At 45.2% G+C, this 144,179-nt stretch overlaps 1 protein-coding gene and 1 long non-coding RNA gene across 3 annotated transcripts; both read right to left on the bottom strand.

Moving 5' to 3' along the window:
• Positions 1 to 30,693: 30,693 nt before the first annotated feature.
• Positions 30,694 to 108,809, bottom strand: LOC130486171 (uncharacterized). Of its 2 annotated transcripts, none has more exons than XR_008933737.1 (3): positions 108,636 to 108,809; positions 31,246 to 31,344; positions 30,694 to 30,792 (listed from the first exon to the last, which is right to left on the bottom strand). It is a non-coding gene; the product is annotated as an uncharacterized LOC130486171 (long non-coding RNA). The 2 variants fall into 2 exon arrangements; XR_008933738.1 differs by having other exon boundaries at positions 30,731 to 30,792; positions 31,204 to 31,344.
• On the bottom strand, positions 76,690 to 77,728 carry SOX3 (SRY-box transcription factor 3). Its single transcript, XM_056859388.1, has one exon. It carries the CDS (start codon positions 77,694 to 77,696, stop codon positions 76,707 to 76,709), a length of 990 nt encoding a protein of 329 aa, XP_056715366.1. The 5' UTR covers positions 77,697 to 77,728; the 3' UTR covers positions 76,690 to 76,706.
• Positions 108,810 to 144,179: the final 35,370 nt, after the last annotated feature.

Raw genomic sequence — 144,179 nt, 5'->3', positions numbered from 1 at the left:
GGACTCTAAGGCACTGAAGTCCCTCCCCTCCACAAACCCTGCCCTCCTCAGACTCCGCCCCACAAACTGCCAGCCGATGGCAAAGAGGGACCTGGCAACCCCAGTGTCAGGCCATCATAGAATCATAGAGTTGGAAGGGACCATACAGGCTATCTAGTCCAACCCCCTGTTTAATGCAGGATCAGCCTAGAGCATCCCTGACGAGTGCGTGTCCAGCCTCTGCTTACAGACTGCCAGTGAGGGGGAGTTCACCACTTCCCTAGGCAGCTGACTTTCGATTGCATTTAAAGTTTAAAAATAAGACGAAAATCAGTTATTGCTCAGAGTTGACAGTAGATCGGTACAGTTGCGTCATGTGATCAAGACAGAAATGACGTAATGAAAAGATACGACTCAAATCAAACCATGCCTTTTAAAACCACGTTAAATTGCATGCCAAGCAGAGCAGACAAGACTGAGCTAAACTGACCGGTGGCCTGACTTGATATAAGCAGCTTCGTATATTCATATTTTTAGGGAAAGAAGAGCCACGGAGATGGTATTTTCAGTGGCTGTCTTGCACAAAATGGAGACAATTGCTACATGATTATTACTACTGCTACTGAATACCATGAAACTTAATTCCCTGTCACGGTTGTGTGAATGCCAAAACTTTTACTCAACCAGTAATTTGGGGATGGGGGTGGGCAACCCATAAGCATAGTTAATTTGAAATATTCATTTGCTCTGTTCTCATCAGGAGTCGGGCTGTTTTTCCGCCTGATGGCTAAAATGAATTGGAGATTTTGGGCTCATCCATCAGATTTGGAAATGATCTCTTAATTGATGAGAGTGTTTAACAGTTAATTGAGCATGGCTATTGTGATCAGTAAAATGTTGGAAACTGCAGAAACCGACATCTAACCACATGGACAAGGAAGAGGAAAAACAATCCCTTATTCCACAAGTGTTCTAGAACTCTGTACAGAAGAAACTATTAGGTAGTTCATACATTCAGTAGCAAAGATTCTCCTGGATTGAATCATTTCAGGGTCGGGGGGGGGATTTTGCATGTTTAAATGGGGAAAGGTCCTTTGTCTGTAGAAAAGGGGGATGTCAGCGACAAGGGTTCAACCTAGCATTCTCCCTAACTTATTGTGCTACCTGTGGGGACTTTTTTCACAATTACTTACCATCCTTCATAACTTTATTGCCAATAGTAGACCTCCCCAATGAAGTTTTATTCTTTGCCATGTTGATTCTGCTGAATAGTTCACATTTTAATCCCAACCTTTTACAAAGGACTTCAGGGTGGTGTACACTGTTCTCCCTTCCCTCCCTTTTATCCTCACAACAACCCTTTGAGGTAGGTTAGGACAGTGGAGAGAGGAAGTGTGTACCTGGCCGGAGATTCCTAGTGAACATCATTGCTGAGAAGAGATTAGAACTCAGGTCTCTCCAGTCCTGGTCTGATCTCTGTGACTGATGCCTTATGCATACATAAGAACGTATAACAGTCCTTATTTGGCTAGAGCAATAGTTGACTATGGAAAATTCATTCACTTGCATTATGAGAGTGAGGTGGGGAGGGAGAAAAAGCTCTGTAATGTGATTTCGCATTGGCCAATTTAATTGCAGGTACAAACTGTATCCAACAAGACACATGGATGGAATATAGTGTGGGGAGGATATTCCGAAACCCTCCCTGCTCTGCTATTTGGGATTACTTGTTCTTTGTGGATCTGCAGATTTTCTTAAGTTAAGACCACATGGTGAGTAGCTGCATGAAAAACCTCACATTAGAACACCTTTACATCTTGCACTTAAATTAAACAATTCACAAGCTTCCTTCCCCACCCCAGATTTTGTATGCTGATATTTATTGTATACAAATTATTGAGAAAAATTTCTTGCTAGCAGCCTGGAAGATGGTTAAGAATTCAACCCCTCAACATATATTCATGCTTCTGTACCTCTGGAAAATACATTTACCCCCATTTGCACTAATGCACCTTCAGAATTCTTTATTTTTCTTATTTCTTTCCATTTCCCTCTCCTTCCGTGTATGTCTTTCCTCATTGGTTGGTAAACCCTAGCGAAGTGCTTGGTTTTGCTTTTAATATGTACAGCACCTAGCACAACAGCAGCACTAATGATCGAAGTTGTGACTAATAATACCACTAGCAGAACACAACTTGCGGTTTCCTCCATGGCAGTTCCAAAATGTGTGCTACGTCTCTCTACTCCCCCCCACTCCCAGCATCTTTTCATCGGCTTAACTACTGCTCCCCATATGAAGCCCTCTTTTTGAAAATAAAATGGAGGCAAAGGGTGTGATAACAGAAGAAAAAAGAGGGGAATGAAACCCAACCTAGAAAACAGAAGCTGGGCACCCATGGTTGGGCAGGATGAATAAAATATATAGATAATGAAAATATAATTTATTTAAAGTGCTATGTCAAGATAAAAATTATTTTAAAAACGTTAAAACAGCACAATGGCATTTCCTAAGGTTGATATCTCTAACCACATGCCAGACTCATTTTGGCCTGTTTGGCCTTCCTCAGTGGTCAATTGAAACCCATGTAAAACATACACAGATTTACAGATACATACACATACACATATACAGGCAATATATATCAGACCAGGCGTGTAGGTTGTATAATATATATACAAACATCTGGTAAGATTGTCTCAAGTTGTTATGCTGGGCTGTATATGTCTCCCATATAAAATGTGTGCAATTATCAACCTGGTATGCTTCCTCTCTCTACCCCCCACCCAGGCATCTTTCCATCAGCTTAACTACTGATCCCCATACGAAGTAGGGTTGCCAACCTCCAGGTATTAGAGCCACAGTATAGAGTAAATCTAACAAATTGCTACTTATGCTGAAACAACAATAGTTAAGAAAATCACAGCACAGGCTGATCTGAAGGCTGGCCTTCAGAGAATGTAAGACACGTGTCAGGTCTGCTGGTCTTTTGGGAGGTCTGTGGACCCAGTAAAAATTTTCATGAAGCTAAAGGAATTATACTAACAACTGATGAAGCTTATACGCGAAACGAACACAGATCCGGAAGTGTCGTTTTGTTGATTGGATTCCTTCCACTTGGAACTCTTGGATTTTGCCCTCCCTGACAGTGCACGCCACCTACGAGCGCCGAATCATTTTTGGGACAAGTTTGTTGGACTATTTCTTTTGCATTTAGGAACTGCATACTCCGTTTTGATATTGTTTGGATTTGGAACTGTGGATACCACACCCTTTATGTTACTTTAGGGACGGGCCAGTGACTATTAATTTCCGGTGCGGCAACCGGTTTTTTGATTTTGTTGGTGAAGCAACCTTTGTAATACTTGTGTTTCCGAGCTGGAATTACATCCTGTTGAATTTGAAATAGTTCTTATCACAATCATATAAATTGTGATTTTCTTGAAATTGAGCCTGTGCTGTGATTTTCTTAACCTCCAGGTATTAGCTGGAGATCTCCTGCTATTACAACTGATCTCCAGCCGATAGAGATCAGTTCCCCTGGAGAAAATGGACGCTTTGGCCATTGGACTCTATGGCACTGAAGTCCTTCCCCTCCACAAACCCCGCCCTCCTCAGGCTCCGCCCCAAAACCTCTCGCCAATGGCGAAGAGGGACCTGGCAACCCTAATACGAAGCCCTCCCTCTGAAAATAAAACAGAGGCAAAGGGTGTGATGCAATAGCATGATGCTAGGATCATTTTAAAATGTGCCTATCATTCAAGGGCAAACATTAAACAACGTAAAAAGATGATGCACTGAGCAATTCCTCGAGGCATTCCCGTCTCCATATGGACATCCAAATATTTACTAACTATTTCCCCCCCCCTTAAAAACACATAAGTTCTGTCACAATCCGCTCAGAGCGTCTTGCCAATATATGCAGCGACCTCGGGGGATTCTTCTTTCTGGCGCTAATGCTGTGGTATGTTGGGCTCCGTTGGAGCTCCATAGAGGGGGGCCAGGAATGTATCGCGGGACAATGCCAAGGGCCGGCAAAGAGGAAAGAATGAAGGGCAGCCGAATTTGATAACCACATTAAAGCGCTCCCAACATCTGTTGAGGCCAAAGACAACACTATCGCCAAGAATTAACCTCCTGAACCCCTTAATCATTAACCGCAGCCTGGAGAAAGTGAGGCAACAAGGCCTCGCTTGTTGGTAGCAGAGCCTCGGAGAGATGCAGCGAGCCATATTTTATAGGGAACAGCGTGAGAAGAGTCCGGCCAGCTTTCGACGTTTTAAAGGCAGAATATATTTCTGTGGGAAACGGGGAGGCTGCGGACGTAACAGAACAGCTGATCGTATCCTGGCCCATCCCTTCCATTCCTTTAAAACTAAGAAGAGTCTCCCAAAGCATCGGAAACGCCAGTTTCTGCTTGATCTTTTTTCTTGATATCCTTGCTTGATATATTAGCTGCTTCTTGGGTAGTAAGAAATATTTTTTTTCCACAGTTCTCCTGCGAGGGAGGAATGGGAAGCGTTTCAAGCATTAAACTGCCAGATATATATATATTTTAATTGTAGGAAAACCATTTCCAACAAGTGCAAGCAGATGTAAGGTTGACAAATTTGGCAGAAAACAAACAAAACTGAAGGAGTCAATGTGGATACAAACAGATCAGGAGTCAAACACACATAAGAAGTAGAGAGTCAGACAATAGGAAGAGCGCTGTATCGATACGATTCTTTGTAAGTGTTGAAAACGCACAATGCTAGCTATCCTTTTGTAAAAGCAACCCTTTGAGGTAGGCCAATATTAAAACCCAGACAGACACGAACAAAATCACAGCTCTCCATGTGGCTGTAAAAGGCAAATTGTGTGTGTGTGTCTGTGTGTGTGTGGACCTGATACAGAGCAGGACTGCATGAGGAGGGGACAGGGCTTTTTTACCCCTTCAGCTTCGGCTTAGTTTCACTAATCAATGGAGGCTATGACTGAAGTCTGAAACAAGGAATTCCTTGCCCACAAATCAGTATTAAGCATCACCCTACTCCGACTCTTTCTTTTGGTTCACAGATGTAACATCATCACCTGCTGACCGCAACGTGGCAATGACTCGCAAGTGTGAGTGGGCCACCATGGATCTGACATCCTACACAATAATTTCCCATGGAGTCGGTTCACACAATCAGGTTCCAGCCACCACATAAGCAGTAATCAGTTGCATAGGTGACCCAAGCCTACCCCAGTACTGAAACAGAAGAAATAAAGATACTCTCTGGGACACAGCGTTCCTGGTATGTTTCGAATCTGTGGCCCAGTGGTCCTCAACTATGGGCTTCGTGGGGTTTCAGCCCTCAGGAGGGCTGTCTCTCCTTGCACGCATGCTGAGAGGAGCATCAGGGCAACCATCTTCAAATACTTGAAGGGCTGTCATATGGAGGATGGTGCCGAGTTGTTTTCTGTTGCCCCAGAAGGTCGAACCAGAACCAACGGGTTGAAATTAAACCAAAAGAGTTTCTGTCTAGACATTAGGAGGAATTTTCTAACAGAGTGGTTCCTCAGTGGAACAGGCTTCCTCGGGAGGTGGTAAGTGCTCCTTCCCTGGAGGTTTTTAAGGCTAGATGGCCATCTGCCAGCAATGCTGATTCTATGACCTTAGGCAGATCATGAGAGGGAGGGCATCTGGGCCATCTTCTGGGCATGGAGTAGGGGTCACTGGGTTTGTTTGGGGGAGGTAGATGTGAATTTCCTGCATTGTGCAGGGGGTTGGACTAGATGACCCTGGTGGTTCTATGATCCTATGAGGGCATTAGGTGGTGAAAAGGATCACTTTGTGGCTCTGCCCCTTGATTTGTTACCGAGTACAGTTCATCTGCTGGTCCTTGGTTTGTGTTTCTAACTTCCAGCTTTCTTGGTCTGCAGAGGGCTGTTCTGGCCACCACACCAGTGAGTCTGGGGACCTATTCCTGTCCCGTGTCAGTGATGTCACAGTCTTGCAGTTTAGTGGGGCCCATGCTGTCACCTAGGGGCTAAAGGTGGGTCCTCCTGGATCTGGAAAGATTGAAGATCTTGAAGATTGTTCTAGTCCAATTATTAATTCAGCACCCTGAAAGATTAAGGCAGGCACACAACAATGCAAATGTAAGATGCATTCCGGCTAAATATCCAGGTCTCCCTTCCTCAAATTAGAAGTTCTAATTCTTTGCTCTTGGGAAGGGGTGGGGAGTTTCTGAACTCATTGTTTGGTGGATTTGAGTAAACATACTTTCTAATGGGTTATTATTTCTTTCTTTCTTTCTTTCTTTCTTTTTTCAAATCCCCACTTAGGGCTCTTCCCCTGAACTTCCTATCTGTTTTTAAGCCCTCCCTGAGAGGTTACCAACCAGTGAATTACTAATCTGAACAGAATTTGTCAATGTGGATAATTAATTGAAATCTTGGAGGGTTTCTTTTGTGAGCTGACAAGGAGCATGGCAAAGAAGCCCCAGTGCCCCCCCTCCCTCACCTGGATTATCCCCACAGACACCTGCTGTTTATAATGAAGATCTGCTGTCCCTATTTCCAGTTTTTCATTTTTTTATATATATATGCAGGGGAAAGAGGGGAAAAATAATTAAACTGTTGCATGGCTGGGGCTTTGCCTAGCCACAGAACCTTTAGGCAGCTGGTGTTCAGTCAAAGACTCCAGCATGAAACAATATGGTGCTTCGTTTTTTCCTTTTGAGCATACACTTTGATTGAATGTGCAAACATGTATAGGCTCTCCTCCCCTTGAGGGTATAATAGTCTTTTCATGGGATAACAAGTCTCCGGACAGATTGGAAGCTTCCCTTGCTTGAGCTTGGAAATACCTGATATTGTTCCTTTACTGTTTCAGAGAAAACCCACAAGGGTAAATGGAGAAAGCAGAGGGTCGCTTTGTGTTCATGTGGAAATGGCTCGGTAACCCCCGCCCCGCTGTAAATTAGCCATGGCAAATGGCAGGGCCTAAACGGTCTCGTGATTTTGTGGGACCGGGCAGAGCATAAATTGTGGAACTCCCTGCCCCAGGGCATGGTGATGGCTACCAACTTGGAAGGCTTTAAGAGGGGAGTGGACATGCTCATGGAGGAGCGGGGTATTCATGGCTACTAGTCAAAATGAATGCTAGTCATGATGCATACCTATTCTCTCCAGGATCAGAGGAGCATGCCTAGGTGCTAAGAAACACAGGCAAGATGCTGCTGCAGTCGTCTTGTTTGGGGGCTTCCTAGAGGCACCTGGTTGGCCTCTGTGTGAACAGACTGCTGGACTTGATGGGCCTGGGTCTGATCCAGCATGGCTTTTCTTATGTTCTTAAGAGTTCCAGTGGTTGTCTTCACCCTGAGGAGACCTTCTCACCAGCACTGCTGGGTTGGCATAAGCCCTGACTGCTTCTGCCGTTACCCTCCTCATTCTAAGCTGTCACTGTCAATCTGTGCTTTCAAAACTGACCACTGATACCAGAGCCTTGTGTTCTCAGGGCACCTGAGGCAGCCTCCTTGCTGAAGTGAACTGAATTGGGTCTGTCCAGGGCTTGGATGTGAAACCTGGTGGGAACCCCCCGCCCATTTATGTCTCGAGGGGAAGGGGGTTATTTGGGGTTTTATTTTATTCTGTGGGTTTAAAATTGTGATCTGTAAGCCAGCTTGAGCCACGAGGAAAGGTGGGCTCGAAACATTTCAGTAAATAAATACACAGAACTGATGCAGACTGTGACCACCTGCCATTTAGTGGGTGTGAGAAAGCGGGCAAGTATAATGCCAATATTAAGGCAAGGCCAGTGCCAGAAATGCGTTGTGCCTTTCAGTGCCTTTAGAACAGGGACTCTTTTGCCTCTCTGACATTTTCGAGGGAAACGCCTGTGAGAATCCCTGAGAACTTCATCCCAATTGTGAAGAAGGAAGATTTACCAGCGGGGCTGTGTCTCACACTGAATTTATCAGAAACGACTACCAAATGGATCACTCAGCCTAAACGCGTAACAATGTAACCTGAGTGAATTTTGAATGAAAAAGACAAGCCAAATCTGAACAAAAAATTTTTTGGTCTGATATCGGGATTAACTCCGTTAGCAAAAGTTTATACAATTTATTTTTAGATGGAAGAGGGAGAGGGGGAAGTCATTTTATTGTTAAATTGGTGATATTATTTGTTTTTTTTTATTATAACTATTTAGTATTGGATATTGTTTTTATGTTGATATATTAAATGATTAAAATAAAAAATAAATAAATAAAATTGGTCTGCAAAACCAGCAAATGGCCTTTTGCTGAGGCTGCTCAGCAGCGCCACCTGCCAGCTGTTCTGGGCAGCAGGAGCCTGCAGTTAAAACTCACCGATTCCCGTTGTCAGATCAGCCATTGGTTTGGGGATCCCTAACGGCTGGTGGGACTCTGTGGGCCTTGGCAGATGTCTGACAATGCCAAGTCTTGACTCTGGGGCCAGCCCCAAATGGCAAGCTTTGCCAACAGACTTCAGAACAGCATAAGAAAAAATTAACATTACAGAATTCAATGGGTTTTATTAGCTATTAACTCTCTAGGGGAGATCCTGGGAACTGTGAAGGGGGGGGCAAAGGGATGTCACCCCCCAATATCACTACCAATTAGAGTCACAAACCTCCAGGTGGCACCTGGAGATCTTCCAGAATTACAACTAATCTCCAGACTCCAGAGATCGCTGAAGTCCATCCCCAGTTTCCACTCCTAAATCTCCAGGAATTTCACAGCCTGGAGTTGGCATCCCTACCACCAGTACCCCAGAATACCAAGATTTTTTGGGGGAGGGGGAAAGTCAGGACAAGTTACTCTGATGTAGAGGAGGGGATAACAAGGTTTTAAGCCATGTTGTGTCCCCATTGGGGAGAAAAGCAGGGGTATACATTTCTAAATAAATAAACGAAAAAATAGATCCAATATAGGTTTGTAGCACAGATGTGTCCAAAGGGATAAACACAACAGGAAGCCGAATGGAATGAGGGAAAGTTGTGTAACACACTTGTTGACCAGAAGTACGACCATTTTTTCACTATGTCTCCTGCAATTTGGCCAGTTTTATGGCCACATCGCTTTCTGGCCTTTTTTTTTTTTTTTTTTAAGGCAATAAAATATTGCTAGATTACTGGAGCATTAAAGCAATATTCTTAGCAAGCTCTTTGAATTCCCAGCTTTTATTTTTTTTTATTTTTTTTTAAAGCGTCTAGCCACTTTTCTTGCAGAGGTTTAAGGAAAAGGGCATATCTCCAGGAGGGAAAAGTCTAGAGACTTACTTTAAAAAAAAAAAAAAAAAAAGGAAGCCTGGAATTCAGAGAACCTGCTAAGACTGCTGCTTCAGTGCTCCAGCAATCTAGTGATATTTTATTGCCATTTTTTTTAATAAGGAAAAGAAATCTCTTGTCTTGGAGGGGGGAGGAGACGGTGACTCAGTGGTAGAGCATCTGCTTGGCATGCAGAAGGTCCCAGGTTCAATCCTAGGCATCTCCACTTAAAGGGACTAGGCAGGTAGGTGATGTAGAAAGTTCTCTGCCTGAGACCCTGGAGAGCTGCTACCAGTCTGAGTAGACAATACTGACTTTGATGGACCAGGAGTCTGATTCAGTAGAAGGCAGCTTCATGTGTTCATGAGACACCGATCTTTCACATACTATTTAAAAAGGAACTAGTTAATGCTGGATCATGAGCCATTTTCTTTAGCATTCTGTACTGCTTATAAGGGAGGGGGGAAATGGAGGTCTGTAGTGGGACAGGGAATCAGCAAAATCCTTCCTCCTCTTGTCTAGCAGAAAACAACCTATGCAATCAGCCCTAGAACGTTTTCTAATTGAAAGGAAGGAAAGATGAGTGCTTAAGCCATTTTGGGTTCAGCTGTATGCAGGGCTGAATCCCTACACCCCGATCGAGCTAAAGTAGGGTTCCCCTGGGTATGTTAAGTGTGCACCCAAATGTACATCTGAACAAGCCTGTGATTGTGGATGCCAACTGCTTCACGTTGCTTTTAAAGGGATGTGTATTTGACTAAGCATTCACATGACCACTGCTATCCACACACTAGTGCAACTAGTTCCAACTTGTACCACAGTTAATCCTGGATTCAGGGCCACTGATCTTTGATGGTTTAATTTGCTGATTAAGCCAATTCACCTTTGCAGCCTCCGTTCCAATATCTGTATTTTAAAGGAGTGGGGCAAGGTCCATTTTTCCTTCTGTTAATCTTAGCAGCCTGATCTCCCCCCCCACCCGCTCCCACTTTACTGAAAACAATGTCATTGGCTGCTTATTTAGCAATTAGTGTTTATTTCCTGAACATCAAGAAACGGCTGTCTGCTTGCCTGGCTCCCCTCTAGGAAACAAATATTCTATTAGGAATACAGTACCCTGCTAATTAATTTCTGATCTCTTTGCAGTATTAGCTGAGTTTGTAAGACGGATAAGCTATGGAAAAATTTGTGGTGAAATGATGGGGAATCTATTTCTGCCAGCAATTGGAGAAATTCTTCATCTGACAATGCCACTGGATTAAGCAATTAAATTAATGGTTCCTAGCATTATAGGCGTGTGATTTTCCTTTCTCGTTTGCCACAGCCTGATTAACTGGTGGTCTAATCAGGGTACTTTGATGAAAGACAAAATGAAATGGATACATTTTGTGTATGTGTCCAGGTGGGTTTTGGAGCCACACATGCAACAAATGTAAGATCTTCTTTAAAATGTGAAATGCAGGAGAGTTGTTCCTGGGCAGAACCATCTTGACTTCAAGTCTAAGGATCCATCTTCATGTTGTCCCCACGTTTTTTAAATTGCTGTAGGCAGAAAATGAGCACATCTGGGAGAACAATTCCCACACAGCCATCTTTCTGTGACAATTTTCTGTATACTGAGCAGTTTTGTATTTTTTTTACATGGGGAAAAGGAAAAGACTTCCATCCAACTGCAGTGTGAAATGGTACATTCTAAGAAATCACTCACCTTTCTTATGAACCTCCCTGAATATTCCAGTCACTCTTAGAGGCCATGTTCCATGTGTACCCTGTCATTTGAGCTTTGGTGGGTACAGCATGGAACAGGGCCTTCTCAGTGGAGGCTTCGTAACTGTGGAATGTCCTCTCAAGGGCAGTCTGTCTGGTCTATTTCACAACATTGTTCAGGAAAGAGGTGAAGATTATTTTGGTTCAACAGGCTTTTCAGGTTGGTTACCTTTTTTTGGCTGGGCTATTATGGTTTATTTTGGGGAGGGAGGCAGGATTTTTTGGTCATAATTGTTTTGGGTTAGATTTATCTCCTGTGATTTTATATAAACCACAATGAGGACATTTATTCAAAACTGAAAAGAGTTGGAAAAAGTGGAGATCAGACCCTCTGGGCCAAAGTAGACAAAGGGATGCCAGCCTCCAGGTCGGACCTGGGGATCTCTTAGAATTATAGCTCATCTCCAGACTACAGAGATCAGTCCCCCTGGAGAAAATGGATGCTTCGGAGAGTGGATGCTGGGCATTGTACCCAACTGAGGTTCCTGTCCTCCCCAGGCTCCATCCCCAAATCTCCAGGAGTTTCCCAATCTGGATCTGGCAACCCTATCCCTCCATCCCCTGACGGTGGCCAGGAGGAACCTGGCAATCCTAACTGGTCATGATGGCATTCTTGTAGCTGCCACAAGGACGCCGCTGCCATTTTAAAATGTTATGGGGGCCTGCTCCTGATCAGACCTGCATGGAGCACTCTTATCCCACCCCGTACCGCCCCTTATCAAGTGTCAAAACAGCTGCATCCTCCTGCCACTGTTTCAGCTCTTGAAAAACCTTGGTGGGGGGGGGGGGACAAGAACGCTGCCCTGAGGAGCTCAATCAGGACTGGGCCCTTGCGACATTTTTCAAACACTTAAAAATGGGGGTGGCATCCTCATCATCACATCTAGTTTGGCCCTCTGTCACTATGGAATCTTTTTCTCCTGGTACAACTTTTCTAAATTTCGTTCCTTTCCTAGCAGGGCATGTTGAAGCATACTTTTTAAAATTTGAACTATCTTCTAGAAAATAATTGAATTTGCAAGTTGTCGCAATACATCTAGACAGCTAGATCAGAAACGTATTTCTCCCTGTAATCCTTCTCCCTGTAACTGTGACCATAGGCTTGACCACAGAAAGATAAAATGTACAATTTTGACCATATCACAAACCCTGCATTTGGGTTTTTGCTCTTTCTGGGTTGCACCGTCACGTCAGATGTCATCAGTCATAAAATGTGAATCTATTCAGCCATAAGACTTTATGACTTGGAGACATAATTCCACAACGGCTGAGACATCTTTCTGTTATGCGTTACAGAATAACGTGCCCTCCGGGAAACCGCATACAACAATGTGCTCTGGGTTAACCCTTTCCATTCAGAAAGCCAGATTTGGCTGCCAGCATTTCACAAGTGGTTGAAATGAGATATGTTGACCGTTGACCACAGAAGCGTGAAGGGCTTTGTAGGGAAAGAATCCGATTGCAAGGATTTTTACTGTCTTGACCTGACATCCTGATCTCAAACATTTGTCCTGGCTTGCTGCCGGAAAACTATAGCACAACATTACAAGCCAAGGAAAATGACGCTGATGTGGGCAGGACATGCAAGAAAGCAGATCTTCCTGTCCACATGGTATCCAAAGGCACGTTGACTAAGATCTTTCCAAAAACATTGTACCACGCCAGGTTTGGGAAAGATCACAGCAAAGCAGGAGGAAACATGGAAACAAGACAAACTGAGGATGATGTCATACGGTCTCTCAAAACAGCACTGCAGTAAGGATGCCAAAATGGAGCAGAACATCCATGTGGAAACAGACACACTAGGTGATGCCTGGGGATGCCCGCCATTTTGAATCAGTGGGTACCCAGATGGGAATTCGTTGATACTGCACATGGGCCCCCGATTCTGGTCAGGACTACCATGGTGTGGGGGAAGAAAGGGCTCCTGCCTCCCCCTCTGCACCATTTTTTCAATTCAAAATGGCACCCGGGGTGTACAGGGAAATAATGCCTCCTCAGCACCAGTGGGTGAGAAAAATGGCACAGGGGAGCAGGAGCACCTTCCTCCCCTGCACTGGGGTGGTCCTGACCAGAATTGGGCTCCTGTGGTGCAGTTTAAAGGAAATCCCACCTGGAAACTCACTGCTTCAAAATGGTGGGTGTTCCCACCAGCATGGTGTAGTGGTTAAGAGTGGTAGTTTGGAGCAGTGGACTCTAATCTGGAGAACTGGGTTTGATTCCCCACACCTCCACATGAGCGGCGGATGCTAATCTGGTTAACTGGGATGGCTTCCCCACTCTTACACATGAAGCCGGCTGGGTGACCTTGGGCTAGTCACACTGTCTCAGCCCCACCTACCTCACAGGGTGTCAGTTGTGGGGAGGGGAAGGGAAGGTGATTGTAAGCTGGTTTGATTCTCCCTTAAATGGTAGAAAAAATCAGCGTATAAAAGCCAACTCTTCTTCTTCTTCCCAGGGACGCCTTTATAGTTTTGCCCTTAGGCTGGAAAATTTATTGCTGTGGTAACCCATTGGTCTTCTCTTTACAGAGCTAGACTACCAGCTAGCCTCCAACCTGCCTATTAGTCTAGACAAGACAGACTTAGTTGTCTACCTGTCATCCCCTGGACTATTTGGTGAGGAAAGGAAGCAGGGCATTCTCAGTTGGTGGGGCACTGCCCAGTTAGTGCTAATGGAGCAGCCTGCATTGCACCAAACATTTTCAGCAACTGGAACATACTTGATCTGGTTTTGCTGGGTGAAAAGCAATGAGTATCATTAAAACAATGGCCCATTTTTTCACCCACTTTGAGTACAAACAGTGGGGAGAAAAAAAGGGGGGAGGTTCCGACATGAATGAATGAACGAATGAAAATGCATATCCCTGGAGAAAATGGCTGCTTTGGAGGGTGGACTCTATGGCATTGTTAGGGTTGCTAGCATCCAGGTGGTGGATCGAGGTGACAGAGATCAGTTCACCTGGAGAAAATGGCCGCTTTGGAAGGTGGCCTCTCTATTTTTATACTCCATTGAAGTCCCTCTCCTCCACAAACCACGCCTTCCTCAGGCTCCACCCCCAAAATCTCCAGGTATTTCCCAACCTGGAACTGGCCACCCTAGGCATCACACCCAAGTGAGTTCCCTCCCTTTTTCAAACTCCGCTCTTCTCAAGCTCCTCCCCCCAAAATCTCCAGGAATTTTCCAACAGTTGGCAACCCTTAGAGTGCTGAGTAGAGTTTGGAACACCACCAGTTTTGTGAGGCAGGAGGGGCAGCACAGGCAACTGCGATATATATATATATATATATATATTTTAATTTTTAAAAAAGTCCTGTTCCAAAATCAAGCTCATGTACTTTACACTGGAGAAGTCAGGTGGGAAATAAGAAAGCCTGTTGCTTGGAAAAAATTCTTCCTTGTGGTGAATCAGTGCTGCAGGTGTGTCGGTGCCCCCTTAGCTAGCTCACACCCAATACCCACTCCCAATAGGTGTGAGCAGGCAAACTGTAATTTTAGACAAGCCCATCCAGCGTTATTTATCTCATCCTACAAGAAATCTTGATAAGCTGCTAGGAAACCTCAGAACACAGTATGAAAACTGGTGATGTACAGGCTGGAGACATGTAGGACGTTTCAGTAAAATATTAATTAGCCCTATGAAAAGTCCAGTTCCTTCTGCGTTAAATAACCGAGCAAATTGCCCCCCGCTTTTCTTGTTTCACCAGGTTGTGGCTAGAGAAAGTGTGTGTCCTGTCCCTGTCCCTCCCCACTAACGTATTTCCCAAGACTTTGGAAGTAATTTGATATTCATTTCCTACAGACAAAGGGATTCAGTAAGCGATACACCTTTTAGAAGTACTCATCACAGATTTTGTCCCCCCATCCCTTTTATATTAACAAAAGCTGACGGAGAATTCTAGTTAGAGATAGCCCAGCAACGCTGAAATAATTGTACTTTATCAAAGTAATGCTGGTATTTTATCCTTCGGGATAACACGTTTTCTCATTAGCTATTATGATTTCGAACAATGGCATCACATCCTTCCCGTGTATAGTGATTAGAATAGGAAGACATAATGTTTACTAAATGGTCCCTACTATGAGCTGGTTCCACCATGTGTTTTTTGTTTTTTTTAAAGCTAATAAATCAGTTCAGGATATAGAACAGGTTGTAACAATTCTCACGAAGATGGTTAAGTTACATGTGTTCAGGCGTGTGTGTGTGTGTGTTGACCTTCTTACATTAAGATGAAGATACAATACCTTGGGTAAGACTTCTATGTTTGAGATACATCCAGGGAGCCATAGTACTCTTGGCAGCTTTCTCCTTTTATGTTTCTGGCCAGGTATCAGAACCCTGACCTGGATAGCCCAGGCTAGTCTGATCTCGTCAGATCTCAGAAGCTAAGCAAGGTTGACCCTAACTAGTATTTGGATGGGAGACCTTCAAGTAGGGTTGCCAACCTCTGGGTGGTGCCTGGAGATCTCCTGCCATACAACTGACCTCCAGCCGACATAGCTCAGTTCACCTGGAGAAAACAGCTGCTTTGGCAACTGGACTATGGCCATTTTTGAATGGTCAATTTTGATGCTCGATCAAACCTGTTTTTTAAAATGTGACTTTAAAAATGCCTTTTCAAAGTCCCAACACAAAAGGAGAAGTTCCACTCCCCCCACTCGCCTGCTCCTTTGTTCCTGTTTGCATAGTCATTAGCATATGCATAGCTAAAGCACATAATTCCTTGAGGGAGATTCTTTGCGGCAAACTCCATAGGTTGTGTTGAACGGGCTCTTTAGTAATGGGAAGCTGGTATGTGCCAACGTCGCAGTCATTTCCGGAATGACAGTTCTGCGTGCAAAATTTAAAAAAATATGCGGGGTAATTCAGCCTGGAATGTGCTGCCAATTACCATGCAAAAATGGCCTATGGCACTGAAGACCCCTCCCATTTTGTCATCACAAGAACACTGCAAGGTAGGTCAGGCTGAGAGACTGGGATTAGCCCAAGGCTTGGTAAACCACTTTGGGAGTGTGCACCAATGGAAACGTCTCAGCCAGCCACCACACGAAATGGCATTACGGTGCAGATGCAAAACCATTTAAAACCCAGTTTGACATTGCAAACAGGTCATCAGTGCTTATGAGAAGTGTTCTGTTAAAGAGAAGGTGGGCATAGTAAATCAAGTATTCCAGGTGGAGATAAATGTTACCACCTGCTCATTTTTTTAAAAAGTCCTCTCTGTGCACTTTCTCCAGGTAATGGCTGAAGTCCTGTGAAAGAAGAAGGAGCTCGGTTTTGTATGCCTATGGGGTCCCAGAATCACATGTATCCCACTGCCAGCACCCCCTCTACCAGGGACGAGGAAAGGGTGGCCTTTGCCCCGTGCGAGGTGGGCAGGAGACAGCGCTTGTGCCAGAAAACAAGTGCTCAAGCCTCAGATGGGGTGGGTAGCAAAAAACTCTTTTTTTCCTTCTTTTTCCCTCTCCTTTTGGAGTGCAGGGCCATGGGTGGTTCCCTCTCCAAATGTGGGGCCTGGGGCAGCTAAGACCACCTCAGCTAAGACCACCTCTGCTGAGAATGCTTTCCTGGGACTAAGCTTACTGAGTAAAATGGGGCTTACTTCTGAGTAGACCTGCTTAGGTATTCTATCATTTTATAAACTCCTCTCGTGCCTTCACCTTAGTTGTCTGTTTTCTAAACGGTAGAAAAGAGCAAGAGTCTAGTGGCACCTTAAAGACTAACAAAATTTCTGGCAGGGTATAAGCTTTTGTGAGTCACAGCTCACTTGTACAGAAATCTGTATCTGAAGAAGTGAGCTGTGATTCACGAAAGCTCATAACCCTGCCAGAAATTTTGTTAGTCTTTAAGGTGTCATTAGACTCTTGCTCTTTTCCACTGCTACAGACAGACTAACCCAGCAACCCATCGTGATCTGTTTTCTAAACAGCTGTTCTAAACCCAGGATCACTTCTGTTGTCCTTTCCCAGCCCTCTGGCTTTCTTTGCGAGATGGGGGGACCAGAACTCTACGCAGTATTGCAAATGGGTCCAAATGCATTATGGTATTGTTAGGGTTGCCAGGTCCCTCTTCACTAACGGCAGGAGGTTTTTTTGGGGCGGAGCCTGAGGAAGGTGGGGTTTGCAGAGGGAAGGGGCTTTAATGCCATAGAGTCCTATTGCCAAAGCGGCCATTTTCTCCAGGTGAACTGATCTCTATTGGCTGGAGATCAGTTTTAATAGCAGGAGATCTCCAGCTAGTAGCTGGAGGTTGGCAACCCTAGGTATTGGCCTGGCCATTTCATTTCAAGAAGCCTCTCCCTGAACTTCACAAGGGGTTGTGGACACAGTGTGCTTAAGGCAACAGGTCCCATCTCCCCCTCCACACCCACACCTCAGGGAGAAGAGACTGCAGTTCACAGAAGATCCTGGGCCAGGATTAGGTCTGGTGTGTTCAAAATCAAAGCACCTTGGGCAGGAAATGCTGGATGCTACAAGGAGCGGAGCGAGACCTCTTCTGACTTGAATGCAAGTGCCTGATAAGAGTGTTTGGTCCAGGTGGGAATTTATCTTCTTCCTGTTTCTTGCACTGGCTCGCACTCACCTGGAACTGAACACTTCCCCTGGCGTTATCTTATCTAGGAAGCAAGGAAATGCCACAAGGTGCATGTCAATATGACCTCTGCGAAGCAGAAAAGGGGGAGGGGGAGAGAGAAGCTGTCAAATGTAATGCTTCCTGGCTCCATTAAGTTAATTAAAGATGCATTTGGAGTTCTGACAGTGACAGAAGAAAATAAGCCCTTCTCATTTGATTTTGGGTGCTCCCTCATGCCGAACATGGTCAACGAAGGAGTCACGTTGTAAAGACTTTACCATTTGGGGACACTGCAAGAGTCTTTCGGACAATGGCCACAGGTGTTGAAGCTTCATCTTTTATTTGAATCCATTAAAAAAATATATATAAGAAAAGTGAGCTGCTCAGTCTAAGCTATCAGTACTTTGACCCTCCCCTTTGTTTAGGGGCAGGACTGACTCTACAGGGTTATAATATAAAATGTAACACTTTCCCTCCTAACCTGTGCCACTTTGTGTATTCATCTACAATAAAGCGATTGATGGTTTTGTGGGGTCATCTGTTCCCTCTCTCACTTTTAGAAGGATTTGAAAAGTAGGCATTGGGGTGAGTTAAGACTCCAGTTAAAGAGAAGGGAGGAAAATGAAACACTGCCCATCCAATGGTTTGGGGGAAGGCAGTCTAGCAGTTCAACTCTAGAAAAGAACAAGAGTCCAGTAGCACCTTAAAGATGAACAAGATTTCTGGCAGGATATGAGCTTTTGTGAAGAAGTGAGCTGGTATCTGAAGAAGTGAGCTGTGACTCACGAAAGCTCATACCCTGCCAGAAGCTTTGTTAGTCTTTAAGGTGCTACTGGACTCTTGCTCTTTTCTGCTGCTACAGACAGACTAACATGGTTACCCATCGTATGCAATTTTATGCAGAGTTACTCCCGCTGAAGTCCACGAAAATGGCTTGGCTTGGGCTAGAGTAATTCTGCATAGCATAGCATTGCAAATAACCCCTGACATAGTTTAAACTCTAACTGAACAACAGAGGTTGTTGCTGCAGTAAAAGATGAAGATACGACCTGGCTTTTTATTCGTGCACCTGGGAGGTTTCGAGTTGAATGAAAAAGTTTATGAATGGGGTCTGTGTGATGCACTTGGAATTAACAAGGGTGTGTGTGTGTGTGTGTGTGCGTGCCGCCATTGCAGACACCAGCTGCCATCTTCGTAGAGTTGTACCCCTATGGTACAAGCAGTCATCCTTGCTACGTTCATTTAAAAACAACAATAAATTAAAATTGAGTCATTCCCAAAGGTCTCAAAGGCAAACCAAGCAGAGAACCTGCTCAAGTTGGTTTTCTCTGCTTGAGCCTGATCTGATAAAATGAAAGGGGGATAGGCCCTATTAATAGTTCCCAAACTGTGTGCCATAAGTGTACCGCTAAAGTTAAATAAGAAATAAAGATTTCTGAGAGCTCAGAGGAGCCCAGCGATTTTATGAGTCAATGCTATATTTAGACTGGTCTGCTGCCATCAATTGCATTTTTGCATTGGGTGCCATAGGGGGCCATTGGCTCAGTCTCTCCTGCTGCAGAGGTGAGAAGGAGGCACCTCAGAGGAACCTGCCCGTTGCTTCTCTGCATACTCTGGCCTTCATTTGATCAGGAGGCAAACCCACATTGGTGGCTCATGCAGAAACACATGGGCATGTAATTCTTACTTGTGCTCTTGTGTCTTTTCCATTGCAACTACAAAGTCTACCTCCAATTTAAATTTAAAACTTATGCCTGCTGTTAGAAACACGGGGTTTATATCTGAGAAGAGAAGGAAGATTGCCCACCTTAACTGGCAAGGATTCCCACCTGGTTGGAAATTTCAGCCAGCAGTTGCTGAAGCATCAAATTTAACAGCACTTATTCTTAAGGGCTGCTCCTCAGATTACCTAGAAAACATTGTTCTTCCCCTCTTATACCACTCTACTGGAAAGGTGAGCAAGGCATCCTTCCTCCGGCCAGTCTCACCTCGGCAACTAGCCAAACACAGCTTCAGGTTATCTGACCAAGGATGAAAAGAAACTTTTGACAAATGCTACATGTGTTGGTCAAATCCAAAGGGTTGACCCTTAAGACCTGGAGAGCTGAATTCTGTTGGATACCCTGCACACACACACACACACACACACACACACACACACACACACACACACACACACACACACTCTACGCACACAAACCAACCCTTTGCTGTGTCAATTAACAATTATCTATATTATGCTAATTAACACATTACAATTATTAGTATGAAGTGTTTCCTGTCAGAACAGAAGCCCTGTCCTGGTTCTGTTGGACCGTGGCCCATTTTAGTCTGTTATCCCGTCAACAAAGACCCCTGGGTTGCCTCAGAAGAAGAAGACTTGGTTTTTATATGCCAGTTTTCTCTGCCTTAAAAAAAGTAAGGAATCAAACCAGTTTACAATCTCCTTCTCTTCCTCTCCACACAACAGACACCTTCTGAGCTAGGTGGGACTGAGAGAGTTCTGAGAGAACGGTGACTAGGCCAGCATCACCCAGCTGGCTTCATATGTAGAAGCGGGGAAACCAACACAGTTCAACACATGAGAGTCCGACTGCAGCTCATGTAGAGGAGCGGGGAATCAAACTCACTTCTCCTGGTTAGAGTCCACCGTTCTTAACCACTACACTGGCTCTCTCACACTTTCTCATGTGATGGAGATGCAGAAGGAGGAAGGCTGTTGTTTAAAATCACAGTATCATTAAAAGTCAGGAAAATGTCCATTCAGGCAAAGGATGGGCACAGACAGACCTGAGGAAGGGTGCTGCTGCCACATGGCAATGATTATCCATGTTCCTTCCATTGCTGCCATGGATACAGAGGAATTCTTAGCAGCAATGGAGTGCCCACATGGTATTTTGCACCATAGTTTTGCCTTGGCACTGCCCCTCCGGTGGCTTCCATTTTACTTCATTGATTATTATTATTTTTACTTCATTTATAGTCCACCTTACCCAGACCTGGATGACCCAGACTAATCTCATCACATCTCAGAAGCTCAGCAGGGTTGGTCCTGGTTAGTACTTGGATGGGGCACCACCAAGGAATACCAGGGTCACTATGCAGAGGAAGTAGGGTTGCCAACCTCCAGGTACTAGCTGGAGATCTCCTGCTATTACAGCTGATCTCCAGCCGATAGAGATCAGTTCCCCTGGAGAAAATGGTTGCTTTGGCAAGTAGACTCTATGGTATTGAAGCCCCGCCCCTTCCCAAACCCCACCCTCTTCAGGCTCCACCCCCAAAACCTCCCGCCGGTGGTGAAGAGGGACCTGGCAACCCTATTTAATCTTGATGGGGAAAAGATTCTGACACAGTATAGAGCTTCAAGCAACACCCTATTTTGTTGGGAGGAGGTTCTATCAGGGAAAATGACATTGGGAAAGGGTTAACCCCCTTCCCCAGAGCCATGACCTTGATCCTTTATGGATCTGATCATGGAACCCCACAGTGTCTTGTTTTGCCCCTAAAGCATCAGGAAGACTATGGTCTATCAATCACTGGTTTCCCTCTCCCCAGGTATAGGGACCAAACACAGGTGTGATGCCCTGCACAAAACAAAAAATGGAAATAAGAAATAAAAGGCCGGGCAGTAGGCCCTTCGCAGTAATTGGTGTAAGACCCTGTTTCGCTTTCACTCAACCATATCCAGATATTGTTGAAGGGGAACTGGAAAAAACATTTAGCTGCTCACCCGAATGTGCCAACTGAAAACAGCATTTATGCCCAATCACAGCACAACTATTATAGCTGAGCCACAGCTGCACAAAAGGAAACGAGGCAGGAAAATTGCAGTAATATTGATGTTTTCCTTCCCAGAGTAGCAACAGCCCTGCTCAGAGAGCTGGGACACAGTAGCTTTGGGTCACAGGGCTACGGCGTCTGGATTGAGAGAGATTTGCTGCTCAACTTCGGCACGATGCTTGGTAAACAGCCACAGTGAGATGGTGAATGAAAACCCATCCGATGCCCGGGGCAAACCCCAACAGTTACTTGACTCGCCACAGTAGGAAGCCCTATGGCACTGAAGTCCCTCCCCAAACCCCACCCTGCTCAGGCTCCGCCCCCAAAATCTCCTGCCTATGGCAAAGAGGGACTTGGCAACCCTAGTGCAAGAGCATCTGCTTTGTACACAGAAAGGCACATATTTAGTCTCTGGCATGTCCAGTCAAAAGAGTCTCGGGCATCAGGTGTTGGAACAGACTTTTTTTTCTGCCTGGAAAGCTGCTGCTGGTCAGGCTAAAGTAGGGGTCTCCAACCTTTTTGAGCCTTCAGGCACCTTTTGGAGTACTGGCAGGGTATGGTGGGCACAGCAACAAAATGGCTGCCACAAAATGGCTGCCACAGGAGGCAGAGTCCAGCACAAAATGGTTGCCGCAGTTTAACTTTAGTAACACAGTGCAGATCCTTGTGCTGTGGAAACAACTGCTGCCAAAGCAACATTAAAAAAAAAATCTGCACACCCAATTAAATCTCTGATAGTCAGAAGCCTTGCTGGGCAAAAGCCTTTCCTGGCCTTCCCGCTTTCTAAGAGAGCCAGCGTGGTGTAGTGGTTAAGAGTGGTGGTTTGCAGCAGTGGACTCTGATCTGGAGAACTGGGTTTGATTCCCCGCTCCTCCACATGAGCCATGGAGGCTAATCTGGTGAACTGGATTTGTTTCCCCACTCCTACACACGAAGCCAGCTGGGTGACCTTGGGCTAGTCACAGCTCTCTCAGCCCCACCTACCTCATAGGGTGTCTGTTGTGGGGCAGGGAAGGGAAGGAGATTGTAAGCCGGCTTGATTCTTCCTTAAGTGGCTGAGAAAGTCGGCATATAAAAAACAACTCTTCATCATCATCATCTTCCTCCTCCTCCTCCTCCTCCTCCACCACCACCACCATTTGGTGGGCACCAGAAAAGGTTTCAGCAGGAACCATGGCATCCATGGACACAACATTGGGGATACAACATTGGGCTAGAGAGTCCTGAGCTGGCTAGACCAGTTATTGGAATAAGACAGGTTCACATGATGGAATGATACAGGACAAAAGATTAAAGGACAAAAGATTTAAAAGCTAGGCATGAAATAGTTGGCCTGGTTTGAGTGCTGGGGAAGCTCAACTTGGAAAGATGACACCTGTTTTGAGAACATTTTGTAGGGTATTCACATTATTTCAAAAGAGGACAAAAAGTAGCCTCTTCCACTCGAGGTTTATCCAAGCCCAACACATTTGAGAATTGTTGTAGAACGTATAGGTTTGGGCAAGCATTTTTTTTTCTTCAGTGGCTGGGCATAGGGATGACGATTTGGATAACATATGCTAAATTAGATCCAGTGTAGTGTGGTAGATAAAGGGTCCAGCTTGAACTGAGGAAAGCTGGGTTTAAATACCCCATAGGCCATGAATAGGCTTGCCAGGTCCCTCTTTGCCACCGGCGGGAGGTTTTTAGGGTGGAGTCTGAGGAGGGCGGGTTTGGGGGAGGGGAGGAACTTCAATGCCATAGAGTCCAATTGCCAAAGCAGCCATTTTCTCCAGGTGAACTGATTTCCCATCGGCTGGAGATCAGTTGTAACAGCAGGAGATCTCCAGCTAGTACCTGGAGATTAAGGAGGAAAAAAGACACCTCTGTACAGGTGACTGCCACAACCACCTGCAGGCTGAGTGCCTGATCTACCTGCATTCCCGCGCCTGGCATGTTAACAGTATGCAAATGTGAATAGCAGGCGTGATGGGATTAGGTGTGGTATGCAGAAGAGTCTGTGATGTCCAGGGGAGAGATGGGTGTGGTATGCAGAAATGTTAACATACTGTTAACATTTACATACCGTACTAATGCTTGTCTGAATTCACTCTCCTCTACTTAAAGACTGATGGATTCACTTTCTAGCTGTATCTGAAGAAGTGAGCTGTGGCTCATACCCTGCCAGAAAATATTTTTGTTAGTCTTTAAGGTGCTACTGGACTCTTGCCCTTTTCTACTACTGCAGACAGACTAACACGGCTACCCATTGTGAATGATTAATCCGCTGAGCATTACCGTCCCTATTATTATTTTTAAAAATTGCCGGTCTTTATGGCGATTCTATAAGGTTGCTGCCTATCTCGAGCTCCTGTGAACTGTGGATTACCCATCAAGGGAACTAGTGAGTGGAAAGTGGTCTTGCAGGAGCTGCCGTTCATTAAGCTCACTGGGCCTTATGCAGGAGAACTTCCCCATTCCACGGAGCCAGAAGAAAGAAAGTCACTTCCCTCCCCCTCCCAGTGCTTTGGGTCTATGGGCTGTTAGAGCTAATCAAGGTTGCCTTTGGACAATGGATGGGCCTATTGAAGGAAGAGAGAGAATGCCAGAGCAGGCTTGTAAAGCTTTTTGTCATTCTAAAAATCCTCTCAGGGAAATAATGCATGAAGTTCCTGTAAATCAGAAAGTTCCTCTCCAGCTGATGTCACTACAGATAATCTCCTCCTCGTTTGCTTAGTCATAATTTTTTTTGAACCACAGCTCTGAACAGCTTCCCCTAATGTTTCTACCGCACTTGTCATCCATCCAGGAAGTCCTTAGTGATCACTAGACTTAAATCTAGTCCAAGAAGCAGTATAACATAGGCAAAGGATAATTAAAAAAAAAAAAAAAAGCCTTTAAAAGCTCGCCAAAGTTTTTCTGTGGGAAAGCTACAATGGCCCAGCAGGAGAGTGAAGACTGAGGTGGGCCATAAGCGGTCGCTCCAAGAAACCGATTCCCAGAACAAAAACAAGTGTTTGTTGAAGACCGAAATTCGTGTTTTCTTCCCAGAGATCTGCATTGACTCAAAGTTCCAATCATGGTTGGAAAGCCAAAGATATCCGAGGAGGGTCTAAGTAAAAAAACAAATTGATTTTTGATTGACAAAGAAACAGAAGGCAAGCCAAGATACCTGTTGACTTTGGAAGGCCCCAAAGGATCCTCACTGTGAATTGTGATCCTGGAGCCTGATGTGTTTAATTGGAGGTCAGGGGGAGGGGGAACTGGTTGGGGAGGGGGAACTACTATATAAATGTTCCATCTAATTGGTTGGATCCTACCAGCTTTTTTTTTTTAATTGGCAAATGAGGGCCCCCCTTTGACCTGCAGAAATGGCTATACTGGTAGGGTTGCCAACCTCCAGCTGGTGGCTGGAGATCTCCCACTGCTCCAGAGAGCCAGCATGGTGTAGTGGTTAAGAACCGTGGTTTGGAGCGGTGGAGTCTGATCTGGAGAACAGGGTTTGATTCCCCACTCCTCCACATGAGCTGCGGAGGCTAATCTGGTGAACTGGATTTGTTTCCCCACTCCTACACATGAAGCCAGCTGGGTGACCTTGGGCAAGTCATTCTCTCTCAGCCTCACCTACCTCACAGGGTGTCTGTTGTGGGGAGGAGAAAAGAAGGCGACTTTAAACGGGTTTGATTCTCCCTTAAGTGGCAGAGAAAGTCGGCATATAAAAACCAACTCTTCTTCTTCTTCTTCCCCTGGAGAAAATGGCCACTTTGGCAATTGGACTCTATGGTATTGAAGTCCCTCCCCTCTCCAAACCTTGCCTTCCTCAGGCTCTACTCCCAAAATCTCCAGGTATTTCCCAACCTGGAGCTAGCCACCCTATATACTGGGGATGCCAGAATCATGCGGGCCAGAGGCTGTAGCAAGGAGGGGAATGTGATGAGACGGAGTGAAAAAACTGGCAAATCCAACCCAATAGGGGTGGAGTGATGTAGAGTGATAGTTATGGTCCCAGCTGTGGTGCTGAGCCCATGTGTAATATGTAAATCATATGTAATTTTTATCAGCAATGCCACCACTGTAGGTTTGTATAAAACTGGACTATGCTTCCTACTGTGCGACAGGAGATAAAAGCATATTTTACCTTGACCAGACTACAATTTGCAAGCATCTTTGGTAGGAAGCCATGACAGTTAAACTAGGATTGCCAACTCTGGGTTGGGAAATACCTAGAGATTTTGGGAGTGGAGCCTGGGGCATGGTTTGTGGCGGGGGCAGAGGTGAGACCTCTGCAGGGTAAAATGCTCTACAGTCCACCCTCCAAAGCAGCCATTTTCTCCATGGGAACTGATCTCTATTGTCTGGAGATCAGTTGTAATAGTGGGAGATCTCCTGGCCCCACCAGGAGGTTGGCTACCCTAAGTTCAACTGAAATAAAACTGGTCTAAGTTTATAGTGTGGCTATGCCCCCAGGATACCTTAGATGGACAGAATTGGGTTGGGGGAGGAAGAGGGAGAAGTGATAAAGAATGGACAATGAAGAACAGAGGTGGGAAATGAATTAGCACTGTCGCTGGGATACAACTTTAAGGCAAGTCTCAAGGGGAGGTCTCGGGGAAAAGATGAATGACTTAATCATGATGAAGTAGCTCTAAAACTTAAGAGGTTGTCTTTTATTCTTTTTTGTGGGGGAGTAAACTGCTAAGTTTAAAATTGGGAAGGAGGCTAGATTTACAAGCAGAAGCAATCAGTATATTTGACCACTGTTTGTGCTCCAAAAACAAGAAGCAAGCAACTTTCTTTGGTCAACAATGTATATGGTTAAAAGACATTAACGTTTGCTGGACAAGTGATACTTTGCCATTTTTTAAAAAGAAGGGTATTCATGTTCAACGTGTACGCTGAAGCAAGAATATTTTCTCCTCTCTAGCTTTGTAGGAAAATCAATATCTTGTTTTGAGAGGTGTAAATGTGGCCGTCTCTCGAAAGTGCCCCGGTCAGTTTACGACACGTTCAGCAGCTGCTTCCTTCCACGATTCCCAGGCTACTGGGATTGACAAGGGAGGGATCAACTAATGTGCCCCTTTGGCTTTGTGCACTGGCCATTGTTCCTGCAGCTGAGACCCTCTGCTTCTATTTGCTTTCTCCCACATGCATTATTCAACAGCACAGGAAAAGGCCAAGAACCTCTTTCATTCAGGAATTCTGTATTAAAATAATTAATTTCAAACTGAAGCCGGGGAGGGGAAAGTTGGCTACTGGTTGAGCGTTTTAATAAGACACCCGTCTTTGCCATTTGCATGGGAATTATGCAACAGGGCAGTAATATTGGAGGATTTCTTGTTTTGCTCAAGATGACAACACGAGCTCTTCTCCCCTTCTTTAAAACGTTAGTCCTGGGTCACCAGATTCTGCAATGAAGTCATCTCTTTCTCTTCCAGCCCCACTTCTTGCAGACTAGTGCTCGAAACAGAGAAAGTGAGAGAGCCAGAGAGCACATGCTGCTGTTGAAGAAGGTGCCGGCTACACAAGAACGTGTAAGTGCTGAAGGAGGTCTGGTTAATTCAAAGAGCCTGCCAAAAGGAGAACTGAGAAAATGAGATTATTATTACTAACAACAACAACAGAGCATTTATAGAGTCTTTCAAAATCAGTGGTTGGATGCTGCTGCACGCTGCCTGTTGGCTCTGTGTCTTCTTCGTCCTGCGTATTTACACAACTGGGCCAGATGTGACACAAAACTATTGCAAGTCAATCACAGTCAGCATTATCCTCCTTATCATACACCTGCCCACATAAAACCGCCTTATACTGAGTCAGACTGTGGGTCTAGCAAGGACAGTATTGTCTACTCTGACTGGCAGCAGCTTTCCAAGGTCTCAGGACAATATCTTTCACATCACCTGCTTACCTGCTCCATTTAACTGGAGAGGGGGGTTGACCCTGGGACATTCTGTGTGCAAAGCAGATACTTTACTGCAGAGCCACGGTCCCTCCCCAAAGCATAGAGGGGGTAGGAGGTGGATGCTGATAGCGGCCTGACAAAGGCTACTTACCAAATTCATGGCTAAGGTAAGAATTTGAACCCATTACTTCTTAATTCACCTTCTTTGTCATTATACTACAGTTGCCTCTTGCTATAAATGTTCTCCTCATGCAAATGATGGTCTCTGCCACTGTAAGCCAGCATAGTATCTTAAAATCAACATAACCAAAGGTATCACTTTATACTGCAGATGCACTGTCCCTTGTGGACACCATTATTTGCCTCAGTGGAAAAGAAAAACATATGTATTTATTTTAGACATGTGGGAACCCGCCTCTCTTCATGGATTTAGTCTGACTGACAGCAGGTGTTTCTCTACCTTGATACCTGCAATCCTTTTAACTGGAGGTGCTGCACATGCTCTGCCACCGAACACTGCCAAATATCTAATTATGCAGCAGAACATGCACCAGGGAGTTGTGGCTGATCACATCTCCCCACTTCATAGCATTCATTGGGTGATGTCAGGGCTGATGCTTACCCTCAACAGATTGGGGATTGGGTACCTGAAGGACCGTATCCTCCCCTACTAGCCAGCCCACCATCAAGAGCTGTCTCTCAAGCCCTGCTCTCTGTGCCACTGCCTTCAGAGGTGAGACAGGTAGTGGCTAGAGACAGGGCATTTTATGTGGTGGCACCTCACCTCTGGAACAGCCTCACCCAGGAGACTCAGCTGTTGCCTACCTGACTTTCTTTTAGGTGCTGGGCTAAAACACATCTTTTTACTTGGGCTTTTAATTAGGGTTTTTATTTTATCAGCTTTTTAATGGTCTGCTTCTGTTTTATAGATTTTTGTTTTGTTTTGTTCTATGGATCATTAAATCTCAATCCAGGGGTGGTGTCATGACAGCCAGTGTGGTATAGTGGTTAGGAGAGGTGGACGCTAATCTGGAGAAACGAGTTTGATTCCCCACTCCTCCACATGGGCGGCTGATGTTAATCTGGTGTACTGGGTTTCCCCACTCCTACACATGAAGCCAGCTGGGTGACCTTGGGCTAGTTACAGTTCTCTTCGAGCTCTCTCAGCCCCACCTACCTCACAAGGTGTCTGTTGTGGGGAGAGGAAGGGAAGGAGATTGTAAACTGGTTTGATTCTCCTTAAAAGGTAGGGTTGCCAGGTCCCTCTTCGCCACCGGCAGGAGGTTTTTGGGGCGGAATCTGGAGAAGGTAGAGTTTGGGGAAGGGAGGGACTTCAATGCCATAGAGTCCAATTGCCAAAGCGGCCATTTTCTCCAGGTGAACTGATCTCTGTCGGCTCGAGATCAGTTGTATTAGCAGGAGATCTCCAGCTATACCTGGAGGTTGGCAACCCTATTAAAAGGTAGAGAAAATCAGCATATAAAAACCAACTCTTCTTCTTCTTCATTAGCTGCTTATGTCGAATGGCTTTCACACATGCACATTTTCTGTCTGTCCTTCCACCCACCCACCCACCATGTTTTTAAATCGTAAACTGCCTCAAGGAGCTGAAGAGGTGGCATAGAAATATTAGAGGGGGGGTTGCTGTAATGTTGAGAAGCCAGGCAAGATGTTCTTGGTCTCCTTCAGACATACGCCCTCTGCTGGGTTGGGAGCTGCAATACCGCCCTGCAGCCATCTGCACGAATTGGACTGCAACACAGCTGAAAGCCAGCCAGCGGTTCCTCCTCCAGCAAACTGTCCTGCTGGGGCAGAGAGTGAGGTGTGTGGCCACTGCTATAAACCCCTGGCTTGAGACTTTGCAAACGCCAGGCAAACTTTGCAAAAGTGAGAACGGAGCCTTCGAAGCTGCCCTGTGACGCATACCGTCTGTGCACCCGGTCCGAGCATCAGGTCCATTTCGAGTCTCTCTTCCTCAGGAGGTTCACCACAGAGTGAGCCTGAGCAGCATCTGGCAGCTTGAGAAATGCAAGCATTGCTTTTTCAGCGGTACTTTAAAACATTATTGATTGATTCTGGAACTTTTAATACTGGATTTTTGAAATAGTTACTGATTAGTTTGTGGATGTTTGCCAAGACAGCATGGAATGAAGCTAGTCATCTCATAAGAGCATATGAAAAGCCATTCTGGGTCAGGCCGAGGCCCATCTAGTCCAGCAGTCTGTTCACACAGTGGCCAACCAGGTGCTTCTAGGAAGCCCAAGAACAAGACGACTGCAGCAGCAGCAGCATTGTCCTGCCTGTGTTCCCCAGCACCTAATAAATTAGGCATGCTCCTCTGATCCAGGAGAGAATAGGTATGCATCATGACTAGTACCCATTTTGTCTAGTAGCCATGAATACCCCTCTCCTCCATGAACACATCCACTGCCTTCCTTATAAAGCTGGGGAGAAGGGCTGGCTGAATATATATTTGCTGCATCCTTCTTTGAAGAAGCTCAGAGTAGTATTTTAGCCTCATAATCTTATCAAGAAGGTATAGATGAGTCAAAGGATTACCAATGTCAGGCTGGGAAATTTCTGGAGATTTTTAGAGGTGGAGCCTGGGGAGGGACCTCACTCAGCAGGGTAGAAAGCCATAGAGTCCACCTGCCAAAGCAGCCATTTTCTCCAAGGGAACTGGTCTCTGTGATCTGGAAATCAGTTGTAATTTTGGGGGATCTTTAGGCCCCACCTAGAGGTTGGCAACCCTAGCTATGGTGGATTTTTGAAGGTCATCCAGTAAATTTTTATAGATGATACAGAATTTGCACTTGGTTTTCTCACGTACAGGCCCAACATTCTTAGCCAGTGCACCATACTGTCCTCCTACGTACCTCTAATGACACAGTTCAGACCTGTAAGTGAACTTGAAACATGCATTACTAGAAGGCAAAGATGGCAATGATCCAAAGGCACAGGAGATGAGTGTATCAATTAGTAGTAAATGCCTCTTTTGGTTGTTCTGATGACCTCTTGCAATGGCCCCAACTTGGCCTCAGTAGCAAGGATACTGCGAAACACTGAAATTCCGTAGCATCTCTGCAAAAGATTTCCACACTAACCCATAGGGTTGTGACTTCTTTAAAATGAATGGAATCTAAGAGATCAATAGCTAACTGTACTAAATCCTTCCGTCATATTGATATAGCAACAGAAGGTCAATTTGTATAATTAGCAGAACTAAGTGATACATTTCCCCTGGACTGCACCACTTCAGGCTGTATGTATGGAAGACCATGTCTGAATGCTCAACAAAAAGTTAGCAGAGAACTTTAGGGGTCTCAGGGAGAAATATGCTTTGCCCTTATATGCTGTAGATCGATGTGCAGGGAGTATTTTAAATCCCCTTACCTGTGGCTGGAAGTGGTTCAGATCGGGGGGGGGGAATACTCTGCCATTCTTCTGATTGTATAAACTAACTCGAAGTCTCTTTCTCCTTTGAAAGCTGAGCAAATCATATCCCGCACGCATTCTCGATGAGCAAATTCATGAGTACGGTGCGATGGGAGATGCTGGGGAGGGAAGAGGAGAGAGAGAGAAAGAGTCCATGTCTGTACGTGTTTTTAGTGCTAATCTAAGCGCTGGACCAACTCCCAATCCTTGGGTCACTTGTAGACAAAGTTCCCATTGTGAAACTGGGGCTAAGATGGCAGCCTCTTAGCGCTGCTTTGAAAGTATGCATTTTAAAAAGAAAACTTGTGTATGCATAAGCCTCTTATTTAATGAATGACTCCCTTTGTATTTACATGTTCCACGATCCATGGGACAAATAGGGCTTAGTCACTGGAGAGTGAAAACTTGGAGTCCTCCAGGGAGAAAGACAGAAAGAAGGGAAAAGGGGAGGGAGGAGGAAAGAAAGCCAAATAGAAGCGGGCATTTGCGAGAGGTGGCAAAAAATGAATGTGTTCCAAGTTTAGTCTTACCTGATCCTGACTACAAGGTTGCGGTTGAAGGATTTGACTCACTTTCCAACTCTTCAGGAAACGGAATGTCGCTCCAGACACCCAAACACGGCTGATATCCAGCAGGCTCGGTGGGGTTGAATTAATTATATCTCAAATCAACTGGAAAGAGAGAGAGAGACAGAGAGAGAGAGAGAGAGAGAGAGAGAGAGGCACTGAAATGTGAAATTCATCTGGCTTCACCCAAATCATTTGCTTGACATCTCCCCAATATTTCTTTGAAGAAAACTGAGCCAGATCTAAGATTTCAGGGCCCCTTGGCAAGGCAACCATCAAGGCAACCATCATTTGGCCCGTGTGACCAGGGTGCACAAAAGGAGAATTCTCCTATAGTTGCTTCTGACCTTCATGGGTCCTCAGTGCAAATACATAGTAGCTTGTATCTGATCTTGGGGCCCTGATTTGTGGTATCTCCATAGCTCTCAGGTTCTGCCCTTTTGAAATGCCTGTGGTTTCTTTTTCATTTGTGTTTGATGTTACTGCCCGTATTGGGGTTTCTGAAAAATTGTGTTGGTTCTGATAATGGATTGGTCTTGATTGCTGCCACGAGAACATGCAAAGCAACTGCACGTAGGATTTGGATGCCAATTACAGACTGGTAAAAGAATAGGGTTGCCAACCTCCAGGTGGTGACTGGAGATCTCCTGCTATTACAGCTGACCTCCAGCTGATAGAGATTAGTTCCCCTGGAGAAAATGACCACTTTGACAATTTGACTCTAAGGCATTGAAGTTTCTCCCCTCCCCAAACCCCGCCCTCCTCAGGCTCTGCCTCAAAAACCTCCCATTGGTGGTGAAGAGGAACCTGGCAACCCTATAAAATAAGATTTAGAACATGGTCATTTTCCGCAGATGACTTATTATAAGAAGGAGATGGAGCAATCCCAATCAAGAAGATCTAGAAGGAATTGGATTTTGTTTGTTGAACATTAGAATATGAACCTTTCAACCTGTCTGATCTAATGCATATTTTTCTTTGCTTTAAAAACATTTAAAAGGTAAAAAATAAAACTAGAATGTGACGGGGTCAGAGAGGATCCCAATGTACTGGGTAGGATCTTTTATTTTTTTCATTTTGGGAGGTTGTCTTAAATTTCAAATGAAAGTTTTTATAAATTGGTCCCCAGCTACTTTATAACAGCGGTTGACTTCCATATTAATTAGCAGCCAGTGAATTTTTTAGGGGGCAAAATTATGAGGCGACATTTCTCTTTGGAACCTGAAAGCTCTCAGTTATCATTTTCTTTTAATCCTCCATCTCGAAAGCGTGAATTATTTCTGTATTTCCATATTTCTCAAGAAGCACTTAATTTAATCTCAGCCCCATTTCCTTCAATAAGCTATTGTTGCATCTTTTAAAGCTGCCCCTGCTCCCTCCTTCTGGCTCATATACCCATGAAATTGGTTTAATGAAGCATAAAAGTATGAAGTATTAACAACAGTGGAATTCGGGTGGTAGCTCTTCATTTTTCAGGGGCACTCACATTTCCAACCTAATTTATAAAATCAGCTCACAAATGATTTTTATCACAGCCATAACATCAGTATAAATGACTGCCTTTTCTGGGACACGGCAGTCCGTCAAACACTTGAAATGATATCTATTAGTCAAGATAGAGGAGGAGTGGGAGGGGAGGCTGAAACCCTTGGGACAATTGTCCTGTGAGACAGGAAGACCAAGAACCTGACTTTCTGCAACTCAGGCACTAGGTATTTCCAGCGATGTTTCAAAAGTTTGGAAATGTTGTAAAAAAATCTGTTCGCACTTTCAATGTTTTCCCACCGATTTATTAAGAGTTTGAAATCGTTGGAAAAAATGGTGTTCCCACTTACTTTGGCCCCTTCAGCTGTGAAGACGTCTTCCAACCGTTTATTGGCTGTGGTATCCAAAAACCCTTTACAAGCGGTGTATCGGTTTGGCCCGTTTAAGTGACGTCACTAATGACCCGCGAGTCCGGAGAGAAGCCCCCCACCCCCCCGTGATCCCAGCCAGCCGCCCTTCTCCAGGGCGCCTCTCGGCACGGCGGCAGGACCCCCGAGTCCGGCAAGAAGCCCCCCCGCCCCCCTCCATGCAACATTTCGGAAATCCTATATCGTGCTGGAGTAGAAGAGTGCGGTAGAGAACACATCGGAAACGATTTATTATATAACGTTGTCCAACTTTTAAAAATGCCCTAGAAGGCTGAGTGCGGTAACCCCCTCAGAATGTTTTTTGGGTTTTTTGGCAAACTGAAGTTGGTTTTAGGCCTCAAGTGGCAAGTAAAAAACCCCAAACAAACTACCAACAGTGGGTTACAGCGGTTTGTCATGCGTATGGCAAGTAGGGTTGCCAAAATCAAAGTGGACCTGGAGGTCTCCCAGAATTATAAATGATCTCCAGATTACAGAGATCAGTTCCCCTGGAGGAAGTGGCAGCTTTAGAGGGTGGTAGGGTTGCCAGCCTCCAGGTACTAGCTGGAGATCTCCTGCTACTACAACTGATCTCCAGTCAATAGAGATCAGTTCACCTGGGGAAAATGGTCGCTTTGGCAATTGGACTCTATGGCATTGAAGTCCTTCCCCAAACCCCGCTTTCCTCAGGCTCTGCCCTTCAAAACCTCCCACTGGTGGCAAAGAGGGACCTGGCAACCCTAGTGGACACTATGGTATGATACCCTGCTGAGGTCCATCTTTTCCCAAACTCCACCCTCCCCAGGGTCTACCTCCAAATTTCCAGAAATTTCCCAACCCAGAATTGGAAAACCTTGTCTTGTCCCATAACAGGCCATTATGAGCCAATTCAGGGCAACAGATTGCTTAGCACTTGATGACTGAATATGTGAAAAGGCTCCTTAAATTGTGGGAAATATAATAAAAACAACAACAATAATTTTGTTTTTTTAGCCAAAATTGATTCCTAAAGCAGCTCATGGAAATTTAAAAATAAAAATGGCATTAAAATTCAATATGTTCCATAAAAATGGCATTTTCAGTTAAAACCGAATCCAGGCACATGTGTCTGGCTACATATATATGTAATATAATATAATATAATATAATATAATATAATATAATATAATATAATATAATATAATATAATATATCTATATCTATATCTATATCTATATCTATAATATCCTCAATGTGGCACCTATGATGGCGTGACACCCACCAATGAGTTTCCTGATATCCCCCATACCAGGTACGTGAATTTCTCTATCATAAAGAAAATTGATTTTTTTCCTCATTTACCAAATTTATACAGATCCCTTCAGCTAGTGAGTTTGGCAATTAAAACTCTCACAATGAATTGACTTGGAGTTCTGTTGTGTCCCCCTCCCAAATAAGAAGGAAGCTCCATTTTGCATCTGCCAAGCGGGCCCGAAGGTTATTGACAGATGAAGGGTTTTCAGGTGGCATCAAGTGTCTTGACGCATGCCAAACAAACGGCTGAACATACGGTTTCGTGTATAAACATTACGGAAGTGAAATTAAGCTGCTGTGTTGGCAGACAAGGTGTTGAGAACCATGTGGAACTGATAGGCAAAGCTATGGGCTGCTGTGTCATTTTTCTGGGGCATATGTCTTCCATTAAAATTTGGGACCTTAAAGAAGAACGTGTTTTTTGGAGCAGAATGCTTTACCAAGTTTGGTAAAACCTGATAAGTCAGTAAAAGTCTGTAATAACTGACTTTTAAATAATAAATAAGAGCTGTAATAACACAAATAAGATAAAGCAAAATGGGATAGGTACTTTTCCTACTGAGCTATTTTTGAAAAGCAGGCTGGTGTTTTGGCTAGTGCGGTGAAGGTAGGAAACTTAGCTTCAAATCTCCGGTCAGCTAGAAACCTGAACTGGGCAGCCTTTGGAAAGCCACTATCTCTCAGCTGTACATGTCCTCGTAGCATTGCTGGAAAACTAAAAAAAACTTGCCCAAAGAACCTAATACAATTATGATTGCCATCCTCCAGGTACTAGCTGGAGATCTGCTATTACAACTGATCTCCAGCTGATAGAGATCAGTTCACCTGGAGAAAATGGCAGCCTTGGCCATTAAACTCTATGGCATTTAAGTCCCTCCCCTTCCCAAACCCTGCCCTCCTCAGACTCCGCCCCAAAAACTCCCACCGGTGGCGAAGAGTGACCTGGCAACCTTAAATACAATCCCATCATGCACTATTCCCATCATGCATTGCTCACATTCTGGTCCTCCTATTTCTTATCTGATTGTATTACAGGGTTTAGACTTGATTTAGCTGCCACACATGTTCGTTAAAGGTTCTGCAATCATGGACTCCTGGCGTTCCACATCCCAGGGATTTGGGTCTAGTTGCTTCACTGACACTGCCCTCAAACACTGGAGATCTCCAGCTAGTACCTGGAGGTTGGCAACCCTAACTGGACTGCTTCTTTAGCCCAAGGTTAAGGCAATGGCTACTGGGATCCAAATATCCAGCTCCGTTAGAGTTGCCAACCTCCAGGTACTAGCTCTGGTCAGCAGATCTACTGCTATTACAACTGATTTCCAGCCGATAGAGATCAGTTCACCTGGAGAAAATGTCCACTTTGGCAATTGGACTGTATGGCATTGAAGTCCTTCCCCTCCTCAAACCCCGCCCTCCTCAGGTTTTGCCCCAAAAATCTCTCGCTGGTGGTGAAGAAGGGCCTGGCAACCCCAAGCTCCCTCTATGGCTTTGAGAAGGAAGGGGCCTAGGTACTTTCACTGAACGAGGGAAGAATCCCTTTACACAGTTTAATCTTTGAATCAGGGGATAGGAGATGTTTAGTGTCAGCCCAGAATGTGTCTATGTTTGTAGCACACAAGCTGTGTTTCCTAGCCTCATGAAGCAAATGCATGATAATATTATCCTCTTTCACTTTTTGTGTCAACCACCGGTGATTGTGGCCCTTTGTGAGTCTTTTCACTTTATTTTCCAACAGTGGAGAACTTTTTATTGGTCTGGGAGAAACATACTGGTTTTCTTAACTCTACACATGCACACGAAAAAGCTTGTGCAGGCCAGACTTCATCTTACTACTTAGAAAAATTAATGCAGCCAACAACTAGGATGAGCTCTGGAATTTGATTTGGTGCTTTTGCAAAAGAGCTTGGAATGGGAACATTGAAAGCTCATCTTTTACCTTTTTGTGCAAATAACCTTGCTTTTTCCTGGGGCATCCTTCATCAAGCCAAACCTTCACATACATAGCAGTCTGCTTAGCAATATTCAATCAATGGAGGGATTAAAGGTGAAATCAGTCACACAAGGGGAACCCTACTGCTGCTTCTCCTCAGTGTGGCTTCTCTAATCTCCCTCCGAGAGACAAAAGATCATAACTGATTTACTTCTACTCCCTGGGGGACAATTTGCTGTAGCCTGAAGCAATCAGGAAACACACTGAATCACATTCATGCCCAGGGGAAGAAGGACTGCCAAAAGAGACAAGGTTGCTGCTTTTCCATATTAGAGATTTCTTGAGAGAGAATTTTGGCAGGTTGCTTTTTCCAGTGTCACCAACCTAAAATAGTAACAGAAAACTTTCCAACTGGTTGGGGATTGTTGGGCAGGAGATATTTCTACATGGGAGAGATTTGTTGTTATTTTTTAAACCCTATAATAACTCATTTTCCAGTCAAGGTAGCTGTGATCATCTGCTTATTATTAGTCATAACATTTTATTTATAGAACTGGACAAGAGTTTAAAAATATGGCATAAGAAAAGATTAAGCACATCTAAGTCCCGCATATTTTAAGTTAGGAAGTATAATATGCCATTTTTGGTTCCTTTTCATTCATTTCATTTATGATGTTGTGAGCCTGTCTGTTTAACCGAAGTCCAAGGCTGGTTCTTGTAGGTTATCTGGGCTGTGTGACCGTGGTCTTGGTATTTTCTTTCCTGACGTTTCGCCAGCAGCTGTGGCAGGCATCTTCAGAGGAGTAACACTGAAGGACAGTGTCTCTCCCGGATAACCTACAAGAATCAATGATCTCTGACTGTGAAAGCCTTCAACAATATTCCAAGGCTGGTGTTACCACTTTAATTCTTTTTATGGTGTTTTACATCACTTTTTACCTTGAACACCATTGATGGGCAATTGATGCAGAAATAAAGTTAAATTTGTGTACATTGAATGGGGAAATCAACATGAGGAAACAGGAAATGGTGTGTGTTCAAATTGCATCCAAGGGAAATGCAAAAACAAAATGGGAATTTTTGACACAAAACAGCAGGGCTGTAAAATCTGGTAACACTGCTAATTTGAGAGGAGCTAGCTGAGTTGGTTTGTGGTAGAACAGCTAGATTCCAGTCCAGTAGTACCTTAGAGACCAACAAGATTTTTTGGGGTATAAGCTTTCAGAACCCCGTGGCGCAGAGTGGTAAGCTGAAGTACTGCAGTCAAAGCTCTGCTCATGACCTGAGTTTGATCCCAATGGAAGTTGGTTTCAGGTGGCCGGCTCAAGGTTGACTCAGCCTTCCATCCTTCCGAGGTTGGTAAAATGAGTACCCAGTTTGCTGGGGGTAAAGTGTAGACGACTGGGGAAGGCAATGGCAAACCACCCTGTAAACTAAGGCCATTTATGCATGGGAGGTTTTGCCTTGGATTTGTTGCTCTCTAAATGCACATTTTCCCCATCCAAATTCTTAAAACTCAAAAATAAGCCCCTGTGTGGAGTTTTGAGAATTCGAATGGGGAAAATGTGCATCTATAGAGCGGCAAATCCAAGGCAAAACCTTCCATGCATAAATGGCCATAGTCTGCCTAGTAAACGCCGGAATGTGACGTCACCCCTTGGGTCAGTAATGACCCGGTGCTTACACAGGGGGCTACCTTTACTTCTTTTGAGATTTCCAAAGTCAAAGCTCTCTTCATCAGATATGACGAAGGGAGCTTTGACTCTTGAAAGCTTATACCCCAAAAATCTTGTAGGTCTTTAAGGTGTTACTGGACTCAAGTCTAATTTCAAAGGGTGAGTTTCAAAGGACGATAAAGGATACATTTAAAGGTAGCCCACTGAAATCAACATCATCATAACAGAAGTGCTGGGTGTCCTGCCTCTGAAAATATCTAACTTTCAGGCTCTTGAATTGCTTATATGAATGGTTCAGGATTACAACATACTCTTTTTCTTAGATGGACATTTCGAGAATCCGTTATACGGGTCTTTTTACTGATCATACGGAGTTAACTGGAAAACCACCTGAGACAATGAATGGAATGCTTCTGGGAATGCTTCAGACAAAAATGTGGCATTCAATTTCGCCATGGTTTCAAGATCATGGAAACAAAGGAGATCACGTTTCAGCAATATTTGTGCTTTCTATTTTTGCGAACATTACGCATATATAACGCTTTGGATTTACTCATGCAAGAGGGAGGAAGGATGATCTCACCCACTTCTTGCTTCAGCCTTGTCCTACATTTATTTTTTTATCCACGCAGATCCTGTGATCCCTGGCATAGCCACTTGGGTAACCCTCCTCCCGCTTGTGCCAGTCGCAAAGTTGGTAGAAGCTAATCCAATATAATACAGTTATCTGTGGTCTGTTCATAGGTTAGATTACTGTAATGTGTTCAGCTTGGGAAGGCAATCCAGAAATGAAAAATGGTTGAAAATACAGAAATGAGATTGGTAACTGGTGTGGATTATAGACAGCACAACCTGCCAGTTTTCAAATGAATTACATTTGCTTCTGGACACAAAGCAAGGTGCTGGTTCTTTGACCTTTGAAACTCTCGGGGGATCTGGTACTTGGGTTTTTGAAAGCCCACATGCTCCTGTATGAGTTTCCCTGAAGGATAAGATCAGCATCAGGGACCCATGGTAAGCAGAGATAGGGCCTTCTGGGTGGTGGCACCTCAGGTGTGTAATGCCCTCCTCACGGTGCTTCAGCAAGTGCCCAGCTTGGCAAGTTTTAGGTGTTCAGCGAAAACTTTATTTCCCCCCAGCATATGGTTGAATTATAAAGTGTTAATCCCATTACCTGGATGGCCCAGGCTAGCCTGATCTCGTCAGATCTCAGCTGCTAAGCAGGGTCAGCCCTGGTTAGTATTTGGATGGGAAATCACCAAGGAATACCAGGGTTGCTGTGCAGAGGAAGGCACTGGCAAACCACCTCTGTTAGTCTCTTGCCATGAAAACCCCAAAAGGAGTCGCCATAAATCGGCTGCGACTTGACGGCACTTTACACACACACACACACACACACACACACACTCCCATTACTGTGTTTTTTTCTTTAAATTAAATCCCCAATCTACTGCTGGTTGGAGATTGTTCTAAATTGCTGCTTTTATTCTGTTGCTTCTATTGATGTCATTGTTTGAACTTTATGTTTTGGATTCTGAGCCATCTCGAGCATTTTAAACAGAGAGGAGGCATTTTCATATTTAACATCAATAGCCTATGCTTTTTCTGCCTGAAATCTAACACCTGCTATTTGAAATCCTTTAGCTGGAGATGCCAGGGACTGATCTCCAGATTGACTGCAGGAGCTCTGTCACTGAACCCTGGCATTTCCCCATCTCACAAACCATGAACATAAGAACATAACATAAGAACCCAAGAAAAGCCCTGCTGGATCAGACCAAGGCCCATCAAGTCCAGCAGTCTATTCACACAGTGGCCAGCCAGGTGCCTCTAGGAAGCCACTAACAAGACGACCGCAGCAGCACCATCCTGCCTGTGTTCCACAGCACCTAATATAATAGGCATGCTCCTCTGTTACTAGAGAGAATAGGTATGCAGCATGACTAGTATCCATTCTAACTAATAGCCATGAATACCCCTTTCCTCCATGAATATGTCCACTCCCCTCTTAAAGCCCCCCAAGCTGGCAGCCATCACCACATCCTGGGGCAGCGAGTTCCACAATTTAACTATGAGTTGTGTGAAAAAAAATACTTTTATCTGTTTTGAATCTCTCACCCTCCAGCTTCAGCAGATGACCCCGCGTTCTAGTATTATGGGAGAGGGAGAAAAACTTCTCCCTGTCCAAAACCATGCATAATTTTATAGACTTCTATCATGTCTCCCCTTAGCTGCCTTCTTTTCAAGCTAAACAGTCCTCAGCGTCTTAACCGCTCCCCATAGGACAGTTGCTCTAGTCCCCTAATCATTTTGGTTGCTCTTTTGGTTGAACCTATGAAACCGACTCATACTGACTCACATTATTTGTTTAGTTCAGTATTGTTCACTGTGACTGGTGACATTTCTACAAAGTCTTTGGCAGAGAATGGTTTTCCTCCTGCTTGAGATCCTTTCACAGGCAACTACCCTGAAAGCATATGCTCTTCCAACAAACCATGGTGCCATTCTGAAAACCCCTACTGAAATCCCCTCTTCTTCATAGCTATTCCAAATACAAAAGCCTTGGTGTTCCTCTGCATCTACCCACCTCAGATGTAGTCAGGAGAACTGAAGCGAGCCTTAAGGATCAAAAAATGGACTCACTCAACTCTTTGGGGCAGACACTACAGATCTTTGGTCCACCTAGCCCATGATTCTTCAATGACTTGCAGCTGCTTTCCAGCATCTCAGGAAGAGCAAGATGTTCTCCATCACATGCTGCCAGAAATGCTTTAACTGGAGATGCCAGGAATTGAACACGGGACCTTCTGCATGAAGAGCATGTGTTCTGACTTACAAAGTTACACAGGCAATTTAGACAGGTCACTGCTCCGAGAAGATGACAGTCTAACACAGAGATTCATATAACTGAAGGATCCTCTATCCCATGAGCCAGCTTGCCACTTAAGATCCAGCCAAGAAGTGTTTTCACTCCAAAAGTAAAACCAAAGAGTGCCAGAAAAATGGCTTTGGGAACTCCAATCCTCCAGAATTCTCTTCAAGAGGAAGTGGGAACAGCACTTCTCTTTGTAAGGGATGTAGGACATTTTCCCAACTCTTAAAAAAAAAAAATTCTGGTGAGATGTTCCTGCTTTTTTTGGGCTGATGTTTTACACTGTCATACTAAGTGTTTTACATGGTTTTAAAGTGTCATCCTAAGGAGAATTACACCCTTCTAAGACCGTTGTGACTATTATTTTATTAATTTATTATTATTCTCTCATAAGCCAGTTTGAACTTTGGAAATGTGGTATATAATGAAGAAGAACTAAGTAATTAAAATGGTAATCTTGGATAATAGCTCTTAATAGATCGATCCTCTACAACTTCCAGAGCCAAGAGCCATCATCTTGTAGCAGCGAGTTCCATAAATCCATTATGCATCGTTTCAGGAAACAAGTTCTTTTCTCTCTCGAATCCACTGCCAATCAAACACATCATTCCAGTCTCTCCTTTCCCCCCTCTCTCATTGCCAGTACCCTGCTAAAGTTTTTTTTAAACCCGAAACATGGATCAGAAGTATCTGTTGCAACTCAGAAGAGATTCTAATCCAGAATGTATGACTGAAATGTGAACTCTTAATTGTCTTGCTTTCTTTACTATAAACTCATAATTGCTGGTATCTGTCATGGTCATCCGATATTCTTCAGTAATGCTAGAGCTTTGGTTAATGGGCTTCTATTCTCCCAACCCATTATGTTCGAGCAGGTAAATTTTGGCAACTTTTTACCACCTAGAAACGACAATCTAGTTTCCTAAAAAAAAAAAAAAAAAATTTCTTCTTTCACATAAGAACTGCTTGGAGTTTGTCAGCTGTCCATTTTCTTTAATCTGATGTCCCAACTTTCCACAATGGATTCTCCATTCCATTCTGCAAACTCAGTTAGATGATCACAGTTAAATTTCAGAGTCAGCCCTGGTCTTTGATCTCCGGACATGTATGCAACTGCAGAGAAATATCTGTTTTTTGAAGCAGGGAGGAGAAACCAGAGGTATAATACATTCCTAAACAGATTTATATCTTTCTAAGACAGTTTTGTTCAGGACAGCATCTGACAAATGTTGTTTTCTTTTTCCTACCTATTTTCAGTTTTTAATCGTAATTTTAATTCATGGTCTTGTGTACATTTTACGTATTTCTGTGTTTTACATTGTGTTCACATTGTAGGCTGTCTTGAGTTCCACAAGGTACAAAGGCGGCTAATTAATGTTTTAAATGAACTAAACAAGGCCGTTGTCTTCCATGGACAGTATAACCCTGTTTAGGATTGCAGAGTCAGAATGCTAAAATGAGCAGTGGGACAGTTTACTTCTCAAGGAAGCTGGAGCAAATGCAGAAGTAAAGACGTAGGGAAATAACCAAAGCCATGAGAGAAGCTTCATTCAGAAGTACTCTCAAGTACCAAATAAAATTCTGCTCCTCTTCCCCCCCCTCTACAATATTTTTGACTTTTTAATTCCTACCGTCACTTTAACAGATTCACAGTGCAATCCTAAAAACACTTTCCTGGCAGTATGTCCCGCTAAGCAGATTTGAAGAGGATTAGTCTCTCACTGAGCTGGCTTCACTGAGGATCTGTTTTCCCCCCACAACACAGATTAATTGTTCTTATTTATTGTAAAGAATATGCAAGCTGGTCTGAGGACAGAATAAATATATTTTTAAAATTCATTTATACCCTGATTTTCTCCTCACTGGTGACCCAAAGGGGCTTCTATCATTCCCCCTGTCCTCCATTTTACCCTCACAACAATCCTGTGAGGTAGGTTAGGTGGAGAGTGTATGACTGGCCGAAGGTCATCAGCAAGTTTCTATGGCCAAGTGGGAGTTTGAACCTGGGTTTCCCAATTCCTAATCTGGTACTCTAACCACCATACCTTGCTGTAATCTCAGTTCTCATTTAAACAAACAAACAAACAAACAAAAAAGCAAGACTCTGCCCCTGTAGTTGCAAAGATGCATCTCTGCAAAATTTTCACAGACAAAAATAGACACACATCCCAATTCATACCAAGGATCATGATTCATTCATCCCTACTAATTATTAATCATTGCTCAGAGTACTCTCAGTACTGTACTCTGTAATAGTGTATCATGCCCTGATTTCAAAGCAGGAAGGGTATTTATTCATATTAGATGTAACCCTTCCTGGATCTAACGAAGTGGACTCTGTCTCACAAAAGCTTATGCTACAATAGTTTTGTTAGTCTTTAAGATGCAACAAGACTATCTTGTTACTCTCATAGGAGATACTAGAAAACCCATACTTCCTCCTAAACAGGTTATTAATAGCTGCATGTGTGAAAGAGCTAGGCTGCACATTGTACAGTGTCTAAATGTCCATAAATCTCTGTTCATGTGTCCCCAAAATGATACCTGTCCATTCTCCATTTTTAGATTTAACTTCAAGAGAAGGAGAATTGTTATTCTAGCAACTCACACTAAATGGGTTAGCAAGGGAGGCCCAACAGACAAAAACAGCAATGGATTCGGGACACTGATTGGTCAAGGATGGGTAGGGTACCAGAAAAGAGGATCTAGTAAACAAAGAGAATTGGAACATGGGAAGATTTACTTGAAAGTGCAAAACCAAAGTGGTTTTGAGCAAACAAGAGTTCCGAACCTTCAAGTGTCAAGTGAGGAGGGAGATGTTCTTCTGGATGGGTGTAACAAACACATCCCAGCTACATTGGACCAAAGGTATACATTTTTGGCCCAGTGGGAACTTGCTGGGGGATTTCTGTGATATAAAGGAAACTAGGGGAAGCCAAAGTTCTGTCCTAGGAATGTGCTTTTCCTGAAGGATCCCAAGGAATGAATTGTCCTCAGTTACACATGGCTGGGGTTTTCTACTCTGGCACAGGCCATGTCCAGAACAGGGGATTCACTCAGTAGAGACTTTTATAACTGCATAAGTGAAGAAAGATGAGCCAGCCCCAAATATACATGGATGTGTCCAGGCTGTGGACTGATTTTTACCCTGGAGGTGCTGGCAGGTACACAGAGCTGCACTAGCCCCCTTTCAAAAGTGTTTTATGCAAAGCTTTGCAGCAACCCCAGCAACAAACAGAGTGTGTTTTGTGTTTGCTAAACGAAGCATGAAAGGAGAGTGACCAAAGTAGGAGGAGCAGAGGGGGCGCAGACAAAAGCAGGAGGTGGAGCCCTCCTGCAATGGAAATGCAGTTCAGTGGTCCTGAATTGATATGCTCATCCTTTAAACCCCCAGGGTTGGGAGATCACAGAGCCTGAAAGTCCATCAAAGACCACTTTCCTGCATTGATCCAATCCAGAGCGGAAGGTTGGAGGGGGTCTCTCCGCTCGGTCCAGATGAGGCTGCCTCCTAAAGCTAAGAGGCTTTGCTTTTCCTTGGAAAACGGGGAACCCTCAACTCTAAAAAACTTTAGGGGGGGAAAGGGTAAATTCCAAATAATCCTGCCAGCGGGATACACAAGAGCGTCCTAAGAGCAGATGTGCTTTCAGGGCAGGAGTGGACTAAAATAAGTGCAAAGTCTTTCCACCCGAACTGTTAAGCGATCCATCTTTTCCAACGAGGACCTACAGAAGGGAGGCAATAGAAACCCTGAAATCATTTCTTTGTGGTGTCAGATGACAGGTTCGCCTCCCCACCCCCCATCCCTCAGAATGATGGAGTTGGCAGGACTGAGAAATCATTGCTCACTCACCCCACCACCGTTGGCTCTGGGGAAGCAAGTGTTCAGATTGTTTCCAAGAAACAAAAATGCTCAGTAGCGTTCATACAAGCGATGGACACTTCCTGTATTCTAATCAAGGGTTTTAAACAGACAGGGGTGCATATATAGGGCAAAGGCAATTTCTGAAACAGATCCAACATGTGAGACAAACGCTTGCTGCCATGCCCACAACGTTTGTGAAATCACTGGGTGCTGTCAGGACTGGACTTTGGGGGTAGAAGTCCAGGGCCCGAGATGATGTGCTCAGCAGCCCCCCCTCAACCAAAAAGCAGACTGCAGCTTTGCATTATAATATCAAGGGATCATTCATTCCAGAGATGGCGTAACTACGCCAACGGTCATCGTGGGTGTGCAAAATGAGCCTTTCCCAAGAAACAAAATATTATTTTGAGAAAAGGCAATTCCCCCCACCCCCGCAGCACTATTGTGAGGACCAACCTCAGTGGTTTAGATAGCTCTTGTGCTCTGCAAGATACAAGCACAAATATTCTCTATGGTATTTCACCCAAGGGGCAGAGATCAGCTTTTTGAGTTCTTCATACTACCACCTATTAAAAGCCTTACTTGTAGCATTAAGAACACACTTAAAGCCTCCATGAAATAATATTCAAGAGCCATAAAACCCTATGGTGGATTACTGAGCTCCTAAAAGGCAGGATTAAGTGGGCTATATATGCATTTGAATAAATAGAGTAGATTTATGGTGCTAACGTTTGGTCCCTAGGAAAGGCTGGCCAGTTCCTGAGGGCAGCAAAGACTAGGCATTAGCCAGGGTCGCAAGACTAGCCAAAGCCCCCATCACCCCATCCTTGATGCTATCCTCACCTGTGTAAGGAGCCTCCAAGAAGACCAGAGGTGACATTCTAAGCTTGTCCTCCCCATTTCTTCCATGAAGGGTGCTCATTGCTGAGATGGGGCATCCTCGCCAAACCCCACCAAAAGGGATATTTCCCTCCCCAGATCCTGTGGCCCGCACTGTATCTGTTGGACATGACCTAACTGGCATTAACAACTTGTAAGCCCCCCCTTGGCTAGGGTTGCCAGGTCCCTCTTTACTACTGGCAGGAGGTTTTTGGGGTGGGGCCTGAGGAAGGCGGGTTTGGGGAGGGAAGGGACTTCAGTGCCACAGAGTCCAATTGCCGAAGTGGCCATTTTCTCCAGGTGAACTGATCTCTATCAGCTGGAGGTCAGTTATAATAGCAGGAGATCTCCAGCTAGTACCTGGAGGTTGGCAACCCTACCCTTGGCACACATTTGCATTTCTCTCCCATTGAGTTTCTCACACGTAAATCTCTCAAATGGGACTTCATTTTTATTTATTTATTTACTTCTTCTATACTCCACTTTTTCCCCCAATGGGGACCCAAAGAGGCTTAACAACCTCCGCCCCTTTTGCATTTTATCCTCACTACAGCCCTGTGAGGTAGGTTAGGCGGAGAGTATGCGACTGGTTCAAGCTTCCATAACTTTGCAGTGGTGTGATTTGGCTGGTTTGTGGCCATCTTCTACTTCGCAAACATTTATCTGGCTTCCCTTCCTCCCCTCCCTTTTTTGTGTATGGCTGTTGACAAATTAGACTCCCAGCAGACAAACATGGGCAATATTTGATTTGACGTTTTGATTGTTCCAGCCACGGAGAACCAAGACATGCCTTGATCGGATAAAGGCAGGGAAAAAAGGGTTTAAACAGGGTGTCATCTATATTGTAAGCTGCCTTGAGTCCCGCAAGGGAGAAAGGCGGCTAATAAATGTTTTAAATAAATAAATGTAATAAGCCCCCCGCCTGCTGACAGCACAGTGTGTATGCAAACACCCCGTAAGACTAGATCCAGGCGCCCTTCATTTCAAACTCGAGGCATTCACTGGCCTTAATAATACATAGAACAAGAGTTTCAAATCTCTCTGTCTTTCTATCTTTCGGTGCTTTGCTTCATTAGGACCTTCTCACAAAGGATGAGGGGGGGGGAATGGGACCCATCAGATTCACTGGTTTTTATGGCATCTGATTAGGCCCCTATTTTCCCAGCGGGTCCTTTTTCTTTAAACTGTTGACTATGGATGGCTTGCTGAATAGGATGAACTTTGGGCTGGTAAATTGCAGCATTATGGTTATTTAGTGTAATTTACAGAGGGGGAAAAATAGGGGAGTCGTGATCACCTACTTCACGTTGCTAATGATATCCCTATTTATCAGAACAGGTGGGAGTTCGGAACATTACTCTCTCCTGCCTAGAATCGCAGAACTCTCTCCAATTAGGTACCCTAGGAACTGATGTTTACCCATGGGGCGGTAATGAGTCCGAAGTTAAGATTTAATAGCCTTTACATAAGCATTTATTACCATTGACCATTTGCGCTCACCTTGCATTAAAACTCCTTGTCTTCCCTCTCCTCTGCTGTTGCAGAAGGCTCCTTTCTGTGCTATATCTCCCCGCCCCCCTTTAGTTGCAATTTACTAAAACCGGTTAAATAACCAGACTTTTCCCTGGATGATCCTTTACAAAGCAGCCGCTCAGCAAAAGCACCTGGATAGTCGAGAACTCACGGACGACTACATTGCGGGGGCCCAAAATAAGGGCTTGTAAATTTTTTGGCGAGTGGTAGGAAAACCCTCAAACAATGAAAGATCCTAAATAGGTGTGGGGATGATAACGGGGTGTGTTTTTTTTTAGAAGAGGCAATGATTAAACAGCAAGCATTTGTTTCAGCCACGACGAATGCAAGACTGGAGACTGTTATAAACATAGGGTTGCCAACCTCCAGGTACTAGCTGGAGATCTCCTGCTATTACAACTGATCTCCAGCCGATAGAGATCAGTTCACCTGGAGAAAAATGGCTGCTTTGGCCATTGGACTCTATCGCATGGAAGTCCCTCCCCTCCCTAAACCCCGCCCTCCTCAGGCTCCGCCCCAAAAACCTCCCGCTTGTGGCAAAGAGGGACTTGGCAACCCTATATAAACCGGGATGTGCACAGGAATTTTTATTCAATTTGGATTTGACTCATTTTGTCCATTTTGTGGCTTAGAGTCTTTAATCTTGTTTCATAGCATATATTTGGAGCCGTTTTTATATTTGAATGGAATTCCTATTTAATTTAATAGGAACAAACTGTTGCATGTAACTATCATTGACTCTGTGTGAGTGCGCGCGTGCGCACATGCTCGTGCGCTCCATCAAATTACAGCTGACTTATGGCAACCCCATAGGGTTTTTAAGGCAAGAGACGTTCGAAGGTGGTTTGCCATTGCCTGGCTCCACGTCACGACCCTGGTGTTCCTTGGAGGTCTCCCATCCAAATACTAACCAGGGCCGACCCTGCTTATCTTCTGAGATCTGACGAGATCAGGCTAGCCTGGAGCTATCCAGAAGAAGAAGAAAAAGAAGAGTTGGTTTTTATATGCCGACTTTCTCTACCACTTAAGGCAGAATCGAACCGGCTTACAATCACCTTCTCTTCCCCTCCCCAAAACAGACACCCTATGAGGTAGGTGAGAGAGCGTGACTAGCCCAAGGTATGTATGCTGAATCACTTTATCCCCTTGCTGCCCCCTCCTAACCCTTGCCATATTGGGGAAATGGAAAATTTAAGGACATGGAGAATAAAAATAGCATGCACCTGCAGATATCACAGCACTACCAAAAATAATATTTGGATGTGGTTTATTTCATTCCTTACTGGAAGTCAGGTAGGGTTGCCATCTCTGGATTGTGAAAGTCCTAGAGAATTTGGGTAGTGGGGTATAATGCCATGGAATGCACCTTTCAAAGCAGCCATTTTCTCCAGAGGGTCTGATCTCTTTCCAAGAGATGTCCAGCCACCAACCGGCAGACTGGCAACCCTTCAGAGGTTACTTCATTTGGATTAGTTACCCTTCCAAAATTGATGAAAAGGATCAGATTTTGATTAGTTATTATTATCCAGGTGTGCCTCCCTATTACATGCAGGGCCACTAGTTTGCTACTAACCCTTCTTGGAAACCCTGCTAATTTCTGAAACGTTAAACCCCAAAACTGACATCAAACTTCTACTTTTATACCAATGGTCAAATCCTCAAGCCTCTGTTTGTGCCAAAGTCCAGTGCTATCATTCTGTAGGCTGCCAAAGGGTCACATTTTCGACCCTGAAATACCTTGGGTCCCAACTACATTTCTATACCCCCCTGCAACCTTAGTCATTCTCAAGACTAGCTTCTTATTGGCCCAATTCAAGAATGAATAGTGAAGGCCTGCAGAGGTGGTATTTTGCTAGCACCCTTCATCTTTGGAACAACCTTATTTCTTCAAACATGACCATCCCAGGGTAAATGTTGCTGAAAATTCTCCCCTGTGACAACATTCCAATTGGAAGCAGTAACACCTAAAACTCCTTAATACATGTATGTCCAGTCCAAGGTGTAGGGTTGCCAACCTCCAGGTACTAGCTCGAGATCTCCTGCTATTACAACTGATCTCTAGCCGATAAAGATCAGTTCACCTGGAGAAAATGGCAGCTTTGGCTATTGGACTCTATGACATTGAAGTCCCTCCCCTCCCCAAACCCTGCCCTCCTCAGGCTCCACCCCCAAAACCTCCAGCCAGTGGTGAAGAGGGACCTGGCAACTATACCAAGGTGATAGCATACCACAGCAATACAGTATGGCTATGTGGATGCTACACAAAAGAATGACTTTACCATGAAGCAGCACATAAATGTCTCTTTTAACAGTGGATTCCGGAGAAAATGTCCTATTCCTGTCTCCAGAAAAGACTGTTTACTGTTAAGCAAGACATAATACCTGAAATCAGACTGTTGGTCTATCAAGCTTACTGTTGTCTACTCTGTCTGGCAATGGATCTCTGGGATCTCATGATCCTTTTTTCCTGATCTTTTAAATGAAGCAGAAGTCCTGTGGCAGTTAAAAGAGTAACAACATTTATTTCTATATGAACTTTTGTGAGTCCTGCTGACTTCAGATATACTGATACGGAGCAACCAGGGATTTAACCGTGGACATTCGGAGTGCAAATCATGTGCTCTGCCACTGAACCGGGGTATTTTGGTAGGACATGGGAATGTCTGTCAAGAGGGAGAAGGGTATTGATGGCTAAGGCAATGGGTTACATTACATGTGGAGATGAGCTGGCGGAGGAATGAGAAGCTGGTGAGCTTGCACCCCCAAATCCTGAAACCTGCAAAAGGTGCAATCAGCAAAAGTTGAGGATATGGTTTCCAAGGTGAGAGAAAATGTAATATACATCAAAATCTGAAAACTTTAGGAGGGGAAACAATAAAAGAGAAGTGTGCCAGAAGGTGTATAAGTGTAAAAGTCTTGCTTATGTTAGAATTGTTTGGAGGGCATCTCCTAATTTAGACAGCCCATCATACAAACATGTTCTTTACTTCTGAAGGGCTATGTAGGATTCAGCATTACTGGCTGACACATCTCATCGCTTGGTCACTGTAAACGGGTAGAGCTGTGGATCTAAAATCAGTGTGGCCAGTAATAGTAACTCTCCTGTCCAGCTACCCATCCATATACCAGAAAAAGAAGGACTGCTACATGGAACTTCCTAACCAGCTTCTGCCAAATAATGTTGATGGTATCTTGCCACATGAAGAAAGAAAAGGACAGAGGAAGGAAAAGTTGTTAATTCAGCTGTCAATTCACATACGTGTCCTCAGGTGTGCTGAAGTGTAAAAAAGGCAACTGGCAAGGTTGCTGTCTGAATGGATGAAAGCCATTCATAGCAGAGGTTCTCATAAGGAACATCCTCAAGTCAACTGTAGGATTGCTGTCTGAATGGATGAAAGCCATTCATAGCAGAGGTTCTCATAAGGAACATCCTCAAGTCAACTGTAGGATCTTCTTCCAATATACAAGCAATCCACATGGGAGTTCCCATTGTTGTCTTCAGATGGAGAGCAGGATCTTGCCTTTGTGATACTCTTCTAGTTTTTTGCCTGCTTCCTTCTGTGCCTCTGGGGAGCTTGGGGGGTAGGGGAATGTTGGAGAAGCCCATAATCTGGAGATATCCTTTACTTGCCTGCCACTAGAGGATGCTCTTCACTGGAATTTCTGTTGCTCCTCCCTCCCTCTTTCCCTCCCATTGGTGACTACTGATAGTTACCAAGTGAAACATAATGGTCTGTGTGGGCATAGCCACACTGTTTGAGGATTTCCTCTATCTTCTTGCCCAGTCATGTTTCCACACCTCATCCAAAATCCTAATCTCACCCTTTAGCAAGATTATACGGAATCTTGACTCTTGTTGCAAGAATCTCATTCTACAAATTGATTATACAAAACCAATATATGAACCAAAAATGAGCGAGAACAGTTCCAGGGACTTTGGACAGCTCACTTTTGGGAAGGGGGCAATAATATTTATTTTTGTTAAACACTGGATGCTACCATTCTGGTTTGTTTGTTTACTGGGAACCCTCATTTTCCCCCTCACTGTCTGGTCATCATGTTGAGGCGAATGCTTAAAAGTCTTCTGCACGAGAATTCACTTACACCACTGGTCCTCTGCTAACCACAGTCCAACCAAGCTGTTTCCATGTATTGGTATGTAACTGAAGGGGTTTCTTTGCAAGTCTCCACTGCTGGCTTTTGCATTGCTACAAAAGTGAGTCGCTTTGCGCTTTAAACTTAAGCAGAAATGTGGTTTCCTCTTCAGTACACAGAAGAAACTTCAAAGAAATCTCTGGTTCTTCAGCATTTTTTTCTCCATGTGGATTTGTAGCCATTGGTGGTGGTCCCTTGAACACAATTTGAGTGTGACTAAATCTTTGTACTGTTTCTGTTACAAGGATAGCTTCAAATGCTTCAGTAATAGCAAAAAAGAAAAGCATAGGACTGAATGTGTTGGCCTGAAAAGGGTTTTTTTAAAAAAAAAACCAGGGGAAAGAAAGGCTACACTGGATAATATTAAGACCTTAAAAAAAAAAATCCAATGCATCAAATCCAAGTCTTAATGTGCAGAGTGACAGCATGTCTGGTCACATGAGACCAGTCAACAAATTTGGCTGAGAGTCATGCTGTAGGCCAAAATTATGAAAAAAAATGACAAATTAGCAATGGCAACTAATCAATATATGACACAGTATGGAATCCATGAAGCTGATAATGCAACTTCACAATTCTTTCATCCAAATAAATTATTAGAGCTAAAACATCAGTCGAGGAATGGCTCTTATTTCCATGGAGACGATTCTCATGTTTAAGCCTTCGACAAAGACGACCCACTCTAGAACCATATGGATTTTAACTTTAATATGGGCAGTAGCAAAAGTAATACAATTCTTGCAGAATAAACTGGCTAAAGTACCAGACAACCCATATTTTAAGGAGAGGTCTTTGATTTTGAAAGAGTTATTCCAGATTACTGAACCTCTGAAAATCATATGAAAAGCTCTTGGTGGAATTCCCTAGGGAAGTCAAATGCTTCTCACTATGTTTGAATTTTTAACATGTGCTAGTAAAAATAAGATATAACATTCCAAAATGACCAACAGCACAATTAAAAAACAACCCACCTTCACCTTAATACAACGCACCATAACCAGCATCTCTTAGGGTGTTACAGGCTAAGGAACAATCCTGAACTGCCAATTCTTTTGCAGTGCCATCCTAAACCAAATTACACCCTGCTAAACCTCCTGAATCAATCCATCAATCCAAAAGTATTGTAAAACTCTGAAATGCAATGGTTAATCAGTCATTTACATTACTCAATCAAAACTCTCTAAATATGTTAAGTGAATCAGTTGGAAAACCTAAAAACATTCCTCCCCTAGTCAGGGCTGAAGTTGCTGGTGCCTTTGTGCATATCAAAAGCTGCATAATGGAGCCATCCAAAGATAAGCTGGGGAACCTCCTAGGTATACTGGAAAAAGTAACCTTGTAAATTAACCAAAAAAAGAAAAAGTCCTTTAAAAAAACAGCCTGATTAAGGACTGAGGGTGCAAATGCACATGTGTGTGTGTGTGTGTGTGTGTGTGTGTGTGTGTGTGAAGTGCCTTCAAGTCGCAGCCGACTTATGGCGACCCCTTTTTGGGGTTTTCATGGCAAGAGACTAACAGAGGTGGTTTGCCAGTGCCTTCCAACGCACATACAACCTGCATATACCTGTGCACACCCGCTTATAAGGGGAAATGTGCATGTTCTCTTTACAAATGAAACCAGGGGCAAGCTCAAAGATATTGTGTAGTGGTTAGAATATTGGAGTAGAACTCGGGAAATTTAGGTTGAATTCCCATTGTACCATGAAAGTTTGCTGCTTAGGGTGGCCAGGTCCCTGTTCACCACCGGTTGGACATTTTTGGGGCGGAGTCTGAGGAGGGAAGGGTTTGGGAAGGGGAGGGACTTTAATGCCATAGAGTCCAATTTCCAAAGCAGCCATTTTCTCCAGGTGAACTGATCTCTATCGGCTGGAGATCAGTTGTAATAGCAGGAGATCGCCAGCTAACACCTGGAGGTTGGCAACCCCATTGCTGGGTGACCTTGGACTGGTCACACACACTCAGCCTAACATACTCACCAGGTTGCTGTGAGGACAAGAGAATAGTGTTAGGAGGTTCCTATAGATTTGGGGGTGAAGCCTGGGGACTTCAGTAGGGTACCATGCAATAGAATCTGTCCTCCAAAGAAGCAATTTTCTCCAGAGGAACTGGTCTCTGTAGTCTGGATATTAGTTGTAATTCTGGTAGATCATCATGCCCCACCTGAAGGTTGGGTTACTAAACTCCAGGGGTGGCTGGAGATCTCCCGCTATTACAACAGATCTCCTGTCAGACGTTCCCCTGGAGAAAATGACCACTTTGGCAATTGGACTCTATGGCATTGAAGCCCCTCCCCTCCCCAAACCCTGCCCTCCTCAGGCTCCACCCACAAAATCTCCAAGCATTTCCCAACCTGGAGCTGGCAACCCTACCTGGAGGTTGGCAACACAATCCCCTTCGGTGAGAAAGGTGGGGTAGAAATATTGTAAATTAATAACAAAATGCAATAGAACACACACATTTTGTGGAGAAGGAAAAAACCCTCAAAGCCATATACACTAGTCTGTGAACAACAATCGACAGCACGTAGGGTTGCCAACCTCCAGGTGGTGGTTGGAGATCTCCCACTATTACAACTGATACCCAGCTGATAGAGATCAGTTCACGTGGAGAAAATGGCCGCTTTGGCAATTGGACTCTTTGGCATTGAAGTCTCTCCCCTCCCCAAACCCCTCCCTCCTCAGGTTCCGCCCCAGAAATCTCCAGGTATTTCACAACCCGGAGCTGGCAACCCTATGTACACCAGCTATAACATCACCCATTCATGCAATGCAATGTCTGCTGCTCCCCCAAGTCTAGCATTTCGTTTTTACAAAGTAGGAACCATATCTATCCATGTTCCATATGGAGATTTTTTGCATATGGGATGAGACTAATAATAAGCATTCTGACCTCAGCTGCCCCACTCCCCAATCTGTACAAAGTTATTCTTGGTTTTCAGGAGATACTCTTCTCTGTACCACAGTAAATAGCTTCTTTTACTTCTTATGAAAGGGAAAGACCTCTGCAATCAGCCCCATTGAATTTCATTCCTTTAGTATTGTGACTGTCATACATGGTAGAATACGTAATACAGGCAGAAAGTTTAATGCACGAAACCCTCTTCCCATTCTACACCTTGAAATCCCAGTCTGTGATAAGTTTTGGATATGTGGATACATTTCCAAAAATTCATTAAATTGCCAGTTTTGTGCTAGTTGCAGATTTGCAAGAATTTTGTCATGGACTTGGGGTGGGGGAGCATTGGGATAGTCCAGAGATCCAGAGTCAAAAAGGGGCATGAGCATCATCATAATTTTCACCAGCTTCAGCCCTCTCTGAGTGGGAAAGACCTTGCCACTGTAGTGCATGCCCTCTTCACATCTAGATTAGATTACTGCAATGTGCTTGTATGTGAAGTTGGAAGCTACATTTGGTACAGAATGCTGCAGCTAGAGTGCTGACTGGAGTGGGTTGTAGGAACCATGTCACTCAAGTCTTGTTCCATCTACCCCGGCTCCCAATTTGCTTTTGGGCTCAACTCAAGGTGCTGGTCTTGACCTTAAGAGTTCAGATATGTAGCCTCTCCGGCCACCTACCTCTCCCAATCAGAGATCTTTAGATGTAGGAAAGCATTCACCCTTGCCAGATGCCAAGCTCTCCCCTCGGCGGTTGTGGATGGGAGATACAGAAAGGTTCCCTTGGAGGATAGAGTATGTCCCTGTGCTTTAAAGGAAATTGAAACAATAGAGCACCTTCTACTACGCTTTCCACTATATCAAGAGGTTCGTTCTAAGTTTATCTCCCCCTGGTTTTGTCAGCATTCCAGCCATTCAGGTCAGGAGCAAACTAAAATGTTGCTCATAGACGAAAATCCACAGGTTACATTAGGAACGGCTAAGTTTTGTGCAGCAGCCTGTAGAATCCATCAAACGCTGCTGAGAACACAGGCATGTCAATAATTTTAATGGGTAGTTTATATGGTCTGCAAAGAGTGCAAACAACTTTTTTACTTTTGTATTAACCTGGTTGGATTAAGACTAGGAAAACCTTGGCTCTAATCCCCACTTACTAGATGGCTATGCTTGCCAACCTCCAGCTGGAGATCTCTCGCTATTACAACTGATCCCCATGTAACAGAGATGGCATTATACCCCATTGAAGTCTTTCCCCTCCCCAAATAGGGTTGCCAACCTCCAGGTAGTAGCTGGAGATCTCCTGCTGTTACAACTGATCTCCAGCTGGTAGAGATCAGTTCACCTGGAGAAAATGCACCTGGAGAGTTGCTGTCAGTCTGAGTAGACAGTACTGACCTCGATGGACCAAGGGTCTGAATCAGTATAAGGCAACTTCATGTGTCAAAATGGCCACTTTGGCAATTGGACTCTATGGCATGGAAGTCCCTCCACAAACTCGCCATCCCCAGGCTCCTCCTCAAAAACCTCCTGCCAGTGGCAAAAAGGGACCTGGCAACCCTATCCTCAAAATCTGCCCTCCTCAGTCTCCACTCCCAAAATTTCCAGGTATTTCCCAACCCACAGCTGGCAACCCTAATCCTCTGCTTAATCTAAACAGGGCTTGCGTAATCACAGAAGTTGCTATCAGGATGCCCCCCTCCCAAGTATTTTGAGAAGGTTTAAACCCAACCTTCTTGCAGATAGTAGATTTTATATCAGAGATAAATGCTTTTAACTATTTCCCTTGTGCCCTCTCGTTCCTTTCAACCTGACTTTCCTTTCAACCTGAGGGTTGGGTGAAAATGCAGATAGCTCTCTGAATCTGAGAGAAGAGGCATCAAAGTGAATTAATACTAGAGCTTAGAGGCAACATGGGGGGGCAGCCTTGGCTTCTCTGCCCCTTTATGGATCCTCTACTGAGGCACACCCTTTGCCTTGGCTCTACCTGCTCCCAGTGGCTACTGCTCTAGGTACATGCCTCAGTCTGAGCTCTCAGCTTCTCAGCTAGATAGCTGCCTGGCTGAAGGGCCAAGGAAGTAGACTAGGATGGCCAACCTCCAGGTACTAGCTGGAGATCTCTTGCTATTACAACTGATCTCCAGCCAATAGAGATCAGTTCCCCTGGTGGAAATGGCCGCTCTATGGCATTGAAATTCCTCGCCTCCCTAAACTCCGCCCTCCTCAGGCTCTTCCCCAAAAACCTCCCGCTGGTGGTAAGAGGGACCTGGCAACCCTAAGGCAGTCACAGCCTCTTTTAAACCCTTCTGACCCTCTGTACCCATTGTGGGCACCCATGCAGCTGCCACAGTGACGGATGGGGCTTGATGTCTGCTTATTTCCTACATGCACCTCCTGCAACCCATATGAGCCAGCAATGCAGTGTCCATATTACTATGGGATTACTATGGGCCATGGGGCAGGCCATGCACCACCGCCCCTTTTGTCCATTGGATAATGCAGCCCTGGTCTCTGCCTGCAGCAAAATCTTGGGAAGGAAAAGTTAGTCGTATATGCTATAGCAGGAGACCTCTCCCAGCCTTGGCTCTGTTATCTGCTGCTGCTCGGCAGGGCAGCAAGGGGAGGAATGGGTGATATTCAATTTAACCATAGAGTTTGGGGTGAATCCTAGAGTAGTGCCCCAACACAATGATGTCACTTCTGGTTGAGCACCAGAAATGGCATTGTGCTTTGGACCGATGACAAATCCCTCGTCCCCGCCTGCCAGTTTCTCCCATGATGTTGCCAGCTAGGGCCTCTTGCAATGGCCATTGGTAGCTGAGCCTGTGTTTGCTGCTTCTTATACTTCAACAGACTTTTAAAAGCAAGCAATTTTAAGGAAAAGAATCTCATACCTTATTGTGATTTTCCAAATTATTCCAGAACAACTCCATAATGTTACAAAAATCAAGTCTCGCGCTTTAAAAATATAGAAGGGCAGTGTTTTTTCAACTGCTTCCTCAGCTTTATCTGTAAGGTTCAGAGAAGCAGAGAAAACAAATTGATCTTCATATTTTCAGAGCTGGAAAATAATTTTAAGTGATGGGCTTGCAAGTCAAGAGGAACCATATCGGATGGCATTACCTAGTAGATGGAGGGCATGTCATTAGTATTGCCTTTCAGGTCCCGGAGACAAGAAGCTGCCATGTCTTGCTCCACCTATCTCTTTCCCAGACAAGCTTTTCTGTTGCCTTGGAAGAGAACCTGGACAAATCCTGACATGAGCAAAGGTCCAGGGTAAATATGTTTTCTATGATCCTCAACTTTTTGGTGGCAGTTAACAGGAGGATATGCCCGCCCAGCAAGTGACAGATAACACACCAATTAATGTACTTGGTTTGCAATACTAGCAAACAATTTGCATAATATGCAAATCACCTTCCCCAGATGTGGAGGCCTGTTGAATATGGCAACCCTTTAAGTCACCCCAGCAATAATAACTCTTGTGTACAACCCTTTAAGCATGTGCCTTTTGAGAGCATGATTGGTGTTTAGATTATGCAAAGGCATTCAAGTTGGTATTTGCAAACAGAGCAGAAGCCATGGAAAAAAGTAAAGATTCAGTAAATGATGCACAGTCCAAATCTATAGAATTTAACCACTGTGCTTCTGCAGGCATACGCTGTTCCAGAAGAATGAAAGGACTGAATGAACCGTGCGGGCCAATTACATGGTCATTGAATGGTGAAAAGACTGGCCTCCTGGAATTTTGCAGTTGCTCGCTGATTCAACCAACTCAGCACAGCAGAGGCAAATCCTGCAACAAGTTCCCCAGTTATATGATCACAGTTGCGGGTATAGAAAGGACCAACAAACAAATGGAACCCCTTGAGTTATATATTGTTCACAACAGCAGAACAGAGCTTTGCTCGTCTGCTTAAATCAAATGCTTAATTTTGACTGGAATGAGCCCCAAATTTGCAACAACAACAATAACAAAAGGACATGGGTCTTCATTTAATTTATCTTCAGTTTGCTATGCCATTAAAACACCAGGGGTTCCCTCCCCCAGACTTCCTTCCACAGTCATAGGTGCTGTATACTCCCCTGAAAGCATAAAATAAATCTCAAGTGTCCATATAACACAAGGCAGAAGAAGTCAACAGGGCAGAATACCCTTCCTTGTTTTCCCATACTCTACACAAGAGAAATAGCTAGAAATCTAATGGGGGAGGGGCTGCGGCTCAATGGTAGAGCATCTGCTTGGCGTGCAGAAGGTCCCAGGTTCAATCCCTGGCATCTCCAGTTAAAGGGACTAGGCAAGTAGGTGACGTGAAAGACCTCTGCCTGAAGACCCTGGAGAGCCGCTGCCAGTCTGAGTAGACAATACTCACTTTGATGGACCAAGGGTCTGATTTGGTGTAAGGCAGCTTCATGTGTTCATGTGTATTCATGTGTACTGAAACACTGACAATTCAAGGGGAGACTTGGAAGACCACAACCTTCTCAGTTCCCACTGAGGCCAGGCTCATTATATATGGGGATGATGATAATCATACTGCTCTACCTGGCAGGGTTGATGCCAAGATTACTAAAATAATGTATACCACATCATCTCTAAGCATTTGAGGAGAAAGGAACTTGACTCAGTGCATTGTTGGTTTCTAGGCTGTGAAATCTATGGCCTCATCTTGTGTGTGTGTGTGGGGGGAAGGGACTCTATGGCACTGGAGGCCCTCCCCTCCTTAAACCCCGTCCTCCTCAGGCTCTGCCCCAGAAACCTCCCACCGGTTGCAAAGAGGGACCTGGCAACCCAAAGTTCACTCCTGGGCCCTTGAGAAGATCGGTGCCACACCTGTATCCTGAAAGCCATCTGCACATTGCTGACTCACAGTGCTGCGAAGTGGCTGGAATTCAGTGGTGCTGACATGAGGATACTGCCATAAAACACTGATGTGGCTGCTGAAAAACAACAGACGCTAACAGGATTGGTGCTGGGCCCTGCAGGCCTGACCACAGCATGTGCTGACACCAGCTATGCATTGCTGTAGTTCTAAGTATCTGCAAGGGACTGAGATGATTTACTAAGGTGAGGGGAGAGGTCATTTAGTAATAAAAGGAGAGAAATGCTGGGATTGGGCTTTGCCAAGAAACCACAATGTTTCTTGACTGATTGCATTGAACTAAAAAGTCTCAGGTACAAATAGGGTTGCCAGCTCCGGGTTGGGAAATGCCTGGAGATTTTGGGGGCGGAGCCTGAGGAGGGCAGGGTTTGGGGAGGGGAGGGACTTCAATGCCATAGAGTCCAATTGCCAAAGCAGTCATTTTCTCCAGGTGAACCAATTTCTATCAGCTGGCGATCAGTTGTAATAGCGGAAGATCTCCAGCCACAACCTGGAGGTTGGCAACCCTGGGCACAAAGGCAGTTTTGAACTCTAATACAGTTTATATACCAATCAGCAGAATTTGTTACTCTTTTCCTTCACTTGACCATTTCAAGCTGCAACGGGAAGTGAAGAGCTTGTATGTCTGAATAAATCTCCATAAGCAAAAAAAACCTCCCTTTACATAGAAGTCTAACATATCAGGAGAAGAGTTCAGACTAGATTTCTCTCTGGTTTTGTAAAATTGAGGGTGTTCCCTAAGTGCAGTTCCTCCCTGGGGCAGCCTGAAGAAGTACCGCCCAGAACAGATCATTACTGCAAATTATATCATTGCCCTTTGGCAGATTGTGTGTGTGTGTGTGTGTTAAGTGCCATCAAGTTGCTTCTGACTCATGGCAACCCTATGAATGAAAGTCCTCCAAAATGTCCTATCTTTGACAGCCCTGCTCAGATCCTGCAAACTGAAGGCAGTGGCTTCCTTTATTGAGTCAATCCATCTCTTGTTGGGTCTTCCTCTTTTCCTGCTTGGCAGATTAGAGTATTCAAAACACTTCTTCAGTAATCTTTGCACCAACCCTATAAAGTAGGTCACTGTTATTATCCACACTTTGAAGTTACAGGGTGGAGGCAGAAGGAGAGAAAGGTTTTCCCAAGGCCAACTAGCGAGTTCCTGACAGAGACAAGAAATTACAAGGATTCTTCTGGATTCTTATCTCAGACTCTTTGCCACTGATTCCCCTACATTATGTAGAAAGGTCCTTACCCCCTTTTAAAAACTTCTTAGTTAGTGGCTGTCTTTGCAGCCTGTAGCAGTTCCACAATGCTAATTAATGTTAGTTGATGTTATTCTGCCCACTGCAACACCATTTCCTTAACTGGTGTTTTATTATTGTTATATTATTGTTATATTATATTATATTATATTATATTATATTATATTATATTATATTATATTATATTATATTATATTATATTATATTATATTATATTATATTATATAGATGGGCTGCACTATTTGGATCACACTCATCTCACCAAAGTGAATCACCTCAATCAAGAGAGACAGGCCCCTGTCCTCAGGCACACCAACTAAAAGCACCCACAAGAGAATAGATAAGGGTTGCCAATCTCCAGGTTCTAGCTGGAGATCTCCTGCTATTACAACTAATTTCCAGCCGACAGAGATCAGTCCACCTGGAGAAAACGGCCGCTTTGGCAATTGGACTCTATGGCATTGAAGTCCCTCCCCTCCCCAAACCCCGCCCTCCTCAAGCTCCGCCCCTAAAACCTCCCACCGATAGTGAAGAGGACCTGGCAACCCTAAAATAGAAGCTTCTGTCATAATACTGTGATACCAATCCTGACATACATTACAGGTTTATTGTACAGATTAACATGGGCTTGTGAATGAACTGCTTTTATATAACTCCTATCTTAAGAAGAATTTCAAAGCACTGGAGTTGTTCTCTCAGTGGAGGTGGTTGAACTAAAACAAGAATGTAGCTCTCCATTCAACTTTGTAGCATTAAGGGAGGGGGAAATTCCCCCAGCCAAATGATCAGATTCCCAAGAAGCCTGCTTGAAAGAAACGAGGGCGGATCTCACACCTGTCAGAAGCCTCCTTTCAAGTTCAGTTGTAGGACTGATTACATTAAGTGTCCATATCAGCATGGAAAATCACCCAGCCTTCAAGGCTAAGGTGATAGGGAGGGAGGGGGAAAATTCACTAGCCACATCTAGAGATCACAGGAGAAACAAAAATGTCATTACCCAGAAACCTGTTCACATACTCTGTCTTTTTTTTTTTTTTTAGCAAGGGTAGAAGCCATTTTGAATTTTTTGTCATCTGCGATCAAAAATGAAAGAAGCTGAGCTTTCTGTCTTTGGAAGTCACATCTGGAACCTTCTACCTTTAATACCGGATTTAGTTCAAAGGAACAAACACTGCCCAAAATATATTCAGTCCTGATCCCTGGGATTGAAAAGAGGTTCTAAAACTGATACCTGCTATATCCTGACTGAAATTAGGGTCTGAAGGGTTGTGTCAGGAGGACCACATAGTTACTACATCCACATTTAGAAGTGCTGCCATTCTGTTTTCTGAGTCTGAACCCACAGAGGACTGTTGAAAGCCACTGTGATATAGTGGTCTGAGTATTGAACTAGGGTTGGGGAGACCTAGGTTCATAACCCCCCAGGAGTGGTGAAGTCTGCTTGTCAACACAAAAATGGTACAGTCCCTTCTAAACTAAAGGGCAGAGAAGGCTCATGGGGAAGCAGAAGGTCCTTCAGATACCCTGGTCCCAAGCATTTTAGGGCTTCACAGGTAAAAATCTACACTTTGCATTTAGGTGCTTCTTTCTCCAAATTTTAATCTAAATGTGGTAAAAATGTTGCCCATCATTTCGTTTTCAAAGGAAAAGAAGTTTGTTTCTAAAAGTTACAGAAGAACCAGGACTTCTACACTCAGATATGATGGTAGAAAGTGCTGTCAAGTCGTAACTGATTTATGGTGACCCCATAGGGTTTTCAATGCAAGATGAACCAGAGGTTGTTTGCCTCTGTTTGCCTCTCTGTAGCAAACCTGGACTTCCTAGGTGTTCTCCCATCGAAGTACTAATGAGGGCCAACCCTGCTTAGTTTCCAAGATCTAATGATATCCATATGTGGCTAGCCTGGGTCATCGAGGTCAGGGCAGATTTGACACTTCTCTTTAATTCCCAGGTCAAGACCAGAAGTAAATAAGCATGCATAACATCACTTGAAAGTCCACACTACAGGATGAAACTAACTTTATGATGGAGCCTGGCCATTCAAGATGGGGTCAGTTTGTGCAACATAATCCCCTTCTGTGCTTCCAGTTCTCTGCCTGGATAATCAAGCCGCCCAGGAGAATACAGAAAGGGCTATCCCTGCCATAAAACCAAGGAGCATGCTAGCGCTTTTCACATTCACAAAGGATTCTCTTTCTGCTCTATATACATAAGAGAATATGCAAAACTGAGACCCCAAACTGTGAGCAGAGATTTATGAAAGGGAAGATCTGAAGCAGGTACAAAAGGGAGAATCCAGGAGGCACGGAGCAATCATAGAGAGAAACAATTATTTTGCAAGGGCTTCAAAAAAGTTTATGCTAAGCAACTAGAGAGACAAATCCAGCAAAGGAAGAAGAATCCAAATTCCAAATGGCACTCAAAGTTTTCTGCATAGCTTATTCTCAGCTTTAAGAAAACTGAATTGCCTTGGTAGATCAGATCAAGATCCATCTTGGCCACCTTCCTATTTTTTTTAAAGCTCCTGCTACGTACCTCGGCCATTAGCTCAGTTCTTCTCAGCTATCCTACACTGTCAAAATTCAGGATTTGAAATGCAATTTCTTTACATTGGACAATCTGTAGAGAGGAACCACCTCTCCTGGTATGTGCTTCAGAGAACACTTTGTTCTGCTAATAATCTCCTGGTATTCTCCAGCCCAAAAAGTGTCCAGCTGGTCTTGACCAGGGCTAGGGCTTTCTCTGCCTTGCCCCCTGCCTGGTGGAATCACCTTTCTAGTGAGACCAGGGCCCTGCGGGACCTTAGGAATAGGTAGGGTTGCCAACCTTCAGGTACTAGCTGGAGATCTCCTGCTATTACAACTGATCTCCAGCCGATAGAGATCAGTTCACCTGGAGAAAATGGCTGCTTTGGCAATTGGACTCTATGGCATTGAAGTCTCTCCCCAAACCCTGCCCTCCTCAGGCTCCACCCCCAAAACCTCTTGCCAACTGCAAAGAGGAACCTGGCAACCCTAGGAATAGGCAATTCTCGAGGGCCTGCAAGATATTCTGCCTGGCCTATGGTTGAGGTAAGCTACGGTTCTTACGATAAACGCTGGCTTCCCAACACCCCCTTTTTCCTATTTATTTGTTACTTATTGGGGTGGTGGTGCTGATTCATTATTTGTTACATCAAGCATGCCAAACAAGACTGATATTTTATAGCTTGATTTTATGGGGCAATTTAAGAATGTTTTAAAAATTATTGAGATATATTTTAGATATGTTGTACGTCGCCCTGAGCCCGGTTTTGCTGGGGAGAGCGGGATATATATTTAATAAAATAAAATAACGACCCTGCTCAGACTTCAGATCATGACACCATGCTAGTTCAAGCATGCATGTATTTCACCTTGCTTAATGGCACTCTCAAAGAAATGCGTGGAACTGATCCCTTTCCCAAGTAGTTTTGTTTGAACTTTCAGCTTGCCTCTTCTCAGTCTGTAGAGTTTGATGGATGGACAGCTTGTCCATATGTGTGTTTTCCAGACTGAGGTATTGTAATATTTTGGGGTTCATGGCTAAAACTCACCATAATGAGGAAGGGCTTTAAACAACTTTAAGGTACCCAGCAACGAAAATATCTTGCACAGCAGTCCATAAGCCTTGTTCTAGAACAAACCGAGAGCCAGCATGGTGTAGTGGTTAAGAGCAGCAGACTTTAAGCTGGAGAACCGGGTTTGACTCCCCACTCCTACACATGATCAGACCCTTCCCCTCCCTACAACAGACACCCTGTGAGGTAGGTGGGGCTGAGAGAGTGTGACTAGCCCAAGGTCACCCAGCTGGCTTCATGTGTAGGAGTGGGGAAACAAATCCAGTTCACTAGATTAGCCTCCGCCGCTCATGTGGAGAAGTAGGGAATCAAACCCGGTTCTCCAGGTTAGAGTTCATGAGCGGTGGACTCTAATCTGGTGAACAGGGTTGGTTTCCCCACTTCTCCACATGAAGTCAGCTGGGGTGACCATGGGCTAGTCACAGTTTCCTCCGAACTCTCTCAGCCCCACCTACCTCACAAGGTGTCTGTTGTGGAGAGAAGGGAAGGAGATTGTAAGCCGGTTTGATTCTCCTTAAAAGGTAGAGAAAGTCGGCATATAAAAACTAACTCCTCCTCTTCCTCCTCTTCTGATTTTAGGGCAATTCTCAAACTGCCAGTTCCCTAATACAGTTATGGGAATGTCTTTAAATTGTAAATTCTGTCACTATCAGTAGTTGCATGGAGATGAGAAACCAGAATCATGCTTCTAAGCACATATGCAAAAAAAAGTTAGTAATGGGTGGTGAAGTTGGCATAGGTGTCCCTCTACCAGATCCCATTGAAGCACAGACATAGTTGTGAAATAATCCAGACATTTATTTATTATACAAATTTATCTCTACTAACACAGTAGAGATACCTCATACATGATTACTTCATGCATTATGTGACTGCAAACGCATGTTTGCCCAAGCATGATGCTTCAGCTCATACTAACTCCCATAACATCTTAATCCTACTTATTCATGAGTAAGCCCTACTGAAATCACCAATGCAGAAGAGCCTCCTCCTGTTGCAACACAGGACTCTCCGTTAGTGCAATGACAAGCGCATTTGGTTTCCACCAGACTGAACAATTCCCAGCTTATCTCTCTTTCAGTTCAGCTACCCCAACCTCCTGTACTCTGGGGATCTGTGGCTGCACCTTTACTCCTTCAATTCTGTCCAGATTCCTGTTGCCAAATCCATTCATTCCTATCACACAATTCCTTTTCTTAAATCCCTAGATTGTCTTCCTGTCCTGTCTACTCCTGGATCCTTGACCTTGCCTCCAAAGTCCTTCATAGCTATGATGTCTTTCGCTCTCATAACTTGAAACATCCATGGCTGTAACTAGGGTCACCAACTTCCAGGTACTACCTCTTGCAAATTATAAAACCTCTTTCCAGACATGTGATGAAATCAGAAGTCTTTCTGAAGATGGACATAGAGCTGATTTCCAAGTAAACCCATTTGAGATCATGGAAGCCTCAACTTTCAAACATGTTTATTGTTATTCTGGAAGTAAGTTTCATGGTTACCAACTGGCTTTACATCCAAGCAAATGTGTTTGGTGGCGTAACCTTAATCACTAGGATTTGGGAACAGGCTATCCGCCATAGGGTGACAGAAGCCATCATGCCCCCCCACTAGGATTCCTGATAAGACACCTCAGACCCAACCCAAGTGTCATATTAAAGCAAATCTCATGACTTGCTCAAGCTTATGGCCCTCCTGGAAAAACAGACCCTCCCCTCAAAATCTTGTTCTCCTCAGCTGTTCTGATAAGCTATATGAGTCTGTCCCTCCCTGGCTTCAGAACTGATAGAAAAATCTAGGGACCAATTGACCATATCTGCCTACCATATATGCAAATTTAGGGAGTTGGTTGGTTCACACTTTCCCTCCCTGGCCCATACTTTGAACTAATTAGTAGACTTAATTATATTCCTGTTGAGATAAGGCTTTTCAGGAGATGGAAGGGGTTTTAAGGGAGTTTACCTGACACATTTCAGTCTGGGAATGTGTCCCAGACTGGAATGGATTGACTTTGTGCACATGTGAATCGCTAGCCACTCAAGAGATCTCATGAGAGAACAGAACCCTAAATTTCTCCTGGGAAGTATTGCAAGATAATCCCACCACATTTGGGTTTGCACTGACTTTTTACTTAGTTCATGAGCCAAAATTAATCTCCAGTGTTGTTAATTAAGTGTTACCCGGTTTTTTTTTTTCCGTTTTCTTTTCACCTTTTAACAGGTCTGTGTGTGTTCTGTTTGGCATCAACTACTGGTCTTCGTGTTTTCAGTTGCATGGCTTCCTTTTTTTTTTTTTTTTTTTTTGCTTCTTGATCCCAGCATGTTAAGGGTGAGTGCTGATACCAGCCATACCTGTGCCTCTTCTAGATGCTTTATTCTTAGCCTAAGAAATCTTTTCCCCATCTCTCCATACTGATGAAAAATGTCAAAGAACTCCAAAGGTTGCACACTGTGTTACATTATTTTAGTTAGTCTACATAAAAAGTATCTCATGGCTTTTGGGATTTTGCTAGCCTGACCCCATTACAATTTTGTGTGTGTGCATGTAATAACTTCTACTATCTATCCAGTTTAAATTGCTGGCATTTTAACCTTGGCTGAAGTTAACATTCATTATTATCTGTCCCTGAAAGGAAAGTTAGTGTGTCAGACTACGATTTGGGTGACCCAAGTTCAAATCCTTACTCTGTCATGGAAGCTTGCTGGGTGATCTTGGGCCAGTAACACACTCTTAGTCTAATCTACCTCACAGGGCTGTTGTATGGATAAAATGGAGGAGGGGAGAATGCTGTAAGTAACTCTGGCTTCTCCTTGGGGAGAAAAATGGGATATAAATGAAAGAAATAAAGCTGAGAGGGAGATAAGTACAGCATGTTATACAAACACGGGTAGGGTGCAAAAAGATGAAGTTTCCTTAGTGGAAAATTATATTATTGATGCTAACCCTGGTTGTGTAATGATTAGAGTAGGATCTGGTAGACTTGGATTCAAATCCCTTGTCTGCCATGGCTTTTCTCACTACAAACTCCAGAGACTGAATAAATAAAACAGAATGTGTGGGTAAAGTCCCCTCAAAATCACAGCCGACTTATGACGACCCCTTAGGGTTTTGTAGACAAAAGATTAACAGAGGTTATATGCCATTGCCTGCCTCTGCACAGCAACCCTGGAATTCCTTGGTGGTCTGTCTCCTATCTAAATACTAACCTGTGTACTTTAGTCATCTATAGAAGCCCCTGTCCTTTCCTTGTGGAAGTGCAACAGGATTTGCAGTGAGAGTCCTGTGAGAGCTTCCCCTTCCAGAGAGGCGTATTTTATTTTGCTAGTATGATGATGGCAAGCTAAATCAGCTTTGCTTCACAGGTAGTGTTGCCAGGCCCCTCTTTGCCATTGGTGGGATATTTTGGGGGTGGAGCCTGAGGAGGGCGGGGTTTGGGGAGGGGAGGGACTTCGATGCTATCGGGTCCAATTGCCAAAGCGGCCATTTTCTCCAGGTGAACTGATCTCTATCAGCTGGAGATCATTTGTAATAGCAGGAGATCTTCTGCTATTACCTGGAGGTTAGAATTCAAAGCAAAGCACAAGTACAAGTACAAGCCAAAATAAAGGCAAATAAATAAATAAATGTCACAACCATCAACGGTTGTCCTTTTGAGGTTTTCCTCATAATATATTTATTATCAGAATATTCTATTGTGACATTTATTTGCCTTCATTTTGGCTTGTTTGGCTTGTACTTGTGCTTTGTTTTGAATTCTAACTTCCTGTTTAAGCACTTGTGGCCAAATTTTGATTAATTACCTGGAGGTTGGCAACCCTATTCACAGACGTTGGGGTTAACTGCTTAATGAACTGATCTGTGGGTTATTTATTGCTGCCCTGATTCTTGTTATAAAATTTATGTCTAGTTTTCTATCAATATTTTTTTTTCTGTTGTTTTATAAGCCTTCAGTCTAGGAGGCCCAGGTTCTGCTACAAAGATCCTTGTGTTGGTTTCACTCTTTATCCCCACAAAGAATTCAATAAAAGGGTAACTATTAGTTTAAATGTAGCTTAGAGTCTTACCTCTGGTGAGTAAGAGGGGCTGTTATTCAGTGGCAGGAACATGCTTCGAACAGAGAAGATCCCAGGTTAAGAGATAGGGCTGGGGGTCTGACTACGATTGCCCTCAAGCCTAGGGAAAAAGATGCTGTGGAATGTGTGGGGCTGCAGCTTTTTATGCCATGTAAACAATATCAGTTGGTAAAGAACAGCCCATTAAACCTCTATAAAAAAGAGAGGGCATCTTTTTCTCTCCAGGCAATTGGCAACCCTAGGCCTGACCCTGCATAGTGCATACATGAGTTCAAGAAATGATGCTCTCACCTGCATTAGGGATGCTTAACAAGCACACTTGGTTCCTAATTTTGGTCTGGACACCATATATCCAGAGTACAAATTTGAGTACAATTGGTTTAACCCATTCACTAGCCACCCCACTCAGGTCTTTTGAAGGATTTTTATTTTGTTTTGATTTATTTAATTCATTTGTGAGCTACCTTTCTCCCCAATGAGAACCCAAAGTGGCTTACATTGTTCTGCTCTCCACTCCTCCACTTGATCCTCACAACAACCTTATGAGGTAGATTAGGCTGAGAGGATGTGACTGGCCCAAGGTCACTCAGTGAGCTTCCATGGCATGAGTAGGGATCCAAACTTGGGTTACTCAGGTACTAGGCTGACTCTCTTAACCACTACACCACACTGACATAAATGGTGCTTCTATGCAGGGGGGGAGCCTTCCAGAATTCTGCAGGTAACAAAGGGTTAATATAAAGGGGTGACATAGCCAGGTGTTTCATTAACCACTGGCCAGAATAGTTTTGGCTTGTTAATTGAAAACAACAGAACAGAAAACTACAGCTTTTGGTTGAAAAGCAGTCCTCTGCTTTCTTAAAAGACTCATAAATCTATTGTGGGATAAACTTTTGTAAACTCCACTTCCTCTAATGCATGAAATGCATCAGTTGGCAGAGAAATTTATAGCCAGGGTGACAAGCAGCAGAAAATGGGTATACGGGGAGAAGAGCTATTTATTACAGAGGGGTGAGAAGGTCCAGATTTGGAGGATATTTTTTTACCTCAAGCTCCTTTGGTATGGTGGCCAGCTGTTTTGCACTTGGGTAGAAAGATCTCAGAAGCTAAGCAGGGTCAGCCCTGGTTAGTATTTGGATGGGAGACCACCAAGGAATACCAGGGTTGCTGTGCAGAGGAAGGCACTGGCAAACCACCTCTGTTAGTCTCTTGCCATGAAACCCCCAAAAGAGGTCGGCTGCAACTTGACGGCACTTTACACACACACACACACAGAAAGATTACATCCATCTGCATGAGTGCAAGTTTATTTCTGAGGTTGATGGATTTCATTTTGGCTAAATTCAGTGCCTTGCCTAAAAAACCAACTCTGAAGGAATAGCCTGTGTCTTGTGGCTCTGCCATGATGAATTTGATCATCTTTAAGGTGTCACACGACTCTTGGTTTGGCTGCAACAAACTAACAAGGCTGCTTCTCTGTTCTTTAGTGATAAACTTCTGCTTGCAGTCAACCTGCTAGCCTAGCAGGTCTAGGCACAGCCTTGACTCTTGGCCTTCAGGAAATGTCCAGCTTTTCTAAAACTCTAGTTGAACCAGTCTGAAGTCCATGTAGTCCAGGCTTCTGTTCCTAACAAATGAAGAAGAAGGGGAGTTGGTTTTTATATGCCGACTTTCTCTACCACTTAAGGGAGAATCGAACTGGCTTACAAGCACCTTCTCTTCCCCTCCCCACAACAGACACCCTGTGAGGTAGGTGGGGCTGAGAGAGCTCTAAGAGAGCTGTGACTAGCCCAAGGTCACCCAGCTGGCTTCCTGTGTAGGAGTGGGGAAACAAATCCAGTCCACCAGATTAGCCTCGGCTGTTCATGTGGAGGAGTGGGGAGTCAAACCTGGTTCTCCAGATCAGAGTCTACCACTCCAAACCTCCACTCTTAACCACTGCACCAAGCACACAAGCTGAACAATGCTTTCCCCCATTTGTCCCTGGACCTATACTGCCTCTGACCATGGAGGTTCCATTTAGCTCATGACTGATCCCCACTGAAAGTCCATTAAGTTAACAGCCAGGGCTAGATCCGAATCCATGCAGTAATTAAATTTTGGGTAACATGGCAAGCAGTGAGTGGGCCCAGAGCTTATTGCCAGACTCCTCTGCTGAGCCAGCTTTTGACTCCCAAGCAGCCCAAGTTATATTGTTCTCTACACCAGCATGGTGTAGTGGTCAAGAGCGGTGGTTTGGAGCAGTGGACTCTAATCTGGAGAACTGGGTTTGATTCCCCACTCCTCTGCACGAGTGGTGGACACTAACCTGGTGAACCCAGTTGGTTTCCCCATTCCTACACATGAAGCCAGCTGGGTGGCCTTGGGCTAGTCACAGCTCTCTCCGCCCCACCTACCTCACAGGGTGTCTGTTGTGGGGAGGGGAAGGTGATTGTAAGCCAGTTTGATTCTTCCTTAAGTGGTAGAGAAAGTCGGCGTATAAAAACCAACTCTTCTTCTTAGCTGGAATGGTTTCATTTGTATTTTGCCGCTGTTGTCATGAGGCCCTTGGGGCCCCTTTGGGGAGAAAAGCAGGCTATAAGTACTTAAGTCAAACTGCAGGCTGAAGTGAAATGTCTGCTTTTTGATAGAATTGTCAGCAAAGTGCTGTTGGGGTTCCAAAAGTCAGGCTCTCAGCCTTAGCCTAATACATGTCCACTTTTCCTCATACCCTTGGAACAAGCAGCAGTTTCAAAGATGCTGCATCCATCACTCAGGTTCCTGGAAGGCTGCTTAGAGTTACAGGAATGTGTGGGTATAGGGGGTGGTCCTCCCCCCAGTTTTTCAGTGAAAAGCCTCCTTTCAGAAGACCCTTGAAAGGACTTTGGGGGTGTTCTGAAAGAGGGCAGGCTCTAATCCTTCCAAGCTGCAGCAAGTTTGGCCTGATAGGGTTCTGCCCAAAGCCAAGAACTTTATTATTGGCTCTAAAGTGCAATGTAAATGCACACAGATTTTATTTTGCTATGGCTGAGACTGAGCCCTTGATACCTGAGTCTTTCCATCCCTTGATAAATATTGGCTCTGCTCCTTCTATAAGATGAGGCATAAGGAAGGCTGAGTTCAATCCCGATGGAAGTCGGTTTCAGGTAGCCGGTTTCAGGTAGCCGGCTCAAGGTTGACTCAGCCTTCCATCCTTCCTAGGTCGGTGAAATGAGTACCCAGCTTGCTGGGGGTAAAGGGAAGATGACTGGGGAAGGCACTGGCAAACCACCCCACAAACAAAGTCTGCCTTGGAAACGTCAGGATGTGATATCACCCCATGGGTCAGGAATGACCCGGTGCTTGCACAGGGGACCTTTACCTTTACTTTTTAAGGAAGGCTAGGCACATTTGTTTGCTAAACTCCCTTGTTGAAGGTGAGGGGCTGCGCCTCAGTGGTAGAGCATCTGCTTGGCATGCAGAAGGTCCCAGGTTCAATCCCTGGCATCTCCAGTAAAAGGGACTAAGCCACAGAAGTTGGAATCAATCTCACCAAAAGATTCCCCCCCCCCCAATAGTGGTAAAACAAACAAAAACAAGCTACAAAATTGTCACTGGGGGTTACCGCACTTGTATTCCCAGTGATGTATTAAGAGTTTGAAAATGTTATAAAAAATACTGTTTGCACTTTGTTTGGCCCCTTTAGCTGTGAAGACGTCTTCCAACCATTTATAAGCCATGGTATCCAAAAACCCTTTTAAAGCGATGGTTTTTATAACATTTTCAAACTCTTAATACATCGCTGGGAATACAAAGTGCGGTAACCCCCACTGATTTGGTTTCATGTCTTTTTTTTGGGGGGGGGAGAGGTGTAGGTTCCTTATGACCATTCTGCTGGCTTTAATGGGACGGCATTGCAACTCACAGTAGCTGGATCGGGGCCTTTGCCAGGGACTTCTGGCTACGCTACTTTGACCAGTCTGCAAACTTTAATAAAAGCATCTGGGCCACCCAGCCCCAAGCAGATTTCCTTTGCCTCCTGATTCTCTAAAAGATGCTGCAGAATAGGAGCATCTGTCCCACGCTGTCCAATGAAGCTTGAAAGCAGGTAGTTTGGCTCAATAGTATTTACTTTGTGTAGAGGGATGGGGGGGGAGAGAGCGAGCAGGAAGGGGTATGGGGGCCTTAAGGAAACGAGTTTCCCTCTAATTAATAGATTCCCCCCCATCCTCAAGTGGTTTGTTTTTTTAATCTTGAAATTCATACAATCCTGATTTTTGAGACGTTCCAAACCCGGCTTACCCTAGACTGGTCCCACCACACCCAAAGTAGAGCTGAGTTTGAAACAAACGGAAAAACAGGGAGATGGTCTCTCTCCCCTTTTGCCCAGGCTTTTCTCTCCGCCTTTTTCTTTGCACCCACCAAATAATTCCCACCGCGGAAGCAAAGGGAATAGGCGGAAACCTGTTGACTCGGCCGGGCCGTTGGAAAGAATTCCCCGCCGCTGCATTTTGTGGGAGAGCGGGACCGGGCGACAGTTCTGGCAGCGAACCCCTCTCCGGATTTACTCGGAAGTAACCCCCCACGATATCGGATCCGTTTTCAGTGAGCGCGCTTTCGGGTTGTTAGACGGCGGAGAAGGCTTGTAAAAGTTGGAAGCGAGACGAACCCGGTTTCCCTTTGTACATTCTTAAGTCTCTCCGGGATGGAGGGAGAGAGGCGCTTTGGCCGAGTGAGGCAACCCATTTGGGCAAGTTTGGACCCCACCAGAATGGGCAAAGAGCTTTTCAAACACCGGGGAAAAAAAAAAAAAACCAGGCACGGACCGCAATAAAGTTGCTGCCCTGCATAGGAAAGGGCGGTTTGTCTGCGCTCCGGCTGAACCGTCGGGGCGAACGAAGCGCGGCTCGATCCCTGGGGATCCCTCGCCTGGAGGTGGATTTCAGATCTTTCCCTTGCAGGAAAACGGCGCGGAGGGAGGGACGGAGGGAGCAACTCTGGCCCGTCCGACTGCCATCAAACTGTTTCCTGGCGTTGAAAAGGGCTCCCCCCGCCTTCAGCTCTCCCGCAAATAAGTTTCCCTAAGTTCAGGGCGCTCCGGAATCAGCCCCCCTGGAAGCGCGAGTTGGCTTCCTAGTAAAGGGGCTCCCCTCGCTTCTTTACCAACCGGAAAGCACAAGAGAGTTTTAGGCTGCCGTCCTACGCACTTACCGGGGAGTAAGCCCCATTGGATAAGGTGGGGGGGGGGTCACTCCCAAATAAATAGAACCGAAGGCACAGTTAAGGTTGTCCGGACGGAAGATGTTGCAGTTCCAAATCTTTCTTCCTAAACCAGCGTTAGAACTGGGCGAAGGGAAAGGTGGGGTGGGGGGAGAAAGTTAAAGGGGAGGGCACGGAAGTCAATTGTACTGACCTCGGGGCATCTTACTTTGAAGTAAATTCGGGAACCCTAAGACGCGACACTTGAAACAGGTAGCTTTATTCACACAACACCCCGACTTACACTAGTTAGTCAGGAATAGTTAAAACTATTGTTGCGTGACTAGAAAGACGCATTTCTGCTCCAGTGTTGTTGTTGTTTTTTGGGGGGAGAAGAGTAAACTACACAAGAAATAAAATACACAGCTGTACTAAATTGTGTTCCTTTTCCTCCCACGCTCATGTCCCTCCAAGCCTTCTTTGGGGTCTTTGACCCCTCTGATCCGTTGTCCTAAAACTCTTCCAAGCAGCTTCAGCCGGAGATCACGTCCTGAAGCGGTTTATTTCCGAGCAAACCAATATATTAAGAATTTTTAAATATATACTCATATTTTAAGATTTCGCTCAACCTCTTCCCGCAAGAGCAACGAAGACACCATCGCAAAACACAATCCAGGAATTCAGTTGTTCAGAGCGTTGGGGTCTCCTGTCCCTAATTCAGTTTTAATAGAAATTAAGTCTAATTAAGGTTTCTCCAACCCGAGTCGCACCTGTAAACATTTCACATGCGGGAGCCCCTCCCCCTCCCAGATTACCTTTCTGCTTTACAAGCGAGGATGGGATCGGTAACAGCTACTTTCCTTTGGGAAAGGGAAAAAAATAATTTGGGACCAGCAGCAGACGGGAAAAGCCCTCGTGTGCGTGCGGGGGGGGGGAGCAGGCAGAGAACCGCACACGAAACAACTTCCTCCTTAGTTTGCGTTTCTTCTCCTACCCCCCCCCCGTCAACGCATCACTTTTAAAACTGCTCTCCTATATCCTTTTCAGGGGGCATTTATGCACGCGAGGTTTTACCTTGGATTTGCCGCTCTCTAGATGCCCATTTTCCCCATCTAAATTCTCAAACCTCAACAGTGGTGCAGTTTTTTGAGAATTCGGATGGGGGAAACGGGCATCCAGAAGTGGCAAATGCAAGGCAAAACTTCCCGTGCGTAAATGGCCAGGGACTAGGGCTCCAAGAATTCAGCCGGACTTACTTTCGAGTAAACGCGAGAGGATTGGGCGGCCAGATCCACCCCGTCCGGGCTCCACCAGCGAAGTTAACTTCCCAAGCTGGTTCCCCCTCCAAGACCACTTCGACGGGCTGCATCGGTGTGGGAGACGAGGGAGAAAGTTACACAACCCAGCCAGCCTTTACTCCTTCGCAGACCTGTTTTGCTTCCAGGGGGGAGGACGCAACGGGCTAGAATAGCAGCCCCACTCTTTAAGCTAGAACCCAGGCTTGGTTTCAGGGGCAGGTGAAAATCCCGCAGACGGAGTCCCGAAAAGTCTTCTGCGAGCTCCTCGGGAGTAAGGGTTGCTGCCGCGGTCTTCAGGGCACGGTTCGCCAACGCTGTTCCTAGGCAGAGGACGGAGAAAACTGAGAGGCGCCACCGCATAAAGGCAGATTTACGTGCCAGCATCCGAAGAGCACCGCCGGACAAGTGAAGGACCGCTTGTTGCGGAAAGGAGCCGAGCCAGCGGGGTTAGGGACTTTCTCTTTCCAAGGGCTCCCGCCGCGGAGGGCCGCTGCCGGTTCGAGTCCTAGAAAGATATATTGGCCATTTATGCATGGGAGGTTTTGCCTTGGATTTGCCACTCTCTAAATGCATATTTTCCCCATCCAAATTCTCAAAACTGAACAGTAAGCCCCCATGCAGAGTTTTGAGAATCTGGATGGGGAAAACGTGCATCTAGAGAGCGGCAAATCCAAGGCAAAACCTCCCGTGCAAAAATGTCCGTTGGATTTCCCCCCGCCCCACCCTCCCCGCAGAATAAAAGTCCCACCTCGCCCATTACAGTTTTCGGACTTCGGCACTCTTCAGCGCGTTTCAAAACCCAGTTAAGAATCGACCCCACTCTCGCCTTATTTCTGCGACCCCCACAGCCCAGATTTAAGATATCCCCCCCTTTTTTGCAAAAAAGAAGGGCCAGCGAGACGTCTGAAGGGCATGTTATAAAATTTATTGTTCTTTTGTAAAGTTCTGTCTTGGAGGGGAGGAACCATCTCTTCAAAGAAACCCCAGACAACAAAATAAAAAGCTAGAACAGCTGCTTCGTAGGACCGATATGTTTTCCAAACTATTCCACGCTCAAATCCACATTTGGGGGTGGGGGAGAAGAGAACAGAATTTACAGAAATATACAAGCGCCAGGGGAAAAAAATAAACTAAAACCCGAAACCTCTCTCCTCTCCCCCCTTCCACCTCGTTTGAAAACTCGCACCAGCAAAGACAGCAAAAACAAAACAAAAAAACCATCAATTCGAATTCACTCCCCATTCACACCCGGCTCCTAGTCGCCTCGTGGGAACCGCCTGGTCCAAGCGAGACACTCCACCCCATATCGGGGTTTAGTTAGAAGGAAACCCCTTTCTTTCCCAAAGAGACTTGGGTCCAGGTTGAAAAGTTGTAGCGAGTTGAGGAAGCTGGTGCATACATCAAGGGACCCTTTTTTAAAAAAATAAGAGGATTTTAAAAATGAGGACTCCAGCCCAGGATTAAGGAGGAAGAGACAAAAATGCCCCCCAACACATACAATCAAAACTGTAAACATTAAACTTGAGACAAGCTGAACGCACATTTTCATTCCTCCTTTTAAGCACAGTCCAGAATTCGCCTCTTTAAAAATCAGCCCCCCCAACACACAAAGATCGAGACACCCATCCCCTGTTTGTTCAGCAACCTGCTGTAGATCTGGAGGGGGAGAAAAGTCTTTCCCAGCAGTCCCTGTACAGGTTAGCAGTAAAATTTGTGCTCTATAACTTCAAACAAACAAGAATTTCATTTTTTTACACATTAAAAAAACAAACAAAAACAAATGAACGTTTCCTTGGAGCGGAGTTAGTTGGGAAAAGTTCTGCTTCGGCCGCTTTGCGCTCCCCGCACGCCGAACTGCGGTCGCTTGTAAGTTAGAAGAAGAACCCGGTTAAAAGCGAGTTAGTTGCTTCGTGGGAAGGGGGCGAGGCGACCCCCCCTCCCCCCCAGACGTGTATGGATGTGCCTTCGGGAGCAGTCGGAACCCGGCTGGCTAGATGCGAGTCAGCCAAGTTAGAAGAAGGACCCGGTTAAAAGCGAGTTAGTTGCTTCGTGGGAAGGGGGCGAGGTGCCCCCCTCTAGACGTGTATGGATGTGCCTTCGGGAGCAGTCCGAACCCGGCTGGCCAGATGCGAGTCAGCCTCCGCTCCCCCGGGCTATCCTCGACGGAAGGGGGGAGCGGCGGGGGGGGAGGCAAAGGGGGGCACCCGAGGGGGGCCCGGCTAGATATGAGTCAGCGGCACGGTGCCGTTCACCGAAGTCCCGGCGCTCTGATAGTGTTGGTGGACGCTGTGTAGCCGAGGCCCCTGGAGCGTCGACGGGTCGGCCGCGTCTCCCCCGGGGGGCAGGTACATGCTGATCATATCCCGCAAGTCTCCCAGGCAGGCCCGCTGGGAGTGCGAGGCGATGGCCGGGGGCGGCGAGCTGGGCTCGGACTTCACCACCGAGCCCATGGTCCCCAGGCTCATGGAGTGGCCCGACGGCTGCTGCCCGTAGGCGGCGGCGGCCATGGTGTAGGTGGAGGCGGCGGCGCTCATGTAGGGCTGGGCGCTCGACATGATGGGGCTGTACTGCAGGCCGCTCACGTCGTAGCGGTGCATGGGCTGGAGCTGCGCGTTGCCCATGGCCGGGTGCTGGCCGTAGCCCAGCTGCTCGGGCATCAGGGAGGCGTACGCGCCGTTGGGCCAGCCGTTCATGTGGGCGTACGAGTCCAGGCGCTGGCCCACCCCGACGGGGCTACTCACCGCCCCGCCGCCGGCGCCTCCCGCCGCCAGCAGGTTCCCCGGCAGGGAGTACTTGTCCTTCTTGAGCAGCGTCTTCGTCTTCCGACGGGGCCGGTATTTATAATCCGGGTACTCCTTCATGTGGACGGCGCGCAGCCGCTTGGCCTCGTCGATGAAGGGCCGCTTCTCCGAGTCGCTCAGCAGCTTCCAGTCGGCGCCCAGGCGCTTGGAGATCTCCGAGTTGTGCATCTTGGGGTTCTCCTGGGCCATCTTGCGCCGCTGGCCCCGCGACCACACCATGAAGGCGTTCATGGGCCTCTTCACCCGGTCTTGGTCCGTCGCGCCGTTGCCGCCGCCGCCGCCTCCTCCGCCGCCTCCTCCTCCGCCGCCGACCCCTTTGCCGGCGCCACCCGGGACGCCGTTCCCGGCCGAGCCGCCCCCGGGGTTGGGCTGCGGGGGCTTCAGCTCGCCCTCCAGCATGCTGTACATCGCCGGGGATGGGAGAAGATGCGCCAGCGTGGCGGTGCGAAGGGGGGGCGAGTCAGGCCCGGGAGACGAGAGAATCGCGGCTCGGACTCGGGCCGCCGACTTCTCCGGCCGCGCAGCCCCTCGGGGAGACAAGCCGGGCACCCTCGACGGCTCCTTGAGCAGCCCGCTGCCCAAACTCCGGCGTCTCTCCGCCCCGCTCGCCTCTGCAGCCTTTCTCTCGGGGGGCCTTGATGGACGGCCTATAAAGGAGGAGCCGGCAGCCAATCAGCGCGCGCACCCCGACGGGCCCCTGACGCAGGGCGATTGACCCGGCTGGCTATGCCCCCCCCCTCCTCCCAAAGTTACAACTTTTCGACGCTCCGGCTCCCTCTCCGGCTCCTTTTCGCCCCCGACTTGTAGGCGCGTATAGGCCACAAGAGGATTCGCTTTCTCTATCTGAACAGAGTTGGAATGGTCCTTTTTAAAGAAAGCCACAGTGCATTTAATGGCGCCTTCCTTCCCTCTTGCGCGCGGGCGGTTCGAGTCCCTGGAGCAGCTTTTGAGTTGCAAAACAGGCGTTTCTGCAAAGGACCAAAAACTTCCCGGGGCTGGGGCTTCCTTCGATTCTGCGGAGGGCTTTCAAGCTCCGCGTGCCGCATTTCCCCGGAAAGCTTGCGGCAGGTTTACTCGGAAGCAAGTCTCTCTCGCTTCCAACGGGACGTCCTTCCGAGTAAGCTCGCATAAAGTCACCGACGGCAGAGTGCGGCGGAACTGGGGCCAGAGGTCTCCTTGGTGGGGCTTGTTCTCTTTTGATGCTCGGTTAAAAACAACATGCAGAAGCAGCAGCAGCAACAACTACAGCAGCCGAGTGAAACGCGCCGGCACAGGAGCGCCGCCGGGAGGGGAAGCTGGCAACCCCGTCGAGGGCTTATGAGAAATGGAAACAAAAGTGTGTGGGGGGGAGAACGAGGTGGCCGAGGTAGACAAGAGCCAGTTCTGCAAGAGAGGGGCTTCCCGCGGAGTCTACTCGAGAGTAGCGCATTTAGGGCGAGCGTGGCAGGTAATCCGGGACCTCTCCTGCAAGCAATGGGCCGGGGATGGGTTTGTGCTCATGAAGGAAGTTTTGCAAAGGGGTGCGGAACAGGCTGGCTCTCCAAAACTGAGCAAGACCCGTGTCCCCCCACCCCAGAGAAACAGGCATAAAGGAGGCCGAGAATGTCTCTCGCTTCAGGAAAGCAACAGAGAGATACCCGGGGGGGGGCATCAACCCGAGTTTACGGCTGCCCACCCATCAAGCCAATCCAAGCTCATTCAGAAGGCGTCTTCCCACTTCAGCTCCCACACCCTTGGCTGCTGGAGGAAAGGGGGGCACGATTTGGGGGGGGGGAAGAGGGAAAATCCGTTTGCATGGCAACCACCCCGTGCCCGCGGAGAGAGAAAGAGAACTTTTGTGGGGGAGGCTTCAGCTCCAGCTCGCTGGGGCTGTCAATCAAAGGGGCCTGACCCCCCCCCCAACCCCACACACACCTGCGAGGCCCACTGCGACTCAGCCGGACCTCTCCCGTCTTAAAGGCGCAGCACGCCCCCCCCCCCCAATCACTTGGGCAATGTGCAAAAAAAATATATCCCCTCTCATTATTCCGGAACAACTATGGCCATTTACGCACGGGAGGTTTTGCCTTGGATCTGCCACTCTAAATGCATATTTTCCCCATCCAAATTCTCAAAACTCAACAGTAAGCCCCCCATGCAGAGTTTTGAGAATTCAGATGGAGGAAAATGTGCATTTAGACTAGAGAGTGGCAGATCCAAGGCAAAACCTCCCATGCGTAAGTGGCCATAGTTGTTTAGGAAAGACTTCGCTTCAACTTGCACGGCAATGCACCCCCCCCCACCATAAGAAGGGAGCTTCGAGGCAGAAAGCCCCTCCCCCCGCATGGGGCTCACAAAGACTTGGACGGGGGGGGGAGCGTGAAACCCCCTCCCAGGACAGCGGCCAATCGGTGTGTTTCTCCCTGGCTGGTTTCACTGGAAGCCGGATTTCAGCGAGTGGATTTTGTTAGGGCTTCGGGGCGAGGGGGATCGACAGGTGTAGACTCCCCTCCCCCAAGTGGAGAAGAGTATTGGGGGGGGGAGAGAGAGAGAGCAGAAGACAGACTCCTTAAAATATAGTGAAACGCCCGGATCCCTTAAGGGTCCTGTGTCCTATCCATTTCTCCCGCCTTTCCCTTAACACTTTCAGCTCACAACAACCCTGTGAGGTAGGCTAGGCTAACTGACCCAAGGCTACTCAGAGAGCTTCGGGGGGAGGCAGGATTTGAAGCCGGACCTCCCCAATCCTAGTTCCGCACTGCAACCAAATGTACCATTGGCTATTGGATTGGAACCTCCTCGAGGGCGGAGACCTAACCGGGATTTTTCCCCTTTACAAAACTTGATTGAAATTTCGTTTGGAACCTCTGTAGGAGCAGGGATCTATCCCCCCCTTCTGCATGTATGAAACGATCTCCGCCTTTTGGATTTCTGTCTGCCAGGCAACTGTTAAAACGCTAAGGGGGGATTAAAAAATATAAATAAATAAATAAACAAAACCAATCTTGGCAGGGGAAAAATAGTAGAAAAAAAGAGCTTAACTCGACGGTCCCTGAAGAAGAAGTGGGACAGTCCTACCCCCCCCCCCCTTTAGAAAGGGCCAGGATGGGGAATCGTAACCTCTGGAGTCTTTCTTCCTACAGATATTGAAATCATTCCTGAACCGAGAGCTACCAGCCAGAATTTGACAAATGGTGTGCGTGTGTATATATATAACTTTCCACACACACACACATATATCTTTCCAGACAGTATGGGAATGCCTAGATGCGCTTGGTCGGGAAAAAGCCCTCTGCACGTTCTCAGAGGTACTTCCTTGGTGATAACTGCCGGCGTTAACAGATTGACTCTGAATTCTGAGATCGTTGGGAAACCGAGGCTGGGGGGCCAGAAAAGCGCCCGAGTTTGCAAGTTTTGCATTCTTAATCTCTTCGCCCATTCCGGCCTGGAGGCTTCTTGATACCTCCCGGGGCTGCAGGGCAAACTCGTTGGCAGTTGCCAAACACATTGAATGCTTTCATTGGCTCATGCTGCCCACGATCCCCTTAGGAAACCGCAGATAGAAATAGAATTAAATGCAGAATTCTTGACTTGGAACAAACAGCTCTACAGTTATTATTATTATTATTGCCATTATTTTTACGTATTAATAAACACCCATTGAATAAAAAGGGAGGATATATGTACACGAAGATAAGTCGAACTGCGATCCACAAGGTTTACTCAAAAGTAAGCGGCCGCAGGATAGCTTCCTTAATTCCGATTAAAAGTCCAGAGCGCCTTTCTAACGTCTCAACATGCCAGGCGAAGCGGGTTTCCTCCGAATCAGTGGAAAGCAAAAGAGCGGTTAGGTCAGGAAGGCTGAGATCCCGAAGACACTCATGCGATTACAATTGGACTTACTCAGCAGTAGACTTTTGAGTAGGAATACGACGGCGGCGATTCGGCAGCCAGTGGGGTGTACTCCCAGGAAAGTGTCCATCGGATCGCAGCCTTGGCAATCCTTTCCTGGGAGTAAGCGCCAGTGAACATAGGGGAGTTACTTCCAAGTAGACATGCCTAGGATTGCGCTGTGCTTCTCAAGGCATCTCTTATAGGAAAGCCCCTTCCCTGTCCATTTTAAATCTGGCTCCGTTCGAGGTGGATAGATAGAATTTGTCTGAACTTTGGGTAGAAAGAACGCACGGAGGTAATTTAATATTAGTTACCCTTTTCAGGGCCCTTCCAAAATGTGATTTACCCCAGACACAGTCTGTAACTATTCTCCAGGTCTACCCACTTCTTCAAAAACTCCATCTCCAGGAACGGCTGCCAAAAAAAAGAAAAGAAAAAAAGATGCTGCCAGAGATTTCACGAACGTTTCTGTGATTTTCGGGGAAACTATTAAGCAGTTAATGAATCGGATCAAGCCAACGGCAGCTCTACACTGAGTCCATTACTCGGAAGTAAATCCCACTGGTTTCAATGGGATTTACGCGCTTGTAAGTATGGAAGGGAGAGCAGCCGCAGAGCTGATCTCTTTCCTCTTTCATTCAAAAGAACCTATTTGCATGTGTATAGGGAGCTGCGATCCCATTTTCTGCGTGTTTACTGGTAAGTAAGTTCCACTGAATTCCATGCCCCTGATCCAAAGCAAGCATGCATGGGACCTGTGGCTGCAGTCTGGCGCACACTTACTTGGGAGTAAACCCGTTGAATAAAGGGGTACTTACTTCGGAGTAAATAATCGTAAAATTACACTGTTAAAGTCAATCACAAACTCTTTGGAAAAACTCTTGCTTCTTTGTAGCTCAGATGCTTGAGGGCATCTTTAATAACACCCTCATAACAACGACAAGAACAAAATTATGATAATGATTTGTAGTATATTATTACTTTGCCTCTTGGAATTTACAATAGCAGTGCCATCCATTTATTCCAGGAAACTTTCCCAGCTGATTGGGAGAGAAGGCTGTGCTGTATTGATAGGAGACAGTGGAGCGGTTCTCTTTTTCTTTTTGTAAATCCCAAAACGCCAAACTAACGTTTCTTACCCCCCCTCCCAAGATCTACCCACATTTTGTGTGGGCTGCATTATCCACTTTCTGCTTCTTCCCTTTGCAAGGTCGGAGAACTTAACCCCTTCCTGATCCGGTCCTTTCCCCAAAGGCTGAGCTGCTTCTTCCATCCCTTTCGAGTCCCTCCTACTTGCCCAAGGCAAATGGTGTACAAAATATCCTGGGCAAAACCTGAGGTTGTGAGCTAATGCCACCAACTCCTTAAAGGCAAAACACAGGCATCCACACATCCCCATCTGCACTATGGGAGAAAGAATCCTGACGTCCCTTGCAAGGTTGTTTTTAAGGGTTACTGTGGGAGGGGGAGCCATGGAGTTTGGCAAGTGTTCTGAGCACTCTAATAAATAATGTTTTCTTTATTTGATTTGAAGCAGCTGTAGGCCCATCCCTCACCAAGCTGGTTTTCCAGGCTGTTTTAAACCGATCGAAAGTTTCGAAACTATAACAACAGTCTGAACATAAGAAGCTGCCTTAGGTCAGCTGAGGACAAATGGTATCTCTAGTTCAGGCTTGTTTACTCTGCTGTCTGTGGAGTTTCAGGTAGAGAACAGTCTATCTTAAATTTGCTGCCTGGAATCATTGGACAGGATTTTTTTTTATTGATTTACTTCATCCTGTGCCTTTCCATAATGGGGACTTGATGTGGTTTACATCATTCTCCATTTTATATGCACAACAACTTTGTGGGGGAGGTTAGGCTGAGAGGGTATCAGGCTGAGAGAGTCCCCCAGAAAGCGTCCATGGCGGAGTGGGGATTCAAACCAGAGTTGCCCAGATCCTAGACTGACACTCTAACCACTACGCCACACTGGCTCGTAAGGTATGACTGGGGTCTTCTGTATTACAGCCTCTGCTCCAGGGGTGCCAGGAAAACAATCTTATTCTTATTTTAAATTAATTTTTAAAATCCCCAAACAGGCACAGATCCATAAACTTTATGGATCCACAAGCTTTAAAAACATCAACTAATTTTTGCAACTGTTTAGATCATACTTCTATGGTGCATTTAGGAAACAGATATATTGATATGTATTGGGCATATATTACTAAACATTATTGCAAGAATTCATCATCTATGGAACCATCAATGTATAAGCAGAACAAAGAACAGAGAGGTCTCTGCCCCAAGGCACTTACAGCTTTGTCCTTAACTGTAGTGGAATAGGATAATTCTCAGTAAGGGCAGAGAGAAAAAGCCCCTACAAATCAGCTCCTGCACTTATTTCATTTTCATTATTTCATCTCACATTTATTTCATTTTCACTGGAGATGCCTCAATGGCTAGATTTCTCTTTGCTGTGGCGTTAAGTAGTAAGTCTAGTCTAAATATGGAGAAAATGGAGTGAGAGCATCTTCTCTCTCTCCTTCAAGACTCAGAGCTACCCAGCCGAATTGATGGACTATTCAGAGCAAACTACATTTATTTATTCATTCCATTAATCCCTCACCTTCCTCCCCTACGGAGACCTAAAGTGGCTTACGTTGTTCTCCTCTTCTCCATTGTACCCTCACAACAACCCTGTGAGGTAGGTCAGGCTGAGAGTATGTGAGTGGGTTTCAAAACAGGCTCCCAGTTCCTAGTCTCAGTCTCTAACCACCACACTGTGCAAGCTCTCTACAGTTTAGTACAGGCCTGAAATCATAGAAGAGGATAACAGCCACTCCAGCTGAATGGAAACTCCATGTTTAAAGGCAGTACACCTCTCAATACCAGCTCCTGGAGGTTAATAAAGAGGGAATGTTACATGTCTTGGGTGGAAACAGAATAGTGGACCAGTTTTACATTTCACCTGCTACAGCAGAGTTGTTTGTACGTTGTTTACTTTTGGTTTTTTTTAACTCCATTCCTCTTTAGCTCCTTACCGCTCCTGTCGTTGCCCATACCTGTCCCCTCTTAAAGGAAGAGATCTGAGGGAACACAACATGAAAATAATTGACCTCTGAGCATGCACAGAGTGCCCTCCCACTATAGTGAAATCTCTGGGAGCAAGCACAGCCCCTTAGCATGTTTTGTGAGGGAACCCTGTCCCAGGGGTTTTGTTGGCATCGTTGTGCTAACCACAAGCGCTTGCCTGGCTGGAGAACCAGCCCACTGGGGAAATTTGGAACCTTCTCTGCCTTCAAAATGCTGCCCCCCCTCCCCAACTACCACATAACTGGAGATTCTCCATTCCTCTCTTCCATAATAAATAATTCATATGTCCAGATACCATCCAGGAGTTTATTATTTGTCTTTAAAAAAATAAGAAGAAGAGTTGGTTTTTATATGCCAACTTTCTCTACCACTTAAGGTATCTCAAGATTTGACTGACTTACGATGCAGTCCTAAGCAGGTCTACTCAGAATACAAGTTAGGGCTATTCAGTTGGGCTTGCCTCCATGAAAGGGTTCTTAGGTTTGCAGTGTTCAAATCCCCGGATTCCTCTTTGTTAGAAACCCATAGAAATAATTGCCACTGTTATCAGCCAAATAGATTTTTGGTGGAAAATATATATGTTCAGGGTTGGAGTTTCCAGTAAACAGAAAAAGTCATGTGTTTCGTCCGAAGGAAATGCAGCATCATAATCTGCGGGCAAAAGTCAATTTTAATTTCCATGCTGTTTTGCAAACGGAATGTATATACTTCACTTGATTTTAGCCAAAAGGCAGAGAAACTATATACTTAATCTGTTTTTCTATTTCAAAAGTGATCTTGAATGGCTGTTTAATGTGCCTAACATTTTGTTTTGCCTTTCCACATTGCATCATTTACTTTTGATTGTTCTAATTGTTATAAATCACTGTTTTCCCTCCTGATTATGATAAGCAAGGTACAAATATACCCCCACCCTCCAAACGAGGACTATATTAACCATTCAAAAAGACCCTTCCATTGCAAAGTATCCCCCAACCTTGTCTTTTTACACTGAACAATATTTCCTAACAATAACTGGCCCTCTGGCCTCTTTATGTAATTTTTATTAATGAAATCAGACACTAATTGTACAGATCTAACTTGTTGATGAGCTGCAAATAAAACCAATCTTCATTAATGGCAAATTCACCTCCACATGTGCATTTGTCCAAATTCTGGGGCTGGAATAGGGAAGGTGTTCCATATTGTTCCCTAAGTATACCCTATATCATAGCAAATTGAGACCCTGAAAAGGCTTCTGTAAAGGAGAAATAATTAAAATATAGCCTACTTTAATTGACATTAGAGAGGCCATAAATGAGTTTCCCCCTTCTCTCTCTCTCTCTCTCCCTTAAAAAAAAAGAGAGAGGAAAATAGCAGTTGCTATATAAAGCTTGCGCCAACCCAGAGAATAGAGGTTTCAAGCAGATGAATAGTCATTACTACCTTTTCAATGATGTGGGCCTTTTGATCAGGCTAGAAATTAGTTCTAAAGAACAGACAATACGAGCCTGCCCCACGAGAGGAAGAGAATGAGCCGGCTACAGCTCTCACCAACACCTCTTTCTGTAAACCAGGGACCTCCTTGCTTTTCAATTACAGCTGCTCATTTTATATAAGTAGGATGGGGGTGGGTGGAGGAGGAGAAACACAACTGAGAATAAACTGTTGCATGATTTAAAAAAACCCGGCTGGGGGCATCCTGCCAGCCCATCTTCTCTGATTCTTTTGTTACTATTAACTAATATTATCTTAACAACAACAACAAAAGGAATGTTCTATGCTTGGTTTTCTTAGGAGAAATCCAGACAGGTACCAAATGGCAAAAGAGCCAGCAGGGAACACAGAACTCTGGTTTCTCCATCAAACGTGTGCGTGAAAGCTTAACTGTTGCCTGAAAAGATGATACTTTGCATCTATCATTGAAGAATACATACATGATATAGTATGAAGTCCTATTCTTGGATGGTTTATAAATGCCATCAATATAGAAAGGCAATTTATGGATGTCCTGTATGTATAATCATTCAGGTGTTGAAAGAGGATTGCAGGTGTTACCTTGGGACTCCTTACGAACAACCCTGCAAGGTAGGAGAGTGCTATCCACATATTGCAGTTTTGGGGAAAGGGGCAGGGTCTGATTCCTGCTAAATTGATGGCAGAAGTGAGATTTGCACCAGGTAATTCTGGGTATATATTCCAGTTTCTTGGGGGCAAAGTTTATGCTGGAGCTCTGTCACAGGAACTTGTGTAATTTAACCCTAAAAAGAAGGTGGTGGGAAATGTGAGGACCAAGACTACACCACTCCAAGGGTGTAATTTGGCCCTAAAAATAACTGAGAGACGGTATGGATTGGGGTTGTGACAATGAAAAAAGAACCTTTTTCCTGAGGAAAAATGTTCCCTCTGGGATGCTTTAAAAAACAATAAGGAAAAAAAGACAGGCACATTATAGTGTCTTGTCTTCTTTTCCCTGCCAGGCTTAAAGCAGGGGGTGGGTTGGAAGGCTTAAACACAAGCAAATGACAGAGTTACCAGCTGAACAGAAAAAAGTACTAGGTAGGCCTGCTCTCATGACTTCAACAGCTATTGGCCAGCCAGCCAGAGTTGTGGAGTGGGTTAGAGTTTCAGAGGAAGAGGAGGAGGATAAGGAGAAGAGTTGTTTTTTTATACCCTGATTTTCTCTGTCTTTAAGGAGTCTCAAGACTGGCATACAATTGCCTCCTCTTCCCCTCCCCACAACAGACAACTTGTGAGGTAGGTGGGGCTGAGAGATCTCTAAGAGAGCTGTAACTTGCCCAAGGTCACCCAGCTGGCTTCATGTGGAGGAGTGGGGGAACAAATCCAATTCACCAGATTAGCCTCCGCTGCTCATGTGGAGGAGTGGGGAATCAAACCCAGTTCTCCAGATCAGAGTCCAATACTGAGTTAACATAACCAACAGTCTTAACTTTGTGAGATCAGAGTCCGATACTGAGTTAACATGACCAACAGTCTTGACTTTGTGTGAGTAGCCCAAGGTCACCCAGCAGGCTTCCATGTGGAGGAGTGGAGAAACCAACCTGGTTCACCAGATTAGAGTCCACCACTCTTAACCACTATGCCACGCTGGCTTAAAACCTGGAACAACCAGCTTCAAATCCCCAGGATGCTGTGGAAGGGCCTGCAGCCTGCCTCACAGGATTGCTGTTGTTAGAACAAAATGGAGGAGGAGGAGAAAATGATGCTGAAAGCGGCTTTGGCTCTCCAATGAGAAAGAGGGGGCATACATATGGATAGCCAGTGTGGTATAATAGAATGTTGGACTAGGATCTGGGAAACTCAGCTACGAATCCTCACTCTACCATGGAAGTTTGCTGGGTAACTTTGGGCCAGTTATAGACTTTCAGTCTAACCTACCTTACAGGGTTGTTGTCAGGATAAAATAGAGGATTCATATGGGAAATGATGTATCCTGCCCTGAGCTAACTGGATACCAAATAAACAGACCGGAGAAGAGGAAAACAATATAAGCAACTTTGGATCCCTATTGGGAGGAAGATGGGGTATAAATAAATAAGCAAGCAAGCAAGTAGGTTGAAGTTTCCAGAGCACGGAGATGAACATTGTTGCCTACTACATTGGGGAGGGTCTGGGGCTCAGTGGTAGAGCGTCGACTTGGCATGCAGAAGGTCCCAGGTTCAATCCCCGGTATCTCCAGGTAAAGGGACTTGGCAGGTAGGTGATGTGAAAGACCTCTGCCTGAGACCTTGGAGAGCCGCTGCTGGTCTGAGTATACACTACTGACTTTGATGGACTGAGGGTCTGATTCAGTATAAGGCAGCTTCACGTGTTCATGTGTATTTAAGATTAAGTTCTTGCCAAAGCAGCAGGGGCCAGGTGGCACATAAGGGGATGTGTTTAGGGTTCCCAGGATCATTTCATCTAGACCTGGTATCAGTGTGAAGCTCTTCTCTCTGCTCAGCCGGGCCCTACCCCATACACAGGATCACATGAGTCACCAAAGACAAAAGGGGCTTGCTTCATTCCATTTGTGGTGGCCTCTTATGCAAATGGCAGCTCCTTCAGGGCCTCTTTACATAGCTCAGGTGGAGCAGTATTCCTGCCTCAGCCTCATTTCCTTATCTGAAGAGTTGAACTTTGAATTCTACCAGAGAGTTAACAAGGCTGGGTTGAAAGTGAAGGATTGGCCCAAGGTCACCCAGCATACTTCCAGGGCAAAGTAGGGGATTGGAACTCGGGTTGCCAACCTCCAGGTTGTGGCTGCAGATCTGCTGCTATTACAACTGATCTCCAGGCGATAGAAATCAGTTCCCCTAGAGAAAATGGCTGCTTTGGCCATTGGACTCTATGGCATTGAAGTCCTTCCCCTCTCCAGCGTGGTGTAGTGGTTAAGCGCGGTGGTTTGGAATGGTGGAGTCTGATCTGGAGAACTGGGTTTGATTCCCCACCCCTCCACATGAGCGGCGGAGGCTAATCTGGGGAACTAGATTTGTTTTCCCACTCCTACACACAAAGCCAGTTGGGTGACCTTGGGCAAGTCATGCTCTCTCAGCCTCACCCACCTCACAGGGTGTCTGTTGTGGGGAGGGGAAGGAAAGGCGATTGTAAGCCGGTTTGATTCTGCCTTAAGTGGTAGAGAAAGTTGGCATATAAAAACCAACTCTTCTTCTTCTTCTTCTTCTTCTTCTTCTTCTTCTTCTTCTTCTTCTTCTTCTTCTTCTCCAAACCCCGCCCTCCCCCCAGACTCCACCCCCCAAATCTCCAGGTATTTCCCAACCCAGAGCTGGCAACCCTAATTGGAACCCAGTCCCACGGTTAAGTCTCCGAAACCTCACACAGGCTGTAAAATTCAGCTAACATTTCAAAACAGATAAAAATAGGCATTGTTAACATTGCCAACTTTTCAGCCAGCTCTTATGCCTTTCACAACTGCTTGAGCCACAGACATTAACCGTGTTTACAAGTTCACAATGAATGCATGTACAATCCAGGTACACTGTACACTTTTCTTTCTATGTGTCAAGTAATTCTTATGTTACATTCAACACCTGTATATCTGAAGGTGTGATTCAAGCCCCACATTTCTCCAGATATTAGTCCCTGGTTTCATTTGTAAAGTGGAAACACGTTGGTCTTTCCTACAAACAGATGTATGCATGTACAGGCAGGAGATAGGTGTATTAACTGTAACATGTGATAGGTGATAATGCCACATGTCTAGGGTTTCCAACTTCCAGGTGGTGGCTGGAGATGTCCTGGGATTACAACTGATCTCCAGACAATAGAGACAACTGAAGGATAGAGAAAGGTGTGAATCATATAAATAAGTGCATTTGTGTTTTTTAGAAGAATGATGGTTTTCTTTCTTTCTTTCTTTCTTTCTTTCTTTCTTTCTTTCTTTCTTTCTTTCTTTCTTTCTTTCTTTCTTTCTTTCTTTCTTTCTTTCTTTCTTTCTTTCTTTCTTTCTTTCTTTCTTTCTTTCGCCTTCAATCCCTTTGGAAACTTTCCACGAGCTTGTTAAGCAAGGACATACTCTGAGATTCCAGAAGAGGGCGCATTGTGGTAAAGTCAATGCAAACTGTAAATTGACTGTATAGTTTCTCCTCTCATGGGAAATGAATGTTTTTACATCGATAAAAAGAAGGATAAATTTCTCACCAGTTCTTGGATGGGTCACCTTTCACGATTGCACAGCACCATGGAGGAATTCGATCTTTTACAGGCAAAAATTATCCAGAAAAGTTGTTCTGTTTGCAGTAGTAGCATCACAATGATGCAAGAAATTTGCAGTTGAAAGGAATGTGGGAAATCCCAGAGGGCATGGATGTAACTGGTGGCCACCTTTTAAAACACCAGCCCCCTCCCCAGCTCTCTACCACAGTAGCAGTTAGAATATTGAGCTAGGATCTGGGAGACCTGGGTTCAAATCCTCACCATTCTGCCTTGAAGGACACTGAGTGACCTTGGGCCAGTCATAATTTCTCAGCCTAACCTAACTTACAGGGATGTTGTGAGGATACAATGGAGGATGCCTGTATGCTGCCCTGAGCTAACTGGAGAAACGACTGGATTAAAATGTATTAAATAAATTACTTTTGCAAGTCTCCTCAATTACGGTGGCTCAGACAGAGGAACATTTGCACTCTCCAGTTCAATCTCTCTGTATCTGATTTTATGCACTTTTTCGGCAAAGAACCTAGAATGGTATACATGGCTCCGTCCCCCCTGATTTTGTCCTCACAACAATCCTCTGAAGTAGGTTAGGCTAAGAGAGTATGACTGGGCCAAGGTCACCCAGTGAGCTCCTTGGCTGAGTGGGGATTTGAACCCCAGTCTCCCAGCTCTTAGTCTAACCACTATACTAAACTGCCTGCTACTCTCGTACCTCCAGTTAAGCTTCTCACTTACTATGCATAAGACAGGGCCATTGATAATTTTTATTCTCAGGGTATAGATAGGGTTGCCAACTTCCAGGTACTAGCTGGAGATCTCCCACCAATAAGAGATCAGTTCACCTGGAGAAAATGGCTGCTTTGGCCATTGGACTCTATGGCATTGAAGTCCCTTCCCTCCCCAAACCCCACCCTCCTCAGACTCCACCCCAAAAACCTCCTGCCAGTGGCAAAGAAGGACCTGGCAACCCTAGGTATAGAAGATAGAACCTATGCCCCCTTACACTGTTATTTTTGTCATGAAATAAATATTTTATTTTATTTAGTTAAAATATTCCTATCTTACCATTGCACCCAATTAGGGCCCTTAAGGTGGCAGCTGAAAGACATTAAAAATCAACTTAAGCACACAGATACATACAACCATTAAAAACAGAAACAGAAAGGAGAACGCCGAATGAAACAAAAAAATCGTCACCTGCTAGTGGAAGATCATGACAGAGGGGAACAGAAAAGTCTCTCTGTGGAAGGAATCCCACAGTTTTGGTGCTACAACTGAGAAGGCCCCTTCTTGGGTTATGACTATCTAGCCTCAAATGACGCTTCCCCCCGAAGGTGACTGTAATGGTTGACCAGGTTCATAAGGCAGTAGGTGGTCCTAAAAAAACTTCCTCACCAGCCTGCCTTTCTTCTGTGAGACACCTATTTTTCAATGTGCAGAAGATGGATGCTTTGGAGAGAAGAATCTATGGCGTTATACTAGGGTTGCCAGGTCCCTCTTCATCACTGTTGGGAGGTTTTGGGGGCGGAGCCTAGGGAGGGCGGGTTTGGTGAGGGGAGGGACTTCAATGCCATAGAGTCCAATTACCAAAGAAGCCATTTTCTCCAGGTGAACTGATCTCTATCAGCTGGAGATCAGTTACAATAGCAGGCGAGCTCCAGCTAGTACCTGGAAGTTAATATAAAGAGAGAGACTTCTGTGTATATAGTAGTTAAACCAAAATTCACACAGAAAACAAATATTCCAAGCAATTTCAATATAATTCCAATATTACCATCATAATGCAAAAGTCATATCCAAGCACAGGTCATAAATTACAAAGTCACATGTATTGTTCACAAGTAGGTGCATACAAACAGGTAAGTGTATAATCCTGGTTTTAAATATAGGTAAGTAAACACATCACCACGCATATAATAATTCTAACAATATTTTTTCTTCTTCTTTAGCAACAATATATTCATCAAAAGTCACCTGTCTGACTTCTGATGAATATATTGTTGCAAAAGAAGAAGAAAAATTATTGTTAGAATTATTATATACTTGGTGATGTGTTTACTTACCTATATTTAAAACCAGTACCTGGAAGTTTGCAACCCTACATTATACCCCACTGAGGTCCCATCCCTCTCTAAATCCCATCCTCCCCAGGCTCCACCCCCAAATCTCCAGAAATTCCCCAATCCAGAGTTGGTAACTCATGTGCACCACATTGGGGATCGCTGTTCTAACCAAAACACCCCTTAGGCAATGCATGCAGGGACAGCAGCACTGCAAACACAGAAACCACAACTTACTCTTTGCCACCTCTTTCTTCTCATATTTGCTGCAAGAGAAACTGCATTTAGGCTGATGGCTCAGCTTCCCAGCCTTCTCTCCTCTTGTCTCCACCTGGTTGGATTCTGCTTCTTTTCTTTTTTGGGGGGAGGGGGGACTCAACCCAAACTAAACTGTGCTGAAAACCAATGTTAATTGTTTTCAGTGATAAAAGTTTCTTTCCCGTTTCTCATTTCTGAAGGTGCAGTTAGACTCCTGAAATCTCTGTTATCGATAACCATGATTTCAGACCCACCACCGGTCAGAGGAGCTAATAGAAGAAGAAGAGTTGGTTTTTATATGCTGACTTTCTCTACCACTTACAGTAAGGGAGACTCAAACCGGCTTACAGTCCCCTTCTCTTCCCCTCCCCACAACAGACACCCTGTGAGGTAGGTGGGGCTGAGAGAGCTGTGATTAGCCCAGGGTCACCCAGCTGGCTTCATGTGCCGGAGTGGGGAAACAAATCCAGTTCACCAGATTAGCCTCCGCCGCTCATGTGGAGGAGTGGGGAATCAAACCCGGTTCTCCAGATCAGAGTCCAATACTGAGTTAACATAACCAACAGTCTTGACTTTGTGTGACACTTGCCCTGTTCACAAATGAACACACTCACAATCCATGTACAGTGTATGGCTGATTTTTCTTTATACACACAGTTGTGTAAATCTCATGTTACTTTCAATGTATGAACATTCATCCATTCACCTGGTGCCTGGTTTATTTGTTAAGTGAACAATACACGTCAGCTCTTTCCTACAAACAGATCTACACATGTACATGCAGGTTGTATGTGAGTTCACTGTAACAAGAACCGGGTTTCAGAGCCAGTGTGCTGCTGTGGTTAGAGTTTCAGACCAGTCAGTCATGGAAGCTGACCTGGTAAACTTGGGCCACTGACACACTCTCAGCCTAACATACTTCACAGGGTAAATCGCTCAGGCTCCCCACAGGGGAGAAAAGTAGGGTATAAATGAAGTAAATAAATAAATTTGCATCGTCTGCAGCATGAATATATTTTTTAAAAATTTATACTTCATCAGCGTTGTACACAAAGTTGTGCCGGGGTTGGGGGTTAGCTGCTGCTAAGATGCTTACAGCAGTGCGGTATGGTGGTTGTAATAGGATTAGGCCTGGATTTGAATCCCTGTACTACTATAAAATGTACTGGGTGATCCTGCCTTGATCACTCACTTTCCGCTTCACCTACCTTACAGGGTTGTGGTAAAGATAAAATATGAGGGGGCGCCATGTACCTGACTTCCTTGGAGGAAGGATGAGATAGAAATGTAATAACTTAAACTGACAATAGACAATGGAAAGGTGACAGATGCAGCAGTAGCTCTTTCATAATGTAAATATATTTAGGATTGCAGTAGATCTAGCGAGGAAAACACATATATTTGCAGCTCAAATTTGACTTGAGTGCAAGCTTCCCAGTGTCCTCTTGGGCTTGCTCCCAAGTAAATGTGCATAGGATTGCACTCTTAGGATTGCTTACTCTAAATATATTTGTTTCATTCTAATTATATTTAGTATCAAATGTTACATTTAGTGTCATTCTAATTATATTTAGTGTCAAAAGGCTATTAACTTCAGCATTCATGTCAATGGAAAGTTACCTCTAAAGTCCAAAACTGTAACATTTGATTTCAAAAGAGGGAACTTTACAAAAATGAGGGGAATCACTAAAAGGAAGCTTAAAGGGAAACACAAGAGAATCAAATCCCTAGAGGATGGGTTCTCTTATGGATTAAAAATTGGTTAAATGACAGGAAGCAAAGAGTAGGAATAAATGGACAGTTGTCACAATTAGGGTTGCTAGGTCCCCCCTGGCTACCGGCGGGGGATTGGGGGGGCTACAGTTGCCAGATCCAGGTTGAGAAACTTCTGCAGATTTGGGGATGGAGCCTGAGGAGGACAGGGATCTCAGTAGGGTACAATGCCACAGAGTCCACCCTCCAAAACATCAATTTTCTCCAGGGGAACTGACCTCTATAGTTTGGAGATGAGCTGTACTTTGGGGAGATCCGCAGGTCCCACCCGGAGGCTGGAATCCCTACTCACAATGGGGGAAGTAAGCAGTGGGGTCCCACAAGGATCAGCATTGGGGCTGTAACTAATGTGTTCATAAATGATCTGGAACGATGGCTGAGTAATGTAGTGGCAGAGTTTGCAGATGACACAAAATTATTCAGGATGGTGAAAACCAAGGATGACTGTGAAGAGCTCTAGGAGGGTCTTCACAAATTGGGTGAGTGGGCAACAATGTGGCAAATGAAGTTCATTGTTGGTTAGTGTAAGGTGATGCACATTGGGACAAAAAAATCCCAATTTAAAGTATAGGGGTTTGAACATGCTGAGATCATGGGATTGTAGCAGCTCAATGAAAGGGGAGGGGCCATGGCTCAGTGTCAGAGAATCTGCTTGGCATGCAGAAGGTCCCAGGTTCAATCCTCAGCATCTCCAGTTAAAGGGACCAGGCAAGTAGGTGATGTGAAAGACCCCTGCCTGAGACCCTGGAGAGCCGCTGCCAGTCTGAGTAGACAATACTGACTTTGATGGACCAAGGATCTGATTCAGTATAAGGTAGCTTCATGTGTTCATGTGAAAGTGTCAACCCAATGTGCTGCAGCAATTGGCGGGGGGGGGGGAGGCAAACTGTGTTAGGGATTAATAGGAAAGGGATTGAAAATAAAATGGCTGATATTATAATGGCCCCGTACAGATCTATGGTGCAGCCTCATTTGGAATACCGTGTACAGTTCTGGTCCCTGTATCTCAAATATGACATTGTAGAACTGGAACAAGTACAGAAGAGGGCAACCCAGAAGATTAGGGGGTTGGAGCCCCTTTCCTATGAGGAAAGGCTGAAGAGTTTGAGACTGGTCCCAATGCCCGCTCTGCCATAGAAATTTGCTCAGTGACTTTGGGTCAGTCACACCCTCTCAGCCTCGACCCTGGCAATTATTTGGATGGGAGACCTCCAAGGAATACCAGGGGCATGACACAGAGATAGGCAATGGCAAACCACCTCTGAACGTCTCTTGCCTTGAAAATCCAACCAGAGGTTGCCATAAATCAGCTGTGACTTGACAGCAAAGGGACACACACAGTTTATTAAAGAGATGACTAAGGGGGGGATATGATTGAGGTTTATAAAATTATGCACAGGGCGGAGAGAGCTGACAAAGAGAACTTTTTCAGCAATGAAGCTGATGAGCAGTAGATTCAGTACAGATAAAAGGAAATGCTTCTTTAAACACTGAGTGATCAAAATGTGGAATTCACTGCCAGGGGATGTAGTGATGGCTACAGGCATAACAAGCTTTAAAAGGGGATGATACAGATTCATGGAGGAGAGGTCTATCACAAGCTACTAGCCATGGTGACTCAAGGGAACCTCTATGTTCAGAGGCAGTCAACCTCTGGATCCTAGTGTCAGGAGGCAGCAACAGGTAGGATTGCCAACCTCCAGGTAGTAATCAAGAACGGCTACAAGTGCTAATTGGAAGTCCGGTCTTTGCTGCCTAAATTATTGCATTTGCACTTTATGGACTCCTAAAAACTGAGCAACTGTGCCTGATATTTACTCATTTGTAACACCTTTGCGTCTTCACATTGGGTCTTCTTCAGACCATTTGTAAATGATTATTGTGGTGTTCTGCTCAACTTGGGTTGTGCTTATTAGAACTACTTTTGAATATATATTTTCTAATAGCAATAACATTGTTGTCATCTTTATTGCACAATATTAACTGGTGCTTTTGTTTTGAATTGCTAAAACCTCCAGGTAGTGGCTGGAGATCTCCTGGGATTACACCTGATCTCCAGGCGGCAGAGATCACCTGGAGAAAATGGTCGCTTTGGAAGGTGGACTCTTTGGTGTTATACCCCACTGAAGTCCCTCCCCTCCCAAACCCCATCCTCCTCAGGCTTCACCCCAAAATCTCCAGATATTTTCCAACCCAGAGCTGGCAAACCTAAAAGGCTTGGCCTCTATGACCTGTTGTTGATCGTCCAGAGGAACTGGTTGTCCATTGTGTGAGTCAGGATGCTGGACTAGATGGATCATTGGTCTGATTCAGCAGGATTCTTGTTATACTCTTAAGAGAAAAAGTCCAAAGCCTCTAGGCACAGTTATTGGGGAGTGATTCCCACTGAACGCAGCAGGACAGTTGAGGAGGCTTTCTAAATATATAAAGTGAGTCCAGTGGAAACTTCAAGGCTAACAAATATACTGTTAGTGTTTAAGGTGTCACTGGATACCTGTGTTATTCCACTGTTACTGACTAAAATCTGGAATGATTCTAAATATATGTGAAGCAAGTGATAAGTTTACCACCATCCCCAATCCTAAAAAGCCCAGGGCAATGCAGAGAGGGATGCAAATGGAGGCAGTCATTTGCATGTGCTATTATCACTGCAATGTGTGCAGAGGAGGTAGTAACAGGTGTGAATAGCCAAATGAGCCATTAGTCCTTTGTTTATGCATGCACACATTGTTCTGATTTGCACACATCCATTATGCAGATCTGAGGATCCAACCCATTGGGTGATAAAAATGCCCAGAATTAACTTATTGAATAGTTGAAGAGACCTCTTAAAGGAGAAGGAAGTCCAAGGTTTTGGGCTTTAGGATTATTTTCAACAATCACACCCATCGCTTATTTCCAGATTCTGAGCTGGGCTTTAGTCAGGAAGGGCGAGATAAAAATATAATAAAATAAAAAATTCTGCTTTAGCAAGGATTGCTTTACTTTTGCAGGGTCTTTGAGAACTGATTTCTTCCATTCTCATCTGTGCCAATTTTTGGCCTCTGCTCTGTACCCTCTTTGTGCTTTGGAAAAAACTCAAAGGTGGTCCATAAGATTTCCATGCAGTATGTTCTCGACAGGTAAATGACCTGCTGATGTGAATGGCCTAGCCATTGACTGGATGGGAGAGCCAGGGATTCTGAGAGTTACTCTTGCCCTCCAGACAAAGATTCCCTCTGGGTTCCCCATCATGCCATTCAAACCAAATCTAAGCATTACATGGAAACAAATCATTTGCATAGCTCCCTGGCCCCTCAGGGGATCAGGGGATCAGAATTTTGTCCCCCAAGCCTTTACCTCTTGTCAGTTCTGGGAAAACCTCCTGGGGACTTAGGGGTGCCAGGTCCCCACTAGCCACTGGCCGGGGAGGGGGGGAGGGGGAAGTAGTGTTGCCAGATCAAGGTTGGGAAACTCCTGGAGATTTGAGGATGGAGCCTAAGGAGGACGGGTGTGTGTGTGTGTGTGCTCAGTGGGGCTTCAATGCCACAAAGTCCACCCTCCATAGCATCCGTTTTCCCCTGGGGAATTGATCCCTGTAGTCTGGATATGAGCTGTAATTCCGGGGGATCCCCAGGTCCCACCTGGTGGCTGGCATCTCTCCTGGAGACCGAGCCCCCCAAATGAATGTCTTCTTGAAGTCCCCATTGAATGTCTTCTTGAAGTCCCCATTGGACTGAAAGCATAATTTTAATTAAAAACATAAAATAACACGCAAGAACATACGTGATGATACTTTAGAATTAATCCACATAGCAATTGCTTATGCGTAGCATTCACTATTTTAAATTAAATATTTTTAAATTATGTGTGCTTTTAGTTTTCTGTGTTATTAAATTTTCTATTTTTTAAAGACTGAAAGCTTTTAAATTGGTAATTGGCCATTTGATTCTGTGTTTTAATATTGTTAACTGGTGTAGTTTATGTCCTTGTGACTTGATGGCTGCATTGTTATTTATGATGTATTTATTTTATTTATACCCCGCCCTCCTCAGCAGGTCATGTACTATTCGAGGACATACTGCAAGGAAATCTTATGGACCACCTTTAGCTGCCTTGAGACTGAGGAAATAAGGCAGGATAGATTTTTTTTAAATACATACATACCTAGTGCAGATCTTTACGTTTTTCACTCTGGCTCAATTTGTTTCAGTCCCTTCCTTTCTTATATCATGGAATGCAAGGTAGTGTACATGGGGGGGGGGGTGTTCTCTAGGAGATTTCACTTTGAGGCAGCAGACTGGCTAAGGTTTAGGCAGGAGGCTGTGTTATAAGCCCTCCGATCATACCCTGGACCCCCCCCCCATTTGTTTTCTAGACTGCTGTTAAAAACAACACTCAAAGCAGTTTACAAAGCGAGATAACACCGATCACATCAAGACCATATTAGAGACAGCACCTGCTGTTTATACACTTCCATTTTTTAAAATCAGATGAAGCACCAACAGCTGATGTTATGGCCTACCGTAGGGTTGCCAACCTCCAGGTGCTGTCTAAACAACAAACCTATGCTGTAAAACAGGTACAGCTGGGTTATGTGTTTGAATTCTTTAGCAGTTTAGGAACAAATATTGATTGTATTAGTATAAGCAGTAAACTCTTTACAAATGACAATTTGTCTTGGTAATTGACTATCGGAAATTGATCTTCCAATTTGATCTTTCAATTTGAGCTTGCGTGCTGTTTATTGTATTTCAACCTCCAGGTACTAGCTGGCGATCTCCCACTATTACAACTGATCTCCAGCCGACAGAGATCAATTCACCTGGAGAAAATGGCCGCTTTGGCAATTGGACTGCAAGGCACTGAAGTCCCCCCTCCCCAAACCCCTCCAAAAATCTCCAGGTATTTCCCAACCTGGAGCTGGCAACCCTACCTACCACTGAAAATGGTGTCCTTCTGTCTCATTCTCCCCCCTTCCCTACAATGCCCAATGAAAACTGCCACATGATACACCACAAAGCACTCTACCCTCCACCAGCCAATGAAGCTCACCTTGGGCCAGACACACTCTCTCAGCTTGGCCTCCCTTATTGGGCTGTTGTGAGGATAAAATAGAGAAGGACAGAAGTTACATTGCCCCAAATGTCTTGGAAGCAGGGTGGGATAAAAATGAGACAGATGATTGTTGCTTATATGTTCATCTTCGGGGCATAGAGTAGGGGTCATTGGGGGTGTAGAGGGGAGGTTGTTGTGAATTTCCTGCATTGTGCAGGGGGTTGGACTAGATGACCCTGGTGGTCCCTTCCAATTCTATGTTTTATCATGGGCTTGAGCATTCTTAGTATTTCACTGTGAGGCTGTTGTGTTTTTATTACAAATCTGGAAGCTGTTTTGGGAACTTTTCTCACCCCATGTTGCACACACCCATGTTCCAAGGAAGTAGAGTTGTTGTACAATGGATTAACCACTTAAAAAGTGGGGGTTTTTGTAACATGGATGGAACAACTCAGCAAGTTTCTCAACATATCTTAGAGAAGCCTGCCCAGATTCCATCTAGTCACTTTGTATACGCACTCTTTCTACAAGGAGCTCAGGGTGGTATGCTCATTTCCCCCTCCTTTATTTTTATGTTCACAACAAACCTGTGAGGTAGGTTAAGTTGAGAGGATTACTGACCCGGAAAAAAAATCTCCTTTTTCCCTCCTCTAATATTAAAAATGTTTGCAGCATCTGGCCTGATGAAGAGTTCTGTTGAGATTGAAACTTTGTACACTGTTTTGTGTCATTTTGGTTGGTCATAATAAAAGGCATAAAAATGATGGATTTTGTTTTTTGATCTGGATTTTGTGGGGACCAACGCGGCTGGTTACAGATTTTGACTGTACCCAGGCCAATGAACGAGCTCCACAGGCGAGACAGGATTAGAATCCAGGGTCCTGCAATCCTAGTGGACCCCACAACCAGTCTATACCATATTTGTACCCTGCTAAGGACAACATGGTTCATCAGCAATGGTTAGGGTTGCCAGTTCCCTCTTCGCCACTGGCGGGCAGTTTTTGGGGCGGAGCCTGAGGAGGGTGGGGTTTGGGGAGAGGAGGGACTTCAATGCCATAGAGTCCAATGGCCAAAGCTGCCATTTTCTCCAGATGAACTGATCTCTATCAGCTGGAGATCAGTTGTAATAGCAGGAGATCTCCAGCTAGTACCTGGAAGTTGGCAACTCTAGCGATGGTGCCCTGACAGGAGTTTGATAATCCTCATGTTAACTGTGGCTTTCTTGGGGCTGTGAGAAACGAGACCAGCCGACAATCCTTTGTCAGGCCGCAGCTACCTGTTTCGGACCTGCGAAATACAGTCAGAAGTCTTACCTTCTCCCTAGCAACATTTGGAAAGGCCTGTCTGAAAACGCCAGGCCATCCGCTGCGTCAGTCTGTCTCAGCCCCTTCCCTGTCTGTACGAGACAAGCCACTAATTGAGAGGCATTTCGGTCGCCTGCCATAAATTGACATGTCCTGAAAAGACAGTCTGTTTGCTTTTTCGCTCACCGGCCCCAGCCCCTCGCTGTCTCCTCCGCCACTTGTCTTCAATGTTTGATTAAGCACTGTGAGAATTGTCACTATTGATCAACTTCTTGCCGGAACATTAAGCTCGCTAATCCTTCGCATTCCCACTATATCTTCATTGTTGAGTTAGTTTGCTCCTTCTGTTTCACTACCAATATCAGAAACGACCCATAAGTAAAAATCGATACGTCAGAAAAAATATCAGTTACTTGAGTTTGTCCTCCAGGACTGGTGATGGTCACGCTTTTGTTGGCCTTGGCGCTTTTGTAAACTCAGCGCTGAAACTGGTTCTTCAAAAGTTATTTATTTAAATATTTATAGCCTGCTCTTTTCTCCAGTGGGGACCCAAAACACCTTACATCATTCTCCCCTCGATTCTATCCCAACAAAAACCCTGTGGAGGCAGGTTATGCTGAAAGAGAGTGACTGGCCCAAAATCACTCCGCAATAGGGTGCCAACCTCCAGGTGATGGCTGGAAATCTCAGCTATTATAACTGATCTCCAGGCGACCCAGATCAGCTCACCGGGAGAAAATGGCCCCTTTGGAAGGTGGACTGTATAGCATTATACCCCACTGAAGTCCCTCCCCAAACCCTGCCCTCCTCAGGCTCCACCCCAAAAACCTCCAGGTATTTCCCAAACCAGAACTGCCAACCCTACTCCACAAGTGTCCAAGGCAGAATGAGGACTCAAACCTGGCTCTCCCTGAACTAGGGTTGCCAGCCTTGGGTTGAGAAATACCTGGGAATTTTTGGGGTGGAGCCTGAGGGCGGGGTTTGGGGAGGGACTTCAATGCCATAGAGACCAATTGCCCAAGCGGCCATTTTCTCCAGGTGAACTCATCTCTATCGTCCGGAGATCAGTTGTAATAGCAGGAGATCTCCAGCTAATACCTGGAGGTTGGCAACCCTACCCAGAACCTAGTCTGATACTCTAACCAGTGCATCGGTGGGTCACTAGCCAGTATAGGAGGGTGCTGGTGTTATCATTAGTGACCAGATGCACAACCGAATCTGTTCCCTTCCCCAATGCTGGCATCATTCCATGAACATGAACCTTTATTGTTCTGAGTTCCAGAGTTATAACAACAACAAAAAAGTGTTAGTCGCATTCTATCCCATTATTAAGAAAAAACCTGCACCAACTTCCAGTGTCTTGCCCAATTAGTGCAAAGACGCTGTGATGACTGGCAAACGCATAACACTTTTTTGATGAAAACTTTCATTACACTGCATTTTTGCATTTTTTTCAGTGATTTATAATGGCACTTTCATTCATTCATTCATTCATTCATTCATTCATTCATTTATATTTATTTATATCCCGCCTTTAATCCCCAGCTAAGGCTCAAGACGGCTAATTTTCCAATAAAACACAGTAAAATACAACAAAATCACAATATAGAATAAAACAGTTAAACGATTAAACAGCCCCATTTTAGTGTACCCATACAGTTTCCTATGCAGTTCATCTTTTCTTTTGATCCCTTCCATAATGAACAACAGAAGGTTCACTTGCTATTAGTCTACTGGTCCATCTACGAAAATATTGCCTATTCTTATTGGCCACCATTCTCCAGCATCTCCAGCGGCGCCTCCTCCCTGCCATCCCTGGCCGCCGACAGCTCAGGAATGGGCTGTAAAAGGTGCAGGGCTTGAGCTGGGACCTCCTGTGTGCAAAGCACTTGCTTCTTCCCTTATCCACACCCCCTTGCCCTTCCTTGTTTCTTGTGTTGGTTTTTTGGTCCAACAGATACAGATAGCAGCCCAATAACTCCCTCTCTACATCACTCTCCAAACTGACTTGTGAAAGAAAAACTCCTGTTTGGCTTCACTTTCTCCTACACAACAATTCTTCCTCTTTTCCTGGGGAAGGGAAAGGAGGGGAGAGACGCAAGGGTTTGTGTTAATGGCAGTGTTACCAGAATAAATGTAACAAATCCAAGCTTCAAGACATAATTTTTTGGGGGGAGGGGGGACCCCATGAATGAAATACTTTGCTCGGGTTCATTTTAATAAAACAGGCACATTTTCTCTGCAGTGCTAATAAGAAAAGAATATGATAGCGCAGAAGATAATTGCAACAAGGTATGCCTCCCATTTTTCTCAATTTTTGCTCATTTTTCTTTGATAGGATTACAGATGTCTTAGACATAAGTGCTGCTGCCTCAGCTGGACTTGATTAGTTCTGGGAGTTTCACATCCTTCCAGCGCAGACAGGCAGGTAGGGACAGCATACACCGATGCCAGCGGACTACAATGACATGCCCAAGGCAGACGGTCATGCATTCAAGAACATTTTGCCCATAGCGTCTTTCAAGAACATCAATCAAGCACAATCTTGTCCATTCTCTCTGGATCACAGGTTATGAGTACCTTCTAGGTTTTTATTTTGAATGACAGCTTGGACAGAACCAGCTCAGCTCAGTCTTCCAAGCTGAACACAGACTCGTAGGGTGTATATTTTCACCTTCCAGGTCAGGGGTCAGCAACTGTGTACAATTAAAGAGCCAAATGACATCAACATTTAGAACAAGTGGTCAACAAAGAGGAAAGCCCTTTTGCAGAACTGAAACTATGCAACTGAACATTACCGATAGTTGGCATGTTGAGTAATAATTAGGGCTGCCAGGTCCCTCTTCGCCACCAGTGGGAAGTTTTTTGGGTGGAGCCTGAGGAGGGTGGGGTTTGGGGAGGGGAGGGACTTAACTGCCATAGAGTCCAATTGCCAAAGCGGCCATTTTCTCCAGGTGAACTGATCTCTATCGGCTGGAGATCAGTTGTAATAGCAGGAGATCTCCAGCCAGTTCCTGGAGGTTGGCAACACTAGTAATAATCCATCAAGTTTCTGCAGCCCAAACACTGGCTGTTGTAAGTCCTTCTTTAGAAAGTGGTGCACCCAAGGTCTCACAATAAGTAATAAATATACAAGGGAACACCCTGCACAATTTTAGGTTTTTACTGGCATCTGTTCACCTCTGTCAGTTCCCTTTCTGTAATGCAACTCTTAGAAGCCCTTTCATCCCATAAAATCTTGTCTTGCCATTCCATTCACTTACTGGTTATTTAGCATTCCCCCACCAATGTAGTTCAATTTTATTTTATTTTATAAAAAGCCATATTTGGTTCTGTACTAACCACATTTGGCTCTAGAGCCACAGGTTGCAAACCCCTGTCCCAGGCCGTTGATCACATTTAGAGTGTGTGTTCTTTTTACCTAGGGAGCGGGTTTAAAATAGAGGTCAATTTCAATTTATTTAAATGACACTCACTCTGCTTTTCTACCCAGGATGTTTGAGCCCCTTTTGCAAAACCACAAGAGGAGACTTTTAGCAGCGAAAACAATTACAACAGTAGCCTAAAAATTCATGAATAAAACTAGAGAGCCTATTGAAGCAGCAATAAAAGAAGCAGGTAAAAAAACCAAACACGATTGCAAGCAGTACAGTCATGCCCCAATTCAAAAATGCCCCAGTGCTAGCCTCATTCTGATCACTGTCTTTATTGTTAAAGGTTTGTTTGACCTTTTGTAAGAGAAAGAAAGGAGGAAAGGGGAGGGATGAGAATAAAGACCCAGGCCAAAAATAAAGACACAGCAAAAAAGTAAGCAATGTGCAATAAAAAACCCAACAACCATGATAAGTAAATTCTACTGTTGAAATTGGGGTTTAAACTAATAGATGGCACAGACCTCTGTGTAACCTTGTCCTGGGGCAGGCAGACAAGCCACAACCAAACAGGTCCGTTCCAAATTAGGCTTTGCACCTGAGCCTGTTTACCCTCCTCCAGTTTCTGGTAGCGGAGGCACCCCTCCAATAAATATGTAAGTGCATTTTGCTTTTATATACTAACAGGTTTATTTTTACTGTGAAAGAGGAAGAGGAAGTATTAGGTGCCTTCTGAGGAGTTTACCCTCTGTGTCTCTGCATGAGACACTGTACAGCATGTGCCATCTGATGAAGAGGAGGCAGGATCTGGAGTAGAGATTCAACAGCTAGCCTCTTCTGAGGGTGGATAATTCTGTCTCTTCTTTCTATCAGGAGTGTGTGCCAGCACCCCCTCCTCCATTAGGAAAATAAGAGTGCCAGGGATGAGTAGGAAAAAAGTCTGTAAGCGTCTACATGTCAAGCTGCAGATCAAGGCTCAGGAGCACATCCTGGAAAGTGGGCAGTTCCCATGGTGCCCCCCACCCCCGGCCAAGCTGCTGTTCATCCGAAGGAGTTCGTCCACCATTGGCAAACATTGCCTTGGCATCTTTCACTGGAAACAAGAGATGTGCAGCCAAATTGATGCATGAGCCTCGCTGTCATGCCACATGCACCTTTCTTCTCTGCCTATCTGGCTTTCCTTCCCCTTCCAGGTTTCTTCCTCTGGCCTTTTCAGTCTCCTAGACCACCAACTCATTTCTTGAGCTTTCCTAATTCCAGCAACTTGGGTGGGAGGGGCCATGGCTCAGTGGTAGAGCATCTGCTCGGCATGCAGAAGGTCCCCGGCATCTCCAGTTAAAGGGACTAGGTGAATAGGGGTGTGAAAGACCCCAGCCTGAGACCCTGGAGAACTGCTGCCAGTCAGAGCAGACAATATTGACTTTGATGGAGCAAGGGTCTGATTCAGTATAAGGAAGCTTCATGTGTTCATGTGGCTGCCTTCTCATGACCCTGCTTGCTCCTTTCCTAGGCAGTTCAGCTCCTTCAGCCTTCCTTGCTCCTTCCCACAAGTCCACCAATGGCACCTGGATATCTGCCTCACCCCCCACCCCAATGACATCAAGACTGCTCAGCCAATCACTGCTTGAGTCTTTATTGCCATCAACCACGATGTACGTTATTAATGGATTTAACAATACAGAGGGAGGCAATCCATATGGTCAGCGATCTAGTCATCTGTGTAATCAAGTCACCAGACACAGTCAGCACAATTTTAAGCACAGTTACACCCTTCTGAGCCCATTGACTTCAATGGACTTAGAAGGCTATAACCTTGTTTAAGGTGGCACTGTGGAGGCATACAAGTATGGGTGACTTTCACTGAAGATTATGCTTATGAAGCTGAATGCCTGGAACTGCCTCCCAGAACACCTGTGCGATGCTGCCACTCTTACTTTCTTCAAACCCATACTCAGAACTTTCCCAAAAAGTCTTTGGTACAACTCTGCCCCCCCCCCACTAGGTTTGCCAACCTCCAGCTGGTGGCAGGATATCTCCTGCTATTACAACTGATCTGCAGCCGATAGAGATCAGTTCACCAGGAGAAAAATGGCCGCTTTGGCAGTTGGACTCTATGGCATTGAAGTCCCTCCCAAACCCTGCCCTCCTCAGGCTCCGTCCCAAAAACTTCCCGCTGGTGGCGAAGAGGGACCTGGCAACCCTAGCCCCCCACACCTGACCAGCTAAACACAGACTCTTCCTGTTTATTCCTGCTACTGTGGCCGGTCCTCTCACTGTTGTCTCCCTTATGACAAATTTTAAATTGTAATGTCATCGTGGCAGGGATCTACTTTCTCAGAAGCTGTCAAATGCCATGCACACAGATGTCACTATGCTATCTAATGACAACTGTTTTGTTTTTGCTGTCAAGTTGCAGCCAAATCTGGGTGACCCTGGAGGGTTTTCAAGGCAAGAAACTAACAGAGGTGGTTTGCCATTGCCTTCCTCTGCATAGGAACCCTGGAGTTCCTTGGTGATCACCCATTCAAATACTAACCAGAGCTAACCCTGCCTAGCTTCCAAAATCTGACAAGATCAGGCCAGCCTGGGACATCCAGGTCAGGGCCCAACTACAACTGTTAATTCTTTTAAGAAAAACTGCAAAGAAACTAATTCTCAAAAAAGTTGTATTGTTCATAGGCTGATTTATCCCCCCTCCCCCCCAAAGAGGCCGTCATCACAATTAATAAAGAATTGTTGGCTATCAGCTTTGGTGTTAAACATACATGCACACACATGTCCCCTGATATACTACAGAAATACCTTTTTGTTAAAAAAAATTAATTAATAATTAGAAACATAGTGTGGAACAGTTGTACTACTGCTGCTAATTAAAAGACGTAACTTATTAGGCTTTGAGAAGTGGGAGAAAAGGAAACAAACAAGTCTAATTTGCTAGATTAATTTTATGGCCTGTTCCATTTAGTCCAACGGCACCTTTTAGCGAAAATGACAAATCTGGATTGTCAACGTGTGCTTGATAAGGAAGATAAAGGTCATACATTTTAGTGTCACAGAAGGTCTTATTAAAGGAATCTTAATTACGTGAGGTATCTATGAACCATTAATTAAATAGTGTCGGAAATAATTAGGTCCAGTTACTGATGGATTAATTAAAGTTGGTTTCCTATTTTATAAAGAAAAAAAAATCTGGAGGTCCAGTATCTGCTTCCTGGCAGGATAATTGATAATATGTCAGGTGGGGGGGGGGGAATCTAAACAGTCACCTTGACCAACCACATAAGAAGGAGACTATGACTGAGGGAAATCTTCCTGCCTGCCACACCTTGAAGCAGAAAAGACTCTGCTCTTGACTAGGATCCCAGCAAATTCAAGAAACTGAAGCAGCCGATGGGTGTGTGTGTGTGTGTGTGTGTGTGTGGGGGGGGTTGTACAAACCTGCCCTGAGTCTTATTATGAGCAGCTGCAAAGGCATGAAAGATTCAGCACTATTATTAACAATTGTGGAGAAGGAATTTTAGCTAGGGCAAGCTGCATATCTTCTAAAATAGTATTTCCCGCACAATAATTATAAGTGCAGGACCATCTCTAGATCTCTGTCGTTCCCCCCCACCACTCAAACATGTACAGTGTGTGTCAGTACCAATTGTGATCCCCAACAAAAGACTGATGTAGGTTTTACCACACCTTAGGCTTTATACAATGGCACGCATGCCATTTCTCGTCACCGGGGACTTGCCTTTCTTAGTGCTGTAGCGCTGAACTGTGTAAGTTTTCTGCTCCAGCTCCAGCCTGTTTAGATGGTCTCAGGGTTTTGGGGAGGCTGGAAATTGTTTGTCCTAATGACATGCATTTATTTATATGGATTCTTCATTTCTATTTTTGTCACCTCATTTGGAGAGTTACAGTTTTGGAGCACTTCACAATCTACTGGGGATCTGACTGTTCTACATAACTGGGCTGCATTTGCAAACTTGTCTACTTCGATGCCTACTTCTGACTTCAGATAGCTATGGAGTAAGTTAAATAGAGCTGGCTCTTATGTTGGTCTTTGGTGGCGCTTACTGTTACCATCCTTCTGTCGTGAAAATGGTCCTTTTGTACCTACTCTTCATGTTTTGTCTTTTAACTAATTACCAACTGATTCGCATATACCATAAATGCTAAGGGTTTTGTAAAAAGCAAGTATATCCAATCTGTTGGACCAATGTTATCTACAGATTTGTTGATATCAAAAAGACAGTACGACAAGATTTTCTTTGCAGAGGCCTTCTTAACGCTTCCTCTTTTAACAGCGCTAGCTGAAAACTATGCCTGTTTAACCCCAATTCTTTGTGCCAAGGCTAGGAAATGAGATTCGGTTTAACGAGACATTTAGTTGCAAATTCATTTTTCAAAGAAACATAATAAATAATATTAATTCAATCTAACAATTATGGAATCAGAAAAGATGGCAATGCAAAAGCTGTACCCCAATTAGACAGGATCCAGATTAGTTGAAATATAGCAAGCCCCCCCCCCTCCCATTTTGTGATCCCATCGCTTTTGGATTCTGTGTGACTGCAGATGTTTTAAACTGTGGATAAAATAGCAAGACTGCAAGTATACGCTTAATACCCGAGAAAGACTCAAAAAGCAAATTGTTTTTCCACCTTCAATGGCATGCTAACAGTTCGGCTCTAAAAACACTTATCTTTTTACTGATTTCAGGGCAACATAACTCTCAAGCCATAAATGCTCCAGATTGCAGCCAAGATTAATCTATCGCTCAGTGGGAAACCATATTCTGATGATCTCAGAAAGTTCTTAAGGCATGCAAGTTAACGGAGGCAACAGTTGTGGTACAACATACTTGCATAAACACATGTGCAATTAACAGAAGAAGCCATACCGAGTACCCCTGCTCCCCTCCCTGGTCTGTAGAAGATGAGCACTTACCTGGTGTCTCCTGCAATTTGCTCTAAAGATTTTTCCTAAAAGATTTTGGCAAAATGAATAATGTGGATGAAATGTAATAACGAAAGCTGAAATTCGTCCTGTTATCAGCGGCTCACATTCAAGCAGGAATCCAGAGCCGGCACAGAAGAGGAAAGAAAAGACCCTATAAGCTCTGGGATCCTCTCATTCAACTAAGATTGCTTCATACAAAAGTTGACACTAGGCTCGCGAAATCTATTGTTGATATTCAACATTTTTTAAATAGCTGAACAGAATAGACAATAAGGCAGGATGGAAAACTTGGAAAGGAGGCCGGCCTGGACTGTCGGTTTAGCAAGCGCAACACTGTCAAGAAAAAAAAAAGCCCAATGTATATGCAGGTCTTTCCTTTTCTAAAGCCCTGAAAATATCGATTCAAACAATCCTTTGTCATTTGCCATGTTTCGAGCGGCACAAATACGTAGCAAAGTATGCATTCTGTCAGGGCCAGGAATAAAATATATTGACTAATTGTAACCATTTGAGAATTTGTTAATTATAGATTAAAATGAGACTTGTTATCCGAGATGTCCCTTATGAAAGAGTAGCTGGTTCCAAAGACACCTTAGTATACATTCATATCTTTGTGGGGAAAATATATTTCAGATTGCCCGAACAAGAAATTTTTTTATTCTTTCCCCAATAAAAACAGGGGGGAGGATAACTCAATAAAATTACAAATTAATGCATAAATCACCATCAAGTAAAGAAAACTGTAGCCCAGTGGTTTTCAAACTCCCACTTTTCAGATCACTCTTTCCACATTGATTTCTTTTCTCAGAAATCCTTGTGCATTGCAAAGGATTCTGGGACACTAGAACCTTTCTAGAAAGATCATGTGATGTCTTTTCAGTTTTTGTATGGCTCCAGCTATGGCTGTTAGATCTTGAACTCACATCCAGCTGTACTGTAGAACAGGGGTAGGCTGTCTTCAGGCATTTGTGGTCTACTTTAGTTTTTGCCGGAACCCACATAAAACACCAGTAATAGAAGAAGAGTTGGTTTTTATATGCTGACTTTCTCAACCACTTAAAGAAGAATCAGATTGGCTTACAATCACCTTCCTTTCCCTTCTCTACAACAGACACCCTGTGAGGTAGGTGGGGCTGAGAGACTGTGACTAGCCCAAGATCACACAGCAGGCTTCATGTGTAGGAGTGGGGAAACCAACCTGATTCACCAGATTGGAGTCCACCGCTCATAACCACTGCTCTTAACCATTACACCACTCTGGCTCAGTGTGTTCTGAATTTACAAAGCTAGGATGCACAATAATGATCTCTTAATAATTAAAGCATTGGTGCTCAGTGATCTTGAGTTTGGACACCTGTGTAAGATCCAACGATATACCTTGCTGGGTCAGTCCAAGTTCCACGTAGTGAGAACTCCACCAACTGGAAAGTGCTAGATGGTCCTCCAGAAATTGGCTCTGTGGTCCACCAGTCTGCCAGGCCCACCAGTCTGCCAGGCCTATCTTCTGCCAGAGTAACAATGGCACAAAGGTTTCATGGAACCATGTCCTTTTGATCCAGGAATCAAGGAGACCACTGCTGTAGCCAATTACTGACAAAGCACACCAGCCAGGACTTCTGTTCTGTAACAAAATGTCTTCAATGGAGGAAGTTCATACGTTCAGGTCTGTAATCTCTTTTTTGGGCTGTATTTAACACATGCTGGGAAAATAAGCTATATAGATATTTTAAATAAATAAAAATGGAACTCCACACACTGGAGTTAACAACCATTCTACTGATCTCTTATTTCCCTCTGGCATTAAGAAAAGTAAATAATGAACATATGGTCTTGCTATGAATCATGGACAATTCAAAGTAATCAGTTTTCATCCTAGGGTAAATGATTGTGTGAGAAGTATTTCTGTATGGCCCTTGAGGTGGCCTATAGATCCAATATTTACGTACAAATATACAGGGGCTTAGTGAGCTCCCTAGGGAAGGCCAGGCTACAGTTAAAGTGGTGATTCTCAGATTATAGGACAGGTCCTTCTATTATGGTGGAGACACAAACTTCCAGTGAAAACCTTCACTGCGCACAACAGATTGTATTTTGTAATCTCTGAATCTTTAGTTAATTAATGTGACATAGGATGGGGTTGTTAGAGGGAAGTCTAGGGCTCAGCTGTAGAACATTTGCTTTGAAAGTACAAGGTCTCAGGTTCAATCCCCAGTATCTCCAGTTAAAAGGATCAGGTAGTAGGTGATGAGATAGACCTCTGCCTAGGACCCTGGAGAGCCACTGCCAATTAGAGCAAACAATACTGATCTTGCTAGACCAATGGTCTGATTCAGTGTGAGGCAGCTTCATATGTTCATGCTACTGTACATTGAGCCATTGCTTTCCATCTGGCTAGTCTACTATTGTATCCTCTGAGTATTGACAAGACTTTTAATTGGAGATGCCAAATATTGTAACCTGGAACCTTCTGTTAGCCAAGCAGATGCTCTACAACTGGTCTATTCCTTGGCTGACACCAAAGTTAAGCTTAGAACCCCAGTCCACACTTATAATATGGCAGCAAGGATTTCTACATGCTCACTTGATGATTGGCAATGGATTGGACCAAGGCAGAAGGCAGAATAAGTTTAGAAGGGAAACCTTGGATTCAAAAAGTACACGAAACACCGGTATTAAAGACAATTTTAAAGTTACCAACTCATAGTGAAGCTTTCAGAAGCAGTTCTAGAAACAAATCAATGGGTACATCCATAGTTTAGCATCCTTCTGCATTTCCAAAGGACAAAAAGTCCAAGTCCACATTATTCAACCCATCAGGATTCTCCAGTTGCTTACTATAATTTAGCAAATTAGGCCTACAAGGAAATTGCAGTGTTGCCCTTTTGAAGGGGTATGGGAGATTATATTATGCCGCAACCCAATGGTCACCAAAGCACTTTGCAAGGATGCTCTTGGCAAATTCACAACACCATGCTTGTCAAGGGACTATCATAAATGGTGTATGCAGCCTCAATTTAACGATAACATTACATTGGTTTTCTCTCTCTTCTCTGAGCCTCGCATGGAGACTGTGAATTTGTGGGAAAGAGATATTCAATACCAGGGCATTTGCGAACAATGAAGAAAATGACAGATCTCTGTTCGGAGGCTATAACACCCACCTTGTCCGTATTTCCCTTGTATTCATTTAAAAGGCTGCCAATCCCTCATTTTCAGATAAGTATGGGACATTACATGTATTCAGTGGCTGTTTAAGTTATTTTAAAGTTTTAGGTTACTGCTTTAATTACAAAGTCTTAATTTCCTGCTCTTACCAAAGCCACGATATGAATTCTGTTCTCATTGTTATAATTTCCTGATACAACCCAGCTACAATTTAGCACTCAACTGAATTCCATTATGAAAATTCCTCTTATAACGCAAAGAATATAGCACAGAAAATGCTTACCTAGCATGGAAGAAGGACTTGTCATCTAGTTCACTCGATTGCTATGGTTGCATTTTTGGGCGATAGTAAAAGAAGAGTTTCCCTCTAGCAAGATAATGCAAAAAAAAAAAAATCTATATTTTCTCAATGAGTGACACACCAGGGATATCGGAGATAGGGAAACACACGACCTTCACAAAAATTAATTAAATTTAGAAGAGAAAAAATGACAAACCAGTTCTTTCTAAGAAGTCGATATTACTGACAGTTCCCAACTTCCCAACTGATAAAGGGGGGATAAAGCTTCTTTTCCTGTGGACACTCTCCTTGAAAAATGTTCACCTTTGGAGCACAAGATTTTGAATCTACCACTTTTTTTCAGGGAAAATATACTTCTGCCTAACCTAGTTTTGATCAAAACAGGTACAGATAGGGTTGCCAGGTCCCTCTTTGCCACCGGCGGGAGGTTTTTGCGGTGGAGCCTGAGGAGGGCGGGGTTTGGGGAGGGACTTCTATGCCAGAGAGTCTAATTGCCAAAGCAGCCATTTTCTCCAGGTGAACTGATCTCTATCGGCTGCAGATCAGTTGCAATAGCAGGAGATCTCCAGCTATTACCTGGAGGTTAGCAACCCTAGGTACAGAATAAATGGGAAAAGGCAAATTCACTAACCCATATATTTTTATGTGACATTCTGACAATTTCATAATTAATGATCAGAGGGAACTCTGCTTGTCAACCCACAAGGTTAGGGCACAAGGTCCACCCATGTGCGAAAACCCCCCCCCCACAAACAAGACTAGTGATCTTTCAGAATTTTTTTCTCATTACAGAAAGAAGTTTGATGGTAGTAGATGAAAGGATATGTTATTCATTGCTCCCATGATATATTTGCTTTTCCAGTGGCTGATTTTTTCTGTGGTTCCCATGGCTGTATATGATAATAGTGATACATTGCTTTTTGTCCATGTGGGGCCCAAAATCCATTGGAAGAAAGTTGGTAGGATCCAATCAAAGTTATGTAAAATTTAACTCAATAGCTAGATGTATTAATAGCCGTTGATACTGTGATCTGTTAAGCTGGAGCCAGATATTTAGCATATTTTCAGACAGTTGGAAGCAGCCTGAAAGAAGGATAGTTATTTGTGATAATCCTAATCCTACTATTACTTCTGGTATACACAAAAAGTAGGGGTTTCCATGGTTTTTGGATAATGCTGGCTGTATAGATAGGATCTTTTTCTGGGTCCAGTTACCTAATTAAAATATTTTATTTAATAAAGTGTGATTGGTTTTACTTTTAACTCTGATTTCTTCCTATTTTTTCCAGCTGGCATAAACTGCTGAGGGGTTTTTAGAAGGGCATATCTCTGTTTAAGATTGCACTTTCAGGGTGCAGCTGACGGCATTTTCTCATGCTGGGTAGATTTGTAATTATCGTTTCAACAACTTTCTTGAACACAGCATATTGAATAACATCATGTGTTCACTGAATTACTGTAGATTATTATGCTCTAAAGTATTAAAATTTAGAACGGATAAAAATATGCATTGCACGTAGTTCAGTTTTTCCAAGTACCTTTCCACTCATGGCCCCACGGGCCCTGATCTGGATGGCCCAGGTTAGGCCAGTCTCATCAGATCTTGGAAGCTAAGCGGGGTTGGCCCTGATTTGTACTTGGATGGGAAACCATCAAGAAATAATTAGAGACAGGCAAATGCAAAACCCACCTCTGTTCATCTCTTGTCTTGAAAACCCTATGGGGTCACCATAAGATGCCTGTAACTTGACAGCACTTTATATACAAACTCCCACTAGCTCCAAAATGTCTGGAAATTGTGCAACTTTGCAGAGAACAACTGATAGTCGTGCATATGCAGTTTATTTGTATGTGCATGGTGAAGATTGTCCTCCATTGTTGTTCTCTGTACTTGTGTTCCCTCTTCAGAAGTTCTTTCTTTCTTATTCCAATTACTATTGCCTTTGTCAAAAAGATGCTTTCACACATGAATCCCTAGACATGCCCATAAAATGTCTAGGAGGTAGTTCCTTGGGATTACAATAAAAAACAGCAAGTTTCAGAAACAGGGTCTACCCACTCCTCTGTGATTGCCTGGATGACCAGAAATGGGAATTATGGTCAACTGTGTTTAAAGAAGACATACATGCTGTCTATAGGGTAGTTTGCCCAGCGAGATCTGTCAAGAAGCGTCTCCCCTGAGTTATCCTGTAGCAAATGCTGATCCTGGGCCCTGTGTGGATTGATTGACCCAGAGAAGGGTGCAGATAAGTTGTAATAGCAGGAGATCTCCAGCTAGTACCTGGAAGTTGACAACCCTAATCAGTGGTGTGCTGCTGCCCCAGAGAGCCTCACAGATCCCTGCCTGTACATGTCTAATTACCAATCATGCTGTACTCCAGGATCAGAGGAGCATGCCTATTAAAATAGGTGCAGTGGAACACAGGCAGGATGGTGCTGCTGCTGTCTTGTTTGTGAGCTTCCCAGAGGCACCTGGTTGGCCACTGTGTGAGCAGACTGCTGGACTTGATGGGCCTTGGTCTGATCCAGCAGAGCCTTTCTTATGTTCTTATGTACTTTGAGTGTATGCAAGGGGAGAAAATCTGAAGGATGTGAATCTTCAGAATTTCCATTCTGAAAAAAAGGCTGTGTAAGTCCATATTCTACACAATACATTGCCCTGTCACCTTGTTGTGTAGGTCTTAGGGTTCATGTCATGTAGTGTTTAGAACGGCGCACCCAGGTCCGGATTCTCAGACAGCCATGAAACCGACAAAACAATCTTGGACCAGTCACTCTCTCTCAGTTTATCCTAACTCACAGGATGGTGGTGAGGACTGAATGAAGGAGGGGCGAACACCTAAGCTCCACAGAGGGCAGGTGGGTTAGAAACGAAACACAATCAATTGTGTATAACAGGAGAAATCAGTGCTTGATTTGCATAATTTTGGAGAATGCCAAATTCATGGTCTATGGGCATAGAACTTGGGGTCTATTGGTGCATAGGTTGGTTGTTTTTCTTTCTTTCTAAATACACTGTATTTTTTCTAAATACATATGTGGCAAGTTATGTCATATTATCATACATCAAAACACATAAACAGAAATGGAGTGTAGGGAATCTTAGGGGAACAAACTTTCTTAATATATGTTGGGATTTTTGACTGTTCCAAGAAGAACTTCAAACACTGATTGGTGCTTTGCTAATATAAAAATTCCAAAAAGATACAAGTAAAATAAAGGTATGTTTGGAAAAGACATTGCAAATTCTGGTTTAAATAGTTAATAGGTAGGAAATCTTATACAAAAAAACCAGAACAAATCTTCCCAATGGATTCTAACATAGCTTCCCCTCCCCTTCTATAAAAGAGTGGAGGAAAAGGAGGAGAAAAAATTCATGTAATAAACAAGGGTGTTTGGAGTTTTCTATTTTTTGGCAACAAATGAAGTTGAGTATCTGTAAAGCAAGGCCAAGTTACCTATGTTGGCTATTACAATGTATTTGATTATTATTTTTTAATGCAAAAAAAATGCAGATAATCTTGTCCTGTAAAAATACTGCATTTTCAAATTCTCCAGAGAGCTGACAGGCACCCAGGATCTCTTAGAGCCGAAGCTGGTAGGAGCGCGTGCTCCTTGTCAAAATTTAATGAGAGGACCAGTTCTAAAATAATTGAATTTTCATATCAGAGCAAACCAGGATTACTCAGACAATAAAAATGCTGAGTCCTGTACTGTTACTGGCGAATACCTTTTGCTTTGCTCATGAAATCAGTATGTAAATGTACGGGACTTGTATTTAAGGCATCTTATGCATTTAGAGTTGTAGTACCAGCAATAATTTCAAATGGTACCCCTGATAAGTAGCAAGCGCTTCTCTCCTGCCTCTGTCCCCCCCTCTTTTTTTTATAATGTTCCAGCTGTAATTCGTTTGGCAATTCAGGATATGCAATGGGTTTATATTTTATATAAATGTTAATGTAGTTGCAGTTTAATTATGTTTCATAACTTTTAGCGTTTGAGAGAGAGAGAGAGAGAGAGAGAGAGAGAGAGAGAGAGAGAGAGAGAGAGAGAGAGAGAGAGAGAGAGAGAGAGAGAGTATAAAATTTAAAGAAGACTTCCCCATCAGATCTTCGTGTGTGCAAACAGACTGTACCGGAAAAAATTATCCCCATCATCTTTGCCCCGCATGATGTTTTTTCAAGACTTGGTCATCAAATCTGAAGATGGAATTGGAAGGCTCTCTACTCAATTCCCCTTTGCCTTCAACCGCTGCCGCAAGGTATATTATTTTGGCACCATTATTTCGCATCTGTTATTCTTCAGGGCTTGGTATAAACTTGTAAACATTATGCCCTTTTGTCATATGATCTTGTGAAAAAAATATCAATTTTTAATTGTGGAGAGTAAAAATATATATTTATTTAGTACATTTTTACCCACCAATGGGTTCAGGGAAGCAGACATGGTTCTTTCCCCAGCTCCATCTTATCCTGTCAACAATCCTGTGAGGTAGTTTAGGCTGAGAGAGCGAGTGACTGTCCCAATGTAACCCAGAAACTTTCTATGATAGAGTGGGGATTCAACATTGGGTTTTCCAGATCCTAGTAGGATTGCCAAATTTGGCTTGGGAAATTCCTGGATATTTGGAGCTGGTACCTCAGGAAGGAAGAATTTGAAGAAGGGAGGAAGTTCAGCAAGGATGTGATGCCTCAAGGTCGCCAGGTCCAAGCTGGGAAATTCCTGGAGATTTGGGGTGGAACCTGAGGATGGAGGGGTTTAGTTAGGGAAGGGACCTCAGTGGGGTACAATACCATAGTAGCCATTTTCTCCAGGGTAACTGATCTCTGTAGTTTGGATATCAGTTGTAATTTGGGGGGAACTCCAGGCTCCCATGAAGGTGGATAATCAGAGGGAGGGAAGGGACTTCAATGCCATAGAATTCACCCTCCAAAGCGGCCATTTTCTCCAGGTGAACTGATTTCTGGAGATCAGTTGGCAACCTTATGGGACAAACATATGTGAACTAAAGAAAGAAATGGGTCACTGTGCCAATAATTTCCCCTTGCCAGCCATAGGGTGGTCAAACCTCATGGCCAATGCTCCTTGGTTGACACCTAACACCTCGTTATCGCCTATGCATTTGCATAGGTAGCCTTGGGCCACCTTTGTGGGCAACCCCTGGGAGCTTAATGCCCATCAACAGTAATTAGGTGTTACTCTATGGGGGAGGGATGGGAATGTCACTGGGCCATTAACTGGTGCTTTGCAAGTCCACTGGAGTCAGGTTCACCCTCAGGTCAATTAGTTGCTTCTTCCTGACTGATTAGGGGAAGAGTGTGAAGCTGATGTTGTATAAAAGCCATTCTGGATTTTTCACCTGCATTACCCAGTCCTGGAAACGATGGAGGTGTGTATGCATCTTTACTTAAAATGTTTTCCTTGCCTTTCTAAGGTACTCAAGGAGGCTCGCGACCTAGTTAAAAATATATCTTTTACGATCAAACTATATTTTAGAAGTGGCACAAAGCCCGCACCGTCACATCCATTACATTTTTGAAATCCCATCTTTTCTCCAAGTAGCTGAGGGTGGTGTACATGCTTCTCCTAGGGTGACAACCTCCAGGTACTAGCTGGAGATCTCCTGCTATTACAACTGATCTCCAGCCAATAGAGATCATTTCACCTGGAGAAAATGGCTGCTTTGGCATTTGGACTCTATGGCATTAAAGTCCCCCTCCCCGTCCCAAACCCCGCCTTCCTCAGGCTCCGCCCCTAAAACCTCCCACCAATGGCGAAGAGGGACCTGGGAACCCTAGCCTCTCCCTTATTTTAATCCTCACAACAGCCCTCTGAGGGAAGTTAGGCTGAGGGGAAAGGACTGGCTCAGGATTACCTAGACAACTTCATAGTTGAGTGAGGAATCTGAAGCCTAATCCTAGTCCAATTTAAACATACTAACTGTGGTAAAGACCCTTTGGGAAACCTGCAGGATCTTCCTAAATTCTCATTATAAATAGGAACCCTTATGCCTCACTGGACCACGTAATCCCATGGCTAGCCAGCTGCACTGACCTCCTTCTCAAAGGCTTGGAAAATAGGAAGTCATTATACACCTACCATGCCTGTAGCTCCTTGAGAAGGTCACTCTATAATATTGAGGCAGTTTTCAAGAATATATGGCATTATGCTATAGAGTCTACTATCCAAAATAGCCATTTTATCCAAGGGAACTGATATCTGTAGTCTGGAGATCAGTTGTAATTTTGGGAGGTCTTCAGGCCTAGGGTTGCCAGCTCCGGATTGGGAAACACCTGGAGAATTTGGGGGTGGAGACTGAGGAGGGTGAGGTTTAAGGAGGGGAGGGACTTCAATGGGGTATAATGCTGTGGAGTCCAACTTTCAAAGCTGACATTTTTTCCAGGTCAATTGATCTCTGTTGCCTGGAGATTAATTGTAATAGAGGGAGATCTCCAGCCACCACATGGAGATTTTGGGGGCAGAGCCTGAGGAGGGTGGAGTTTGGGGAGGGGAGGGACTTCAATGCCATAGAGTCCAATTGCCAAAGCGGCCATTTTCTCCAGGGTAACTGACCTCTATCGGCTGGAGATCAGTTGTAATAGCCGGAGATCTCCAGCTAATACCTGGAGGTTAGCAACCCTACTATAGCCTCTCCTGGAGGTTGGCAACCCCTGCAGTTACAGATGTCTTTCTTCTCTTTCTTCTCTTCGCAAACCCGACTTCATGTATCCTATAAGTAATCAAGACATTACATTTTTGAACAGGCCAGTCTGGAAACAACAGGGGTGACAATCATTTCCAGACTTTAGTTAATGGCACAGTTGCAAAGGCAAGATGTCTAAGAGGTTTCTTCTTGTACACCATCTCTATGGTTCTGTGGATTGCCCTCTTACTAAATCTTCCAGGTACAAGAGCAAGAGGTTTAATTCCCTTTTAAAAGCTTTAAGAGAGAGGCACATATTTACTACCCATTAGGAACCCCCCTCCCCAAAGAAACTCCATACAGGCAAGGATCCACCAGCATTCGTGGCATCTTCCTGGCTATGAATATATATATTTTTTCATAATGTTCTCATAAGCGATTGCTAGCAACATCTTATAGTCTTATCTTGGCTCCTGCAGCTCCTCATTAATATTCTGTACATATGGAAGAGTTTTCTATATCATTGTCCATTAACAAGGCGGATAATCACTCATTCACTTATCAGGCCGTCAGCGACGGGCCCTCTCCTTCAGCCCCTCAGAGCGAGGAATGCCGGGAGATCAAAAGAAGGTTAAATGTGTCCAACATTGTGATCGTAACATTTTTATATAATTATATGTCTATAATAAAGTTGATCAAAGATAAGGGAATAGCATTAAAGTCTTTTAGGTCTAAAGGACCGTATTAGTGACTCTTTACCTTTTCTGCTAATAGGACAGGGGAGGGGAAAATATTTCAGTTGATACATATTTTAAAAAGAGCATCTTTTCATGGCAAACAAGGAAAGGTCCTCAGGTTACACATATAAGATGTATTATTTCTGACGTACAGGTATGGAAGTGGACATCATCCCCAAAGCCACAAGGTAGATGAGAGGTAAATGTAATTCATTAGAAATTGCCAGTTCTGAGTTTCAGAGAAAAAAATATTTTTAACAAGGAAAAAAGGAAACAAAAAAGGAATCTTACCATGCAATCCTAAACTGAGTCAGACCTTTCTAATCCACTGTAATCAATGGGCTTTGAAGGGAGTACTTCTGTTTAGGATTGCATTGTAGGGATGTTAGCGGTTTTAGCTCAGTCCCCCTGCTATACATGTTGTAGAACAGGGGTCTACAATGTGGTGCCCATATAGGGTTGCCAACCTCCAGGTACTAGCTGGAGATCTCCTGCTATGACAACTTATCTCCAGCTGATAGAGATCAGTTCACCTGGAGAAAATGGCCACAATTCTTTTAACCTGCACAGTCAATCAAATCTCCATGGCCAATCAGAAGCCATGCTGGGCAAAAGCCCACCTGGCCCTGCCCACTTTCTGAAAACACTTGGTGGGCACCAGGAAAGTTGCTAATGGGCACCACATATAGGCATAGGGTTGCCAGGTCCCTCTTCGCCACTGATGGGAGTTTTTTGGGGCGGAGCCTGAGGAAGGTGGGGTTTGGGGAGGGGTGGGACTTCAATACCATAGAGTCCAATTGCCAAAACAGTCATTTTCTCCAGGTGAACTGATCTCAATCAGCTGGAGATCAGTTGTAATAGCAGGAGATCGCCAGCTACTGCCTGGAGGATGGCAACCCTACTGATGGGAAAGGCTGTTGCATTGGGAGCAGAGCAGGTACTGGATCCAGAGAATATTAATCTGATGAGGTCTAGAATTGGGAACTAAGATCGATAGATAATCTCATCCACTAGCCACTACCAGAATCAGCCTAAATAACAGAAGCTCTTCTCAAATAAGGGATTTTTAATAAGGGACCTATGGCCCTCCCAAGAGGGTGAGTTATAAATCTTGGGGGACACCGAGCACTTTATGGGGCAAAAGAGGGTCATTTGAGATTTTAGGAAGCATCAAGGATGGAAAGTACGTTAAATTTCTTACAAGTGCTGTTTCTCTTGGCAGGCTTGAAGCATAACACTGCCTTTCATCCTCACCCATTCAGAAGTCCAGCAAGATCTTAATATGTCTCACGGAATGCTTATGCTCTGGAAAAGGACAGTGACTTCCGAGATAATGAACTCCTTGTAAGTCACATTTAATTTACTTCGAAATAAAACAAGCTAACATAGAGCTGGGTTGCTGGGGTAACAGAAAAGCTTCCTTTGATAATTTTGCAGAAGGAGAACCTACAGCTGTTCTTTCGCAGTCTGCACACGCATCTCATCAAATCCGCTGCTTTGCAAGACCATTTTGCTTGGCTTCTCCCAAAGCTGGGGTTGCCAATCTTCAAGTGAGGCCTGGAGATCTCCTGGAATCACATTTGATCTCCAGACTGCAGATATCAGTTCCCATGGAGGAAACAGTGGACTCTCTGGCAATATACTCCTGATGAGGACCCTCTTCTCTCTAAACCCCACCCTTCCCAGGCTCCACCCCCAAATCTCCAGGAATTTCCTAACCTGGAGCTGGCAGTCCTACCCAGAGCCTCTACCTGTATCAACTGAGACAATTTGAAAAAAACAAAAACAAAACTCTTTTTATTAGATAGTATACCTATGATCGTAGGTTCATGGGTTTAGATGGTCTTTCATGCATGGCTGTTTCACTCACGCTCATCCCTCCAACGACTTCGGTTCTTTGTCTGGATTATGCATGCCGTTTCCGACCGTCACAGGTCACGTTGCTCTCCCCCTGCATTTCCCTGTGTTTTCAAATTCAAGATAAAAGGGGTCCCTCAAAATGAGGGCAAAATGCGGGCAAACGCAGGGGGAGAGCGAGGCGACTTTGGATGGTTGGAAACAGCATGCATAATCCAAACAGAGAAGAAGAAGAGTTGGTTTTTGCAAGAGTTGGCTTACAATCACCTTCCCTTTCCCTCCCCACAACAGACACCCTGTGAGGTAGATGGGGTTGAGAGAGGGTGACTAGGCCAAGGTCACCCAGCTGGCTTCATGTATAGGAGTGGGGAAACCAACCCGGTTCACCAGATTAGCCTCCGGCACTCATGTGGAGGAGTGGGGGATCAAACCCGATTCTCCAGATTAGAGTCCACCACTCCATACCACCGCTCTTAACCACTACAACATGCTGGCCCGAAGTCTTCTGAGGGGCGACGGCGAGTGAAACAGCCGTGCATAAAAAAACCGATGTCTCACTGTTTTTCAGCAGTGTGTGTGTGTGTGTAAAGTGCCTTCAAGTTGCAGCTGACTTATGGCGGCCCCTTTTGGGGTTTTCATGGCAAGAGACTAACAGAGGTGGTTTGCCAATGCTTTCCTCTGCACAGCAACCCTGGTATTCCTTGGGGGCCTCCCATCCAAATACTAACCAGAGCTGACCCTGCTTAGCTTCTGAGATCTGACAAGATCAGGCTAACCTGGGCCATCCAGGTCAGGGCCTTAGCAGTCCTTAATTGCAGCATCCCTGTGCCAATATTGCTGAGTTTCAATGGCTTTGCAGCAATTTTTGCAGCGCTCTGAGTCAGCAAGATGCACTTTGCGTTCAGGTTGCCGCTGTTGCAGCACACTTTTCAAGGGTGCAGGAGTGACTGAACAAGACCCAAAGGCAAAGCTTCAAATAGAAAACCAGTTTTTCTTTTCTTCTGTTCCTCCTGCTACTGTGGCTAAAATGGCTGCACGGGGCCACAGAGCAGAATTTAAGGAATCAGCAAGGCATTGTAGCCCGGTGTATACTTGTGGGTTTCCCTGTTAGGCCAAATAGGTGAAGCATTTTCTCCACACACATTGGCATCACAATCTGAAGTAGGCTCTGCATGTATAAGAACTGGGGAGAACTCATAGAATCATAGAATCAACTCACAGAATCATAGAGTTGGAAGGGGCCATACAGGCCATCTAGTCCAACCTCCCGCTTAATGCAGGATCAGCCTAGAGCAGTGGTCGGCAAACTCATTAGTCAACAGAGCCAAATATCAACAGTACAACGATTGAGATTTCTTTTGAGAGCCAAATTTCTTAATCTTAAACTGTATAGGTAGGTACACTGTTTATTAACTTAATAAACTTTAATTCAAGTTTTAAGTCTTAATTAAACTATAGGTACACTGAATAAAACTTGATATGATACTTAATAATGATCTTATTTATTGATAAAAATTAAATTGTAAGTAAGGTATCCATAAAATTAAATCATGACAATGACTGACAAACACTTAATATGAACAATGGCCTTGCATCTCCTTGGAAAGTTTGGGTAAGTCAGGTTTGTATGTTGTTGTTTTTAATTTTAGGCATGATTCCAGGTTCTCATCAATAAGACGGCTTCTCAGTTTACTCTTGATAAGGTTCATGCTTGAAAAAGATTGTTCGCATGAATATGTAGAACCTGACCCCCCCACCGCGCCCTCCTCCACTGCAGACACTCAAAGCCCATTCAGGGAGAGTTAGGTAGCCCCGAAGCTTCTGCGGGCTTACTTAGGAGTAAGCCCTTCCAAGCCCGGCCGGGTTTGCTTCCCGAGTAAACAGACCCCCCCCAGTCGCAGCCTGAAGTCGTGGGGAGCCCCTAACTCGCAGGCGAGGCCCCCCCCCACAATTTCACATCTAAGTAAGCCTCGCCCCTCAACCAGTCTCCTCGGAAGTAAATCCGACAGATGGGAGATGCGGTCTGCCCCTGAGGATTGCAGCCCTCTGGAATAAATTGAGAATTGGGAGGGGGCGTTTGTTGGTCCTCTGGAAACCAAGCACAATACTGTGGAGCGGGGGGAAAGAGATGTCCATGTTTCAGCAGAGCAGGACCCTCACTGCTCCTTCCCCCAAAAAAACATCCATTGCAGGTGGGGGATCACGGCGGCCTCCCTGCTGCAAGGCAGTCTCCTGGGGTCCACCCACCCGGCCCGGAGGGGATGGAGCGAGGTCCTCCAGCAACAGCCATGGCAGCCGCCGGCACCTCGCGTTCACTGTCACTAAAGGCCTTCCGTGGACCCGCGCCTCTGCCTATGAGAGCGGCCCCCGTCCCCTGAGCACGACACGCGGCTTCCCTCCCTTGCCTTTTCGCCACACGCTAGGCCCGGCTCTCTTCTCAGGGCACCAGCGCCGCTCGGATCAGAGCCCGGACCGAGCGGAGCTGCCATCTCCACCCGCTCACCGTGCTTACCGGTGGCGTTGGCCCCGAGGGCGTTGGTGACAAGCGGCGGCGCCAGCGCCCTACAAAGGCTCGGGATGAGCTTCCCCGGCAAGGCCTCCGCTTCCCTGTCACACTGACAAAATGGCGGCACCCACCTTCCCTCGTGTCTGCGCGCAGAGCCGCACTCAAGGGCCCAAAGAGCCGCATGCGGCTCGCGAGCCGGGGTTTGCCGACCACTGGCCTAGAGCATCCATGACTCATGTGAGCCTCTTACCCAGGATACAGGATGGGAACCCCAGACCCAACCTGTATAACTCCATAACATGTGAATCATTATACTGAAAGTCTATCCTATTATCTTTAAGTCAACAAAGTAGAAAATTCCAAACTCTCCTGACTCCTTGTGAGACTAACATGGGTTTCATTCATTTATTAAATTATTTATAAAACCATCTGTCCCAACAGCATTTCAAGGAGTAGTGCATAAAATAAAAGACCAACAGTAAATATAACTGTATTACAATATTTAGTTCAACAAATTTTTGCTGATAAGAATAACTCACCTGAGACCAAGAAACTCCAATAAGAAAAGGCTCTTTGAAGCAATGCTGGGTTAGCATCCTTGCTAATGATGTTTAGAAAGAGTACACTATGCTCCAACAACAGCAGGCCTATGTGATGCAGTAGTGCCTTGAGTCTCAGATTAGAATCAAACAGACCTGAGTTCAAATCTCCACCTGGCTTTGAGGCTCCTTGGGTGATTGTGGGCCAATCACATTCTTGGTCTGTTGTTACAGAGCAGGGAGTTTTAGTGTTCATGCACAGGCCTTTACACGAATGTGTTGTAGACACAATGATACAGCCATTCCCCATCAAAAGATTGAGCTTCCAGAGACTTTAGCTTTGCCCTGGACAATGGCAATTTGGATGGCTCACACCACTAACCATATTTCAACAAAGTATCCTCCAAAGTCAAACAGGAACAATGGTTTTCCAGGGACAGATGCCAGAAAATATGATCCAGTGTGGTGCAGTGGTTAACAGCAGTGGTTTGGAGCGGTGGGCTCTAATCTGAAGAACCAGGTTTAATTACCCACTCCTCCACATGAGCGGCGAACACTAATGTGGTGAACCGGGTTGGTTTCCCCACTCCTACATATGAAGCCTGCTGGGTGACCTTGGGCTAGTCACAGTTCTCTCTGAACTCTCTCAGCCCCACCTACCTCACAGGGTGCTTATTGTGGGGAGGGAAAGGGAAGGTGATTGTAAGCTGGTTTGATTCTTCTTTAAGCGGTAGAGAAAGTCGGCATATAAAAACCAACTCTCCTCCTCCTCCTCCTCCTCCTCCTCCTCCTTCTTCTTCTTGACACTTGGAGTATTCCTTTATTCCATTCTTTATGCTCGTGGAGCAACTGGTTGTGCCCTTTGGCTATATCCAATTGTTCTGGAATGAAATCCACAGCACAGAAGGAAAACAGTTTTCTAGAAGACAACTTCCATGATTTCCCCCATCTTGGCAGCCATGCCCCATAACTTTCTCTCCTTCAAATGGTGTTCATTGTTCTTTGATGAATAAAACGATCGGGAGTAGAATAAAAGGGAAGGGACCCCCCCTCTCTCAAAAGCCATTAGCTTGACATGGCACCTATAATTTCAAATGTTGCTCAATCTCTCAGTATACGTTAATGCTCATATTTAGGTTTGCAGATGCATTAAGGCACTTCAGAAGAAAAGCATAATTCAATATGAATAGGTCAAGGTGTTCAACATCTAAGTGTCATTTGGTGTCTGGGTTGCTAGGAAAGAGCCTTGTTTCCTTTCCTGTTAATTAAACCACACGTGATGATGCTTGGGAAAGGAGCCAGACTGACAGGTTGGAAGGCAGATACCTTCTCTTTGCTGCTCTGGGGCAATAGCCAAGGTCTCTTCCTCAAGACACAAAGTCACTACAAGACCCATTGATCTTTGGGAGTTAGGGTTGCCAGGTTCCAGCTGGTTATGCAACAAAATCAGCAGTAAATTGCCGAAAAATATTTTTCTTTAAGCAAATTTATATCATAAAATATTAGTGATATTATATTATCATATCACATATATATATATACGCAACTTGTAATGCATAAACAAATTATATAAACAACAAATCCACAGCCGGCCAACGTTTTGTTGGTTTGAGTGCAGTATTACAATGATGAGTGAAACAGCTACGTTACTGCTACTCAGCATATATAGTCGTGTGGTTCCAAAGTGAAGATTGGAACCACATGACTATATATGCTGAGTAGCAGTAACGTAGCTGTTTCACGCATCACCGTAATACTGCACTCAAACCAACAAAACATTGTCCGACTGTGAATTTGTTGTTTATATAATTTGTTTATGCATTACAAGTTGCGTATATATATGTGATATGATAATATAATATCACTAATATTTTATGATATAAATTTGCTTAAAGAAAAATCTTTTTCGGCAATTTACTGCTGATTTTGTTGCATAACTCTTGTACAGCAGGCTAACCTTTGTTTACCAGGTGCCAGCTGGTGGCAGGCAAACCCCCGGCAATTTACCCCTCTGCCCACTGACCACCTGAGGGTCGGCGGGCAAACATGCATGCACACGTGCATACCGCACGCCTCACTTCTGGTTTAGAACCATACGTTCCACCTCATGAGGGGCCTTATACCTCTTAGTTTGAGTGGTAAAGGGCCGCTTTACCACTCAAACTAAGAGGTAAAGGCCCTTTGCGAGGCAGCATTTCCGGTTCTAACCCGGAAGTGACGCACGTGCGTCGGCGCGCGCGTGCACACCCTATCCGAGAGCAGCCTCCTGCCGGAGGAGAGGCGGGACCTGGCAACCCTATCGAGAGTGTAGAGTTTGAATTTAGTTCAAGACCTTTATTTATTGTATGTATTTATTGCCTTTCTACCCCACCCTAATTCCCGGTAAGCTGGGCTCAGAGCGGATCACAACAAGATCAAAATAATAATAGGTTAAAACATATATTAAAACGTACATTAAAATCATTCTTCATTATACATTAAAACAAGACGGCATTTCCTTTCGTTGCAGCCACTAAACAGGCCTGGCCAACTGTGGAGCCTCAAATCAGGTGGGGGAGGATGGGGAGGCCAGCAAATGATGAAAGTGGGAAAGACTTGCGGCTGCCCTCAGGTATAGGCCTGGTGGGACAGTTCTGTTTTGCAGGCCCTGCGGAACTCTTTTAGGTCCCGCAGGGCCCTGATGTTACTTGGAAGACTGTTCCACCAGGCTGGGGCCAGGGCTGAAAAGGCCCTGGCCCTTGTTGAGGGCAGCCGCACACTCCACGGGCCGGGGACCACCAGTAAATTGTTGGACTAAACACAGCCTCATGCTCACTGGACTAAACACAGAGGTGTCTTCCAGATGGCAACAGTTATCACAGATTTTCTCATTACTGCTGCCACTGCTGATTCCGTGCAGTGGCAAAGGTGCCAATGTGTAGGGGACTATCATTTCCCACTCTGACACTATTTCTTCTTCCTGTTTCCTGAAAGCACCCATGGCATCTCCCCTTTTCCTGCTTCCTTGTCTCCTTCCAAATCAAATAATAAAAAACCTTTATTAGGCATTTGTTAATGCCAAATTGCAACCTTGTCTCCTTCCCACCTAAGAGCCCACTGCCATTTATCTGCCCCCTATATCCCCTAAACCCACACTGTTTACTCTTTCCCTCCTCCTGGCAACCCCCATATCCTCTCCCCTTTCCTAAGGAATCCATAGTAAAACTATTAGCTGGATTGAGAGGGTCAGATGTTTCTGTTGGTTCTGAGAATGAAACTGATTTTCCATTAGGGTTGCCAACCTCCAGGCACCAGCTATTACAAGTGTTCTCCAGTCGATAGAGATCACTTCCCCTGGAGAAAATGGCCACTTTGGTAATTGGACTCTATGACATTGAAGTCCCTCCCCTCCACAAACCCTGCCCTCTTCAGGCTCCACCCCCCAAATCTCCAGGTATTTCCCAACCTGGAGCTGGCAACCCTATTTTCCATGGATTTTGCAAAACATCCTGCTGGGAAACAGCAAAGCCTCGCCTCGCAAGGAAGGCCGGCTATGTCCCTGTGGAGATTCAGCAACTGGAGCTGGGCTGAAATGCTGTGGAAGGGGCCATTCCCTCCGACAGTTGCCCTGTGAAGCGGCACACATTTGGACACTGCCGTTCCATTCATGAATAAAGGTAAACTGGGTTAAAATAACTTTAAAAGGTTTCTGTTTCCATTAGTGGAGGTTTCTGATGTTATCAAATGAAACCGGAGGGAGATGACCGAGTGAAAAGCGGCAGCGAGCAGCGAGGAGGTAGTTCAAGGTGCCAGCAGCAGCTCCTGGTATGCGCAGGGGGCACTTAGATTAAAATAAAAGGCCTTCTAAATGCATGTCTTTGCTTTCCCATAAAGGCCCCCAACTGCCTCCGGTCCCGTGTTGTCTTTCATCTCCTTCAAGATGCCACGAAGAGAGATAGCAGTTAGAGTTCTTGACATTGTCAAAAGAGGCTGGGAAAAAAACATTATCGGGGGAGAGCCAATCTTCCCATAATAGTGGAATACTGCTCGCTTTTGATGACAAAGGTTTGGGTGAAAAGATGAAGTGAGAGAAATGGGTACCTATAGATGGCTTTTGCAAAACATTCATTTTCTATAGCTTGGCTTTCTCTCTCTCTCTCTCTCTTTTTGCCCCCCCCTTCCCCGAGTGTTTATTCTGAATAGCCATTTGATGCTTTAATGTGACTCAGTTGCTGAATGGAGCGGACTACAGAGTTGGAACTTTTGGGACAGCTTCGTTTCTGAAAGGATGCACAAAAGGTGGCGTAGGTTGCACATTAGCCCCATTAACGGCTCACTCCAAAGATAATGCAAGCAATGGTGGAGGGGCTGATGAAGACAGGGTAGCATGTTACCAGCTTTAAATAACGGACAACCAGGAGCTCCTAAATGAACCCTCTCCCCCTCATAGCTGTCATTCCTAGGGTGATAATCCTAGCCTGCCATCTAGGACAGTACATTAGAAGGGGTGGTGCTTTTCTTTCCGTGGCCAGGAAAGACTTTTTCTGTGCTGCATTTTTAAAGTTAAAAGTGGTCCAGGAATCCAGTGCATAAATACAGTAAAACCTTGCACGAAGTGAGTTCCTCTGTAATGAGGGACAGACGTTGCTGTGCCCAAGCCAAAAATGGAGCCCTAACCGACCACTCCAAAGAACATAAGAAGAGCCCTGCTAGATCAGACCAGTGGTTCATCTAGTCTAGCATCCTGTCTCACACAGTGGCCAACCAGTTCCTCTGAGGGTCCATCCACAGGGCACGGAGGCCAAGGCCTTCCCCTGATGCTGCCTCCTGCCACTGGAATCCGGTCAGGACTTGGTGTTAGCAGCTTCTTCTGGAAGGGCTCTGGAGAAAATCGTTGGTACAGTTGCACCCTTTAAAATTCAAGGAGGGCTAAGATTGGGATGCAAGAAACGAAGCAACAGTCTCTCTGTGTGTGTATGGTTCTGACATGCTCTAAAATGACCAAGAAACAGGATGTGCAAAGGCAGTGATGGGAATATGTAGGTGGGGCAAGATTCCTTGTGGCTCGTGTTACTTAGGCAGGGAAACTGGTTCCATTTATTCTGTCTGGCTTTTCCTCCAAGGAGCTCAGGGTGGTGTACATGGTTTCCCTCCATCCCCACCCCTTTGCCCTCACAACAGCCCTGTGCAGTAGGTTAGACTGAGAGTGCCGGTCCCAGGGTCACCTAGTAGGGTTGCCAGGTCCCTCTTTGCCACTGGCGGGAGGTTTTTGGGGCAGAGCTTGAGGAGGGTGGGGGTTGGGGAGGGCTTAGAGTCCAGGTGAACCGATCTCTGTTGGCTGGAGATCAGTTGTAATAGCAGGAGATCTCCAGCTAGTACCTGGAGGTTGGCAACCCTATAACCTAGCAAGCTTCCTGACCTCTGCTTTAGTATTCCTGAGTGAACGTATGAGGCTGCCTTATACTGAATCAGACCCTTGGTCCATCAAAGTCAGTATTCTCAGACCGGGCTCTCCAGGGTCTCAGGCAGAGGTCTTTCACATCACCTTCTTCTCTGATTCCTTTAATGTGAGATGCTGGGGATTGAACCTGGGACCTTCTGCATATCATGCAGATGCTCTACCACTGAGCCACAGCCCCTCCCCTGTACCACTTTGTTATCTCCCATATGTGTGAATGGTTGCTATTCACTCTTACAGATACAAGTAAATTGCTCTTGTACTGAAATAGTTCGCCTCCTTTTGGATAATGGATAGCTCATCCCTCTCTAACCTGGTGGAGTGGGGGCCACAGTGTGCCTCTGGGTGCCCTCCCCCCGGGCTCCTTATACTATAGATGCCCTCTGTGAAACACACTCAGATGGCTGCACTGATTTTGCTAGTAAAGCATGTTTAAATAGTCAAGGGCTATTTATAGGGTTGCCAGGTCCCTCTTTGCCACAGGCAGGGGTTTTTTGGGGGCAGAGCCTGAGGAGGGTGGGGTTTGGGGAGGGGAAGGATTTCAATGCCATAGAGTCCAATTGCCAAAGCAGATGTTTTCTCCAGGGGAACTGATCTCTGTCGTCTGGAGATCAGTTGTAATAGCAGGAGATCTCCAGCTAGTACCTGGAGGTTGGCAACCCTAGGTATTTATCTGAATTTTGCCAAGGCCAAGCTGGTCCCCATTGTAGCCGAAGCATTTCTGTCCCCCAGGAGCCTGGTTGCATCTACCAGATTTGCTCATTTTCCTAATCCTAAATCTTTGGGAGCATTTGCTGTTAATAACTAAGTGATGTTGTTGATACCAATTCCTTCCTTCCTTTGTGGCCGGCCCAGGGAGCACCCGGGCATTTCTCATTTGAAAACATCCTCATTTTACAATAATCCTGCAGGGATTATAGTCATTAGGGAGTGATCTTTGGGAGGCTGCTTAATTTGTTGCCATTGGAGAAAGGCTCGCATTACAAAAGAGAGAAAATGAGGTGAGAACCAGGAAACTTTCAGCGGTTTTTTCTCATCCTCTCCTGCATTTTAAGAAACACAGCTGGATCCAGCGAAGCCAAGGACAGCGTTTCCAAAATCACTGAATTAAATCGTCTCATACTGAGTCAGAACCCAGGTCTGTCTATGCAGGTATTGCATAGAGTCAGTATTGTCTATTTTGAACGGCAGCAGGTTTTCAGGGTCTCAAGTAGAGGCCTTTCACTGCATCAGCTATCTGATCCTTTTTAACTGGAGGTGTGAGGGGTTAAACTCGGGGACTTTTACATGAGATGCATAAATTATTATTTATTGTTATTTTTATATTATACCCCACTTTTATATTATACCCCATGGGGACCCAAAGTGGCTTAAACCATGATTCTTCCTTCCTCCATTGTAGTCTCACAATTACAGGCCTGTGACACAGGTTAGACTGAGAGTGACAGGCCCAATGTCACCCAGCCAATATTCTATGGGGATTCGAACCAGATCCAGGGTTGCCTCCAGGTACTAACGAGATCTCCTGCTATTAAAACTGATCTCCAGCAGATCAAGATCAGTTCACCTGGAGAAAATGGCTGCTTTGGCAATTGGACTCTATGGCATTGAAGTCCCTCCCCTCCCCAAACCCCACCCTCCTCAGGCTCCACCCCAAAAACCTCCTGTCGGTGGCTAAGAGGAACCTGGCAACCCTATCCAGATCCCAGTACAACACTCTATAACTACTATACCACACTGGCTCTACCACCGAACCATAGTTCCATTGTTCCATCATTTCTTTTTCTTTTTAGCCTTAGGACTCTGGGGAGGGGCTGTGGCTCAGTGGTAGAGCATCTGCTTGGCATGCAGAAGGTCCCAGGTTCAATCCCTGCCATCTCCATTTAAAGGGACTAGGCAAGTAGGTGATGTGATAGACTTCTGCCTGAGACCTTGGAGAGCTGCTGCCGGTCTGAGTAGACAATACTGACTTTGATGGACCGAGGGTCTGATTCAGTATATGGCAGCTTCGTGTGTTCATGTGTTCACAGTGATGGTATTAACTCTTCTTGGAATGTCTACATTGCAATGTATGTCCAAACAGTGGTATATGCTAAAAATTAAGCTGGAATATTTCCTTATTTTTCAGACATTCTCATGGATGTACAAGAGAGCGAGCAGTATGATGGAGCTGCAAACAAACAAAAAAATGAATGTGATTATAGGCTGAATTATAGTAATAGAAGCATAATGTTTAAATATTGAGAGGCGATAGTTACTTTCTGTGTCATCTTAGTCAGACCTCATCTGAAGTATTGCATCCAGTTCTGGATGCCACACTTTAAAAAGGTTGTGAACAAATGGAACGGGTTTGAAGGAGGGCAGCAAAGATGGCTGGGAGGGGGGGGATCTAGAAAACAGGTTGAAGGAACTGGGTATGTTTAGCCTGTGAAAGAAAAGACTGAGAAGGGACATGATTGTGTTCTTCAGATATCTAAAGGGCTGTCACACGGAAGAAAGCAAAGGCTTTGGTAACTGGACTCTATGTCATTGAAGTCCCTCCCCTCCCCAAACCCTGCCCTCCTCAGGCTCTGCCCCAAAAATCACCTGGTATTTCCCAACCCGGAGCTGGCAATCTTAATTTCACAGTGCAAATTCTAAGCAGAGTTATGTCTTCTATGTCCATTGTGCCCTGACCTGGATGGCTCAGGCTAGCAAGATCTCAACAGATCTTGGAAGCTAAGCAAGGTTGGCCCTGGTTAGTATTTGGATGGGAGTCTAGGGTTGCTACACTGAGGCAGGCAATGGCAAAAGCCTCTGTTCATCTCTTTCCTTGAAAACCCTATGGGTTTACCATAAGTCAGAAGTAGGGTTGCAGAAGTAGGGTTGCCAGGTCCCGCTTTGCCATTGGCAGGAGGTTTTTGGGGCGGAGCCTGAAGAGGGCAGGGTTTTGGGAGTGGACTTCAATGCCAATGGCCAAAGTGGCCATTTTCTCCAGGTGAACTGATCTCTATCAGCTGGAGATCAGTTGTAATAGCAGGAGATCTCCAGCTAGTACCTGGCGGTTTGCAACCCTAAGCAGAAGTCATCCCAGCAGTTCCTTCTGGTTGCAAACGGCCACAGCAGTACAGAGGTTAAAGTGGTAGACTCCCTGGTTCAAGGACCTAGGCAAACAGTTGATAGCTTCTAAGTCTTGCGCAAGGGAATAAAATTTGAAATTGTGTATGGGTGAATGCAAAACAGGGGGTGCATATGTGGTTTGGTGAAGGTGACGATTCAACAATGCCCTGGTTGCCTCTTCCTCCAAACAGGCAGAAGAGCTATTGTGATTTCCTATTCTGCCTGCCTGCCCATGCCAGTTGGAATAACAAACACCTTTTGGGCTTCGAAAACCGACAGGGGTGACTGGATTACTTGGCAAGCGTTCCTAGGCAGGTGTTCGGCATTCAATTATCTTAAAGACTCTCCAAGAATGAGTCCTGCATGATACACATTTATCTTTAATCTAATATACTTTGCAGAGGATGCTTCTCTCCCCCCCTCCTGACAAATTACGGTACACTTTATGGAAATGTAACATTTCCTATGAATGGCTCCGAGCGGCCATGAGGCATGCTAATGAGGGAGACAAAGTAGCTCGCTTGGTATCAGCAACTGGCTCGGCTCTTTCCATTAGCAAATTAAAATCTGTTCAAATTTATTTACTAATATATTAGAAGAAGCTCTAGGGTGACCCAGCGACCCACATTATGGAGAAAACAAGGGACGCTGCGAAAATAATTATTAGAAAGTTCGGCGCCTCCTGTTTGCTTGCTATTTTAATCGTACCTTTGGGGTCAGCCGTACGGCAGGTTTACCATCTGCGTTCTGTGCGAAGGCCACATTTACTTAAAAATTATCAATTACACTTCCCAATGCCTTCTTTCCCCAATGGAACTCCGCTTAATCAAGTGAGCAGGGCTTTGTCAGACTGCTCCCCCCACACAACAAAAATAACAGCTGCCTAAAATACTTTCCTCTCCCAATATGTGGGAATATTCGATGCAGGCTCCACTTGACATTGGCAGTGACGGGATCCACTCTACGCAAGCATGGGCTCCCTTCGCGGGGAGCAGAGAGACATCATATTGCTGGGGCAATACAAGAGCAAGCATCGTGTAGTGGTTAAGGGTGGTGGTTTGGAGCGGCGGGTTCTAATCTGGAGAACCAGGTTTGATTCTCCACTCCTCCACATGAGCGATGGACTCTAATCTGGTGAACTGGGTTGGTTTCCCCACTCCTACACATGAAGCCATCTGGGTGACCTTGCGCTAGTCACAGCTCTCCCTGAACTCTCTCAGCCCCACCTTCCTCACCGGGTGTCTGTTGTGGGGAGGGGAAGGGAAAGTGATTGTGAGCCATTCTTCCATAAGTTGTAGAGAAAGTCGTTGTCGTCGTCGTCGTCTTCTTCTTCTTCTTCTTCTTCTTGTTCTTCTTCTTCTTCTTCTTCTTCTTCTTCTTCTTCTTCTTCTTTCTCCTCCTCCTCCAGAGGGGATAAGTGCAGTTCAACTTTGCACACTTTATTTTCTCTCTCCTTTACACTTTCAAGTTTTTAATTAAGAAGAAGAGTTAGTTTTTATATGCTGACTTTCTCTACCTTTTAAGGAGAAATAAACCGGCTTACAATCACCTTCCCTTTGTCTCCCCAGAACAGACACCTTGCGAGGTAGCTGAGGCTGAAAGAGCTCTAAGAGAACGGTGACTTGCCCAAGGTCACCCAGCTGGCTTCATGTGGAGGAGTGGGGAATCAAACCCGGTTCTCCAGATTAGAGTTCACCGCTCCAAACCACAACAGCATGCTGGCTCTCCAGCACTGGGACCTTAAGGGCCAGAAGGCATTGCGAGATATGACCGGATCCCTTGCATAATAAGTCCACTCTCCCAGGCTTCTACTCCTTATCTCCTCTCCTTGGGGTTTTTAACTCCCTCACCCCCGGACCAAGCTCTGGCCTCCCTGAAGTGCCCAGTGCTGGAAATGGCCTGTGCTCCCTACTTTCCCTGGACACTCTACACCAGTGGTTCCCAACCTTTTTTTGACCAGGGACCACTAGGACTTTTTTGTTCGGTGCAGGGACCCCAAGGTTCAAAATAAAAATTCTGAGAATTTGAAAATAAACTTTAATCATAACTGTTAGTTAAACATTAAACTTAGAATAATATTTGAATATATATTTTTATAATAGAGAACTTTTAATTGAAAATATTAATTTATTATGGGTTTATAACTTTGTTTCGCGGACCTTAATTTAGTTCTCGCGGACCCCTGGGGGTCCACGGACCCCCGGTTGGGAACCGATGCTCTACACCCTCCTTAAGCATTCCAGGGAATGTTGCTGCAACAGAGGTTGGCAGGGCAGCAGGAAGTGGCTGGGGAGGGGTGGAGTCTTCAGCAAGTCCCTGTGGTGGTGACAGAATGGGTACCATTGGGCTGGTGCAAAGGCCACTAGAGTTTGGGCAATGGTCCACGCACGCGCATGCGCACACACACACACACACACACACACTTCTATTAAGTCTGCAATGGGAAATAAATAAGATTATAATTTAACAATGACTTCAGCCCATCACATGAACCTACCTGCCAACTCAGATCTTCTGCCATGGTTCCTCTCTGTCTGACCCCTCTTTCTGAAGTCAGGTGGGCAATCATCAGAGACAGGGCCTTCTTTGTAGCAGCTCACAGGTTGTTGAATTCTCATTGACACCTAATTTGTCAATGTCCAAGTGGGGCCTGGGGATCTCCTGGAATTAGAACTGATCTCCAGAGTACAGAGTTGTTTCCCTAGAGAAAACTGCAGCTTTGGAGGGTGGATTATATGGCATTAGACATTGCTGAGGTCACCTCCACACAACTCCACCCTCCCCAGAATCCACCCCAAATCTCTAGGAATTTCCCACCCTGGAGGTGGCAACCCCAACTAGCAGCCATGAGGTTTGTCTAGGCTTTGATGGAGATTTTTTTTGTTTTGTTAGTGTGCTCTTTACTCTGGGATGATTTGTCTTTGGGATCGTTTAATTATTGGTTCTTGTAGGTTATCCGGGCTGTGTGACCGTGGTCCTGGTATTTTCTTTCCTGACGTTTCGCCAGCAGCTGTGGCAGGCATCTTCAGAGGAGTAACACTGAAGGACAGTGTCTCTCAGTGTCAAGTGTGTAGGAAGAATAATTATTAATTATTTAATTATTATTTATTTATTGATTATTATTAATAATTATTAATAATTATTAATGATTAATGATTATTTATTTACTTCATTTATACCCTGCCTTTCTCCTCAATGGGGGACCAAAGCAGCTGACACCATTCTCCCCGCCACCACTTGATTATCACTGCAATTCTGTGAAGCAGGTTAGGCCGAGAGTGTGTAGTTGAGCATGATGTAGAGCCAGTTTGGTGTAGTGGTTACAGAGTGTCAGACGAGGATCTGAGTTCGAATCCCCACTCTGCCATTTAAAGCTTGCTGGGTGACCTTGGGCCAGTCACACACTCTCACTCTAACCTACTTCACAGGGTCATTGTGAGGATAAAATGGAGAAGGAGAGAATGCCATAAGCCGCTTTGGGTCCTCATGGGGAAGAGAGGTAGGGTGTAAAGGGATAAAATAAAATAAACACGGGGCCATTCCATAATTCTTCCTCCTAATGTGATTTCTTTTCAATGAAAACCACCCATGGAGGCTGATGTTGAAAGTGGAAAGCCAACAGAGAGAAGGGGCAGTTTCATCTTTTGTCTCCCCCCTGCAGCTTTTGCACCTGAAAGGAGGAAAACAAGAATACCAGGACTATGCCCTCCCCAAAAAATGTTTTGGAGACAATAAAAGATGCAGTCCGTTTTTCACCATTAGTTGCCAAGCTGTTTGAAGGCATTGTTGTGTCCTTAATGCTAGGTATCAAAATAAAGTTTCAAACAGGAGCACAGTTTAATAAGTCCAGTTCTTTCTCTGTCTGGAGCTATAGTAAGTACAACTTCCTTTCTCCCTGTTGGTGCACACGCCAAGTCCTCAAGCGGACTCGGGCAGCCTAAAACACTGGCCTGGAATCAAGGAACAGAGTTATTGAAACCCCACAGACATGTTTCTATAATATACGTGCCGCAGAAACATTGTGGGTAAGTTTTGACACCCCGCTTAGTTTTCGCACACCTGTACAGAACTTCAGCAGGGCTGAAAAGTCTAGAAGTGAAGTTCTGGGTGTGTTTTTGGCTCCCCCCAATGGCCATCTTCTGACAATACTTACAAAAATCCATTCTCCTGCAGTGTAGAGCCAGAACAAATTTAACTGGGCGAAGGGGAGGGGATTCTTGCCAAATGTCATACGTATGTTATAGCCAAACGCGAATGCTGTCCCACGAGCAACAGTAAATTCCTTCCGAGGGGTACCACATAAAAACTGGCAGTATAGGAGGAAGACTATATCTGCTCATTTCACAAAATGGGTGGCCATTAATTCTCCCTCAATGAAATCCATTATTGGCAAGAACCAGGGAACTTTAATAGGGTTGGAAAGCCAAAAATTCTTCATTGCTATATGGAAGGGACTGTCGCTCTACCTGTTGCGTTTTGATTCCACCCTTCCTCCAATGATCTTAGGGTTGCCAACCTCCAGGTGAGGACTGGATATCCCCGGAATTACAGCTGATCTCCAGACTACAGATGTCAGGTCTCCTGGAGAAAATGGCTGTCTTGGAGGTTGGCCTCTATGGCATAAGACCTTGTTGAGGTCCCTCTCCTCCCCAAACCCTGCCCTCCCCAGGCTCCACCCCCAAAATCTTCAGGTATTTCCCAGGCTGGAACTGGCAACCCTAACCTCAGAGTGGTTACATGGTTCTCCACTCTCCAATTCCATTGGGTGTGGTGTAGTGGTTAGAGTGTCAGAGTAAGATCTGCAGGGTTGCCAACCTCCAGGTACTAGAATGTAAAAGGGAAACCTATGTTGGATTAGTTGAAACTGTAGGAGAAGGCAGCACGTGGCTAACCATGATTCTTCCTTCCTCCATTGTAGTCTCACAATTACAGGCCTGTCACACCGGTTAGACTGAGAGTGACAGGCCCAATGTCACCCAGCCAATATTCCATGGGGATTCGAACCAGATCTAGGGTTGCCTCCAGGTACTAGCTGGAGATCTCCTGCTTTTACAACTGATCTCCAGGCGATAGAGATCAGTTCACCTGGAGAAAATGGCCACTTTGGCAATTGGACTCTATGGCATTGAAGTCCCTCTCCTCACCAAACCCTTCCCTCTCAGGCCCCACCCCAAAAATCTCCATGTATTTCCCAACCCGGAGCTGGCAACCCTAAAGTTCTATGACATCCTGGTTCAAATCCCCACTCTGGTGCAGAAGCTGGCTGGGTGACCAAGAGCCACTCACATGCTGTCAGCATAACCTAGTGGAGGGTGGGGACTGGCGAGGGTCCCGGCCTGGGGCTCGCCTTCCGTGGCCCCCGTGGCCGGACAGCAGCTGGTCTTCTGGGGCCGCCTGGGCCACCGCTGCCTGGCCTGAGCTGCCCCCCTCCCAGCCGCCCTGTGAGGTCGGCCGGGCTGTGCAGGGAGAGAGGGAGGTTGCCCTCCCTCCTTGCATGTTGCTTGAGGGGGAGGAGATGGCGGCGGTGAGGCCCGTCCCATCCCAGGCAGCGCTTTGGAGCACGCGGCCCCCTTTCTCGGGAGGGGGGCTGCAGCATGAGCCTCTCTCTCCAGGCCCCCTTCCTGGCGCGGGAAGCCGCTCTGGGCCCTCCCGGGGCTGCGAGTGGGGGTGCCTGGGTGGTGCCTCCCCAGGGGAGCCCATAATGGCTGGGGGTGGGGTTTCATGTGAGGTCCCTCTTGTCCCGCCCCACAGCCCCCGTCTGAGCTGGCCCTGCTGCCTTAAACTCACTGAAGGCTCCAGGGACAGAACCCCAGCCCCTGTTTGGTTTGGCTCTTAAGGTGGGGGGGGGCGTCTCTTGAGCGGCTGGCCTCACCTGTGGGGTTTCAGCTCCCCAAAGGGAAACAGCTGGGGAGGGGGCCGTGGCTCAGTGGCAGAGCCTCTGCTCGATACGGAGAAGGTCCCAGGTTCAACCCCCAGCATCTCCAGTTAGTTAAAGGGACTAGGCGAGTAGGTGATGGGAGAGACCTTTCTCTGCCTGAGACCCTGGGGAGCAGCTGCCACTCTGAGTAGACAATACTGACTTTGATGGACCGAGGGTCTGATTCAGTGTAAGGTAGCTTCATGTGTTCATGTGTACTTCACAGGGGTTGGTTTAAAGATAAAATGGAAGAGAGGAGAACAGTTTGGGGGTAATAATGAAGTCCATAAATTTCTACACCACTCCTTTGAAGTAGGCAAGGCTGAGGGGGGAGTGCCTGGCTCAAGGTCACCCAAATCTCTTTAACCACCACAGCACACTGGATCTCTCCTTTATTTGAAATCGGCCTCAAAAATGAGAAATCAGGGGACCTGACCTCCGTAGTCTGGAGATCAGCTGTAATTCCAGGAGATATCCAGTCCCCACCTGGAGGTTGGCAACCCTAAGATCATTGGCGGAAGGATGGAATGAAGTGAGAAATGTCAGGGAGGAGCCCTAATTGTTGTCACGCCCCTTGGAGTAGAGCTGCCTCACACTTTGTGCAAAGAGACCCTCACCCTATTACTGCAAAAAAGAAAAAAAAAAGAAAAGAAAAAGACAAACTCTTGGATCTCTGTGTTTAGAAGAGCATCTTATTTTTGTATTTAATATCACCGTCCCCATACAGCCTTCCCCATAAGGAGAACAGGAAATTCTCCATGTGGATGCCCCTCTGCTGTCTTCAAACCAAGTTGGTGAGCAAGATGCTGCATCATCTGCCTAGCAGGCATGCCATCTTCTCTTTCCACTGGGGATGGCACCGTCCGATTCCTTGCCATTGCCTAGTTCCAGTTGGGCTGGAGGCCTCTCTCACCTAGTCAGATTCGTCTTCCTCATCCTGTCCTTTTCTGGGTGAGCTTTTTTTATTCTTTGCGTCTTCTCCTTTTTTCTTTTTTTTGGAGGCCTTGCCTCCCAATTTCTCCTTCACATGTTTCTTTACCTTCTTGTGAACCTTCCCATGAACTTTCTTAATCATGTCAAGGTTCTTTTTGATCGCTTTTTTGTTGGCTACCTTCTTAAATTTACCAATGTGCTTTCCAATAGCCTTCGATTTTGCCACCTTCTTAATTTTACCAATGTGCTTTTGAACAGCCTTCGATTTTGCTGCTTTCTTAATTTTACCGACATGCTTTTGAACGGCCTTCGATTTTGCCACCTTCTTAATTTTACCAACATGCTTTTGAATAGACTTCGACTTTGCTGCTTTCTTAATTTTACCGACATGCTTTTGAACAGCTTTTGATTTCACTACCTTCTTAATCTTTCCAAGACCCTTCTCTATTGCCTTATGCTCTGCTATTTTCTTAATCTTTCCCAATTTCTTTTTTATTGCATGCTTTCTCCCCTTCTCCCCTTTCTTCCCTTTTCCTTTCATAGCAGGATATTTTCCCTCTTCTTCCTGCTCATCTTCTTCCTCTTCCAAACCTTTTTCATCAAGTTCTTTTGCTAGGATAGAATAGCTGTATTTTAGCAAGTCTAATCACTTTTCACTCTTTAAATCAGATACTAGCAACAATAGCTCACTGCGCAGTTTTGGAGAAGTTGTTTCCCTCTCACCTAAATCCAAAACTGCCTCTGGGTTGGGGGGAGGGGGCTGAGGTGCTGCTTCGGACCAAGCCTGGCCTTAAGCGGAGGAGGCTGAAGTTGGTTCCCAGTTCATTATGGAGCAGCTGGCACAAGAACTGGACTTTGGACCAGGATTGGTTCCCAGTTCATTATGGAGCAGCTGGCACAAGAACTGGACTTTGGACAAGGAAACAGCATGCATCCTCTTGGAGGGCAGAGTCTCCTGAATCTGGGTGGTGTATGACGTTTGGTGGTACAAGCCTTATTTGGGGCTGCAGAGCTTTAAAATTGTCCTCAATATCATTCAGATGCGAATAAGGTACTGGGAACCAATTGGGAACCAACTTCAGCCTCCTCTTACCCTGAGTGATCTTGGTTGATGGGCCTCAGCAACTGCCTGATCATGCTAAGCTCTGGAACTAGAAATGGGAAGAATAGTGAGCTCACTGAAAGACTTCACACGATAACAAATGTTGTTGCCTGCGTACCAAACCACATCTCACAAATGCGTAGAACAGGGGTGGGGAACCTTTTTCCTGCCAAGGGCCATTTGCTCATTTATAACATCATTCGGGGGCCATAACCAGGTGTAGATCTCCCGGCATGGGGTGGGGGGAGAGGCTAGGGTTGCCAGGTCTCCAGCCACCACCTGGAGGTTCAAAGATTAAACCTCGTGCTATTTTTCTTCACCACTTGGAGGTTAGCAACAAATAATAGCACATGGGCTCAATATGGCAAAGAATCAAATGCACAAAAGTAATTCCACAATTTTCATTCACAATAATAAATCAACAATGATATACACAAAGCAACAAGTCCCGTTTAGAATTACAACTCATTCCAAGTCAACAAATATATACACAAAGCAACAAGTCCCGTCTGGAGGTTGGCAACCACAGGGGAGGCCACGCAGAGAAGGCCTGGAGGGCACCCCCCTCCCCCCTCCCACCCCCCTCCCAGGCGGGAGGGCAGCCAGCGGTGGGCCCCGAGCAAACGAGGCGCCAGGGGTCGCAGCCCGCAGCCAATTCTCAAGGAAGGAAGGGAGGAAGGAAAATAGAAATGGAGAGGGAGAAAAGAACGGAAGGAGACAGGCAAAGAAAGAGACCAGGGAGAGAGGGGGAGAAAGGAGAAAGAGTGACAGAAAAAGAGGAAGAGAGAAAAGCCTTACCCCCCCACACACACACGCTGGCCCCACGCAACTGGGCCCCAGGCTCCCCGCCTCCCCCAACACACACACCCACAGTAGCACATGCAGTCCCACGCGACCGGGCCACAGCCTCCACGCCCTCCCACCCTGAGTCCACAAAAGGCCCTCCAAGCCCAATCGGCTCCCGCGCGCATGTTTCGCCACCGGCCTCTCCCCCCCTCACCGCTTGACAGGTGGCGAGAGGGGCTTACAGTGTGCCGTGGCTTTCCTGCATGCCGCAACTGTAGGGGGCAGCCTTGGGGGAAGTGTCCCTCCCCCTCCCCCCTCCTCTCACCGACCAACAGTCGACGAGAAGAGGTCCAAGGGCACCGCGGCCCCAGGAACACCCTCAGGGAGGGCCGCGCTGTGCTGCGCCTCCGCGGCTGGGCCCTGGAGCTCCTGAGGGCCATTGAAAATGTCCTCGGGGGCCGCATATGGCCCCTGGGCCGGACGTTCCCCATCCCTGGCCTAGAACATCGCTCATTCGTCCTAAGGGAAATAAGCTGGGAGGATGGGTTTTGCTCTCCGAGTGCATAACCAAAGTGAACATTGATGGTCAATTATGTCGAGGCTTGTGAAATAGCTAACATTTGTAAAGGACAAGGGGAAAAAGGAAAAATATCTGCTTTTGTGGCAATTCCTGCTTTCTCATCAACTCACTAGTTTGCTTGGTTTTATTTGGATGATAACCCACAAATGCATATTGCCAACAACGTTACCTTTCAGTTTATCTTGCATTTGCTTTTCCCGGGCTGCCTCCTTTTCTTTCTGGATTTCTCTCAAAAAGGAATTTTTTTTGACGTATTTCTTGATCCTAGGGCCAAGCGCTTTCAGCTTGTTCTTTTTTGAACTGGAAGAGGAAGCAATTCGGTCAAAGGAAGAACCAGCATTAGGAAATGACTCTCATGAACACACATGAAGCTGCCTTATACTGAATCAGACCCTTGGTCCATCAAAGTCAGTATTGTCTACTCAGACTGGCAGCGGCTCTCCAGGGTCTCAGGCAGAGGTCTTTCACATCACCTACTTGCCTAGTCCTTTTAACTCTAGATGCCGGGGATTGAACCTGGGACCTTCTGCATGCCAAGCAGATGCTCTACCACTGAGCCATGGCCCCTCCCCCAACAAGTCACTCCTGCTGTGCATTCTATGGGCCAGATGCCATCGCTCGCCAGCGTGAGACATGGAAGAAGCGACAGGGGGCCTTCCCTTTGTTTGATCTGAAACCACTGGTATTTTTGTGAGCATCCTTATCGAACATTCACAAGTGCTTCATGGCCATTTCAGAGGTTGCTGACAGAGAGTGCGCATGTGTGGATGCACCCACAGGTACCTGCCCTCCTCCCCCCACTCCCTCTTCTCCCCAAAGCCTTATGGTTCTGGGTGAGGGAAGTTATCTGCTTCAGGGGACAGCTCTTCAAATGGAGGGAAGGCCTGGACTGGGACCTGTTTTTCCTGTGTATTAAATGACTCTTTCAATCTTCCCCAGCATGACTGCCTGCTAAGATTGATGGGAACCACTGCAATCCAGTAAGATCAGAGAGTGCCCCAACCATGACTACTGACCGGCTGCTTCTGTGATGGTGACTGGTGAATGCCACCAACTAAGCCAATGGAAACAGACTTGAAATATTACTGGTTTGAAATTGCAAAGAAATTATCAGTGCAAACACATGGGAGGCTTGTAAGCCGCAGGGACACCACTTTTGAGCATATTACTGTCAAGGGTCACAACATCATTATGAGGAGAGCCTCTGTGGACCTGCTTTTCGCAGCTACCACCACCCAACACTTATCCAACAACAATACCACACTAGTGGCTGGTAGACTTACTTCAGGACACACCAGAGAATCATTCCAATTAGAAGGGCAACACTGAAGGCTATAGAACCTTCAACAACAATCTTTGCCAAGGCTGGACGATGTGGGATCACTGCATTTGGGAGAAGAAGAAAAACCCCTCAGACAGACCCATATACACTAGTCTGTGAATAATAATCCACAGCACATAGGGTTGCCAACCTCCAGGTGGTGGCTGGAGATCTCCCACTATTTCATCTGATCTCTAGGTGACAGAGATCAGTTCACCTGGAGAAAATGGCTGAAGAAGAATAGTTGGTTTTTATATGCCGACTTTCTCTACCACTTAAGGGAGAATCAAACCGTCTTACAATCTCCTTCCCTTCCCCTCCCTCAACAGACACCCTGTGAGGTAGGTGGGGCTGAGAGAGTGTGACAAGCCCAAGGTCACCCAGCTGGCTTCGTGTGTAGGAGTAAGGAAACAAATCCAGTCCACCAGATTAGCCTTCTCCGCTCATGTGGAGGAGTGGGGGAATCAAACCCGGTTCTCCAGATGAGACTCCACCGCTCCAAACCACTGTATTTAACCACTACACCATGCTGGCTGCTTTGAAGGTGGACTCTATGGCATTATACCCCACTGAAATCCCTCCCCTCCCCTCCCCTCCTTGGGCTCTACC

This window comes from Euleptes europaea, chromosome 13, assembly GCF_029931775.1.
Source record: "Euleptes europaea isolate rEulEur1 chromosome 13, rEulEur1.hap1, whole genome shotgun sequence".
Lineage (NCBI taxonomy): Eukaryota > Metazoa > Chordata > Lepidosauria > Squamata > Sphaerodactylidae > Euleptes > Euleptes europaea.
This window is presented reverse-complemented; position numbering and strand designations above follow the sequence as displayed.

What these genes read in the sequence shown, in the direction of transcription:
- SOX3 (XM_056859388.1), bottom strand. Translation starts at nt 77,696, where the DNA reads ATGTACAGCATGCTGGAGGGCGAGCTGAAGCCCCCGCAGCCCAACCCC.